We start from the raw sequence: 121896 nt of genomic DNA on the forward strand, positions 1-121896 counted from the left end.
GATTACGTTATTACAAAGGTTAGATTGGTAAATATTTTGGGAGAAAATCTATTTTCATTATTTTTTTTTTCAAAAGCACTTGAGAAATGATGTAAGTATATTAATTTCATACGTGCACTTAGTTATTTTTTAAAATTTATAAAAATATTAAGGTAAGGATATTTTAGTTATTATGCTTTAAAAATAGTAATTATGCTTCCTATATAAAATAAAATATATTTTAATCTTTTTATTTTGAAAAGAAACAATGGTGTTGTTTTTCAAATATTTCAATTCTATTACACCTTCTCCCAACTTTTCCAAAAATACATACATAGAAGATAGAAAGAGTTTTTATCTCATATATTTAAAACATTTAAATTAGGAAGGTTTTTTAGATAGGAAATAAAATCATATTAGGTGATGAATAAGTGAATATAAATTGCTTTTTTTTTCATACGTAGAATAGGCTGTTATTGTCTAGTTTTTCTGTTGGTTAGAAGACAGCTAGGTCGACAGTCAGCAAGAGAAGCCCGTGGACACCAATATTTTTAATCTATATTTAATATATATATATATATATATATATATATTATTTTTTTTGAAAATAATTTCTCCACAATTAAATATTATATATGTTTTTAAATATTAGTTCATTTAAATTTAAACTTGTCCTCATTTCTTTTGATGATATCAAATATAAAAGATAAAATATTATTAAAATTTTGAATTATATTTATATTTTTTAGTTTTTTATAATTAATTAATTTAATTTTATATTTATAACGTTACTAATTTGACCATGGTTCAATTATCAGCTCTGATCAATAAATCGTAAATTGGTAACTTTTTTTATTCAATGACCAGATTATAAAAACATTGATTTGATGTATAAAACAATTTTAATATTTAAAGTAAAAATTAAATAATATGTTTTAAGTTAATAACATAATTAAAAATAACTTAACTTACAGTTAACTTAAGTCATTAAATAATAAGTATTAAGTTTTACTAGTGGTTATCTAAAATTTTAAAAGTGGTTTTAAGAATTTGTCAAATACCTAATTTTTCTCATAAAACACTTTCATATATCACATACGAGACACTTTTAACTTTCTCAAAATCATTCTCCTGACATACTTATATAAAATTTTACAAAGATTTTTTGGTACATATTTTTTGTAATTTGTCATTGTTTACATTGGGTTGACTCATCTAAGTCTTCTGCTTGGTCTTTTAGGTAAACATGGCATAGCTTGGAAAATTATATGAATGAATCCATCATTTATCTCAACATCAATATTTTTTTCTTCAAATTATTTGATAGGAAACCTTGGAAAATATTGCCTTGAAAAATATGGTTGCATTCCCATTTTTTCCACGATAGTAGAGGTCTCATATTTTGGCTATGAACCTTTTGGAAAATCCATTATTAAAAGTAAACAACACATAACTTAATTGAGTCATTAAATTATTTAAAAATAGTTTTTCAAAGGTTCTTCGAAAACTTCACATTTTCATTTTGATTTATAATGTCTAAAAATCTTATATTACACTATAAATTCTTTTAAAAATATGCTATTAGGAGTAAAAGAAACAAGAACCTTATATTAGTATTGTAGAAAACAAAAATTTAAAAGAAAAAGTTTCTATCTTTACCTTTTGAAATTAGAGAAACTATATTTGTTTTAATTATAAGAAATGATGGAAAAATAGTCTGATTGAAAAAAAAAAAAAAAAGAGGTAAAAGAGAAAAATGTTTGTTTTAAAACATAATTTTTAAATATAAACATTAAAATATCAAATGTATTATCATTAATATTTGAAATTATCAAAATTTGTGAGGTAATAATTTCATTTTGTTCTCCATTATGTATTTATGTTTGTATTAAATTTATATATATATATATATATATATTATCATTTTGTGTTTAATGGTACAATATTTTTATTTTTTGTCTATTATGTATTTATGTTTATATTAAATTTGTTTTATTAATTATCTTTTATATATAACCATTTTTTATTTAATGTGTTTAAAAAAAATTAAAATTTAAAAGATGTAATGAGAGAAAGTGTAGCGAGAATTAAATAAATAAATAAGTGTCAAAAACTTAGATAAGGTAACATGGAGGAGAAAAGAGAAAAAAATTGACTTAATTGTGTCAAAAACCTGTAAAGGTTTTTGTGTGAATCTCATTCTTTTTATTCCATTTCTTCTATCATCTCTTATAATTTCCTTTTTCATGTAAGCACAGTAAAAGTTTACCAAAGTTGCGATTAATTGAAAAATATTGCCAGTTCACATTTTGATTCATTCATGATGTTTAAATGTTTTGCATGTATTTGGGTTCTAGCCCTTCCAAAAATCCACTAATTTTTGTGCTTTGGAAAATCCTCACCTAATTCATATTTTTTGTGTTCTCATTCTTCATTAAGTTAGAAGACAATCTTAGTGAGTGTCAATGTTCACATTACTTTTATTGTAATCCACTTGAGTGGAAACAAGGAAATTTCATTCATGGTGGTCTTCCCACTAAATTAAGGTGATTGAGATTTGTTTCGATGGGTCAATATCATGAATTATGTGAACACCAATATTAGAGGTTGTAGTAGTAGACTAAAAAAGTGTTGCCTAACTTAGGGTGTTTTCCGGAAAAGAGCCTCTTAGACACCAATATTCGAAAGCACTTATCTTGATTATGGGGGTAAAAAATGAAGCAGTTTTTGCTTTAGCTTATGTTTGGTTCTTGGAAAACACTAAGGAAAGAAAAAAAATGTAAAAGAAAATGATTTTTTTCATGTTTAATTATCTTATGAAAAATATCAAAGAAAACCAAATATAATTATAACTAGTTAGAAATTTATATATATTTAAATTATTTAATCTTTATATTAATGAGTTAAAATAAGTAAAATGAGTTTAAAATAACAAATAAAAATAATTTATAGACTCTTAATCTATTTTTTATTTTCCTTTACTTTTTATTTCCTTCTACTTTTCCTTTGTATTTTTTTTCCCTTGCATTTTTCCTTAAATTTTTTGAGAACCAAACATAGCCTTAGGAAACAAAAGAAGTAGTCCAAAAGTATTTTGTATATGAATATAAGGTAAATTCCTATCTTATGTACAATTTATATTTTTAAAAATAAAAAATGGAAAATATATGTACAAACAACCTTAATAATTATCATAAATATTTTATTTGAACTTCAATTTTTCTTTTCATTTTTCATTTTATGATTTAAAAGTTTTATTTTTTCTAAAATTTCATTCAACTTTTATAATTTGCTATTGTTCGCTTTTGTTTTTGTCAAGTCTTTGTCTAGTTTTTCAAAGATTCTTGGAAAATTTTATCTCATTCTCATTTTGAGCATGTTGTTTTGTTTTAGTCACGTCTTTATCTAGTTTTATAATGAGTCCACAAATCCATATTGCGTAAATCATACGTAATTTAATTTTTTTTTGACTCATTATGAATATTTTATTTAACTTTTAAATTTTCTTTTAATGATCATTTGCGTTTGTGAAGGGTCATTCTTTTCATTTTGTTTGACTTCTCAAATCTCATTTTCATGTGAAACTTTGTAGGGTTTTCCAAAGGCCCTTGGAAAATATTGCCTTATTCATTATGAAATCTTCCAAAAATCCATGACGGGCAATAAATAAGGTATAAGCTTAATTGAGTGATTACATTATTTAGAACTTATATAGGATTGATTTTAGGTAAAGCATTCTTAATTTGTAGTAGTCTTTGTAATTAGTGTTTTTATTAGAAAAACTTTTTAAGAAAAATCAATTAGTGCTTAGATATAATAACAAAAATATATATATATATATTTTTATAGTATTTTTAGTAATGTGTTATATATAACAAAAAAAAAAAAAAACATAAAATCTCCTAACATGTGATCATCCATGAATCACTTTAGATGATTAACTAAAATTTTAAAATAACTTTATGATTATCATTCTTTAATTTCGGTTGACTCTTCTAAGTCTACTTATTGGTCTTTTATGTAAATATGCTATAGTTTGGAAAATTCTATCCATCATTAATCAACATCAATCGTTGTTTTCTTTAAATGATTTGATGGGAAAGCCTACCTCACATGGAATATGGAGTGCCTTTGTTTAATGGATTTCAATTGCATGCTCCTGGAAATTATGCCCTAATCCATATTTTTTTTGCGTTGATATGGTGAGCTGTTGAAGATGTATTTCATTTTCTTGAAAAGAAATAATTAGTGCATACACATTTTGAAATATTAAATTAAAGAGGAAAATGACACCATACTCCCATAAAATTCAATATATTTGTTTATTTGTTAAATAAGTAAATAATTAATTAATCAAAGACTTTAAAGGAAATATTTGTGTGAACTAAAAATATATATATTTAAATTATAAAGGATTTAGATAGGAAAGAAAAAGAGGTTTTAAATGTATAAACTTGCATGCAACAAAGGGAATTTGCTGTCATTGTCTACTGCCTTCTTTGTTACGTTAGAAGAGAGGCAGCTGGGTGATGAGCATTTGTGTTCACATTTACTTTTATTGCATGCAGTCCACACTTAATTGTACACAAGAAATTAATTCATGGACCACGAGGACATTAATATTAATATTAAAGACTTGAGTTGAGCAGTGGACTGACTTGACTTGGGGTGTGCTTCCGGGAAGAGTCTTTCTTAGTCTTAGGCACCAACTAATATTTATATTTATATTTGCATTATAAAAGTGTGAGGTAAGGTTTAATTAATTGCAGTGAATTAAAGATGGTGTCCTCCATTAGAATTTCTAGAGCAGTGGTGCTAGTTACCATTACCAGTACCATGATGATAATGTCATTCTCCTCCCTTGCCAATGCAATATCATCACCATCATCATCAACTGATGAGGGAGAGGCTCTGCGCAGCACCGGTTGGTGGAATTCTACTTCTGCTCATTGCACCTGGGATGGTGTACGTTGCAATAAGGCTGGAAGCGTCACTCTCATAGAGCTTTCCTATCTAGGAAAAAAATTGGGTGAGCTTAGCAAATTGAAGTTCTCTTCATTTCCCAGCCTGGTTGAGCTCTTCCTTTCTGACTGGAGACTCAATGGTAGAATCCCTCACCAAATAGGTACTCTTACTCAACTCACCTCCCTACATCTCTCTTCAAACAATCTTACAGGTGAGCTACCTCTTTCCTTGGCTAACCTCACTCAGTTGGAGTCCCTCGTCCTTTATTCTAATCGACTACATGGTTTGATTCTTCCTGAAATTGGGAAAATAAAGAATCTGACTTTTTTGGATTTGGGCAATAACAATCTTACTGGTATCATCCCTTCATCTTTTGGTAATCTTACCAATTTGACTTTTCTTTATCTTGATGGTAATCAAGTAAGTGGTTTTATCCCTCCTCAAATTGGGAAAATGAAGAATATGAGGTTGCTCTATCTTTCTTCTAACGGACTACATGGTCCAATTCCTCCTCAAATTGGGAAATTGAAGAATCTGAGGTTGCTCTATCTTTCTTCTAACGGACTACATGGTCCAATTCCTCCTCAAATTGGGAAATTGAAGAATTTGGAGGTGCTTTATCTTTCTTATAACAGACTACATGGTCCAATTCCTCTTGAAATTGGGAAATTGAAGAATTTGAATATTTTGAATCTGAGTTATAACATCCTTATTGGTGTCATCCCTTCATCTTTTGGTAATCTTACCAATTTGACTTCTCTTACTCTTAGGGGGTGTTTGGTATGTCGGAATAGGGAATGAATTTGATGATTCCATTTCTAGCATTTGGATGAACTTAGGAATACAAAATTGAAATGATTATTTGTTTCCATTCCAATGTTTGATAATAATAGGAATGGAAATGAAAAAGAAATAAATTTACAATAATATCCTTACATATAATTTAAAATATTTTTTTATTTTTACTTTGATTTTAAAAAAATAAAATTTGAGAGGTTTTTTGTTATTAAATAATAAGACTAAAATATATATATATATACTCAATAAATAAAAAATCGTATAACCTTAATGCACAAATATTCAATTATTATTTTTATTAAAAATTTGAATAATTTGTCATGCGTAGTTATAAAATTATATTTTTCAAAAAAAAATTATTTATTATAATATTTAAATTCTCAAAGCTAGCAAATGTTTTTCCTATTTTCAAAAGAGGAAATAAAAGAATTCTAATTTATTCTAATTTTCAACAAGTATCATATCCAATAAAATCCATAACCTTAAAAAATTTTAAATATTCGTTTTTTTTTATCAAAATTTTAAATAATTTGTCATGCAAAAAAAGCTATAGAATTATATTTTACTAAGAAAAAAAAAGAGAAAAAATATAAGAACATATAAATTGTCAAAGCTACCAAATACTTATTTCTTATTTGCAAAAAAGGAAATAAAAAAACACAAACTTCATTCTAGTTCTCAATATAAGTACCATATCTACTAATAAATATTAAAAAGATTAAATATTCTATGTTTGACCTCACAATCATGGGTTTTTTAATCATTAAATTTATTGGTTGTTTAAATAATGTCCATAATTTGCCTTAATCAGATGTCCACAACAGAATGCCTGGGAAGATCAATAGTGACAATGGTACAGAGCTCATCTTGACTTTTTCTTGAAGTTGCAGATTTTAATTTAACCCCACCTAAATATTTTATTACACTGTTGCTTGAATCTTTTTATGTGCCATTAGTCGGTCATTCTGGTTATCTAATTTATTGGATCTGGAAAGGTATGAAAATCATGTTTTATTGGCATTGGTGTTGTGATGTGATGTGGCTTAGGTCGGGAGATTTGCATCATGCAAACCTCCTTGGGCTGTCTACATCAAACTTAAAGTTGGGCCGATATACATCAATAGCAGCTGGAATAAAAAAATTAATCAATGTTGGTTTCTCGGTGCTTAGTGGTTTGTTTACTGTTAAATAGCAATGATATGAAGAGATCTTCACTGTGGCCCATGCTAAAGTTCCAAAATGAGCCGGAAACGCAGCAGATTTTCTGCGAGACGGCAGAATCCATAGCTTTAACTAGGAAAGGAAGACGTCGATAATAATAAACAAAGGGGGAAAAAAACCAAAAGTTTTGTTTTTGTTTGTTTTTTTATTTTTATTTTTTTCCTAACCATTAAAAATTTTCAATATTGTAAACACGTGAAATAGAAAAATCTTTTTCCAACCATTTCAATTTTTCTCTCCAGTTTCCATTAATACAAGATAAAGAAACATCAAAGATTCCAAACATAAATTAATAATATAAAAAATTAATCGATTTATAGAGAAGAAGAAACACATAAAAAAGTAAAAGAAGAAAGAGAAAATAAGGTAAACCTGATCGAAGATGTAGAAGGGAGTTTTCAGAACCTAGTTGCAGCAAACAATGACGAATCCTAGATCCAACAATCAAAATGAACATCCAAAACCCTATAAATTACAAATTGATTTTTTTTTTTTTTAAATATCGTGGAAGGTTTAATTGATTCAATTTGGAAGAATCACTTGTTGCAGAGAATTGGATGATGAGTGGGTCTCTAGCTTTACAAAGAAGATAAGAAGTGGATGATGAATGGATCTCTACCTTTACAAAGAAGATAAACATCGGGTTTGAAGAACAAGATAAGAGGGTAAAATAGTAATTTAGGTTATTTTATATTATCAAATAGGTTTAATGAATCAGAATACCATCTACTTTTAATGAATGCAAATCCGACTCATAAGTTGGATTTGATTTCTGCCGGAATAATTTTTTATTTCATTTCCGCCTTCTTAACATTTATCCAAACATAGGAATAAGGGAGAAAAGGAATGAGATGTCTATTCCCACTCCCTATTCCCGTGTACCAAACACCCCCTTAGAGGTAATCAAATAAGTGGTTTTATTCCTCCTGAAATTGGATATCTTTTGAATTTATCATATCTAGATCTCAGTGAGAATCAAATCAGTGGTTTCATCCCTGCAGAAATAGTAAATTTGAAGAAATTGGGTCATCTAGACATGAGCAATAACTTAATAAGTGGAAAGATACCTCCACAGTTGGGAAATTTGAAAGAAGTAAAATACTTCAATCTCTCCCACAATAACCTCTCTGGCACCATTCCTTATTCTATTTCTAATAACTACAGATGGACATTAATTGATTTATCAAACAATCAGTTGAAGGGTCAGTCTAGAGCTCCAGTAAAGGCATTTGGCCACAACAAAGGTCTATATGATGAAATCAAAGGTCGGCCACGATGCAAGAAAAGGCACAAAATCACACTCATCATTGTTGTTTCTTTATCTACAACCTTGTTGCTTTCAGTTGCAGTCCTTGGTTTTCTCTTCCATAAACGAAGGATAAAAAAAAATCAATTACTCGAGACAACAAAGGTGAAAAATGGAGATTTATTTTCCATATGGGACTATGATGGTGTGATTGCTTATCAAGACATCATCCAAGCAACTGAAGATTTTGACATCAAATACTGCATAGGCACTGGAGGCTATGGGAGTGTTTATAGAGCACAATTGCCATCTGGAAAGGTGGTTGCCTTGAAAAAACTTCATGGATGGGAAAGAGAGAATCCAAGTTACCTGAAAAGCTTTGAAAATGAAGTCCAAATGTTATCAAGAATACAACACCGTAACATTGTAAAACTTCATGGCTTCTGTCTACACAAGAGATGCATGTTTCTAGACTTCTAGTTTACAAATATATGGAGAAAGGAAGCTTGTATTGTATGCTGAGGGATGAAGTTGAGGTTGTGGAATTGGATTGGATTAAGAGGGTGAATGTGGTCAAAGGCATTGTCAATGCTTTATCCTACATGCATCATGACTACAACTTGCCCATCATTCATCGAGACATATCAAGTAACAATATTTTGTTGGATTCTAAGCTTGAAGCTTTCGTATCGGATTTTGGCACTGCAAGACTGTTAGATCCCGACTCATCCAATCAAACCCTTCTTGTAGGCACTTACGGTTATATTGCACCAGGTAAACTAGACTATATTCTTCACTAGTTTTTAATTGCTTATGAATATTTTCAATTGTCACACCCTCAAAAAAATTCAAATGTTTTTTAGAGAATTCAAAATATTTTATAAGTTTTCTCTATATACAAAACATAAATACTCATTTTTTTTCCCTATTTTGTAGAGCTTGCTTATACTATGGTTGTGACCGAAAAATGCGACGTTTATAGCTTTGGGATGGTTGCATTGGAAACAATGATGGGAATGCATCCAGGAGAACTTGTCACCTCATTATCATCTTCATCAACTCAAAACACAACATTAAAGGATGTATTAGATTCACGTCTTTCATCTCCTAAAAGTACAAGAGTTGCTAATAATGTAGCTCTTATTGTGTCATTGGCGCTCAAATGTCTCCATTCTAATCCACATTTTCGTCCATCCATGCAAGAAGTGTCTTTGAAACTTGTTTCTACAAAGTCATTCCCACAACCCATTAGTGCAATATCACTTTTGCAACTAAAAGACGAAGTTATTTAAATGGCATGTGAGTTGATATGTAATTGGAGTGAAGATGTTTATTTTCCATTTTTCTTTTTCATGCATGTTAGTAATGAGAATTTTATAGTATATGTATCCCTTCTTTCCTATTAATTACTCAAATGTAGCTTTTCTATTTGTTTTTCAAAGTGACAATAGTGTAATGTGATGAGAAAATTATATCTGATTGATACATAATGATATGTAAACTTTGAATGATTCATAATGGTTAATCTTTATAATGATCCTTCTTTGGAGAAGAATCCTTCTTTTTCTTTTATCAATTTTAACATATATACCATTTTCTCAATTTTAATATTCTAATCAATCAAATTAGTGATATTTGTTGTGAATGTGATTGGTAGCTATTATCAAAGGCATATGATAAAATTGGGGAAAAAACAAATTGAATAATTTCAATAGGATTGTCTCTACATGATGAAGTTATTCTATTTATTTTTAAAATACTATTTTACCCATTTTTCCTATACATCCTCTAAAATTTTGTATAAAATAAAATAATTTGATTTTGTATAAGAACACTTAAAAATGTTGATGGGAACGTGAAATATTAGGATGACACTTAAACACCAAATGACATACTTGTGATGCAATATTAAGAAATTATCATAATATTTTACGATTTGTCTCTACTATATATGTAGTCACCTATAAATGTCAATTTTAAAAATATTTAATGATCAAAGAAAATTAAGTGAGATATAATTAAAAAAATCTAAAAATTTTATTTGCCCATTCTAACATAATAGATATTCATACTACTAATTTTATTGAGATGAGATACCTAGTTGATATAGTGTCCTTGCTTTTACGTAAAATTAGACATTAGATTTACTTAAATTATTTTCATAATAGTGGCATATTTATAAAATATATGAAACTAATTAAATTGAATAATTGAGATAACTATGAATATAAGTAGGACATTAATGCTCCGCGTTTTATTGAAATATTATAGAAGAAGCATTATTTCGGTTTCATATCTAAAGTTTATTTTTTTTTTTTTCCAACTCCAATTGGTGTATATAGATCCGATTTTGTAGTGAAGGCCGGCAGCCAATAGGATTTCCTTCACAGAAAAGAATGGACACATGAACTACACAGAAACCAGACCAAGAAATGAGTGTGGTGTTCTCTCCTGCCTTGGCTGGAATTCCCACATCACAACTGCCCTTCTTCACTCCAAAACCAGGTTCTTTTCTCTTTTCCTGTTTCTCAATTCCCACAATTCTCATTCATACTTATTGTAATTTCCCCCTTGTTCAGTTTTAATATGTCCGTATCCTAATTGATCTTCAATGCTCTTAGTCAAGTCCAAGAGTTGCAGATTGATTTCTTGGGACGTCAATTCCATTACTAATTGCAGTAATAATAGTAGCTAGAGAGCTCAATTGCCGTTCAATTCTCAGGTCACAAGGTCAAATATTATTATTCTTGTATAAGAGAAAATAATTTTAAATCTTTTTGTTTAAAAAAAAAAAAAATTAGTTCGGCTTTTTCAAATATATTCATCCCACAACTTCTTATCCTAAGTTTCCCAAAAATATATGATAGAATATTTATCTTATATATTAAAAATATTTAATTACAAAGGTCTTTTAGTCTTTTTTATATGGAAATAATATGAATTGCTTTCTTGAAACATAAACTTGCAGCAAGGGAAGTGGTTGTCATGGTCTACATTTTTTCAGAGCTGGGTGTTCTGCATTGAAAAGAATCAGGTAGATGCCAATACAAGAGACTTGAGCCGTGTACTGAAAAAGAGTTGCTTGACTTGGTGTGTTTGTAAGAAAAATGGATTATTATTATTATTATTATTATTGCAATGTGAAAAATAGATGTACCATTACATTAAAATGTAAATGTAGATTCTAAAATTTGTCTTTAATTTATTTTTAGATTTTGAACCTAATTTTATCCTTAAATTTCAATCCAATTACTTGATTTTTATTTTCGATTTACTTGTAACATTTAAATATTAATTTATATTATTTTATTTTATTTCTATTTCATATTTTATTTTATCTTTTATTTTCTTTTTTTCTTTTTTCTTTTTCCCTTCACTTCCCTCTTCTCACTTATCCTCACGTACCCACACTTTTACGGGCCTTACCTCTCACGTCAGGAGACACGTCTCCTCTCATCTCTTTTCCTTTTTTTCTCTCTCCATTTTTTCTTCCTTTTTCTTCCCCTCATTTTTTTTTTCTTTCTTTCCCCTCATTTTTTCCCTCTCTTTCTCTTCTTCCTCTCGCCCATCACTCTACCCACACCTCCGGCACGGCACCATCTCCCCTACTCCCCCATCTTTCTCCATTTTTTTTTCTCTCTCAACCCAAACCCACTACACTACACCACCTATTGCGCCAGTCACCGTGGACCAGTGGGCGACGCCACCTCCGACAGCCAACGACCACCTCCCAATCCCCTCATCTCATCTATCGTCTCATCGCTTTTTCATTTTTATTTTATTTTATTTTGTTTTATTTTCACAACATACAGCATCCAACAACCTTCCTTCATCTCCAAAAAATGTGTAAGTTTATTTATGTATTTTTTTTTTTTTTTTGCTTTGATTTCAATAATAATTGTTAGTAAGATTTGGGATTGTTAATTAACATTAAACTTGGATCCATTTGTTATTGGTGAAATTTGTTGGATGATATTTAATATGATAATATTGTGGTATATTTTTGTTACATTTAGGATTTATATATTAAATTGGGCTTAATTTATTAAATTAGGTTTGGATGATGAGATATTAAATTTTTATACTTAATTGAATTTATTTTATTTTATTACATTTTGAGCTTCATGATTATGTTTGTATTTAATTTAGAATTTTGAACTAAGGCTTATAACATGTAAGATATTTTTGATGGGCTTTATTTATCAATTTAGGCCCAATTTTATTGACGAAATTTATTGAACTAATTTGATATTGCTTTTGGGCTTATTAAAAAACTTTGTACATTTTTAAAAATTTATTTTGGGCTGATTTTTGTTTTGTTGTGCCCATTCCTCAATTTATTTGTTTAATAAAAATTGTTAAGAAAATTGATTTTTTTAAAAATAAAATTGTCCACAAGGTTAATTTTTAATAAAATTGTTAGAAAATGATTTTTAAATAAATCCTCTTTCCTTAATTAGAATGAGATTAAAAGTAATTTTTCTTAATTGGGGTTTTAAATAATTTTTTTTAATGAGAATAGGATCAGGGTCATTTTCGTAAATAAAGTTTGTAAAGAAATTAATTATTTTGTAACTAAAATCAAATTGAAATACTTTTCTAAATAAAGTTGTAAAAATCCATTCTTTTTTTAGTAAAAGCAGGTAAAAATCATTTTTATTGTCAAATTAATTTTTTTTTAAATTCTTTTAATAACAGTAAGTGTAAATAACTTTCTCAAAACAAGAATTGAATCAAATCACTTCTTGAAAATAAATTAAAACCTTTTTGATAAATAAATAAATTAAAATCATTAATTTGAAATTATTTTTAATGGACTCCTTCAGAATTTCTAGAAAAACCAATTTTTGAAATATCAATTTTTAAATTAGTTTAATAAATTAATTTGCTTAATTCTCATGTCATTTGTTTTGTACATTCTTATGATATGACTTTATCATTATGTTTATGTATATTTATTTGTGTGACCTTAATCTTGATATTCATAATTAATTAATTAATTATCACAATTTCCTCACACTGTAGGTATATGAGTTTAGAGGTATGTTATGACTTATCATTATATCTTCTCGATAGGTAACTTGACCTTGAAGGTAAACTTAGTTTTTGCAGATATGTCTTTTCCAAATAAAAAATCATATAAAGTTTTCTTTCTTATTTTATCTTTTTTTTAAAAATAAATTAAAATAAGTGGTAAATCCAATTTTTTTTTATAAATAAAAAATAAAAAATTTGACAAATAAAAAATAAGTCTTACTGTTGGAGTGGGGACACATGTGGAAAACACGGGTCCATAGTAAATTTGAAAAGACAATCTCCAAAGTTGGCTTTACCATTATTATTATTATTTTTTTAATTTATTAAAGATCAATTAAAAAAATATAATAAATTTATAGGGCGCTAATGGATGAAATAGTCAAGTGTATTTACAACAAATCTCAAGAGGTCCAAAATATGTTTTTTTTTTAAATAACTGAAAAAAAAACAAATGAAAATAAAATAAAATATAAAATATAAACCCTTCATCACTGATACAAAGGACAAAAATTTAGAAGAAAAATGTTTCATCATTACCTTCTCTAATTAAAAAAAAAAAAAAAAAAAAAAAAACCTACATTTGTTTTAGCCATAATAATCAAAGAAAAAAAGGTAAAAGAGGAAAATGGAAGGTAAAAAATGAAAGTTTCCGATCAAAATATATATATATATATATATATTTTCTAAATTCTCAATCTAAACTTGTGTTAAAAATATTTGTCAAAGTAGTATGTCCATACAACATCAAGTTTCACTTTATTATTATTATTATTTGTTTTAAAACTATAATTATTAAATGTGATTTTAGTTTTAAAACTATAGTAATGAGGGTAAAACCAATATTGGTAACTATAGTTTTAAATTTAAACCTAAAACCATAGTTGATAACCGTAATTTTTATATTAAACAAAAAAAGTTAAGTGAATGATTACGTTATTACAAAGGTTAGATTGGTAAATATTTGGGAGAAAATCTATTTTCATTATTTTTTTTTTCAAAAGCACTTGAGAAATGATGTAAATATATTAATTTCATACGTGCACTTAGTTATTTTTTAAAATTTATAAAAATATTAAGGTAAGGATATTTTGTAAGTTGAATACACGTTCACACGTTCTCACTTCATGATGTGGTCCAACACTTTGACCACGTCCTCCACCATCTCACTTCCGCTGCGGTTAAGGAGCCAGCAACTGCTCAACATGGTGGCAAGAACAACGTGGTATGATGGAAGCCACGAATATAAAGATTTTAAAAGGAAAAAATGGTCCCGAACTCGTCTGCTATTATCTTCAGAAACACCATCTAAACAAAGATAGATTAGAGTTTGGAAATCAAGTTTTTTGAAACCGACTACAATGACTGGAGGTAAGTAGACTATTCTTAGTCTTTTTCAGTTTTGATTCATATTGCAAATCCATTGGAATCATATATATATATAGCATGTAAACAACTTACATTTGGTATCAGAGCACGTTAAATCTTACCTCTGTTTTGTATTAATTCTGAATGAAAATTCTTGTTATTTTGATCTCTCTAAATTATTTAAACAATGGCTGCTTGAGGCGATCCAAAGGGTTGGCGTAATTCTTTCAGAAAACGCCATTACAGGCAGCCATTCAGGCGCCGTTTTCGGGTGCTTCAGCGGTGCTGTTAAGGCGCCATTGGAGACACCATTGGGAGTGCATTTTGGGGCTGCAACCAGCGCCATTTTCAGGTGCCATACCAGCCCCGTTCAGGCACCACTTGCAGCACCATTGAAAGTCCATTTTTTGGTGCTACAACCAGTCCATTTTCAGGCGCCATACCAGCCCCGTTCAGGCACCACTTGCAGCACCATTGAAAGTCCATTTTTTGGTGCTGCAACCAGTCCATTTTCAGGCGCCATACCAACCCCGTTCAGGCACCACATGCAGCACCATTGAAAGTCCATTTTTTGGGGCTGCAACCAGTCCATTTCAGGCGTTATACCAGTGCCGTTTCAGGCGTCTTTTCGCGCCAGCAAGAGGCGCCCTTTGGGAGTGCCGTTCAGGCGCTATTCGCATCGGTTGGAATTCACCAGTGAGGACTTACTTGCTGGTGATGTTGGTAGCCGGAAGGCACTCATGAGGCTCTTTATGCCTCTGATGCAGGTGGCTCCATGGCTTGCTGGTGATGAAGCAATCCACAAGGGTGGCGGTAAATTAGAACCTAGAGAGAGAATGGGTTCTATTAAGTGTTAGGCCATGTATTAAATGGAAATTTGGGCCTTGGTATAAGAGGCTATTGGGCTCATTAAGCTCAATGCATGCCAATAGCCCATTTTACAAAATTATGGGCTTTAAGTTTTGGTTCATTGAATGATGGTTAAAATTGGGCCAGTTTAGGCCCTTTTTGGCCCGATTTGAATTTTTATTTTAATTTTATTGGGCATAGAATTGATTGTGTTTTATTTGGATTTAGGCATTCATTCATAATCTGAAACCTTTAAATTATTATTATTATTTTTAAATTATCATGTAAATTTTATACATGCAAAATAAATAATTATATATTGTTTTATATGTTTGTAGCCTAAATTAAAGTTGTAGCTCTTAATGCATGCAATTATTGCCTGAATTGGAGTTAGATATATTAAAATTATATCATATAGTTTTAATGTCTAGTGAAACCATATGATTTTTTAAATAATTAAGGAATAGCCATAGCATCCTTAATTATATAAAAATTATATATTAAGTAAATAAGGATCACATTATGGACATTAATTGTAATTAATTATATAAATATGGTGATTTTGCCCCATAGGGTTTTCATTATGTTTATATAATTAATTAGGATAAAATATTAAAATTAATTTTTCCTAATTTACCCACAGGAGTTAGGAAGAATTAATTTAATAGGTTTATCATAAAGATTATAGACATAAAATATCAAACTATATTCATAATAAATTTCATAATTCAATAAAATAGTTTGATAAAGTCTATCATAAAGATAATTAATTTGATTGAATTAAAGATTTAGCCCACAGGCAATTTTTAATAAAATTAGATTAAATTTTAAGCATGTTCTACATTGGTAAAGCATGACTTTATATTAAAGCCTCAAAATTTTTTAATAAGCTTGTAATCCTTTTGTGCAGTTTTACCTAGCATATCTGATATTCGTTGTGAGGCTCCCGAACTTAGAGGAGATAACTTTAAGATATGGAAGGAGATAATTCTTCTTCAATTAGGGTGCATGGACATAGACTATGCCATAAGGAAAGATGAACCACATAAGATCACTGATACCAGCACACCTGAAGAAATACTATTGTACGAACACTGGGAGAAATCTAATCGGTTCAGCGTGATGTACATAAAGACAAAAATTAGTGCTGGTATACGTGGTTTGATCGAGCAACATGAGAATGTCCGCGAATTGCTCAAGGCTATTGACGAGCAATTCGTCACTTCAGATAAAGCCTTGGCAAGCACCCTAATTATGAAGTTCACATCCTTGAAGCTCACCGCTATAAGAGGTGTGCGTGAACATATCATGGAGATGAGGGACATTGTGGCTCAATTGAAGAAACTCGAGGTAGAAATGTCTGAATCCTTCTTGGTGCACTTTATCCTTAACACTCTTCCACTTCAGTATGGACCTTTCAAAATCTCTTACAACACACATAAGGATAAGTGGTCTATCAATGAATTGATGATCATGTGTGTTCAAGAGGAAGGAAGGTTAATGATGGAACAAGGAGAAAGTGCCATGCTGGTGACGCAAAGGAAAGGAAAGAAAGGAAAATCTCAAGCTAGTCAAAAAGGGAAGCAACAAATTTCTCCTAAATCTGACATTAAGAAAGACGAAAAGTGTTTTTTCTGTAAAAAGAAAGGACACGTGAAGAAGAAATGTCTGAAATTTCAGAATTGGCTTGAGAAGAAAGGTAACCCTACCTTATTTGTTTGTTATGAATCTAATATGGTTAATGTAAACACCAACACATGGTGGATTGATTCTGGATCTACAATCCACATTTCAAATTCCTTGCAGGGTATGCAAAACCTAAGGAAGCCAGTGACAAGTGAGCAATTCATCTTATCCGGAAACAAGATGGGCTCGCATGTGGAAGCAATAGGGACATGTTATTTAACTTTAAATAGTGGTTTTGTTTTAGAATTGCAAAAGACCTTTATGTACCAAGTTTCTCACGAAACTTGATTTCAGTTTCTAGACTTGTACCGTTTGGATATTCCTTTCATTTTTCAGAAACATCTTTTAGTTTGATTTATAAATCTGATTGTGTTGGGAATGGTATCTTGTCTGATGGTCTTTATTGTATATTCTTACAAAATGATACCGCTCATAATTCATTACATGTCCAAACTGGCATTAAGAGATGTGTTGTAAAAGAGGATTCCTCTACATTGTGGCACCGGAGATTAGGTCATATCTCCATAGATAGAATCAAAAGATTGGTGAATGATGGGGTACTTAGTACTCTAGATTTTACTGACTTTGAGACTTGTGTGGACTGCATTAAGGGAAAGCAGACCAACAAGTCAAAGAGAGGTGCTACTAGGAGTTCTATCATACTAGAGATCATACATATTAATATATGTAGTCTTGACATGGACTCTCATGGTCAGAAATACTTCATCTCTTTCATAGATGATTTCTCACGATACATGTAACTCTACATACTTCATAATAAAAATGAAGCTTTAGATGCCTTTAAAGTCTTCAAGGCAGAAGTAGAGAAACAATATGGTAAACAAATTAAGATCGTGAGATTAGATAGAGGTGGAGAATATTATGATAGATACTTGGAAGATGGACAATCACCTGGGCCATTTGCGAAGTTTCTTCAAGAGCATGGGATTGTTGCCCAATACACCATGCCTGGTTCTCCAGACCAAAATGGTGTAGCAGAAAGAAGAAACCGAACTTTATTGGACATGGTGAGGAGTATGCTTAGCAGCTCAAAACTTCCTAAATTCTTGTGGACTGAAGCACTTAAGACAACTGTGTATATATTAAACCGAGTTCCAACCAAGGCTGTCCTAAAAACGCCATTTGAGTTATTGAAAGGTTGGAAACCGAGTTTGCGACATATGCGCGTTTGGGGATGCTCGTCTGAAGTGAGAATTTATAATCCACAAGAGAAGAAACTGGACCCAAGGACTATTAGTGGGTATTTCATTGGATATGCTGAAAAATCCAAGGGGTATAGGATTTACTGTCCATCTCACAGCACTAGGATTGTGGAATCAAGAAATGCTAAATTTCTTGAATATGACTTGGTCAGTGGGAGCGATCAATTTAGAAACATAGTTTCTGATATTGATCATACAGAGTCTCAACCTTCCACTTCAAGCGATAGATTGTTTATTGTTCATAACACCCCTCAAGTACAAACAGGTGTTGAATGAACAATCGATGAAGTTCAACCAGTCATTGAAGTTCCACAAGTTGTTGACAACATTCCAGTAGACCAAGTTGATCAGGAATTGCCTAACACTTCTGAACAACAAGTTGAACCTCATACTTCCTCGGAAGATATTGGTGCAACCTTAAGAAGGTCTGCTCGAACTAAGAGGTCAGCAATTCCTAGTGATTATGTAGTGTATCTACAAGAATCTGACTATAATATAGGAACCGAAAATGATCCCGAATCATTTTCACAAGCCATGAGTTGTAAAGAATCAGAATTGTGGTACAATGCCATGAAGGATGAGATGAGTTCCATGAAGTGCAACGATGTTTGGGACCTTGTTGAGTTGCCTAATGGTGCAAAAACCATTGGTTGTAAATGGGTTTTTAAGACAAAGAAAGACTCATTAGGCAACATTGAGAGATACAAGGCCAGACTTGTTGCAAAGGGTTTCACTCATAAAGAAAGAATCGATTACACGGAAACCTTTTCTCCTGTATATAAGAAAGATTCTTTACGCATTATATTGGCATTAGTAGCCCACTTTGATTTGGAATTGCAACAAATGGATGTGAAAACAACATTTATTAATGGAGAGCTAGAGAAGGAGGTTTACATGAAACAACCTGAAGGATTCCCCTCTAGTGATGGTGAGCAATTGGTTTGTAAGTTTAAGAAATCCATATACGGTTTAAAACAAGCATCCCGCCAATGGTATTTAAAATTCCATAACATAATTTCTTCATTTGGTTTTGAAGAAAATGTTATGGATCAATGCATATACCTTAAGGTCAGTGGGAGTAAAGTTTGTTTTCTTGTTTTATACGTGGATGACATCTTACTTGCAACCAATGATAAGGGTTTACTTCATGAGGTGAAACAATTCCTCTCTAAAAATTTTGACATGAAGGATATGGGTGAGGCATCTTATGTCATTGGCATTAAGATCCATAGAGATAGATTTAAAGGTATCTTAGGTTTGTCTCAAGAAACCTATATCAATAAAGTTTTAGAGAGATTTCGGATGAAGAATTGTTCACCTAGTGTTTTCCCTATAGTGAAGGGTGATAGGTTCAATCTGAACCAATGCCTGAAAAACGATCTTGAGAGGGAACAAATGAAGAAAATTCCATATGCTTCTGTAGTCGGAAGTTTGATGTATGCTCAGGTCTGCACAAGGCCTAACATTGCATTTGCTGTTGGAATGTTAGGACGATATCAGAGTAACCCAGGTATAGACCACTGGAAAGCTGCAAAGAAAGTGATGAGATATCTTCAAGGAACCAAAGATTACAATCTTATGTACAGACGAACAAGCAATTTAGAGGTAGTTGGCTACTCAGATTCAGACTTTGCTGGCTGTGTTGATTCATGTAAATCAACATCTGGATACATTTTTATATTGGGCGGTGGAGCTATATCTTGGAGGAGAGTTAAGTAGACCATGACTGCTACTTCTACTATGGAAGCTGAGTTCATATCTTGTTTTGAGGCTACTTCACATGGTGTATGGCTTAAGAGTTTCATTTCCGAGCTTAGAGTTATGGATTCAATATCTAGGCCATTGAGTATATATTGCGACAATTCAGCTGCAGTCTTTATGACGAAGAACAATAAAAGTGGAAGTCGAAGCAAACACATCGACATTAAGTATCTAGCCATAAGAGAACGTGTTAAAGAAAAGAAAGTGGTTATTGAGCACATTAGCACTGAATTGATGATCGTTGATCCTTTGACTAAGGGCATGCCACCATTGAAATTCAAGGATCATGTAGTGAACATGGGACTTAGTTCCCTTATGTAGTTTCTATTGTACAAACTCTTATTATGATGTTTTCTCATATTGATGCGCATTTTTTATTTAATTTTGAGAAAATTCAACTTCATTGGACCAAGAATGAACATAGGGTTTATTCATTAAGTAATATTGCCACATAAAGTATAATGTTAAGAAATGAGTACACTGTAATACATGGAAGGTAACACTCGTTAAATAGAGGACTTATCGCCATGATTCATGTATTTGTTACTTAATGGGACAATTGATGGACTGAATTAGGACATTAGGTTAAAGGTGTGGACCAAGTGGGAGAATGTAAGCTAAATACACGTTCACACGTTCTCACTTCATGATGTGGTCCAACACTTTGACCACGTCCTCCACCATCTCACTTTCGTTGCGGTTAAGGAGCCAGCAACTGCTCAACGTGGTGGCAAGAACAACGTGGTATGATGGAAGCCACGAATATAAAGATTTTAAAAGGAAAAAATGGTCCTGAACTCGTCTGCTATTATCTTCAGAAACACCATCTAAACAAAGAGAGATTAGAGTTTGGAAATCAAGTTTTTTGAAACCGACTACAATGACTGGAGGTAAGTAGACTATTCTTAGTCTTTTTCAGTTTTGATTCATATTGCAAATCCATTGGAATCATATATATATATATATATAGCATGTAAACAACTTACATATTTTAGTTATTATGCTTTAAAAATAGTAATTATGCTTCCTATATAAAATAAAATATATTTTAATCTTTTTATTTTGAAAATAAACAATGGTGTTGTTTTTCAAATATTTCAATTCTATTACACCTTGTCCCAACTTTTCCAAAAATACAACATAGAAGATAGAAAGAGTTTTATCTCATATATTTAAAACATTTAAATTAGGAAGGTTTTTTAGATAGGAAATAAAATCAGATTAGGTGATGAATAAGTGAATATAAATTGCTTTTTTTTTCATATGTAAACTTGGAGCAAGGGAATAGGCTGTTATTGTCTAGTTTTTCTGTCGGGTTAGAAGACAGCTAGGTGGATGGTCAGCAAGAGAAGCCCGTGGACACCAATATTTTTAATCTATATTTAATATATATATATATATATATATATATATATATATATATATATATATATATATATATATATATATATATTGAAAATAATTTTTGTATTCAGTACTTTATTTTGAATTATTTTTCATATTTATATAAATATTTTTAAAAGCACTTATATTGATTCTAAAACCAAAAATAAAAATAAAAAATATATCCAAATGTAATCATAGTAATTATCATAATGTTTTATTTGAACTTTAAATAATTTTAAAAAATTCTTAAAATTTTATTTAACTTTTATAATTTGTTATCGTCTATATTTTGTTTTTGTCAAGTCTTCATCTACATTTATGTAACATTCTGTGGTCTATCAAAGATTCTCAAATTTTTTTATTTCATTCTCATTTTAATTGTTTTGGTTTGTTTTCATCAAGTCTTTATCTAGTCTTATGCAAGGATGAAAATATTGATAATTATGGATATATCGGTACTTCGATTTTACGGATATATTGAAAATATATCGGGCGGATATTTTGGAAAAAAATATCGATAAGGTTAAAATTGATCAAAATTTATAAACATACAAGAAAACTTCATAAAAATGTAATTAGAAGTATAATAGATATTTTAAAGTTGTTTTATTAAAGAATTTGATATATGTATAATATGATTTATCATATTTGATAATAATAACGTATGCATCGATAAAAATATGAATTTTATAAATGTACATTTATTATTAAATTAAATTAAATATTATTTCATAATAATATTATGATATTTGATTATAATATGTCTAACTTAAAAATATATATTAATATTAAAATTATGATCCATTTAATTCAATTGTATTAAATGATATAAAATAAATTATGATATATGTATAATTTTTTAATATTTAATTAATTTATTAATGATATTAAAAACACTATGAAGAAAATTATTGTGATAATTTTTATAATATCAAAACTTAAAAAAATATAAAATAAAAACTCTTATAAATGAAATTAAAAGCGTAATAGACATTTTAGTGTTTTTTTTTTAATAAATTGATATACATATATATATATATATATATATATATATATATATATATATATATATATATATATATATAATATTGTACATGTTAATAAAAAATATAAATTTGATAAGTGTACATTGATTATTAAATTATATAAAATATTATTTGATGATAATATTGTGATATGTGATTATAATATGTTTAATTTTAAAATCTATTTAATATTAAAATTCTGATATATTATAAATAAATTATGATAAATGTATAAATTTTTAATATATTAATAATATTAAAAACACTATGAATAAAATTATGATATATTTTTACTAATCAATTAAATGAAAATTTTTCATTCAATTATAAAATAGTTATAATTAATTTGTTATTTAAAGTGTTTTTTTTAATATTTTATTTATATCATAACTTTTGATATATATTTCTTTAGTGCATATTATATATTAAAGGGCACGTTTGCCCTAGTGGAGCTGGGGATGTATGTTGAACGCAGCAAAAAAAAGCTCAATTTTGAGCTTTGATCGCATTGACTAGTCGTTGACCACCGATATATCCATGCTATATATCGTTTCGCCACCCACCGATACACCGATATTTCGACGATATTTTCTTCCTTGGTCTTATGTAATATTTTGTAGTCTTCCAAAGAATCTTGAAAATTTTTATCCCATTCTCATTTTAATTGTGTTGTTATGTTTTCATCAAGTCTTTATCTAGTTTAATAATAAATCAACATATTCATACTATGTAAATAATACGTAATTTAATTTGTTGACTCATTTTGAAGTCAACTAATATGACTTTATAACTTAATTTAAGTCATTTGTTAATTAATTGATTAATAGATCAAAGTCTTTAAAAAAAAAATTAAAGAAAAAAACTATGAAAAATATAGGGAAAATTGGATAAGAAGTCATTTTTTTCATATTAGAAATGAAATTTTTTTAGTATATGTATCCTTTCTCTATTCATTATTTATTCAAATGCAACTTCTCTATTTATTTTTCCAATTTGATAATAGCATTATGCGATCAAAGAATTGCATGAGATTGATACATAATGCATTGTGATATTTGAATGACATTATTGATCTTAACTATGTCATAATGAAATACTTTTTTCTTCAAATACTAAAATTTGACATCCCTTCTTTTTTCATTTTTACTCTATAATTTCTTATAACTTATCAATTTATAATAATGATGATAATAATAACAATGAAAATAATAGTAATGATAATAACAGAGAAATCCTTCTAATTTCTTTTTAAAAATTAGAAGGATTTTTATGCACATAATCAATCCATTGTCAAAGCAAATTGAATTATTTCACAATGTGGTGAAGATCGATAATGAATTTATTGAGTATTTTTAAAAGTCCTACCTTATCTATTTTCCAAAGTATTTAAAATTTTGTATAAAATAAAATTATTTAATCATGTATAAGAAGAGCACTAAAAAATATTGGTGGGAGAGTGGAAATGGTATCATGGCACCCAAACACCCAATGACATACAAGTGATGCTTATTAAGTCATATTTTTTAAAAAACAATATTCTTAAAATTAAATAATATTGATGAACTACAAGTAATATCGGTTAGTCATATGCTGGGATATAAAGTAAATTCTTATTACCTAACCTGTATAGCTTCCACTGCGGGAGCCAAGTTGGATCTAACAAATAGAGTTTGTCAACATTTTCAATCACCCACCGGAGATCAAGCTTATATCGCATTACTTAAAAGGGACTCTTGATCATGGTCTTTGAACCTCTCGTAATTAAAAAAATTTCACATTGTCTTGCTTATGTGATGCAAATTGAGTAGGATGTCCGATTACTAAGGCTATGTTTGGTTCTCAGAAAATTTGAGGGAAAATGCAAGGGAAAGAAAATACGAAGAAAAAATAGAAGAAAAGAAAAAGTGAAGGAAAATAAAAAATGGATTAAAAGTTGATAAGTTATTTTTATTTTTTACTTCAAACTCATTTTATTTATTTTAACTCATTAATATAAAGATTAAATAATTTTAAAATACATAAGTTTTTAATTAGTTTTAATTATATTTGATTTTCTTTTATATTTTTCATAAGACAACCAAACATGAAAAAATTATTTTCCTTTGCATTTTTTTTCCTTCCTTAGTATTTTCCGGGAACCAAACATAACCTAAAAGAAGCTCCAGAAGCTACTGCATTTTTATGGCGTCAATTGTATTTTATGATCATCTAAGAACCAACCTACTGTTGCTCGATCAAGTGGTAAAGCTGAATATCGGTCCTTGGCCTCCAATACAACACTCACTTGCATTTCTTTCTTAGTTCATGAAATCGGTATTTCTTTTTCAAATCCTTTATAACATCTTTGTGACAACATGAAAAAAAAAAAATTGAGATATTCATGCTAATAAGAGTGTTAAGTTGCGATAGTGATAAAACATCTTTGATTTTATATAAAATTAGACGTCACATTTACTTAATTTTTTTAATAGTAGCATATTTTTTTTAAAATGATACTATTTAAATTGAATAATTTAGGTGAACTATGAATACAAGTACAACGTTAATGCTCCTCATTTTATTGAAATATAATATATCATTAACAGTTTTGAATATTCAGCATGTTAGTCAAAAGCCTAGCATTGCCTATCTAACCTCAATTCAATCACTTTAGGATTGGACTTGGGCTTACTTTCAGAGTTTAACTCTAGCCTATGAGTTGGGCCAAGCTCGTTCAGCATTAAACCCTAAAAAGTAGGGATGGCAACGGGGCGGGTTTTTTCAGGCACCCGCCCCGCCCCGCCCCGCCCCTACCCTAATGGGACGGGGTTGAAATTTAATAAACAGGTTTTTAACGGGTATGAGATTTTTTTTTTAAACCCGGGGCGGGTTCGGGACGGGTTCGGGTATTGCCCCATCCCGCCCCGCCCCACCCCGTTTACATATAAAATCAATTTTAAAATTTAATTTAATTTAAATTTTAAAATTAATTTTATTTTACTATTTTTAATATATAGATAATAATAATAAAAAATTAATAAAATAAGTTATAAAAAATATAATAATTTTATTATTTATAAATATATTTATTTTAATGTAATTAAAAATTTTAAAAGCAAATTTTTAAAAAAATTAAAAAAAAAAAAAAAAAAAAAAAAAAAAAAAAGGAGGCTAAACGAGGCGGGTTTGGGAATTTCCCATACCCGCCCCGCCCCGTTTAATTTTTTAAACGGGACGGGGATGGGAATTATTTTTAATAAACGGGGCGGGGTTGGGATGGGGGCAACGGAATTTCTCATACCCGCCCCGTTGCCATTCCTACTAAAAAGGGGTTGATTTTGTTGACACCCTCTTAGATTTAGTATAAATATATTAAGTTATTATTGATTTTAAACTTCATTAATTAGACAACACTCTTATAAATATATTTTAAATATAAAATTTATCTTTTAGAGAATAAATTAATTTATTTTTAAAAGACACACCTACATAATTTTCTTTTATAAAAGATTTCTCTAAAAAATATATTTTATAAATATAATAAATTTATAAAGTGCTAATTAATGAAATTTAAAACTAATAACAGTTAAATATATTTACAACAAATCTCAAGAGATCTCAATGAAATTAACCCTAAAAATAAATATGATCTAAATATGCTTTAAAAAAATAAATGAAAAAAATAAACGAAAATAAAATAAAATATAAAATATAAACCCATCATCATTGATATAGAAGACAAAAATTTAGAAGAAAAATGATTCATCATTAACTTCTAAAATAAAATAAAATTTTTTAAATAAAAAAAAAGCCCTACATTTGTTTCAGTCATGATAATCGAATGAAAAATGATGTAAATACATTAATTTCATGTGTGCACTTAGTTATTTTAGTTATTATGTTTTAAAAATATGAATTATGCTGCTTATATAAAATAAAATACATTTTAATCTTTTTGTTTTGAAAAAAACAAACGGTCTTGTTTTTCAAATTTTCAATTCTATTACACGGTCTGCCAATTTTTCCAAAAATACGTACATAGAAGATAAGATAGAAAAAGTTTTTATGTCATATATTAAAAATACTTAAATTAGGAAGGTCTTTTAGATAGGACAGAAAATCAGATTAATGTGATGAATAATTGAATATAAATTGTTTTCTTCAGACGTAAACTTGCAGCAAGGGAATAGACTGTCATTGTCTACATTTTTTGTTAGGTTAGAAGAGAGCCAGGTGAGTGGTCAGCAAGAGAATCACGTAGACACCAATATTGCAGATTTTAGCCGTGGACTGAAAAAGACTGGCTTGACTTGGTGTGTGTTTCTGGGGGGGCGGGGAGTCTTCAAACGTAAACTTGCAGCAAGGGAATAGACTGTCATTGTCTACATTTTTTGTTAGGTTAGAAGAGAGCCAGGTGGTGGTCAGCAAGAGAATCACGTAGACACCAATATTGGAGATTTTAGCCGTGGACTGAAAAACACTGGCTTGACTTGGTGTGTGTTTCTGGCGGGGGCGGGGGAGTCTTCAGACGTAAACTTGCAGCAAGGGAATAGACTGTCATTGTCTACATTTTTTGTTAGGTTAGAAGAGAGCCAGGTGGGTGGTCAGCAAGAGAATCATGTAGACACCAATATTGGAGATTTTAGTCGTGGACTGAAAAACACTGGCTTGACTTGGTGTGTGTTGGGAGGGGGGGGGGGGGAAGTTTAAAAATAAAGCACTTTTATTTTTTGGAAACAAGAGAAGTAGTACCAAAGTATTTTGTATAAAAATACAAGGTAAATTCCTATCTTATGTATAGTTCCTAATTTTAAGAAGAAAAAATAAAAATTATATCTAAACATAACCTTTGTAATGATCATAAATGTTTTATTTAAATTTTAAATTAAATTTCTTTTATAAAATTTCATAATTTGTTATGGTCTACATTTTGTTTTTATCAAAGTCTCTATCTAGTTTTATTACTTGTCATTCTTTAAATTCGATTGAGTCTTCCAAGTCTTCTCATTGGCCTTCTGCGTAAACGTGGTGTAGGCTTGGAAGATTCAATGAATAAATCCATCATTGATACATCAATGGTTTTTTCTTCAACTTATTTGACGGGAAGCCTACCTAACGTATGGAATCTGGGGTGGGTGCAGTTGCTTAATGGATCTGAATTGCAAGCTCCTAGAAACTATGCCCTAGTGTTCATACACATTTTGAACACCAAACCAAAGAGAAATATTATATGCAAGAGGAAAATGGACATTTACTTTTAGTGCAGTCCACCAGAAATTAAGTCATAAATTACGTGGACATTAATATTAATATTATGTTTACAGCAGTGGTGGTAGTTACCATCGCCATTCAAGTGGTTGGTATAAATGTTTCAATGCTTCATGTTAGACATGCTTATAAAGGTGAATTCTTTTGAAAAGGATGAACTCAATATTTGACCGAGTAATGGATATTCTTTCTACGAACAAGTTCAATGGGGGTGAATTCTTCGTAATATGCAACCTGATATTAGTTAGATAGTAAGTGGAAAATGACCAAGGGTCAAAGAAGTGGAATATTCTTATTGGCGAAAAGAAATAACAAGTGACAATTTAATATTGAATTTTAAATGAAAATAAAATAAAATATAAACCCATCATCGTTGATATAGAAGGCAAAAATTTAGAAGAAAAACGATTCATCGTTACCTTCTTAAGAAAAAAAGAAAAAAGCCCACATTTGTTTTAGTTGTAATAATCAAAAAGAAAAAAAAGACATCAAAAATAATGAAAGGTAAAAAATGATGTAAATACATTAATTTCATGTGTGTACTTAGTTATTTTAGTTATTATGTTTTAAGAATATTAATGATGCTCCCTCTATAAAATAAAATACATTTTAATCTTTTTGTTTTGAAAAAAACAAATGGTGTTGTTTTTCAAATATTTCAATTCTATTACACATTCTGCCAATTTTTCCAAAAATACATGCATTGAAGATAAGATAGAAAGAGTTTTATGTCATATATTAAAAATATTTAAATTCAGAAGGTCTTTTAGATAGGACAAAAAATCAAATTAATGTGATGAATAATTGGATATAAATTGTTTTCTTTAGACCTAGACTTGCAACAAGGGGATTGACAGTCATTGTCTACCGTTTTCATTAGGTTGGGAGAGAGCCAGGTGGGTAGTCAGGTCAGCAAAAGAATCATGAGGACACCAATAATCGAGGCTTTAGTCGTGGACCCCAAAAAAGTAGTTTGACTTGGTGGATGTTTGGTAAAACAATTTAATAGTTGAAAGTGATTTAATAATTTAATTTAAGTTATTAAGTAAATTAAATATATTTGATAAAATAATTTAATAATATGACTTAAAGTAAAAGATAATTAACTTATTTTTAATTTTGTATCTTTATTTTTCTTTTTTATTCTTATTTACCCTAATTACCTTCCACGATTTCTTTTACTATTTCATGATCTTCATTGTTAATCGATCTCTTTTACCCGAATTATAATATATGAGAATAAATATATTAATTTGATGATTTAGAATAAATTTTAAGTTAATTTTATTAAATAATCTTAATACTTGAAGTAAAAATTAAGTAATAAGTTTTAAGTTAACAATTTAAGTATAATTTAATTTATAATCAACTTAAATCATTAAGTAATAAGTTTAAATTTTACTAAACACCCCCTTAGTGTGTGTTTCCGAAGAGAAAATAGTCTCTTATATTGATTCTACGAGCCAAGAACAATTGAAAACAAGAAAAGTAGTACCAAAGTATTTTGTATAAGAATACAAGGTAAATTCTTGTCTTATGCACAATTTCTAATTTTAAAAATAAAAAATAGAAAGTATATATAAATATAACATTTATATTTAAAAGCACTTATATTGATTCTAGGAGTCAAAAAACAAAACAGATTTTGGTTTTGGAAACAAGAGTAGTACCAAAGTATTTTATACAAGAATACAAAGTCAATTCCTATCTTATGTACAATTTATATTTTTTAAATGAAAAATAGAAAATATATCTACATGCAACCTTAATAATTATTATAAATGTTTTATTTGAACTTCAAATTTTCTTTTACTTCATAATTTAAAATTTTTCCCTAAAATTTTATTTAATTTTTATAATTTATTATTGTTTGTGTTTTGTTTTTTTAAAGTCTTTATCTAGTTTTATATAATATTATGTAGTTTTTCAAAGACTCTTGGAAAATTTTATCTTATTCTCATTTTGATTGTATTGTTTCATTTTTCTCAAGTCTTTATCTAGTTTTATAACGAGTTGACAAATTCATACCATGTAAATCATACATAATTTAATTTGTTGACTCATTATGAATGTTTTATTTAACCTTTAAATTTTCCTTTAATCATTTGCTTGTGAAGGGTCATTTTTTTCATTTTGTTAGACCTATTTGGTTTCATAATAAGTCAACAATGTGTAAATCATAAGTAATTTAATTTGTTAACTCATTATGAATATTTTATTTGACCTTTAAATTTTATTTTAATCATTTGTATTTGTAAGGATGATTCTTTTAATTTTGTTTGACTTATCAAGCCTCTCATTTTCACGTGAAATCTTGTAAAGTTTTCCAAAGCCCCTTGAAAAATTTTGCTTCATTCTTCATTACTTCCACAAAGTTTTCCAAAGCTCTGTGGAAAATATTGCTTCATTCATCATTGTGAAAACTTCCAAAAAGTTTTTCAAAGCTCCTTGGAAAATATTGCCACATTCATCGTAATGAAATCTTCCAAATATCCATTATTGGGAATAAATAACGTATAAACTTGATTGAGTAATCACATTATTTAGAACCTATTTATGATCTATTTTAGTTAAAAGATTCTTAATTTATAGTATTTTTTGTTATTAGTGTTTCTACTAGAAAAACTTTTTAAGAAAAATCCATTAGTATTTATATGTAATAAAAAATATTTTCATAATGTTTTTAGTAATGTATTATATATTTAGATGTAATAAAAATTATTTTTATAATTTTTTTAATAATGAATTATATATAACCTAAAAAATATAAAATCTCCTACCATATGATTATCCATGTGTCATTCTAGATGATTAGCTAAATTTTTAAAAGCAAAAAACACTTTCATGTATTATATACGAAACACTTTTGGGCTTGTTTGAATCATTTTCAAACATATTATAAAGATTTTTTTTATACATCGTTGGTACTCATCATTCTTTACATACGGTTGACTCATTGAAGTCTTCTTCTTGGTCTTTATGAAAACATGATGTAGCTTGGAAAAATCTATGAATAAATCCAACATTGATCAACGTCAATTTTTCTTATGGGAAGCCTACCTAACGTGGAATATGGGGTGTGTCGTTTAATTGAATTCAATTGCATGCTCTTGGAAATTATTCCCTAGACTATATTTTTTGTGTTCATATGGTGACATGTTGAAAATGTATTTCATTTTTATAGAAAGAAATAATCCATGCATACAAATTTTGAACACTTAATCAAGGAGAAATATTAAATTGAAGAGAAAAATGGCACCATACTCTCATAAGATTCAATATATTAGTTTTTTTTATATAAGTAAATAATTAATTAATCAAAGACTTCAAAGAAAATATTTCTGTGAATTATATATATATATATATATATATATATATATATATATATATATATATATATATATATATAATTTATAAAGGATTTAGATAGGAAAGAAAAAGAGGTTTAAAATGAATAAACTTGCCTTCTTTGTATATGTTAGAAAAGAGCCAGCTGGGTGACGAGCATTTGTGTTCACATTTACTTTTATTGCAGTCCACTTAAAGTCTACACAAGAAATTAAATCATGAATGACGTGGACAATAATATTAATATTATTAGAGACTTTAGGAGTCGACTGATAAAGAGTTGCTTGACTTGGTGTGTTTCCAAGAAGGGAAGAGGCTCTTTCTTAGACACCAACCAATATTTATATTTATATTTGCATTATAAAAGTGTGTAGTAAGGTTTAATTGCACAGAATTAAAGATGGCGTCCTCCATTATAATTTCTCCAGCAGTGGTTGTAGTTACCATTACCAGTATCATGATGATAATGTTATTCTCTCTTGCCAATGCATTATCATCACCATCTTCATCAACTGATGAGGCAGAGGCTCTGCGCAGCACCGGTTGGTGGAATTCTACCTCTGCTCATTGCAACTGGGATGGTGTATATTGCAATAATGCCGGAAGAGTTACTCAAATCGCCTTTTTCGATTCAGGAAAAAAATTGGGTGAGCTTAGCAAATTGGAGTTTTCTTCATTTCCCAGCCTGGTTGAGCTCTTCCTTTCTGACTGTGGACTCAATGGCAGCATCCCACACCAAATAGGTACTCTTACTCAACTCATCATCCTATATCTCCCTTTAAACAATCTTACAGGTGAGCTACCTCTTTCCTTGGCTAACCTCACTCAGTTGGAGTACCTCTCCCTTCATTCTAATCGACTACATGGTTCGATTCCTCCTGAAATTGGGAAAATGAAGAATCTGATTTATTTTATTCTCCATGATAACAACCTTACTGGTGTCATCCCTTCATCTTTTGGTAATCTTACCAATCTGACTTATCTTTATCTTGGCAGTAATCAAATAAGTGGTTTTATCCCTCCTCAAATTGGGAAAATGAAGAACCTGGAGTTCCTCTCTCTTTCTTATAACGGACTACATGGTTCAATTCCTCCTGAAATTGGGAAATTGCAGAATCTGAATTATTTGTTTCTAGACTATAACAACCTTACTAGTGTCATCCCTTCATCTTTTGGTAATCTTACCAATCTGACTTATCTTTATCTTGATAGTAATCAAATAAGTGGTTTTATCCCTCCTCAAATTGGGAAAATTAAGAACCTGGAGTTGCTTGAACTTTCTTATAACGGACTACATGGTCCAATTCCTCTTGAAATTGGGAAATTGAAGAATCTGAAAATTTTGAATTTGGGTTATAACAACCTTATTGGTGTCATCCCTTCATCTTTTGGTAATCTTACCAATCTAACTTATCTTACTCTTGGAGGTAATCAAATCAGTGGTTTTATCCCTCCTGAAATTGGGAAAATGAAGAATCTGATTTTTTTTAATCTGGGTTATAACAGCCTTACTGGTGTCATCCCTTCATCTTTTGGTAATCTTACCCATCTAACTTCTCTTATTCTTAGAGGAAATCAAATCAATGGTTCCATCCCTCCTGAAATTGGGTATCTTTTGGATTTATTATATCTAGATCTCAATACGAATCAAATAAGTGGTTTCATCCCTGAAGAAATACTGAATTTGAAGAAATTGGGTCATCTAGACATCAGTAATAACTTAATAAGTGGAAAGATACCTTCAGAGTTGGGAAATTTGAAAGAAGCAATATACTTCAATCTCTCCCGCAATAACATCTCTGGCACCATTCCTCTTTCTATTTCTAACAACATGTGGACGTTATTTGATTTATCACACAATCAGTTGGAGGGTCAATCTACAGCTCCACTAGAGGCATTTGACCACAACAAAGGTTTATGTGATGGAATCAAAGGTTTGTCGCATTGCAAGAAAAGACACCAAATCATTCTCATCATTGCTATTTCTTTATCTGCAACCTTGTTGCTTTCAGTTGCAGTCCTTGGGTTTCTCTTCCGCAAACAAAAGATAAGAAAAAATCAATTACCCAAGACAACAAAGGTAAAAAACGGAGATCTATTTTCCATATGGGATTATGATGGTGTGATTGCTTATCAAGACATCATCCAAGCAACCGAGGATTTTGACATCAAATACTGCATAGGCACGGGAGGCTATGGGAGCGTTTACAGAGCACAACTGCCTTCCGGGAAGGTGGTTGCCTTGAAAAAACTTCATGGATGGGAAAGAGATGATCCAACTTACTTGAAAAGCTTTGAAAATGAAGTTCAAATGCTATCAAGAATACAACACCGTAACATTGTGAAACTTCATGGCTTCTGTCTACATAACAAATGCATGTTTCTAGTTTACAAATATATGGAAAAAGGAAGCTTGTATTGTATGCTAAGGGATGAAGTTGAGGTTGTGCAATTGGATTGGATAAAGAGGGTGAATGTTGTTAAAGGCATTGCTAATGCGTTATCTTACATGCATCATGACTCTACCTTGCCTATCATTCATCGAGACATATCAAGTAACAACATTCTTCTAGATTCCAAGCTTGAAGCATTCGTAGCAGATTTTGGCACTGCAAGATTGTTAGATCCTGATTCATCCAATCAAACCCTTCTTGCAGGCACATACGGATATATTGCACCAGGTAAACTAGACTATAACCTTCATTAATGTTTCATTGCTTACCCTACAAACAATTTACAAAACATTAATCTTTTCAATTGTCACACCCTCATAAAATTTCAAAAGTTTTCTAGAGATTGCAAAATATTTATGTTGTAAGCTTTCTTTGTGTTTGGTTTTTGATAAGTGTGTATTAAGATTTTTTCTTATAACAAAAATATTCATTTTTTTACATATATATTGTAGAGCTTGCCTATACTATGGTTGTGACTGAAAAATGCGACGTTTATAGCTTTGGGATGGTAGCATTGGAAACAATAATGGGAAAGCATCCAGGAGATCTTGTCACCTCATTATCAGCTTCATCAACTCAAAACATAACATTAAAGGATGTATTAGACTCCCGTCTTTCATCTCCTAAAGGTCCACAAGTTGCTAATGACGTAGCTCTTGTAGTATCATTGGCGCTCAAATGTCTCCATTGTAATCCACGATTTCGTCCATCTATGCAACAAGTGTCTTGGAGACTTAGCGCTAGCAAGTCATTTCCACAACCCGTTGGTGCAATATCACTTTTGCAATTGAAAAATGAAGAAATTTAAATGCCATGTGAGTTTATATGTAATTGGAAGGAAGGATTTTTTTTTTTTTTTTTTTTTTGTCATTTTCCTTTGTCATATTAGTAATAAGAAATTTGTAGTATATGTATCCTTTATTTCCCATTAATTACTCAAATACAATTTTTCTATTTATTTTTTCAAAGTGATAATAGCATTATGTGATCAAAAGAATTGCATCAAATTGATATATAATGCTTTGTAAACTTTGAATGAGATTATTAATCCTAACATTACCTTATTTTTCCTTTAAATTAATACCAAAATGTGACATCGTATTTTATTTTTTTCATTCATAATTTCTCCTATCTAAAAGGAGCTTAACAATTTATAAACAATTATAGTAATAATAATCATCATTTTATTGGACAAAAATCCCTCTAACTTTTCTTTTCCTTTTAACAATTCTAACATTTCACATTCTAATGAATCTAATTTGTAATCTTTGTTGCCAAACACAATTGTACAATAAAAGTGGGAAAAAAGTGAATTGAATAATAGCAATATGATTATATCTACGTGATGTAGTGATTTTAGGAAGCGTCTCTAAACTTTCTAACACTTGAAAATTTATATCTTTCAAAATACTAGAAATACTAAAAATACTTTTTAAAATTACTCTCAAATGCATTCTTACTCTATTTTAAAATACTATCTTATCTATTTTTCTTGTAGCATATAAAATTATTTGATTATGTATAAGAAGAGCACTTAAAATATTGGTGGGAGTGAAGAAATACTAGGATGATACCAAACACCAATTTACATACATATATGTGATGCAACATTAAGAAATTACAATAATGTTTTACATTTTCTTTTCTATCATATATTCAGCTATCAATGTTAATTTTGAAAATATCTAATGATTGAAAAAAAATAAAGTATTATTAAAACTCTAAAATTTTTATTTTTCTATTGTAGAAAATTAGAAAAGTACTGATATTTATGCTGATAATTTTGTTAAGATGAGATATGTGTTATCAATAAAATGTCCTTGACTTTATATCAAATTAGATATTATATTTATTTAAATTATTTTCATAAAAAATTTTGTCAAGATGAGATACATGTATCCATAAGATGTCCTTGACTTTATGTAAAATTAGACTTATATTTATTTAAATTATTTTCATAATAGTAGCATATTCGTAAAATGTGATACTATTCAAATTAAATAATTTTGATTAACTATGAATACATGTATGAAATTAGTATTGTTTGTTTTATTGAAATATTATCGTGCATGTCATTAAGGGTTCACTTAAGGATGTAAAAATTTGTCTTGACCACACAAAGTCTAACTAAGTTTGTCCAAATATTTTGGCCCAAAGCTTGGCTCGGCCCTTATTTAAAGTGTGTTTGATAGCATATTTACTCAAAGTATTTTGAATGGAAGTGTTTTTTTCTAAAAGTATTTTTATGAGAATCTATAGTGTTTTTTTAAGAAACACTATAAGTGATTTTTTCAGATTTTTAAAAGTGTTTTGCAAAAATTGTCAAATACCTTCTTTTTTTTTTTCAAAAGTACTTTTTAAATCAAAAACACTTCTTAAAATTACTATCAAATGGACACTTAGAATGTGTTTGTGAATGATTTTAGAAAGGCGTTTTTAACATTTATAATACTTGAATAATAAAAAATTGTAAGTATTAAAAATATTAAAAGCACTTCTTAAAATCACTACCAAACGGGTTGTTAATTTGGGTCAATCCCTCGGCGGGCTTGGGCTGAATTTTTAAGTTCAAACCTAGCATATGACTTGACCCAAGCCTGACTTCAGCATCAAAACCTCAAAAAATTGATAATCAGATTAAATTAAATGACTATCATACGGAAGTTTTAATATTCATAATCAGATTTCAATATAAGACATGGCAGTTGATACTTAACGAAGCATTATTTCAGTTTCATATCCATGGTGTTTTTTTTTTTTTTTTTTTCACAATTCCAATAACATTTTTCCTAGCATTTGTTTATGCCCTTAATCGCTTTTTCTTTTTCTTTTTCTTTTTAATTGAAAATTTTCACATTTTCTGCACACCCTATTCACATCACCACTCGGCGTTAGAGTTAATTTGAGTAACCAGAGGATGGACACATGAAATCTACAGAAACCAAGAGATGAGTGTGGCGTACTATCCTTCCCTGGCTGGAATCCCCACATCACAACTGTCCTTATTCACCCCAAAACCAGGTTCTTTTCTCTTTTCCTGCTTCCCAATTCCCCATAATTCTCATTCATACTTGTTTTTTTTTTTTCCCTTGTTCAGATTTATTATTTACGTATCCTAATTAATCTTTAATGCTCTTAGTCAAGTCCAAGAGTTGCAGATTGATTTCATGGGAAGCCCATTCCATTACTAATAGCAGTAATAATAGTGGCAAGAGAGCTCAATTGCAGTTCAGTTCTCGGGTCACAATGTGTTCTTCTCATTCTTCTTCGGTTACATCGGCGGGGTACCGCCAACACAAGGTGGTGTGGATATGGACGGAGAGCAAGCAAGTCATGACTGCAGCCGTCGAGAGGGGATGGAACACTTTCATTTTCCTGCCTGACCATCGAGAACTCGCCACTGAATGGTCCTGTAAGTGGGTTAAGCCTCGTTATCCTCGTTCGTGGATTGCATGTTCATTGTTTGGTTTTATGCCTATGTGTTCTTTGGAAGAGTTAATGGCTAAAAAAGGTTAGGCCCAAGTAGTTGGGTTGAGGCTTTGCTTCCGGTTGAGTGGAATTGTTGTTTGCCCTGAAGTGAAGCACATAAGATTTTGTGCCACCAATTTGAAATTTAGGAATTTGCTTTGCATTGTAAGAGTAACCCATTACCTTTTCAATAGAATAAAACATGCCGATGTTTAAATACAGCCAATGCCCATTTGTAGATTTAGGTGACTTGGTGTATATATGTGTTTAGGTGTGATTGCTTCCAGACTATAGTGTACAAGTTTCTAATTCTGATGTTTTGGTCGAGAATTGAACAGCAATTGCATTGATACATCCGCTCTTCATTAAAGAGGGAAAACTTTTTGACAGTGAAGGAAGAGGAGTTGCGACAGTTTATGATGTTACTTCTCCGCAACAACTACAGCTGCTCCAGCCTGAAGATAAGCAGGCAGACAACGTTATCATCAATTTACTGGATTGGCAGGTATGCCGATTGTTGTCCACTCATTAGAAATCAAATCTCAAGGAAATTCATCAATAACCTCTGCTCTAGTACCTCTAAGCTTGCTTCAGAACAAGCCTAAGAATAATATTAGAGGATGATTTATTTCCTTTATTTATGTGGACTGGTGGGACATTTTCTAGGTTTCATTTTTTTTCTTCTGATCTGCCCTAAGGTGGTGGAGTGCTAATATTTATGTACATTTTCAACTCTCATCTGTATTTCATAAATGTTTTGATGGATAACTTGATTAGCTTAAGGGAGCCTTAAACCTCATCGATTTTTGGGTCTGTTTCATGAATGTTTTATAACCATTTTGGGTTTCATGTTATGACTTTACAACCCCAATTTTTGTGCTAGCATCTACCTAATGCAACACTTCTCCTTTCTTTGGAATGGGATAACCATATGAAAGATACAAACTGGATACAATATGGGCAAGGTCATGTAGACCAGTTACTTAATCTGTGTTCTGCTTTTTTCCTTTCCCACCTCATCAACTGCTCTTGCCTATCATTTTCTTTCTGCGTGGAAACATTACCTGTTTCTGAAACAAAAAAGTTGGCTTGTCTTTGAAAGTATAACTTTTTTTAGCTTGTACCTTTGTTATTTTTTAAGATCCTGATTCTTAGTTGGTCCCTGGTTGTTCATTTCTTAGGTGATACCTGCAGAGAATATTGTTGCAGCATTCCAAGGCAGTCATATAACAGTCTTTGCCATCTCAAAATCTCCTTCTGAAGCACAAATTTTTCTTGAGGTATCTTTCAAGTATTCTAAAATGAGGACCACAGAAATATTACAAGGGTGGAGCTTCTGTTAATTAATACAATTCAACCAGTCCAAATGAATCCTGATATTTGTTATATTTCCATATTTTGTTGTTTGTAGGCCTTGGAGCAAGGTCTGGGGGGAGTTGTTTTAAAAGTTGAGGATGCAACAGCTGTTCTTGAGCTAAAAGTGATTTCCTTCTTCTATGACAGGGCTTCTTGACTACTGAAGCATTGCTCCTTACTTTGTTTGATATTATCAGGATTATTTTGACAGAAGGAATGAGGATAACAACATCTTGAGCTTGACCAAAGCCACTATAACTCAAATTCATATTTCCGGAATGGGTGATCGAGTGTGTGTAGATCTCTGTAGCCTCATGAGGCCTGGTGAAGGACTTCTGGTTTGCTTCTAGCTTCTCATCTACATGATTATATCTCCATGGCTCTTTTATTTACTATTAAGCTCCTGTTCTTTCTCCATGAGGTTATCATTCTCTTCAAGTATTTTTTCATAGGTTGGATCCTTTGCTAGAGGGCTATTCCTTGTTCACTCGGAATGTTTAGAGTCAAATTACATTGCTAGCAGGCCTTTTCGGGTCAATGCGGTGAGTTTTGAACTTGGGGTTGCCAGAGCTGATATTTTTACAAATAGGATTACTGTAAGAACCTGGTAAATAAGGCACTTTTAGCTAGGTATTTTCTAGAAAGTGCTCTCTTATGAAAGTTTGATTTTTTTTCTTTTCATTTACAAGACTAGAGAAATGATAACTCAATTAAGAGAGTAATTAAATTCTATCATGCCTTAAGAAAGAGAGTGTTGGACTTTTATAGAGCCATTTCCGAAAACCATTGTTGTGTTAATGCAGTTCTACTAAATAAGTACCTCTTGTAATGTACAGGGTCCGGTACACGCCTATGTTGCTATTCCAGGAGGAAAAACTTGCTACCTTTCAGAGCTAGTGACAGGTAAAGAGGTCATTGTGGTTGATCAAAACGGAAAGCAACGAACAGCAATTGTTGGGCGTGTAAAGATAGAGACTAGACCACTAATCCTTGTGGAGGCCAAGGTTTGTGTATGTTACAAAATAATCTTGTAAATGATTATGTGCTTGCTGATTTATTTAGGAAAGCAGTTCATGCACAGTATATACTGAAATACTTCAGCTGCTTGATTGACATTGTTGACTGAACTACCTCCACTAAGCAGATGTAACTCCAAATGGAACAAATTTGATCAGTAAATCCCAACTAGTAAATAGAACTGCAAAAACTGATCTTGAAGGGGTCAAGCAAACAATATATATTTCTTAGGAAGGACATGATGTAGTGGATACCAAAAAAAAATGGAAACAAAGAAAAATTCCCTGGGATGTGGAATTTTCTACCAGATAACATCAACAGAAATAGAAGATGCAATTTTTTATTTATTTTTTATTTTTTAAAAAAAAAATGAAGATGAGTTTAGAAGTAGGCAATATGAAATATTGATATAGAAACTGCCATGCTGATGACCCCAAAACTTTGGGGGAAAGGGAAGACTTGCCAAGCTGTATGTTGATTATTGCAGGATTTTTTTAAAAATGTGTGAGCTGACGCCTCCCTCACACAGTATTTAACTTTTAAGGATGAATATCTCTTTTCTTCCACTTGATTCATTGTTCAGTTTATTTCTCAAAATGAATGACCCATTGGACCAGTTACACAATCATCTTTAAGGCATAGTTTTGTTCTCATTTTCCCTTCATAACTGCATTTTGGGATGTCAAATTTTCCAAATTTTCTTTCCTTCTTCGGTCTTCTCAGCATCCAAATGGAGCTTTAATGTGTATGCTCATGTTTACCTGTTCGTTTTTATATTGTTCAATATCTCCTAGGAGTTTTAATCACAATGAAAACTGGTACTTTAATCTGCTATTAATGGACTAAATTTTGATATGATTTATAGGGAGATTCAGATAATGGTACTCTTTATAGTGTCCTTCTACAGAATGCAGAAACAGTTGCATTAATCTGTCCCAGCCAAGGTAATTCCAACTATCATAAACCATTGACCCAAAGTTTTGGGGTTTTTTTTCTGTTAGAAATCCTAATTTTGAAGGAGTCAAAACTTCTCAATCCATTCTTTGCAGGAAGTGGATATCAAAAGAAAGCAATTCCTGTGACCTCACTCAAAGTTGGAGATGAAGTTCTGCTGAGGTTACAGGGTGGGGCTCGGCACACTGGAATCGAGATTCAAGAGTTTATTGTTGAAAAATGAACAATCTGAGACAAACAGTTTTTATCCTGTGAAATTAATCTCTCATAAATGAAAATGATGCTCTTTCTTTCTCATAATGTGATGCAAGTTCAGTATTAGGGCCTTAAATCAATCAATTCAACTTCAGGGGTTGATGACTCTTTGCAGATCTGACCAGAACTCTTCAGATGGATTCAGGTCAGGTGTCCCTTTCTAATACATGGCTGAACTTAATCTAATATCTTGTTTCACCACTCAATCTAGAAATCCAACCAAGATTGCTATGTTTAGATAGTATTCAGGTGCACCTAATGTGACTTGCAGCTGTGCTTTGAGTTGCTCTACTTGGACCTTTGCTTGACTGCATCGGAACTTAGCTGCGGTTGAAATGGGAAAAAGAACCATGGGAGACTGGGGAATCATGAGACAAATGTTAGAAACATGTGAAAAATAATAAAAATTAGTTTGCCGATTTAAAAATAATAATAAAGAATTGGAGACAAATAAGTAGTCCTAAGAAATCTGTAAAACTATCAAGTAGAAGCATGAAGTTAGCATTGCTATTTTTATTTCTCTGGCAACAAGGTTGAGGCAGTGGAATTTATTCAGTCAAGATGGTGAATGTTGCTGAAGAAATTGGGAACTGGAAGTTTGTCTTTAATATATAAAATCAAGTAATAGCTCATGCTTTATGTTAAACTTACCATGATTGCATACATGTATTATTGACCAACAACATCCTAATTGGGAACTGGAAGTCTGTTTTTAATATATAAATCTCTTGAAAAATCTTATTATATCTTGATTATTGTTCAAGGATTAGCCTTCAGAACGTTGGCAAGATGCTAAGGGAGCTTCAGAGTTTCAAGGAAGAGTGTATCAGGTGTATATAGAATTTCTGGGGTTTTGCTCTTATGCTTTGTATTTTTTTAATTTTTACTAATGGTATTTCTTGCTAAGAGGAAAAGTTGTCTAGGGATTTTGGACTGTCTCTCTCACCATCTGAAGGTACTGAAGACAAAAGTCTAGAGGCAGCTCCTACTGCGTTGTGGAAAATATATCTGCCATAAAAGTCAAAATAAAGACTTCAAAGAAGGCATCCAAAGACTGGGTTGACTTTCAGTGCCTGTATCAGCAGTTCAAATAACCAATATTTCAAGTCTCAAGACCATAATATCATCAAACATGGCTCATTCCATTTCTGAGGTAGGATTAATTTGGGCAGTGGTTACCATGGCCTTCTACCATGCTGCAACAATTGAAGCATCTACCCAGTTTGAGGCTCTGATTAGCACTGGTTGGTGGTCCAGCGACACTTCAGATCATTGCAAGTGGCATGGCATAATTTGCAATGGTTCGGGAAACGTCACTGAAATAAACCTTCATAATTGCAGCAGAGGGTTGGGTGAGCTTAGCAAACTGGAGTTTCCTTCATTTCAGAGCCTAGTGCGGCTTGAACTTAGCAGTTGTGGACTCAATGGTAGCATCCCACCCCAAATAGGTAAGCTTACAGAACTCACCCACCTTGATCTGTCTGGGAATTTTCTCACGGGTGAGCTACCAGTTTCCCTGGCTAACCTTACCCAATTGGTGGAGCTTCACCTTTCCCAGAATCATATATATGGCTCAATCCCTTCCAAAATTGGGAGCATGAAGAATCTAATTGATCTGAATTTGGGAGATAACCATCTTGTTGGTGCCATCCCTCCTTCTTTGAGCCAGCTGACGAAGCTGACCTTTCTTTATCTGAATGGGAATCAAATTAACGGTTCCATCCCTTTAGAAATAGGAAATTTAGAGAATCTGATTTATCTGCTGCTGAATGACAACAATCTCACTGGTTTATCTCATGGGATCGGAGGACTTATCAATCTTATATATTTAAGCCTCTCGAGAAACAAGATCAGTCAACCGATCCCTGAGGAACTTGGTAACTGTTCCAGTCTGCAGCACTTGGATTTGAGCAACAATTATTTCACCGGAGACATTCCTATTCAGATTGGTGATCTTGCACTACATCGTATTGATCTTAGCAATAATTTACTCGTGGGAAGGATACCATCTGGGTTCCAAAATTTGAGGAGCTTAGATTACATGAATCTCTCCCACAATAAACTCTCTGGCACCATTCCTTCCCTTACAACTGGACATTGATCGATTTATCATACAATGATCTGGAGGGCCATATACCATTTGAATTGCAGAATGCATCTCAGCCTGGTGCATTTGATCACAACAAGGGTTTATGTGGAGAAATCAGAGGCTGGCCACACTGCAAAAAGGGGCACAGAATCAAAATGATTATTGTTATTTCTTTGTCCACCATCCTGTTTCTATCATTTGCAGTCTTTGGGTGTCTGTTTCTCTCAGCCCAGAAGAAGAGAAGAGATAAAAAAATTCTACCAACAGAAGCAGCAGCTCCAAGGCATGGGGATCTATTCTCAATATGGGGCTTCGATGGAAGGCTTGTTTATGAAGATATAATCAAGGCAACAAAGGATTTTGATATTAAATATTGCATAGGTGCTGGAGGTTCTAGCAGAGTCTACAAGGCACAACTGCCTGATGGAAATGTGGTTGCCTTGAAGAAACTTCACCATCTGGAGATTGAGGAGCCAGCTTATATAAAAAGCTTCAAAACTGAGGTACAAATATTATCAGCGATAAGGCATCGCGATATTGTGAAACTTCATGGCTTCTGTCAGCATAAAAAAGCTATGTTTCTAATTTATGACTACAAAGAAAGAGGGAACTTGTGCAACATGCTGAGAAATGAAGTTGGAGCTGTGGAATTAGATTGGATTAAGAGAGTGAACGTTGTCAAAAGCATCGCTCACGCCTTATCCTATATGCATCATGATTGTAACACACCAATAATTCATCGCGACATCTCCAGCAACAATATCCTTTTAGATTCAGAGTTAAAGGCTTTTGTATCTGATTTTGGTACCGCTAAACTTATATATCCAAATTCATCGAATCAAACCCTTCTTGCAGGCACATACGGCTATATTGCACCAGGTGAGTGGCTATGCCTTTTACAATGCTAAGGCCTAATGTGAAAAAATAGAGAAAGAATTACATAAACCTTGTTCTTTGCAAAATATTTATGTTTCATTTTATATTTGTTTGGTAGAGCTTGCCTACACGTTGGTCGTGACAGAAAAATGTGATGTTTATAGTTTTGGGGTGGTGGCACTTGAGACAATGATGGGAAAGCATCCAAAAGAGCTTATCACCTTACCACCCTCATCAGCACAAAGTATAATGCTTGGGGATATATTAGACGCACGCCTCTCACCTCCTGCAGATCTGCGAGTTCTTAAAGATGTAATTCCTGTAGTAAGGATGGCGCTCAAATGCATAGATTCCAATCTTCAATCCCGCCCAACAATGCAGCATGTGTCCGGAGCGCTTCTTGCTCATTCACCATTCCCCAAGGTGCCCTTTCATGAGATTTCCCTCTGGCATCTAATGAATCAAGATGTATAATTCTGCTTCTAAATTTGGATCTGAAATTGAACCTTTGTTATTGAGTTCCATTCATCAACAGCTCAATCCTTTGTTTATGGACAGATTAATAATGTAACTGAAGTTATGACAACATTTGAACTTGTCATTGTCCTTTCTCCACCTGCTTCCTACAATTAGCTGTAAGGGAATTTGAGAAAACAAGATAAAATAGCTGAGGGAGGACCGTAAGAAAACATCATGGATCAATTTTTCATGTTCAAAACAGAGTACAATCAACAAAAGCAAAAGCCCATGATTCTCTCCAGGCTACTCCTTCAATCTCCTCCACCTACTTCTCTCACTCACATCTCAAAAAGGAAAAACCAACACATCAGCATTAACTTCAAGATACAGTCTCAGCATTTTTTGTTCAATTTTTCAAGATGCCCCCAATCCCTTTAACAGATAGCATGTAAGATAAGGAAGTGACATGGGGAAGAAACAGATGGACATGAACTTGGTGCTATGTTTGCCTGAAATTAGGGTTTTGGTGACCGGTGAGGATTGTTGTGGTTATATGGAGAGGCATGTGGACCGTTTGGCATGGAGAGACTTCTGTTTGGTTGTCCATTCCTTGATAGGAACCCTGCCTGTGCTCTAATGCCACTTCTAGAGTTAGGGGTGGAGCCCGTGCGCTCTGCTTGCATGGTCTGGAAAAAGGATGAAGAACTGGCCATGTCCTTGAGATTTGGCAGAGGCTTTAGGGCTTCAACAACTTCACTCATTAGAGGTCTGGCTTTTGGGTCCCGACTAAGGCAGTGTGCAGCCAATTGGGCCGCTTTCTGTGCACCTTTGATTGAGAAGCGACCTTCGAGACGGGGATCTAGCAACCTATAGAACCTTCTCCTCTCTCCAAGATGAGGTCGTGCCCATTCCACAAGGTTATGCTCCCCATTTGGACGGTTTTTGTCCATGGATCTTCGCCCAGTCAACATTTCAAGGAGAACCACCCCAAAGCTATAAACATCACTCTTTGACGTAAGATGCCCTGAAAAAAGATGGAAAATATTAGATTTAGAAGGATGCACCATAATTAAGGCCGAATTTAGGACTGCCACATGATTGCATGTCAGGGAATAGAAGGAAAATGGAAAATGAGTTGGAAGACTTTTCTCCAACAATATATGACAAGGAAATCTGCAACATATGTACAAAGTTTAATGAGTAGAGCTGAATGAAAGAAATTATATGGGAAGAAGAGATTTACTGAAACTTGAGCATGAGACTAACTCATGGAAGTATTTTATTTGCATTAGAAAACTAAGATGTACAAAACCATTTGGAAAGACAATTCCCAAGAAGAATTTTATAATAGGTGATCATGACCCAAACTAAAATTAGCACTGACCCCTATTTATTAGATGTAAAATGCTAAAAGCACCACTTTTCAAGTACGTAAAAATAAGAAATCACACAAGTGGTTCTGTTCCTCCTTATAGATACAGCTTACCATATGTCCTATTGTCCATAAACTAAACTCGGAAATAATATCATTCAACAGAAAAACAAGTAATTTAAACCAGCCCCTACGGATTAGCAATCCTTATTTATAACAGTTCTATCTTTATTCAGATACTCCTAATTGCCTTTTCAGTTGTGGCATGAGTTTAGCAATGGAATTCTGACCCCAGCCCCTACTTGAAAAAGACCAGTATCATCCACATCCTAACAGAAACAGGTAGGGCCTGTTAGTTTACAAGCCTGTCATATTGTCATACCCCAGTAGAACCCTAGTTATGGCATTAGTAGTGATAAAAGATAACATGGAAACTGCAAAATCAATAGAGATGGCACAATGGTGGCTATATCAGTGGCAGCAGAAGTGGCTGCAGCCACGGGCTGCAGTATGGGTGACAACTTCATGAGGCAACAATTAGAAAAGAGTGATGTGAGTTTGACAACTTCAGAATTAACACATAGCATAAACATCCCTGGTTTTTGTGAGCTTAAACACTTGGGTCTTTTGGAGGAGTAATTTGTATTACAAAGCATTTCTCCATTATTAAAAAAAAAAAGGGGGAAAATTATAACTTCTCAAATAAATATATGGAAACTGCCACCATTTCTCATGTAGAAAGGAACAAACTTTAAACAATACAAATTCTTTGGAATGTTTCAATTGGTTTAGGAATAGTCCAATTTCAGTGATATAGTACTTATGAAGCTTAACAATGTATTGTAGTTCTATCACAACTGTATGCCAGGACACACATTCCATGAAGGTTCATGAACATTGTAGGTAACCCTGAATTTATTTCACACACATCCACATCCAAGTATGCCATTCCACGAAGCATTCAACAAAAACATACATACCCACTAGAAATTAACAAATATATATAAAGCCAGTTAATGTCCATAGTATAATTCATATTTGAATTTAATCAAAATCCATCTAATAAAGCCCTTACACATAGAGAAATGCTATAAATTGCATCTTAGCAGACACTTAAAACAATATGTTAGGAAGACCAGAGTAAAATGAATGAAATACGAAAGGACCCTTCAATTAATGTGTTTGCTCAAAGGAGTTAGTTAGGCAGAAATGCCTCCATTGAAACAATTATAAGAAAAAGAAATGTGCTTTATGGTAACAAGGATAAAAGCTCAGGCAGCCAATAATTTTCACAAAAATAGAAGCAATAAAATTTGTCCATTAAAAAATCCAAAATTCAGTAATCCCCAAACCCTGAAGAAATGGATTGAGTTTCTCTTTGCATTAGATTGAACTTAGTTACTTAGCTAGCAGACACAACTTTCCATTGCCTTGATGGCATCCGAAGTTATCAGAAAGGCCCACAATTAGGTGGCAAGCAAAGGAATGGTACAGAAAAGAGAGAGGACCCTAAGAAGGATGAAGAAAATTATACTAGTGCCTCTCTAAGTTCCATTGATTTGACACAAGAGATTCACTTGGATTCCATTATCCTAACACGAAGAAGTGATAGTACAAATGAGGAGATTTAACCAAGTGAATGACCCACAAGAAGCAATAGGTACCACACACAGACATACAAATGTAAAACGTGATTCAGGCTTGAGGAATGGCAAAACTAGGAGGAGCAGAATTAGATGGGTCACAAGAGCATAGCCACAGAAATGTCAAAAATAATAAAAATAGTAATGAGAGTTTAAGTGTAGTCACCTGTCATCACATACTCAGGGGCTGCATAGCCATAGGTGCCCATTACACGAGTAGATACATGTGTCTTATCTCCTTCTGGACCGTCTTTGGCAAGTCCAAAGTCAGAAAGCTTAGCATTGTAGTCCTGGAAGAACAAGTTTCACAAATTGAAATAAGACAAGGATAAGTTAGGACTACTATTTGCAAAGCATTTTAAGTCACCTACCACATCTAACAGGATATTAGATGTTTTAAAATCTCGATATATTACTGGCCTTTCAGCTTCCTCATGAAGAAAGGCAAGACCCTTTGCAGCACCAAGTGCAATTTTCATTCTGATGGACCAAGGAAGAGGCAGGGCCCCTGCAGGCACATAACACCATTAAATACCAGATAACATTAAATACCACCAACCATAATGAAATTTTCTAATCACAATTCTCAAATTGATGCTATCAGTCAAAATAAACTTGCATTAACTAGATCATAACAACAAAGAGATGTTTAGTTGCATAATTTTTAACAAGTTTACCATTAAAAAGAAATGTAAAAAACAAAAAAAAAACAAAAAATGTTCTTGTAATATTTTTTTTTAGATAAGTGTGCGCATATATATTACGAGGCAAAAAGCCACAAAGCATACAGGAAGTATACAAAGTAGCCTAAGCAAAAACAACACTCACCACCCCTTAGGGAACGGCAAGTCATTACAAAAAACCTAAAAGCAAAGAGGACTCCTCTCCCATATACACCCTAACCCAACTCCACAAGTTACAAACAAAAGAATTCTTTATTTTCTGAATAGCAAGAGAGCCCCCCCTGAAAGCTAATCTATTTCTCTCCTTCCAAACCGTCCAAAAAATACACAACGGAATGGAAGTCCAAATCATTTTCATCTTTCTCCCCACAAAAGGGCCCCTCCAACTGACTAACATCTCTTTGACTTTCTCTGGGAACACCCAATTAGCCCCAAACAAGGCCAAGACAATCTCCCAGAGAACCCTTAAAACTGTACAGTGTAAAAGAATATGATTTACATTTTCCTCTTCACAACCACACAAAAAACACGATTTGGAAGATGTCAGCCCTGTCTTTGAAGCCTGTCCAAAGTTAGGACCTTCTCCCAAGAAGCCTCCCATGCAAAAAAAGCAACTTTGGTTGGGACCTTGTCCACCCAAATGCTCTTTTTCGGGAAGGTAATGACATTAGGGTCTGTCAACAGCTTGTAAGCATCTCTAATCCGAAAGCGGCCGTGTCCCCCTCCTTTCCATATCATTGAGTCCTCTTCATGAGAAGTCCTCAAATCCCTCAACATATGCAACAACTCTTCTAGGGCGTCCAGCTCCCAATCATTAGAGTTTCTAGAGAGTCTTATGTTCCAACCTCCTTGACCAAGGCTAGAATCCCACATCTCATTTACCGAGGCATTCCTTTGGGCCGCCAAAGCAAACAACCGGGGAAAAGCTTGGGACAACACCTCATTTCCGCACCAATGGTCAGTCCAGAAACTAACCTTAGTCCCCTTTCCCACTTTGAACTCTATATTATCCCAACACCAAGACGACTCCTTCAAGATATCCCTCCAAGCCCCACCCCAAACGTTCCGCGAGCCTCCTTTGTTCTCCAACCAAAACCCACATGGCCATACTTCACCCCAATCACCTTCCTCCAAAGGATTTCTTCCTCAAAGGCAAACCGCCAAATCCATTTGCCCAACAAGGCCTTATTCAATATGTGCTACAGCGCTAGCATAAAATGTGATCCACCCAATTGTGTTGTTTGGTTGAAGACAAGAAATTAGCAACAGGGGAACTTTCCTTTCACATCTCAATTGCACTGGGGCTTTACTGGAAAATCGAATGGAATTTTAAAACATGAAACTCATCCAAAAACATGATCTACAAGCATTGCAACATCGGACAGTATTCTTATACTTCATTTAACAGATAACATAATCCAAATGGCTCTAAGCAACCCATGACCATGTAAACAATTAAGAAGATGATACGAAGATAAAAACCTCAATTTAGTAATTCAAAGGTGTATCTCATCCACAGTTTCACAAATATTATATTTACATTTGCTTAACATTCTATAACATTCAACTAGCAATATTAGAATGTTGAGGAAGAGATGGTGGAATTAGCAACCAAATCAAGAGCCTGAAAGAATTTAATCCTCAAAGCATCTTGAATTAAAATTAGATAGCATGAATCACACCTTTATTTTTATAAAGAGGCTTGATTGAGCTGTCTTAAAGCATTGGCCATCAGAAATGCACCTTCATGATCCAATGAGCACCAAACCATCAATTATCAGCTCAAAGTAAAAAATTAACAGCAAAACCAGTGGATTACTGCAAAAACTGCATTAGCTCGATCAGACACTATCTGATCGAATTGTTGGAACTTGATCCATAAAGATCCAACTTCAGGTTTTGACAGGGTTTTCCAGGTGCTGCAACTTCAGCCTTCTTTCTTTCTATGGTTTGTGCTTGCACACACTTCCTGTGTACTTGGGTTCAGTCCCTGTGACGGTTTTAATGGCGTTTGCTTACTCATTTAGGGATAGCATAGGTTGCTAGCCAGAAGATTTTATAGCAATACAATTATCCAGATGACAATGCATTGACCATCTACATAGAAGGTGGGGTCGAAGGAGGACATACTGCTTCTAATAATGAAATAACATAATTTGAGTTGCTCACAACTCAATGAAAACATCCCAAATAATGTATGCTAATAAACACACGCATCAAAAAAGTACTAATGGTCAAATCCTAAAATTTGAACATATACATATGTGTGTGTGTGTGTGTGTGTGTGTGTATCAATTGTAAATGCTCATCTGTTCAAAATTTAGGATTCGACCATATGATTAATTTTTATAATCACTTCAGGAAGCCAAGAAGTCAGTCCACATTCAGTTCTTTTCCAACCATTGGAAATTCTCCTTCAGATTGTGAATGATCATCTGTTCAAAATTTAGGATTCAACCATATGATTAATTTTTATAATGCATGATCCTGTTTCACATGATACTATAAAGTGATGAATAATATTGACTTGAGCACATCATGTCTTTATACATGTAACAAGTTTCCACTCCTTAAATACTTGGAAAATTCTAAATCCCAACTGGTATTGTTTTAAACTCATCCCATTCTCCTTCAGATTGTGAATGATCATCTGTTCAAAATTTAGGATTCAACCATATGATTAATTTTTATAATGCATGATCCTGTTTCACATGATACTATAAAGTGATGAATAATATTGACTTGAGCACATCATGTCTTTATACATGTAACAAGTTTCCACTCCTAAAATACTTGGAAAATTCTAAATCCCAACTGGTATTGTTTTAAACTCATCCCCAGATATCAAAAGAAGCAAAAGCAAGCCATAGACAGAACATACCAAGAAAAAGTAATAAGGACATCACCACTCTCCAGGCCCATTTCCAGGTAGCTAATTGCAAATATTGGAATAACAAAATCATCGCCATCACCAAAAGAACCCAAGCCTAAACCCAAAATTTTTTTATAGCTATCACATGGATCATGATACTTCAGATAGAAACTACAAGCATTAAAAATAAAAGGATAGTGCTCATGCAGAAAAGAAAAAATATGGCCTTATCAGGACTAATGAGACCAAGAACAGAAGGACTATCATTGCCTTTTGGAGAGTAAACCGCATTAAGTTAAGATTATTTTCAGTACATTAAAGAATAAAACCTCTGAATGCCTCTTCCACAAAATAATCTAGGGAAATCAAATTATTATGGCAATAATATATACCATATTGATATTTTAATACACGAGATCTTAGATTAAACAATTAATACCATGCATGACAGCCAAATTCATGGGGAAAAAATAAGTTCAGTTATGTACTTCTGAAAAGGTGATTCTCCAAGCTTCCACGAGGCATAAACTCATAAACAAGCAGCCTTTGATCATCCTCAATGCAATAACCAATTAATTTAACCAAATTAGGATGGAGGAGATCACCAAGAAAATTAACTTCAGCCTGCCATATAATTGAAACATGAAAATATCCATAAATCATAGGAGAAGTGAAAGTAAAAAAAAAAAAAAAAAAAAGACAAAATAAGTAGCCCTCCAGGTAAAAAAACAAAATTAAAGTTGATGAGGAGGTGTCATACAAGCCATTCTTTATGACCCTGAAGTCCATCATGATTGAGGGTTTTCACTGCAACAGTAAGCCCTGTACCAGGTTTGACAGGTGTTGTTCCAGTCCCATTAATCCATCCCTTGAAAACACAACCAAACCCACCCTCACCAAGAAGACTCTCTGGTCTAAAATTCCTTGTTGCTGATTTAAGCTCATTGAAGGTGAACTTTCGGAGCTGAGAAGCAACTTTCAGTTCCTCGCCTGTGTTGGGCGTTGATGGAGTACTTTCCCCATTGCTAGTGGTTGAAGAGGATACAACTGGTGCAACTGGTTGATCTCTGCTTGTATCATTCGTAGATTTACTTTCCGCTGATTTGAACACAGAAATCACATAATATTATTGCCTCTAATTCAAAAATAACAAGTTAGTCTCCATAGAGAAGCATTTGTAGTTCCTGAATTTGGCAAGACATAACAGATATTCCATCATGCAGCAGAAAATGCTTCTAAATATTGCTTAAAATAAATTTCACCAGTTGATTCATGTCCATATCTCCAATCAGCGCATCCATTTATAACAAAAATGACCAAATACTGGACCATTTACAGAAATCTTACAGTAACCCAAAATGAGATTACAACATATTCTAATGTGAGCTCATTGCTTTTAAAATATTTATCGCACAACTTTGTCTTGCATTTTTGTTATAGAACCATAAAAAAGTCATCGCTTCCATCTTTATTTGATTACGCCCAATGACATAAAAATAATCAGGGAAACACAATATATCCTTATACAGTGGATAATATTAGTCCTCTTTCAGCATATTATTGAAGATAACTACCTAGACTGGTCCAATACACAAATACACAACATAACTAAAAGCGTTTCATAAACCTAATTCCCAAATAAGCATCTACACATTTTATCTTTCTATCTAAACCTGATGAAGCTGCTGCCAACACCCCTTATCTAAGTTAAATATGAATAGATCATGATAAGAAAGCATGATTAACATTCAAATATCTCTTCTCTAACTTAGGAGTGTGTCTAGAAAAATGCGTCATGATAGCATAAACTAATAACCTATGGAAACCACCCAATACTTATTTCTAAATCCAACTACTACAACAGTCAACATCAACATAACAGGCTGTGCAAAATGGCTAAAAACCTGTTTCTCCATCGTACAATTTCAAATTCTTCCCCCTCGAGAAAGAGGGGTAAAAAAAAGAAAGTATAAAAAAGCACATGATCAAATCATAATAGTTCGTTGACGTTCTTAACAACCTAAATGACTTCATGACTAATAAACGACAAAACCAATTATCAAGCAACCCTGTCTGTGAATGTGGATAATAGATGCTCAATGAAACCAATAATCCAACAAACATGCACAAATGGCAAATGAACACATCCTAACTAGATAAACGACAAAACCAATTATCAAGTAACCGGTCTTTGAATGTGGACAAGTAAACACTCAATTAAACCCATAATCCAGAAACCATGCACAAATGGAAAATGAACAATTCGATAAGCCTCTAAAGAACCGAACAAAACCCAACTTAATGATCCACTACTCATCAAAGGAGAAAATATGGAAAATTCACACATGTTATTCTAACCAAATAATCTAATGAAGTTCAATATGTACACTCAACATTCAAGTAGCACCAATCATGCATATGGAAAATAAGCATGATACGGTCATGCCAAACGATATAATAAGCATTCAAAAACAAACAAAACCGGACAACTTAAGAATGATAATGTAACAAAACTACAAACAATTTTGAGAAAGGAATTAGAGAAATACCATATTGTGTGCTAGAGCTACTTACAGAGCTCTCTACTTTGGACCTTGCAGACATGCAACTCCCCATAAATCTAAACTTAATCCAACACCCTGTCGCCTCTTCTTCATCATCTTTCTTCTTCCTTCCCTTTGAATTGCCCACCTCCCAATTCCCCACCTGAATAGCATCCGGGCCTAATCCCATTTTCTCTGAACACCAACAAAATCAAATTCCCATTTTCTCATAAATATTTCAATCCATCAAAATCCTCCCTCCTTTACTACCTTACTCCAAACCCTCTAAATGTCCAATACATAAAACAACACCAAAAATCAAAATTCACCGAAAATACCTCTTCACGAAAATGAAAACACCACGCCCACCCCAAAAATAATTATTAAATAACCTAAAATTCCACCCAAAAAAGGGAAACCCTTTTCAGAACCGAAAATTAGAGAATCAAATAGAGCCAAATCACTCAGACCCAGATGAGAAAACCGGGTCCGGAAGCCTCAAATCAGAAAAATGTGCATGACCCAGATCGCAAAATGGACATGCAAGACCACAACCCCAACATCCAGACCAATCAGAAGCGAATATTTCATCAATCGTCCAATTCGGAGCCCAAAAAACCCTAGGAATCGAATCCAATAAGGTGACAACCTCAAAGTTAAAATGCACTCCCAATTATCACTTTTTTGTCCGCCCACCACACCCACCCACCGCCAGGGAACTCCATTAACTTCACAAAACCGGCATTAGGGTTTTTAGAGAGTAAAAATGGCGACAAAAGTAGCTTTCGCGGCCACTGAAGAACAGAGAGAGGGGGGGAGAGAGAAACGTGCGTTTTGCGTGAAAAGCAGTGACAGAAGAGAGTGAGTACTGAAGACAGAGGTGGGCAACAAAACAACGTCGGTGACGGAATTAGCGTGAATGCAAAAACTTCATTGGCTGGCCTAGTATTTCTGTAAGAGAAAAGATAGGATCTTATTGGAGGGTGAGATAGACGCGTGCTCGACGGCGTGAACTGCGGGTCCATTTTATCAACTCAATGTCACACCTCACGATACAACAGTAACCGGCAAATCCGGGTTCGGTTTTCATACCCGGTCTGATTCTTTAAAAATTAAAACCCTAGATTTAATTGCAATTAAAAAAATTTGTTTTGTGTGGATCACGTTTATCTTTCACAATAATTTTTTTATTAAAATTATTTTATTTTATTTAAGTTTTTAATAATAAAAGCATTATTAGTTACAATAGGTTTAAGATGGTTGAATTTTCATTAAACATTAAACATGTATATAAGAATTATATTAATCACTTATTAAAATGAAGAATGAAATTTATATATTCTTTATTCATCGGATCGTTTTCAGCTTAAAACCTAATTATAACGATCCGCACCTAACCAATTGGGCCCTCATGGCTTTAAAAGCCCTGTATCGGCAAATTCGGATTCAATTTTCATATCCCGTCTAATTCTTTAAAAATTTAAACCCTAGATTTAATTGCAATTAAAAAAAATGTTTTGTGTGGATTACTATTTTATTTAAGTTTTTAATAATAAAAGCATTATAAGTTACAATAGGTTTAAGGCTTAAAACCTAGTTATAACGACTCGCACGTAACCAATTGGGCCCTCACGACTTTAAAAGCTATTTACACTGGGGTCAAACAAACCCCCACACCTCAGTATGAAATTGGTTATGATATTGTCCATTTTGAACTCAAAGGGACCCTCATAATTTTAAAACGCGTCTATAGGGTTACGAGGAATCCATACTTATATCAAAAACTTTTCTCTATATCCAATGTGAAATGTCACATAAGATGTGATGTATACATGGTGGTATCTTTGAGAGAAAATAAATCTAAACAAAAAATTGGGGATTAATAGCAAAGTTAATTTTGATAAAGAGTATTCTGACTTGTAAGTTAAAACCGCGTGGACGTGGATGAATGCATGTATCAAAAAGATGGGGAGGATAAATAAATAAAACAGAGAAACAAAACGCAGCGCTTTAGCATTAAAGAAGCAAAAACGGCGTCGTTTGTAAGGAAACCAAGATTTTGAATTTTGGAGCCACTCGAAACTTCCGAAACGGTGCATTTTTTCTCTCATTGTTCCAACTTCCTACTGCTAGAGTCATTCGATTGAAACAAAACCCTAGTTTTGACTCTCCTGTGTTACACTTGAAATATTTTATTACCTTTCTGGTTTGGATTTACTTTACTATTCTCTCCTGTGTCATGACATGTAACTCGTGACGTGGCATGCGCTTGTGCCATGTCACCGAACGTACCATTCTGGTGACAGTATGGAACTCTGATCCTGCTTTGCAGGGGAGTTTTTTAGCTATGATTTAGTAAATAGCATATTGATTCTCAGTGCCAGTGTGGATGGTTTAAAGAGAGAACAATCCTGCCATGATTCATTAAATAAAATTTTTATGGTCAGTAGTCCATGATGAGTGGGATGAATGCATCTTCTGTCCAAAATCTATGGTTGATGGCGATGTGACAGTGTAAGTAAGTCATGAATTTTTGAGTCACATAGTATCGTTATGGGACCAAGTCTGGTTTTCAGGGCCCTTTGTTTGAAGGATATTTTCTGTTCTTCCAAGAACTGTTTGATCTTGAAGAATCTGCCATGGTGGAGGACCTGAATCTCCTAATCCCACATACACTTTTGTAGTTATAAAGACCAAGTTCCTGTTTGTTGGGAAAAAAATTGTTCTGCCTCTGAGACCACTCCTGGATTTCAGTTGTGGTCACTACTGAGTTTATCAATAAGTAATGGTGGGGTTCCTATTTTCCTCTTTGTTTGCGCTGTTTGTTGAGAGAAAATTCTGATCTTTTCTATGATATTTACAGATAGTCACATGAATGTGTACACACACATAGAGTTGGTTGGCACTGTCCTGCATTATGTTGCATCATTTTGATCCTCGAAGATACAAATTTATGATAGCTAATGAGGACAATCTGTAATTTTATTTTATTTTTTTGCATTCTCCCCTTCTCCAATTGTAGTTTTCAGAAGACTAGCTGATGAATAGTGTCATGATGCTCTGCAGAACCACTGATGAACTGTATTGGTAAGCCTAAGTAACTGGATGTGAATCATGGAGTATTGACTCAGCTACCACCTGTTGGTCTCTGAAAAAATCAGTTTGGAAATTGGGTGTATTGTATTTTGATATGGAATTCAACCAATGGACCTCAATTTCCAACACCCTTTCCTCGAAAATTAATATAAAAAAAAGGCTGAAGGAAAGAAAAGAAAAAAATTGTTATTTCTGATGGTTGTTGTGGTCCTGGACCTCAGCTGTTATATTCTTGTCATAGGTACCACCTAAAAAGTGGGATCAAGGATCAGAGCCAACTGGAAAGTGGGAATGTGTATCCCACATTGAATCTTTTAAAAATCCGATCTTTTGCCTCCTGTAATTTGGATAAAGTTTCAGAATATTGAACTGTCTCAACTTTAATATTCTTCTCCTCTTAAATTCTCCCACTGGATTGATAATGGCTAGAGGATATTCTCATACCATAGATTAACTGAAATCAGGAAGAAGTTTAGACTGCTAAAACCATCACACAATGCATAACATCTACTAATCATGTAAGCTCCATCACATAAGCAATGGATTGGGAGAAAGCCGAAATTATATATCTTCTCTGTCCTTTCTCTTGAGAGTGCTTCCCCTACAGATGCGATGGGGAAAGACGAAATTGCATGGCAACCTGATTCTAGGGGAGTGTTTACTAGTAGAAGTGCTTGGGATGCCATTAAAGATCATGGGCAGGTCAGTTTCCTTCAATACTTTGGCATTCTTTGGTCTTAAGGGTAGTACTCTTAGGGAAAAAAAGGTTGTAAAACCCTATATATCTTGCCTCAGAGGGGAATTCTGTAGAGGCCTAAGTGCAGTTTTTCTCAAGCTATAACATTGGACAGGTATAAGATACAGTGTAAGAATCTCCAGGAGTGTAAGAGGTGAAAGATTGGACAGTTAGCATTATGAATTCAGAAGAATTAAGAATGAGATATAAATGTAGCTTGTAATATAGCAATTTTGGGCTGGGAAGAGCAGAAGGGTTTAAAGAACTTTTTTTTTTTTTTTTTACCAGTGGGCTATACAATTCATGGCATTATTGAGAATGTTTCTCTGGTTTATAATGGAGAAGGTGGTTAATGATTTTGAGGCAAACAGCAGTTAGTTTTGATTTTGAATATATTCCTGGCATGATTCATTCTTGAAGTTACTATCAAGTACTTGGTTGATTACTCCTCCTGGAAGTGTATGACAGATTAATTGATTGTTCCTGACTTGTGGCGTGCATCGGGAAGAGAAAACTGACAGTGAAAGCCAGCTGCTATGAATGTTGTTTGGGCCAACAGGACTGAGTCAGTTCGTGGACATAAAGCTAGTGATATTTTCACTGGGTAGGAGGCTGCAGGAGATAGAGGATTAGAGGGGGCCTTAGTTGCTGCGGGTTCCATGAATGCTAAGAATGTTCTTCAGGCACCTGCTGCTCCTTGGCAGGCTAACTATTGATTGCATTGAGTGTGGGACATTGGCTTCTTCCCCCTCAAATGTGGCCAGAAGTTTACTCTTAAGACTGTCTGCTAGTCTCCCTCTGCTATTTAATTTTCTTTTCTACGACACAGTAGAAAATTGCCAAGACTATTTTCTTGGCTATCAAACAAGCAGGTAAAGTAGACCTCCTAAATTAAGATTTTCAGCAGTTGACTAATCTCATAATCATGTGTCTGAGCTAATCATCTGCATATAATTTATAGACACCACATTCATGATACCCCCACTATCTGTTTCTCTTGATATTGTTGTCACCCTAATCAAAAACATGCCAGGGAATTAGGCTATTCAGATCTCTTGTCATTGAATATTCTAATAATCCCTTAATAGACTAAACTATTCATCATCTGTGATTGAATATTCTAATAGCTCCTTGCCTAATCAACAGCTTTATCAAGCGTGTTACTCCACAGGGTCTACGTTCTTTATTTATATTATTCTGGTTTTTTGCTTTGGTAATTGCCTACATTAACTAGATTGAATTTGGCTTCTGACTTATGTCACAACACCATTTGTTTTGATCCATCGATGTGATACTTCTCTTCGAAATTTTTTAGCCTTTCTCTGTAAATCTTGTTGGGGTATTGACATAATCTACCTTTCTTCGTCAATGTGAAACCGAGTCAGCTGATTCTGCTATCCAAACCTGGAGAAGATGGGATGTGTGTAGATTAGCCAAGAGCTAATGTCCAAGGAATGTACTTAGATAAATGCTGTACTGCTGTCTACATGTGAAACAACCATCCTTATCCGGGCATACTTTTTCACATAAAAAACTGTTCACAGTTTGGGAGAATGGTAAATCCCCTATCCCTAATGCACTGACAAAGAACTTTTTACGTACTCTTATGCAGAGTACTTCTCATAGATATTGTTTATTTTCTTGGTTAGGAGTTTGCTTAGATAGAGGCAGTGATGCCCATCTGTAAAACAGGCATCCCTTCCCTGACTTACATTGATATTCACCGTTGGAGAGAGAGAGGGGGAAAGAGAGAGAGAGATGAATGGTTGTGGGGGGTTGGGACAGAGAGAGGGAGAGATGGGTCAGTGGCTTTGTTGAATGATAGGAAAGGGGTGGCAGTAGATCACATGGATGATCCACCAGGACTGCAGGAGGAGGTACCCTATATCACACTTTCCCTTTCCAGCAAGAGACTTGCAAACGTCGCCTTCAAGAATCCAAACAGTGACCATTTTCTAAGCTCTCTTGTTTTCTTCCCCTCCTATCTCTTTGGCTTCTTTCCTCTAGGAATGTGTGCTCTGATTCTCCCTTCCCCTTTTCTCCACCTTGGTTCCTTCGTTTCTACATCCAACTAGATTTTGCTCCCCATCACTCATTGATGAAATCAGCTGACCTCCTCATCATCAGAGGAACTTTCTCTGAAGCATTTCCGTTCAATTTTTTTATGCTACAAACTTATGATTCCAAAGCACTAAAACAATTAACATATTGAAAAATGCAAAGGAGAGAATCCTTTTTATTTCATGGCCCATACTACATGCCAGAGCTGGAAAACCCACCCACTGACACATGCAATGTAACTTAGATTTTTTTTTTCTTTTTCCCTTTCAACAATCCAACCTAGCAAAAGTATCACAGCAGCATGGAAAAGAAAGTCTAGAATTCAAAGCCCTCTGATTCCCCACACTAATATCCATCCAACTGAATTTTAAGTAGATATACCCGACTCTATACACCACTCTACAGCGAAAAACATGAATTAGAGCTGATGATGCAGAAGCCTAATAACCCTCCTATTCCCACTAAGCCATCACAAAAAGTTGCAGTCCCTGTGTCATTGTTTGAGAACTAGGCCTGGTTTTGATGGAAATGGTCCTGCTCCGGCCAAGCCCATAATCCAGACTGGTCGCTGATGCCACTGAATATGTTGCAGAAGCTTTCGTCTTGAACAATTTGGTCGATCTTTTGGCAGTGGATGTCTGATCTTGGGGAGCCTTGGAGGAGTTGGGTTATGCTTGCTGGCCTGAGGGATGAAGGGAAGAATTGCTTGCTGCTTAATTGGGAAGAGACGGGGCTGTTTATGAGAGTTGTTCTTGAGATGTCTAGGTTGATGCCGGAGCTGTGCTCACTTCCATTGCTCCAAGAAATCTGATCAGTTTCTTTGTTAAGGTTTATGGGTCCAACTCCCTTGGGTTCTCTACTTTTTAGAGCCAATAACTGCAACATTTGAACCAAAGAGTAAAGATGAATCAAGTAGTTATAAAACTGAATGTTTGGTAAAATCAGCATTGTCTCTCACAGAATTAAGTTTGGGAAAATTCTCCTACAAGGGATAAAAGAATGCCACTGAACTTCGAAGTCCGAATCCCAGATTTTCTCCCCTCCCAAACACCAAACATTTGGTACATAATAAAACATAGGTGAATTCAATGATGCAGAATGGGAATTCTTACCTCTGCATGAAGCTTCTTGTTCTGAGCCTGAAGAGCATCATTGTCAGCCTTGACTGCTTCGAACTGTCTCTTCAATAGGTCATAGTCTTTCTCTAGTTGCTTGGTTTTCCACCTGGCCCTCCTGTTTTGGAACCATATAGCAATCTGTCTGGGTTGCAGACCCAAGGTCCTAGCCAGCTGCATTTTCCTCTCAGGCTCAAGCTTGTTGCCCAACTCAAAGTTCTTCTCAAGGGTCTTCACCTGTTCCAAGTTGAGCCTCCTCTTCTTCTCCCCAGCCTGCGATCCATCATCCGAAAAGTCATCATCTCCATGCACTTCTTCACACCCATCAACCCCAGAGAAAGACATGGATCTCTTCATTAGGACTGGGATAACACCTGCAACATCACAACCATGCAGAATCCATCAACTACTATATATGTATGTGACAATGAAATGGGGTATAGCTTGAGGGAGAGAAATAGATAAGAGAGATGACCATGGAAGTCCTGAGGTGTACATGAGGGGAGGCCAGTGTGAGAGGTGTAAGGAGGGTGGTCCTCTAGATGAGTCTGAAAAAGGAAATCTGTAGGAAGGAAGGCCATTTCAATGCAAATCATGAACTTTGGCTCTTTATACAAATATAATAGACTGTGATGATAGTCTGACTCACATGGAGGCAGGTTTTAGAAAGAGGACATTTGTGCAGAGGCCGAAAGATAGCGATTTTAGGTTGAGAGAAGGGACGAGGGGCCTAACCTTACAATATTATATACCCAGACTTGGATCATACATACTAAACATTACATTACTTAGCTTAATAATTCGAATAGCTTACTTTTAATGCTCATCAACATCCTATAGGGTGATCCCTCTTTCAATTTTATTGAGCTTTGACTCCAAAAATGGACTGATAGAGGGTAAGTATATATGATTAGTCTGCATGTAACATGGTTCAAATTTATTACAAAAGAAACAGTATCAAGATTGATATAGATAGGAACAACATAGTGCAAAGGACTAAGTTCAAGTTAGGAAAGGGTTTCAGAGAGAGGACCAGGACCACAGGTCAAGTCCCATGCACAATGAGGAAACCTGGAGTAAAAACAATGGACAGGACAAATTCAAGCCATGGTCTCTAGTGATCATAAACCAAATATCAATCTAGCCCCCCATATCTCTTTGATTGAATGTTACCTTTTTTTTTTTCCTTTTTTTTTCGGCCAGCCTGAATTTAGGGTATATATTACTGGTTTCTAGGCTCAAAATTGGCTGTGTTCAAGGCCTGAATGGGTTGAGAATTGCAGAAATGAAGGTTCCCCATGAATCCAAATGGGGACATATCTCTAAATTGGAAAATGTAAAAGGAAGGTTCCCACACTTGGGGTTGGAGCAGGAGAGGGTAGTGGGTCCTTTACTGCACTACTTTAGGCTGGCCTAAAACAAGCTCCTCACATGGCTTTATTAGTTGGAGGTTTAGGGGGTACCCATTTGGAATAGGGTGGATCCATGTTATTCCTGGTTCCTCTACTTCAAAATTTAATTGAAGAAAGTGCTTTAAATCTTCTCCACATGCCCTCGTGTTCCCATGTGCCCTGTTTCACATCACTCTCTCTCTCTGATTGGGATTCTTCAACCACAGTTTTTTTTTTTTTTTAATATCAAGTAGTTATTCTAGATGCTTATCAGCTCTCACTGATCTGGACCCACCACCCAAAAGCTCCTACACCCTTGTTTTCTAACATTAAATTTTAAATAATCTATGTTACGTATACCCTTTGGCTGCTTGATGAAAATATTTCAGAATTCACCTTCACATGATATGATGGGTGCTTAATAATGGGTGCAAAAAATGATCCCTTGGACTCATTGCCATGGCTTTTTTATAGGCCTCTTTGTTTTCTTCTTGTTCATTTTTCCTCATCTTATGTTTGGTGGTTGCGAAAATGAAAGTGAAAGAAAGGTAAAATTCTTAGTCTTATGGTTTGTGATGTCATGGTTTCCATGAAATAGAATATTTAAAAAATTAGGAATAGAAAATTTATTTCATTTCATTTTTCATTTACTATCACGTTTAATTTACTTATCAAAAATAAGAATAAGAATAAGAATAAAACATTCATTCTCGTAATAATCGAGATTTGTTCTTACCAAGATTTTGATTTCTCTAGTACACATAATATTATGATTTAAATCGTTTGTTTGTTTGAAAAAATGTAAGCAAAGTGGAGGGTTTTGGTCCATGATGTGAAATGAGATAAAAGTTCAAAACTTTTCAACAGTAAAATCTCTCCCCTTTTGTTTGATAATCTATTTTTGTCTCCAACCAAAGCAGACAATGGGCTTCTTTGGATGGGCATGTGTCTGCTTCCGTGGGAGTTTTACTACTGCCTTTCTTGGAAATTTCTCTTCATAGGTTAATGTGATACTTACAATTTATTTACATTTCTTTAAGTTCATGCATTATAGTACACTTTCATCCTTTAACATATATATATATATATATGGGACCATTTCCCATTTCTTAAAATAAAATAATCTCTCTCTCTCTCTCTCTCTCTCTCTCTCTCTCTCTCTCCCTCTCCCTCTCTCTCTCTCTCTCCCTCTCCCTCCCTCTCTCTCTCTCTCTCTCTTATCTATCCTTTTGTAGAATGAGTCATTCTATAGTATGATATGATGGACATATCAAATCACCATTTTTTTTGTGTGGGTGGTAAAGTGAAAATGAATCAATTCTATAATTTAATGATTGAAATTGGAATTTCAAATATTTCAGGTGGATATGGGAGTTGAAAGTCCATATGGTCTGTTTGGTATTTCAGAAAATATCATTCAAAATAACCCTTATGAAACTACAGCTTCTTACAAAACACTTGTTTTGGAAACAGCATGTTTGTCAAGTGATGTCATCTTAGCAAAATATGGAGTTTGTATTTAATAGAAAACCGTATTTTTATAGAGTAATTTCATCTTAATAAAACAAGAAATTTATATTTTAATGGAAAGTCAGCATCTTCATTTTATGACATTATATGATATTAAAGCAGCTTAATCTAAGTTGAAAAAAAAGATATATGGACTTATTTGGGGCTAATATGGTCCAAAAAGAAATGCTATAAATATATAAATAGAGAGAGAGAGAGAGAGAGAGAGAGAGAGAGATTAAAAATTGGGCCCAAATTGGTAAGAATTTTCCATGGAAAATCCAAGGCCCAGGACCAGGCCCAAATAATTTGGGCTGGAAAGTGCTATCTATGGGTTTGAGGCCTAAATTCCATGGGCTAGTATTCTGGCAGGCCTTTTAGTGTCTATTATATATACAATAAAATAAAAAAATAGCAAAAACATATTAATAATAATTTGATTTATATATTTATTTAAATATTTATTTTGGGACTGATAAAGTAAATTAAAAAGAGGAAAGGGAATCTTTTCTCTCTTTTTCACACACAAATTTGATTTGAATTGAAGTAGGGAAAGGAATTAATTTTTAAAAAATTTATTTTTTTTGGTATAATGGCTGTTATTTTCATTTGAATTTTGAAGGTAGGTATACTCAAAACCAACCAATTTCATTCTTTTGATGGAAGGAATATATGATTTGATTTTATTTTTTTTAAGAACACAAATATATTTGGAAAAAAAATTAGATTAGGAGGAGAGATCATTGTGTCTTTGTGATATATGTAATCTCCTATGGTTTCGATTGATTAATCAACTACTATGGAAATTATTTTAAAAACTTTATTATATGGTTCTATGAAAGAAGAGAGAATTTTCTCCTCTACTCTCCCCCTTTGATACCTTGTTATCATATGTGACTAATCTCCTAAAAATAAAAATCTAACATCAACAAGATCATATTGAAAAGTTTCTTTTCAGTATCATACAAAAAAATGTTATTAATTATAAATGGTGAAATGATCGAAAAAATTCATTACTTTGTACCTTATAAATGATATTGTAATGGAAAATTGTTTAAAATGCTCTCTAGGGAGAGGGACACTCTCGAGGATGACGATAGAGTACGAGTGGCAAGAGTTATACCGTACTAAGAGCACAACATGAAACCTTAAATGGAAGGAATCCGCAAGATTAGCATGCACAAACCAATAATGCAACACATGAGCTAACAATGCAATGCATAAAGCTCATAGACTAAGAGGTTGAACACATAAGGGCATTGTTGCATCAAACATATAGACTAAGAAGGTGCTTAGTACACACAGGTTGCTTACATGCATGCCATTGTGTTGCTAGCTTAACAAGAGTATGACATGTTAAAATAACTATGGACTCACACATATTAATCATAGTTTATGATTAAGCTATCTGGACATGTTTTAATTAATATTCATTGAGTATGGATCATCTTATGTGTAGAACCTAATGCCACATATGTCTTTGATGATGGGCCTAAGACATGTGAGGCCCAACATTCCAAAGGGTATGGTTCATAAAGCATAGAGGAAATTCATATGTAAGAAATTCATCAGAATTGGCGTCCGTTAATATAATTTTGAATAGACAAAACGTTCTCTCCCCCACTTTCCATCACCAGAGAGAGACTATAGAAAGGTGGTTTCCCCTCCATCGCCTTAGAAGATCCATACTTCTTCAACAAGCATAATGGACTCGGGTTTGTTCCCATTCTGTAAATGTAAGACAAGTTTTCTATATTTGATTTGTATTAAATTTATATTTTGGGTGACAATGGAGAATACAACATGACATATATATGACACAAGTCAAACAAATATCTACAAGCAAGACGTAGGTGACATGTAAGGTGCAACAAGTCGTATGAAGCTGAAATGGAAGAAAAGTAGTTGTTGAGCATAATACATGTGGTACGAGGAAAGACAAGCAATACAACTACTATGACAAAAGGCATGAATAAAGATAGGCAATACATGTCGATGGATAGACCATAATAACTAAAGTCTTAAGAGGATCTACTACCCAAAACTTCAATTTTGCATTCAAGTTTTATTGACTATGAATTAAAGCAGCAAACCCACTCAAGAAAGAAAATGAAAATGAGTTTTAAGGTAGTCATGTGATGGAATCAAAAGGTAACCCCACAAAAGGAAACTCTTCTACTCTTGTGTTAGTAACTTAGTATGAGTAGGCGGAACTACCTAAACCCTTATGGTTATATTAATTCCAGACCATTTGGAGTCCTGGACCAATATTAATTTGGGCTGATTGGCCTGAGAATGATTTAGAAAGATGAAACTATTAAATTGGATTGAAATTGGGCCAATTATTTCTTAAAAATTTTCCATTCCAAACCCAAGGCCCAGGCAGGGTAAAGCAGTTCTACAACAACCCCATCTGCAAAACTATAAAGGAGAGAGGGCTGTCCATGAACAGTAGAAATGGGCCAATAATTTCATGTGCCAATGTTGTGGCAGGCCTTTTAGTGTCTAATTTTTAGAAGAAATATTTGGTTACAATGGATGAAATAATCCTTAAATCGGAAATTTAACCATTGTCATATTTTTTTTGGAAAAGTAATCCATTTTTTAACATAAATACCCTTTCCTATTTTAAATATTTATACGTGGGTTTTAAAAGAAATGGTTATTTTTACAAGAAAATAATGGAAATATTTTTGTCCAAATGATGCCAAAAATAGATGAAAGGTTAAATTTCAAAATTTGGGTTTTGAGAGACCCTTTTAATCAAATAACCCTTCGTAGTGTTAAGTTTGACCTATAAAATTTATTTTATTTATTTAAGAAATTGAGAGAAAAAAAATCATAATAATAAGAGATGAGTGCAGGTATGACATCACAACTGAGCATAAAGGAGACAGACATTCCATCCAAGAAGCCACTAACTTACTCCATGACACCCATTAACCCCCCATCCATGCCCTAAAAATGTGGTCGAACCAAATTTGATTGATTTTATAATAGGGTGCTCAACCCTAATGTTTGGTGGTTAATTTTATAATATGATTCTATATTTGTATGAATATTTTTATAGGGTAAAAGTGCTTTTTCCTAGAAATAAGCTTAAATGGAGTGACATGCACGTTTGCATGGAAAGTTTTGTGGTATAGGCTTGGTTCATTGGAGCAACTTTTTATGTATGTGCCTTTTCACTTGCAAAAACTTATTTTATTACCTTCTGACAGATATTGGAAGAATAGAAATAAGAATGAAAAATAATTTGAATTGTTTTTTAGAATGAAAATAAAAATCAAAAGTTCGGTATTATTTTTAGTTGTAAGTTTAATGGCCGTCTTGATCTTGAACGCATTTACATTATTTAAAAAAAAACTCATAAATATATAATATTAAAAATTATTTTCCCTTTCAGTTGTTATTATAATCAAATTAGATTAATAAAAAATAAAAAATAAACTAATTTTTTACTTCTTAAAAGCTAATCTAAATTGGATAAAAATAAAAACAAGTACTCTTATTTGGGAAATACTTTGATAATTTTGAATTTTGCAAAACATGACTTACTTCATTTTAAACATATTAGAATCAAGATTTACACTATGTTTGGTTCTCGAAAATTTTGTATGAAAATGTGAGTGAGGAAAAGAAAATAAAGAGAAAAAATAGAATAAAATAAAAAATAAATTCAAAGTTAATAAATTAATTTTATATGTTTTTTAAAATTTATTTCATTTGTTTTCTTTCACTATATAAAGACTATATAATTTTAAAATGCATAAATTTATAATTAATTTTAATTATTTTTGTATTTTTCATAATAAAATAAAATAAAATATAAAAATACTATTTTTTTTTCTTTCTTTAATACTTTTCAAAAACCAAAATAGTTCTAAAGATTTAGTAACTTAATTTCAATGAAATAAATTTTTTTTCGCTATTATTTCTATTATTTTACTTATTTTATAAAAAAGAAAAAAATAATAAATATTATAGTTTATTATCTTATATTTATAGTTTTTAATTAGAAATGTCACAATGGAATTGAAAATAGAGCCCAGTAGCTCAAAAGCATGAGTAGAGTAGATGTAACTTTAAATAAATAAAAATATAAAAATAATAATAATAATAATAATAAAAACCCACCTTTATGATAAATATAAAAAAAGCAACCAGATGCATGAAGGTGAGGCCATAATGATTAATGACTGAGAGGAGTGGGGAATGTGAGAAAAAAAGAGAAGCCACGTGCCATCACGTGGATGGCTACATTTTTACATGCGGCTGTAATTATTAGCTTAATAAATCCCCATGCAATCATCCAAACACCTGTTTTCCACTTGCCCCCCTCTTGGATTTTCTTGTAAATTGAATTCCCTCAGAATTCTCAGAAAAGCTTTTGGTTTCCCAACTACTCTCTGTTTGGGAATTTTCTAGGAAACCCTCTGCCTCTCAGGCTCTGGGAGTTGTTGTAAGTTGTAACAGAAACAGAGAGGAAAATCAAATTAAAAAATTGGTGCTGTCACCAACTTTCTGGATTGGAAAATCAATTTTGCTGTTTGGTAATTAGGGTGGAAATTAGGAAGAGATTTTTTTTTTCAAAAGCTACAATAATTGGGAGCTTTGCCTAATTTTAATTACTTCTTAAATGATTTTTTCTTTAGTATTTTATTTCTTTATTTTTATGGTATTTAAATATGAAAATTACTCTTTTAAGTATTTTTTTTCTTTTATAGTATTTTTAAAAAATGATTTTTTATTACTTTTTCCATATTACCCAAAATGTATAAAAAAATCATTTTTTAAGTTTTTTATTATTTTATTTTAATGCTTTCTTGAACTAAACGGAATATGAAGGAATGTACTAAAAAAAAAGGAGATATTTGAAGTAGTATATATAAATAATTTGTTAACTTTTTTTTCTTCTAATTTTCTTCTTTCCCTTGCCATTTCCTTCAATAATATGAAAAAAAAATCTAATAAAATTGCTATGGAAAAGAATGGGGAATGCTAAAAGATTTTTTCTGTTAAATAAACATATATTTTTTAAATAGTGTAGTGTTTGTTTGATATATTTTTATTTTAAAAATAGGAAATAAAAAATATATCCGAATGAATACTAGATGTTAGTTTGGATATATTTCCATTTTATGTTTTTAAAATAAAAAATAATAATAGCAACTTTAATTTTTTATATTTTTTAAAATTACTTATAAAAATGTTAGCAATTGAAATAATAATTTTTTTAAAAAAATAATAATTTATAAAAATTATTATCTTAAATTTATATATAAAAAAATCTTGAATTGTAATTTTTTAAAAATAGAAAATAACTAACATTTTACACAACTTTTTTAATGGACAACCAAGTAATAATTTTTTCCCTTACCCTTCCTTTTTTAAATGGATTGATTCACCAAAAGATAACATTGACTTGAGGGAGGGAAAGGTGTGGTATCTCTTCTCTACCACACTTCTCCTTTTCAATGGCTGTCTCTCCTCTTTGGATTTTTCCCTTGTAACCCAATCATGAATTTCCAAAAAAGAAAAAAGAAAAAAGAAAGTTCACATTGGGATTGCCTTCTTTGCCACTCCTTTAACCAACAATGATTTCAACTTTTGTTTTTATTTTTCTCATTTGTAGTGGTGAATATGTAAATTCCAATTTAATATTATATTTATATTCTCAAACGACATTCTTCCCACTTACACTTCCAAACCGACAAATCTGGATTGGGAAAATATATTTTTAATGATAGCGGGATGAAAAATGAACCCTGATGTCATTTATAACGACTCAGATGTTGTCCACTCAAAAAAAATATTAAGTATTTGAAACTCGTTTTTAAAATTTTGTAATTTGACCGAGCATCCGTTATCGAAAGCCTCCCAAATTGGGACTTTTCTCAATAGTACAGTAGTTTAAAAAAGTTATGCTTAAATTATTATAGTAGAAGAAGTTATTACAAATATATGGTAGTTTTTGCCACATAGGAGAGAGGAGAGAGGGTGAGAGAGGAGAGAGGAGAGAGGGTGAGAGAGAGGAGAGAGGAGAGAGGGGATAGGAGATAGGGTGATAGGATATTATAAAAGGGAACTCGTCTCTTGAAGAGACGAGTTCCATGAAAAAAAAAATATATATTTTTTTAAAAAAATTCCCATTTACTCAAGGGAACTCGTCTCTTCAAGAGACGAGTTTCATGAAAAAAGACAAGGGAAAGACGAGTTCCCAGGGAAAATTTTTTTTTTTTTAAATATATTTTTTATTTAAAAAAAATCCCAAATTAAATAAAAAAAAAATTTTCCTAAAGGGAACTCGTCTCTTTGGGAATTTTTTTTTTTAAATATATTTTTTATTTAAAAAAAATCCCAAATTAAAAAAAAAAAAATTCTTAAAGGGAACTCGTCTCTTGAAGAGACGAGTTCCCATGTAAAAAAAAATATATTTTTTTTAAAAATATATATATTAAAAAAAAAAAAATTCCTAAAGGGAACTCGTCTCTTCAAGAGAGGAAAAAAATTATTATTTTTTTTTAAATATATTTTTTGTTTAAAAAAAAATTTCCTAAAGAGAACTCGTCTCTTCAGGAAAAACAATATTTTTTTTTAAAAAAAAAATCCCAAATTAAAAAAAAAAAAAAAAAAAACAAATTTTTTTTAAAATATAATTTTTTTTACATGGGAACTCGTCTCTTGAAGAGACGAGTTCCCTTTAGGAATTGTTTTTTTTTTTTTTTTTTTTTTTTTTTTTTTTTTAATTATTATTATTATATATATATATATATATTTTAAAAAAAAAATTTACATGGGAACTCGTCTCTTGAAGAGACGAGTTCCCTTTGGAATTGGTTTTTTTTTTTTTTTTTTTTTTTTTTTTTTTTTTTTTTTATTTGGGATTTTTTTAAATAAAAAATATATTTTTTTAAAAAAAAAAATTTCCTATGGCAAAAAAAAATTAATTTAAAAAATTGGACTTTAAGACGAGTTCCCATAGGAAATTTTTTTTTTTTTAAAATATATTTTTTATTTAAAAAAATCCCAAATTAAAAAAAAAAAAAAAAAAAAAAAAAAAAAAAAAAAAAAAACCAATTCCAAAGGGAACTCGTCTCTTGAAGAGACGAGTTCCCATGTAAATTTTTTTTTTTTAAAATATATATAATAATAATAATAATAATAATAATAAAAAACAAAAAAAAAAATTCCTAAAGGGAACTCGTCTCTTCAAGAGACGAGTTCCCATGTAAAAAAATTATATTTTAAAAAAAAAAATTGTTTTTTTTTTTTTTAATTTGGGATTTTTTTTTTTTTAAAAAAATATTGTTTTTCCTATGGGAACTCGTGTCTTGAAGAGACGAGTTCCCTTTAGGAAAATTTTTTTTAAACAAAAAATATATTTAAAAAAAAATAATAATTTTTTTCCCATGAAACTCGTCTCTTCAAGAGACGAGTTCCCTTTAGGAAATTTTTTTTTTTTAATATATATTTTTTTTTACATGGGAACTCGTCTCTTGAAGAGACGAGTTCCCTTTAAGAATTTTTTTTTTTTTTAATTTGGGATTTTTTTAAATAAAAAATATATTTAAAAAAAAAAAATTCCCCAAAAGACGAATTACCTTTAGGAATTTTTTATTTATTTAATTTGGGATTTTTTTTAAATAAAAAATATATTTAAAAAAAAAAAAAATTTTCCCTGGGAACTCGTCTTTCCCTTGTCTTTTTTCATGGAACTCGTCTCTTCAAGAGACGAGTTCCCTTGAGTAAATGAGAATTTTTTTAAAAAAATATATATATTTTTTTTCATGGAACTCGTCTCTTCAAGAGACGAGTTCCCTTTTGTAATATCCTATCACCCTATCTCCTATCTCCTCTCTCCTCTCTCTCACCCTCTCTCCTCTCTCCTCTCTCCTCTCTCACCCTCTCTCCTCTCTCCTCTCTCCTATGTGGCAAAAACTACCATATATTTGTAATAACTTCTTCTACTACAATAATTTAAGCATAACTTTTTTAAACTACTGTACTATTGAGAAAAGTCCCCCAAATTGAATCAGTAGCAACATATGTCACAAGTCTGAAATTTTTTTTGATTATTTTACAATATTTAATGGTGAGTTGGTTGAAATTGTGATTAAACTAACTGCTAATTTATTGATTAAAATTTTAAGAAACCCAAATCCAATAAATAAAACAATAAAGCAACTAGGAATCGTTCAAAATTAACAGTAACTTTCAAAATAAGGCCAAACATGCCGTTTCATGGAGTTATTCATCCCAGTTTACAGGACTGACGGAGTAAATCCAAATCCAAATCCACACAGACTCGCCGTTTCTGGGAAATTATACTCACGCGCCTTGTGATCCCGAGTCAATCCAGTCCGAAAAGTAACGCGCAGAGGAGGGACCCAGGGCTCCCAATTAATCAACAAAGTCCGGCCACGCGTGAGGGAGAGCGAGTGGGGGAAGTGGCCGCAGCGCCACCACGGCCCTTTTTTATTTGGGTTCGTGGGGAGTCAGTCATTCAAGCAATAATTTGCGCGTTCGCCGATCCTCTCCCGCCTGGAATTTTTCCTCCTGTCTCTCTCTTTCGCTATATGCATTGCTCCAATTTCAGTCTATAATTTCAATTTCGATTTTACTCAAAGAAGGAGTAGAGAGACTGTGATGGGATGAGGTAGATGGTAGAGAGTTCCGCCCTCGTATTTGACGACGACGACTCTTTTGCTTTTATACTCCTTTTTCTGGAAATTATCTGTTGTCTTCTTGTATTCATTTCAGGCCTTTTATTGGTAAAGAGGCTGATTTTTTTGGTGTGTGATCGGAGGAGAAAGTGGGTTTCTGTTTGAGACGGTTTTCGAGGTAATTTACTGTGTGTGATACGTGTGGGTTTCTGTATTTGGATCTATCTGGCCTTTTTTTGCATTATTTGGAGGAAATATGAAGGAAAAGTTGAGATGATTTGATCCGTCAGCGTTTTGACGATTCCTTAGAAGAAGCTTCCATTGTTTCAAATTGTTTTTCTTTGATTTCACTAATGCTTCCAAAATTCTCGTGACCTTCTAGAGTTTCTGGTTTTGGGTTTTGGGTTTTGGATCTTGTGTTTTTCTTCCATAATCTATGGCTATCTTTCCGGTTTATTGAATTGGGAGTGTTTGTGTCCCAATTTTGATTCTTTCGATTGTGAGTCTGTTTGTATTTTCTTGAATTATTATTGTTTACTGTGGTGGTGGTGATGGGGTGTGCGAGCTCGAAGCAACCGCGGTGCCGGCATTGCCAGAACTCGTTTGCGCCGGTGCCGCGAAGCTACTCTATGCACGTCCACCACCCGCCGCAGAGCAAAGGCGACAGCTACCATGTGGTGGCTCTCACCTCCACCACATTGGGCACTCTCAAGCTTGATACTTCTCATCAAAACCGCAACTCCCATGTCAATGGTACTATCGTTGAAGAAGAAGAGGATAAGGAGAACAAGGTGAATGGGAATGAGAATGTGAAGGCTGGGGACAAGAAAAACAAGGGATTCTCCATGGGACTCATTGAAGCCAAGACTTGGTCCAGTATGATCAATGAGAAAATTCCCAAAATTGCTCCGAAAACGCCTATCAGAACCCCTCCGGGCGAGCCCGAGACCATCAATGCCTGGGAGTTGATGGAGGGGCTTGAGGACGCAAGCCCTCTCCGATCACCCAATCATCTTCGGAGCTTTTCTTTTGATATTGATCGGAGGTCGATCCCAGCTCCATTTGAGCTCCCCAAGTCGAGATTTCAGGAAAACGGGGAGGCATCGCCCAGGCCCATGTGGCTGAATTTGGTAGACAGTGAGATGAATCCCAATTCGAATTCAAAGACTGCTGTTCCTGAGTTTGATCCTGAAGTCATTTCCGTGTTCAGGAAATCACTCCAGGAGCTTCCCTCTGACGACCCTTTCCATATAAAGGATGATGAGAAAGTGCAGGCAAGAGAAGTAATGGATGCGAAGAAGGTGAACGATGATGAGAAAGTGCAGGCAAGAGAAGTAATGGATGTGAAGAAGGTGAACGACGATTATGATTTTGATGTTCTGGATCATAAGAGCCAGTCATTTGCCAAGGACACGGTGGTTGTGTACTTCACAAGCCTAAGGGGAGTGAGGAAGACATACGAGGACTGCTGCCATGTTAGAGTGATTCTAAAAAGCTTGGGCATTCGGCTGGATGAGAGGGATGTGTCCATGCATTCAGGGTTCAAGGAGGAGCTCAAGGACCTCCTGGGAGACGCCTTTAACAGCGGCAGCCTGCCAAGAGTCTTCCTGGGAAGAAGGTACATTGGCGGGGCTGAAGACGTACGAAGAATGCATGAGGAAGGCCAGCTAGAAAAGACTCTGGAAGACTCTGAAAAAACAGAAGCTGGAGGCAATAGTGGCAGCAGAACTTGTGAGGCATGCGGGGATATTCGGTTTGTGCCTTGTGAGACATGTTCAGGGAGCTGTAAAATCTACTACGAAGGCGATGAAGAAGATGACGATGAAGAGGGTGAATTCGGGTTCCAACGCTGCCCAGACTGCAATGAAAATGGCCTCATTCGCTGCCCCATATGTTGCTATTAGTTTGGGTATCAACCAAGATTTTTCCCAATTTTTTGTGCTTTTTCTTCTTTCTGGATTTCTTGTGAGTTGTTTGCTGTACAGTGAGGAGTTTTTATTAGATGAATGGGGGATATTCATAAGAAAAGCAGCTAGAGAAGACAGCAACTCAAAATCTGTTGTGAGTAGGTTTGTTTCTCACAATCCCCGCTCATCTCTTTGCAAAGCCTGTATACTTCCATAATGTTATGGTTCCACAAATACAAAAGGTTTGTATACATTTTTGAGAACATACTGATGATTTACATTATGAATTTTCAACTTCTTCCTTCTTTTTATTATTTTTTTCTTTAATTTTCCTTGAAACCAAACATTTATCACCTTCTTGGGTACATGGGTTATCTTGTATGATCCATCAACCCCAACTGCAACCATCAAAATCCGAGTCTTGATTTAATTTAATACCATTAAATTAAGAGGTCACAGATGACAAAATATTGAAATTCATTGAGGCAAATGAGCTCTAAAATGTGACAATTCAAGAAGTCATCAAGCCATAAAGAGGGGAAACGCAAACCAAATCAGACCATGGAAATCCACCTTGTTGATTAAAATATTTGGTTGGTGTCTATTTTATAGGAGGGTAGTTTGGGAGATTTATTCTAGTGCCAATATGAGAATTTAATACTTTCCCGAGAAACTTCTTTTGTATTCAAACACCAAATATCCAAGTCAAGACGGTGGAGAATAATCAAATAAGAATGGGATTGTCAAACTTGTTTCCTTCAACTCCAAGAAGTCAGCATGGGATGAAGGAGTTGGTGCCCTCCAAGTTTCCACCAGAAGACCATGTCCTCTGAAAGCTACAGGACACCCAAGAAAAAAAAACCTATTGAATACTTCCAACCCTCAACAGGAGGATGAATAGCAGTTTTTGGGATTTCAGCAATCTTCTCAGAGACTCGAGTTCATGAGAAGAAACCATGAACCCTCCATATGGGGAGTTCTTATTTCCAGCCTCTCCTTGGACTGGAATCTATGAGATTGACAGTTGATACAACCCAGAAAATGGAAACCTATGTGGTGCCACTACCGATGGGACACCAGAAAAATACAAGCATTGGGAGCCAAGGATGTACACATCTCTCTTTACCTGCCCATCTCACAATTCAAATCCTGTTCCTGCATTCACATTCATATGGGCCTCAGACCAGCAAATCAGTATAAGCTACATGACATTTCTCCATCTAATCAATCCTATTCACTTTGGGTTGGTGCACAAAACAACATTTAAGAAATGAACAACTCCCTTCCCATCAAATACAGGTGCCATTAATGCTTGACAAAAAACCAAATCCATCTTCCACCTCTTGGTATGAGACTTATCTAAATCAACAACACCCCATTATAATCATATGTTTTGATTGACAACGAAAATCTATGAAAGAGACGCCAAGAAGTTGTGAGCCCACATTGTACCCTAAAAGTCGTAAATTCAAGTTAATCATCTCCAATTCTTATTAAGGATGAAAAAAAAAAACAAAAAAGAGAGATATGGATGCATACTAGGCCGGTGAAGCAACCCTAAAGGTCAGCACAGTCTTGGTAGTTGAGCTCAAAAGGAACAGTAAATATGTCATTGACCAACAAGAAACAGAGCATTAGAAAATCAGATCACAGGTGATGGGAAGCAAGTAAGCATTAAGGTGCCGGCTAACTAAAAAGTGTACCTCATTTAAAAGACAAGGACACTAGCTGGATATTAAAATGTTAACAGAAAATGAAAAATTATTTCCAATGTTCTCCCTAAGGGCAGTCAACCATCTTGATTGTTTATCTAGTAAACCTACCCTACGACCAATCAACTACCTATAAAGGTCAAATTTAATCCGCCAGCAGTTATATTCATGTTTGCACATACCAATGTGGTCAACATTGGATCAAAAACTAAGCCCAGGAGCAATAGACCCAGAGATCAAGAGTCCTTGACCATCCCCACAAACAAAATTGCCCCAAATCCAAAAATTTAAATGAATCAAGGACCTCACAATAACTAACCTTATCATGAGATCGGGTCCTTTCCCACATGGGGGGTCTAAATAACTAATTGTGGCAAAAAACCAACCACTAAGAGTTTTGCAATAAGCTTCTAAGGTTGGATAAGATACAGTGGCATTGATCTAAAGATGCTAAGTTGTAAGGAAGTGCACTGAGTACAGTGCAACTTCTGAGTTACTACCAAACAACTCCCCCAAACTAAGTTGCTATACAGTGAGAGTTTATTTATTTGTCGGTAAGAACAAAGAGGAACAAACTAAAAAGTAGTGTCAATCCAAAATTTTACATTTTGTTCCCCTTATTGCCCAAATCAGCTGCTGCGTTTGCTGCACGAGTGAGAATGCCTGAAACCCAAAGAGCTCCCTTGGCAAAGTAGCTGCTGTTAACAAAGGCATTTGCAGCTGCAACAGTTGTTTTCCCAGTAACCACTGCAGCTGATTTGGTGAACTCCAAAAGCTGGTACCTATCTTCCACAGCCCGAGCAGCTTCTACACCTCCATAAATCTTATTTGCAGCTGATTTACTAAACTCTGAAACATGGTACTTTTCATCCACAGATCGAACAGCTTCCACGCCAGCATATATCTTATCAGTTAGTCCAATTCTCTTGCTAAGCTCAGCAATCTTGGCTGCTGCAGCAGCAGAGACTCCATGGGCCTCATCAAAAGCTTTGGCCTTGATTAGTGCATCTTTGCCCAAAACATACCCCTTGGCGATCATGGTTGTGACCACTTCCTGTGCCACAGTTACTGCTTCTCTGGGGGTGGTGGCCTGTTAGGATTATAGAAGGTTTGATTGAAAGAAGATAAGAGATTCAATCACAATCAGAACAATGAACTAGATGATATTTCTGACTTCTATAAATGAAGGTGTGCTCTCTAGAATTAGGTCCATGGAAATTAGACATGATTGCCAAGAACCAGTGTACTAAAGATCGTAAACTATAGAAATTCATGTGAAGCAACCAAACAATGTCTTCACTCTTGTATGATTTAGTCACCAAGCAACCTGGCTTGTAGTTTGAACTCCTCGTTACTTGACTAAGCACAAACATACAAAAATATAGAGTTGAATCAAATGGGAGAATGATAGAAAATAAAGATTAGAAAAAATCAAACTTTGTTAATAAGGTAAATTTTCTATAAAATCGTGGAGTTTCTGAATTACTTGCATAGGTTTTCAAGTTAAGGCCAAGTCACAATGACCTCAAATTATAGGTCCAGCTATCCCACCTGACCAGCAACATTACTGATCTGAGAAACTCAGCTGTCCTCTCTGAGTTGTCTGCAAAGGTTAAAAACAGAGCACCATACGATTGCAGAAGATTTCTCAAATCATTCCTGGCTTGTTTATCATATACATGGAACCCAAATCCTAACCCACATAGTGCAGTAAATGTCTAATTATAAGCAAAATCCAGCAATAGTAAAGAATTCTCAAATTATTTCTTAAAAATGTTAAGATATTTGTTCTTACTTTGCCCTGACTTTCTTATGAAATATGCATCATCACTCTCACAATTACATATATGTTTTGTATTTGCAGTAAAATATCTGATGACAAATGATTGTCAAATCCTGAATTTGTCTCCAATATGATGTGCACAGCCAGAAAGTAAAAGTTTTGCCTTTCCTAGGAAAATGGTTTACGCAAAATTGAGCAGCCAAAGCTATATGAGATTGTACTGGGGTATATAATTTTTGGTAGAAAAGCAATGCATACCATAGAGTTAATTTCATAGTTCCAGGAAGAATTACTCCAAGGATCAGATTCATCTGCGTATATTCCCCAGCCTGATATGCACACTCGTTGATCTACAATTGTGGCTCCCTGAAATATTAGAAATAGGACATGATAAGCAAATAAACTGCATGGCTACACATAACACAGACATGCCGAGCTTCGAAATACTAAAGAATGAACATTCATCAAAGCATTTGCTCCAGGGCAAACAAATGACAACAAAGTCAATATATTTAGGCAAAAAAATCAACCTTCAAAATAGGGTTATTACAAAAATAAGCCATCGCTCATCAGTCGTTACCAAAAGATGAATGCAAAAAAAATGGGTCAGTCCTTTTGGTGAAATTCTGATGTTGATCTTATATTGTGTAACAAGAAAAACAAAATATATTTAACCTTAACCAAATAAAAAATAAAAAAATGGACTAGTTTTATTGTCATGTAGATGCCTATAATCCAATTACCGTGTGAAGTAAGATTAAACCTATAAAGGCTTGCTAAAAGCTTCAAATCAACCTATTGGGAGAAACCTAGAGGCGATGATTTAAATCCATACTATCTCCAAACACGATAGCATAATCCCTGTTGAGAGAGAGAGAAAGAAGAAAAACCTTAATTCTCATTCATGTAATGTCTACTTACAATTGAGAGATATATATATACAAGGCTAGGAGTCCTAACTACCATACATGTGACCTATATTAACAAGGAAAGATAATATACTATAAATACATTATATTCAACACTCCCCCTCAAGCTGGAGCATATACGTCATATGCACCAAGCTTGTTACAAATATATTTAATCCTAGGACCTCTGAGAGATTTAGTGAAGATGTCTGCTAGTTGATCATTTGAATTGACAAAACTTGTAGCAATACATCCTGATGCGATCTTCTCTCTAATAAAATGACAGTCAACTTCAATATGCTTGGTCCTTTCATGAAAGACTGGATTGGATGCAATATGTAATGCGGCCTGGTTATCACAGATGAGTTTCATCTGTTCATCCTTTCCAAATCTCAACTCCTGAAGAAGATGTCTCAACCATATGAGTTCACATGTTGCCAAAGCCATAGCTCGATACTCGGCTTCAGCGCTAGATCTGGCCACTACATCTTGTTTCTTACTCTTCCAAGATATTAGATTACCTCCAATAAAAACACAGTACCCTGAAGTGGAACGTCTATCTGTGGGTGAGCCAGCCCAATCTGCATCTGTGTAACCAACAACTTGAATATGACCTCTATTCTGGTACAATACACCTTGGCCTGGTGTACTTTTGATATATCGAAGAATACGGATTACGGCATCCCAATGGCTATCACATGGTGACTGTAGGAATTGACTAACAACACTCACAGGAAAAGAAATGTCTGGACGAGTAATGGTGAGATAGTTCAATTTACCTACGAGCCGTCGATATCTCCCGGGGTCTCCTAAAGGCTCCCCCTGTCCTGGTACAAGTTTGACATTCGGATCCATAGGTGTGTCTACCGGTTTACAGTCTAACATACCGGTTTCTTCCAGGATGTCTAAAGCATACTTCCTTTGGGAAAGGACCACACCAGAACTGGATTGAGCTATCTCAATTCCCAAGAAATACTTGAGTTTCCCCAAGTCTTTGGTCTGAAAGTGGGTAAAAAGATGTTGCTTTAGTTTCTGAATACCATCCTGATCACTGCCTGTAATGACGATGTCGTCCACATAAACAACCAGATAAATACACTGCCCCAAGGAGTTATGATGATAAAAAACTGAATGGTCTGCTGTACTGCGAAGCATGCCAAACTCTTGAACAACAGAACTAAAACGGCTAAACCATGCTCGAGGAGATTGTTTCAAGCCATATAGAGAACGGCGTAACCTGCACACTAAACCAGACTCCCCCTGAGCAACAAAACCAGGAGGTTGCTCCATATAAACTTCCTCGGCAAGATCACCATGAAGGAAGGCATTTTTAATATCCAACTGATAAAGAGGCCAAGAACACATAGCAGCCATGGAGAGAAGCAAGCGGACAGAAGCAATCTTGGCAACAGGTGAGAATGTGTCACCATAATCAGAACCATAAACTTGAGTATAGCCTTTAGCAACTAAGCGGGCCTTAAGGCGATCAACCTGACCATCAGGACCAACCTTAACTGCATAGACCCAACGACAACCAACTGTAGATTTACCAGAGGGTAAAACAACAAGATCCCAAGTGCCATTAGAGTGCAGAGCAGCCATTTCATCCACCATTGCCTGTCGCCAGCCTGGATGGGAAAGAGCTTCATGGGTGCTCTTTGGAAGAGAAACAGAGGATATAGCAGAAACAAAAGCAGAATAGGGTGAAGATAATCGATGATAACTCAAAAAATTGTAAATAGGATGAGGATTACGAGTAGAGCGAGTACCTTTCCGAACAGCAATGGGTAAGTCATTAGGAGAAGGCAGAGCCGGGGCAGGTGAAGCCGAAGGGATAGGAAGTGAGTCAGCAGGTGCCTCAGGAAAAGGGAGAGGAGCAACGACACGAGGGCGACGATGATAAACCTGAAGTGGTTGAGGGGGCATAGCATCAGGTGGGAAGACAATGGGAATGGGCAAGACTTCAGAAACAGGAAGAGACTCAGAAGAGGTGGAAAAGAATGGTGAGTCCTCAAAGAAGGTGACATCAGCGGAGATAAAGTATCGATGAGTCTCAAGGGAATAACAACGATAACCCTTCTGAAGTCTGGAATATCCCAAGAAGAGGCACTTCATGGCTTTGGCGGAAAGCTTGTCCTGTCCAGGAGTGAGAATATGAACAAAGCAAGTACAACCAAAGACACGAGGAGGAAGGAAATAAAGTGGTTGGTCAGGGAAAAGAAGGGAGTGAGGAATCTGATCGTGTAAGACAGAGGAGGGCATACGATTAATCAAATAACAAGCGGTAAGAACAGCGTCCCCCCAAAAACGAAAAGGAACGTGACTATGGAGGAGGAGAGTACGAGCTGTCTCAACAAGATGTCGATTCTTGCGTTCAGCTACCCCATTTTGTTGAGGAGTATGAGCACAAGAAGACTGATGAAGAATCCCATGATGAGACATAAACGAAGTAAATTGGGCTGAAAAATATTCCCTGGCATTGTCACTGCGTAACACACGAATAGAAATATTGAACTGGGTTTGGATTTCAGTATAAAATTTCTGGAAAATAGAGAATAACTCAGCTCGATTTTTCATTAAAAATAACCAAGTACATCGAGAATAGTCATCAATGAAAGTGACAAAATACTGAAATCCTAAAGTAGACGCAGTCCGACAAGGACCCCAAACATCAGTGTGGACAAGCTCAAAAGGAGACTTTGCCCGATTATTCAAACGCTTTGGGAACGAGACACGAGTATGTTTCCCAAGCTGACATGACTCACACGGAAGCGACGACAAAGTGGAAAAACGAGGAACCATCTTCTGGAACTTGGAGAGACTAGGGTGGCCTAGACGATTGTGAATGAGGAGAGGAGCATCAGTGGAAATGCAAACTGCAGGAGATGAATCTGAGGTGAGGTGATAGAGGCCTTGAGACTCACGTCCTATGCCAATCGTCTTCCCCGTACTCCGGTCCTGCAAGGTCACAAATTTATCAGAAAAGGTAATAGAACAATTAAGAGTACGAGTGATTTTGCTGATGGAAATAAGATTAAAAGGACATTCAGGAGTATAAAGGACAGAAGTGAGAGGTAGAGAAGGCAGAGGAAGGGCCAAACCAATACCTTTAGCCACAGTTTGAGAACCATTAGCTAAGATAACAGTAGGTAAATCAGTGGTAGTAGTAATAGAGGAGAAAAGATCCTTATTACCAGATAGGTGATCAGATGCTCCAGAATCTAGAATCCAGGGTCCAAGAGAAGATGTGTGGGTAAGGCAGGCAGAGGCATTACCAGGCTGGGCAACAGAGGCAATAGAAGCCTGAGATGTCTGAGATGCGGAGGAGCTCGGAGGCTGAGGCAGCGGAGAATCAGAGGACTGGGCCATATGGGCAGTGCGAGGAGGTCTTCCATGTAACTGATAGCAACGATCGCGAGTGTGGCCAAGTTTATTGCAATAGGTGCAATGAGGACGTTGGCCTCTCCCTCGGGTACCACTGCGTCCTCCTCGAGAGGTAGTTTGAGAAACTAACACAGAAGAATCTGAAGCGCTATCAGATGGCAAAGTCTGAGTGGACGAGATACGGAGGAGGCGAGCAAACACATCATCCAAGGACGGAACTGATGAACTACCAAGAATCTGATCACGAATAGGCTCAAGATCCGGACGGAGGCCAATAAGAGTAAAGACCATGAAGAACTTGTCAAGCTGTGTTTGTTGAGCCCCAACATCAGGAGTAAGAGGCATCACAGTCAAGAACTGCTCTTTAAGAGAGGCAATCTGACCAATATAAGTAGATAGATCCAAGTCCTGTTGGCTGAGATGGACAATAGCAGAAGCCACCTTATAAAGACGCTGGATATCATTCGTGTATAATCCTTTGGCCTGAGTCCAAAATTTAAAACAAGTTTTATAGGCCTGAAGATGAAGAAGAATCCGGGGATCAACCGATTGCCATAATACACTACATAACTGTGCATCTATCTTCTTCCACTGTACGCGGTCAACCTCAGGGATATCTGCCTCCTGGGTAACCAAGTGATCCTCATATCCTTGACCCATAAACCAAAGTTCAACAGAGGCAGACCAGGAAAGATAATTTTCACTGCCAACCAATTTCTCTGAGGTAATCATAGGAGATCCAGAGATAACAGAGGTAAAGATCTGATTTTTGGTGGTCATATTCACGTATTTGGATCGAAGAGAGCCCTAATACGACTTCAGATTGCGGCGTGGCACCACCGAAAAAGGGAGATGGCCTCAGATCGCGACGTGGTACCACCAGAAAGGTAGAAGAACACTTCCCAAGGCACGTGCAGGGATTGGGGTGGAGAGAAAGTAGCCGGAACTTCGTCGGAAAGGCTGTTTGGAGGGCTGACGGAGACAAAAATCCCCAAAAGAGGTACGTGCAGGGCTCGGATGGGAGAACCAGGTAGGTAGGGATGCTAGTCGACGGCAGACGAGGCTGGAGGAGGAGGCGCGTCGCCGGAAAAGGCCTCACGCGCCCTCACGCGCCGGCGCGTGAGATGCAGTCGCCGGCCGGAAAATGGCGCGTGGCCGGCGCGTGGATCCTCTTTTGGTGCCAGTGCCTTCACAAAAGTTGGAGATCTCCTCCAGGCGCTCCTTCTGGTATGGTCGGTGTCGGAAAAATAGGTCGCCGGAAAAGTTCGCCGGAAAGTTCGCCGGAAAATTTCGCCGGCGGTGAGTGGTTTCTAACGACGTTCCGACTGACCGGAAAGTATTGGGAGATGGGGAAGGTGACCGGAATGAAACACGGTCACCGGAAGGTTGCCCGGAGTTGATGACACGGGAAACGGGAAACAGGAAAGAATTAGGTTTTCTTCCCTAGCTCTGATACCATGTTGAGAGAGAGAGAAAGAAGAAAAACCTTAATTCTCATTCATGTAATGTCTACTTACAATTGAGAGATATATATATACAAGGCTAGGAGTCCTAACTACCATACATGTGACCTATATTAACAAGGAAAGATAATATACTATAAATACATTATATTCAACAATCCCGATGCCAAATTTTTATAACTTTGAAAGTGGAAAAGCTCAGCAGAAGTCTTTTTGGACTGATTCCAGAGAAAACTTGAATAAAGGCCATTCTTTAACTAGAAAGAGAATTTTCCCATTAGAAATGCACTTTTCATACACTAGATTTTCATGTCAGCTGACACCGTGTGGATTACACACAACCATGTCTCTGGTTATGCAAAAATCAAGTTGCAGAAATCAAATGACTGTAAAATGAATCATCATCCTTTCTTAGAAACATACAAAAGCAAATAGAACACCATCGAGAATTGAGGGAGGCAAGAGACTGGAAATATCGAGGCAGATGATCAGAGAACATGCTAATTCTGTCTTCCATTATAATGAAAGTATTCGTATTTATTATCAGGATAGCAGGCAGAAACTTACACTGAGCAAGACAGCAGTTTCGAGAGCATAGAAATCTCTAAATGTCACATAGGCAGTACGAGCACATTCGCCTGACCTGTTTTCAGTGGAAACAGCATCTATCTCGATTAGAATCATGTGGATTGTTATCAGATAACAAACATATAAAATTAGCATCAGAGATCATATTGCTTATGACTTATGACTTATGAGTACTGCAGGGCCACTGTAGTCAACTGCAAATAGAAGCACATATCAAGCAATGAAAATTCATCTTTTGAATAGTACACAGAACAAACTCACAAACACCAAGTTTGAAACAAAATGGAGTAAAATGCTTGAGCCTTAGGAACATCACTTGTCGGTTTTTTAATAAAATTTTGCACTGGACATTGAAATCCAGCTAGAATTTTCCAAGAAAAAGGAAAAGGAAAGAAATTTAAAAAAAATTTGAAATATGAGATATTCAAAGTGATGGATTTTATCTAGTGCATGAGTAAATGACATTCAAACAATGTCTTGTGTGTGTGTGTGTGTGTTTTAATTACTTGGTTTTATTTAATCACAATGATTTCCAACAAGACAATCTAATCGGCCATCTAATACTAACGAATGAAGCTTGTGCAAGAGGACTCCAATGAAACCATAAAAACGATCAAAAGTTCTCCCCAACCCCAACTCTGAATGCCAGTCTGCATCTAATTGAAACGAAAACAGTCCAAAAGTTCTATAAAATTTATAATGACACAAACAGAGTCATTTAAGAGAAGCTATATAAATTCAGACGTAAATGATTACTGAAAATACCTGATAATTTCAAGGTGCTCAATCATCCCACAGTGAATGAAAAAATCATAAACATCCTTCTCTGTTGCTTTAGGAGACAGGCAAGTAACTTCTGCAGTATAAGCTCCTGGATACATGGTTTTGAAATCTTAATAAGCACAACTTGCCCTCGAGCGAACCTGTTTGAAACATAGTGCATATATAATGTAAGAGCCCATGCTGGAATCACATAAAAATATCTTGCTTCATATCAAAATCCATGCCCAAACAAGACCATTTTTCAAGGAAGGGGTAAAGATAAGGAACATGTCAGAAAGAGATAATGAGCACAGCATTGGTCTATGTAATGATCAGGAGGTGAGGTCCATCACCCCTAATGGTCCCCCAGTGCCTCAGAGGTCAATCTTTCATGGGTATACTCCATTAAACCTAAAATGACTGCAACACACCATGCTCCATCCCTGTCAACAGGGTGATTTTTCTTTATATGCCCTGGTAAAAATTGAACCATCCTACACTATTTCCATGTGCCATGAAGTGCCAATCTTTTTTTTTTTTCTTAGGTATATAGCAAGGATGACCGCAATCCGCAAGCCAAACAGGAAAAAGGAAAGACAGAAAATTTTAAGTGCCTGTTGGGCAATATTTTCAAAAACAGTTTTTAATTGTTTTCAGGAACAAGATTTTATTTGGGACTCAAATATGAAAAACAGTTTTCTCGGCTTACTTTCCATGAGTTATAATATATTTATATCTAATACAAAAGTTTTAAAAGTCTTCATCACCTTTTCAATTGATTGTTTCTTAGAAGACTCCAGAAAAAAAATCTAAATGAAAACACTTAAATTATTCCAAAAGACAACCTGTTTTCAAAACAAATTCTTAAAAAAAAAAAAAAAACCTTTTTCTCTGTAAAAGTTAGTCAAATGTGTTTTTGTTAGAAAACAGGTTTCACTGTATTCAGTAACAGTTACCAAACAGGCACCGATAAGATTCAGGGTCTGCCTCAAAATCACCGGATACAACTTACCCAACACCACTAATAAGAAAAAGGAATTAAAGATAGATCATTTGCAAAAGCACACCAGACAGTTTCCTAGAGATTAAGGTGGCTAATGGGCTCCAAGAAATTGAAGGAAAATAAAAGAAAAAGCAGTTTTCATAGATCTTAATGAGGCAAACAAGAAAAATAACAGAAAAGAAACCCAAAAACTTCAGAAACATAAAATAAAAAAATAAAAGAAGGGTGGGGGTGGGGGTGGGGGTGTGTGTGGGGGCGGGGGGCGGGGGGCGGGGGGGCGCGGGGATACGATACAAACAATCACCAATACGCAGAGGAAATCAAAGTTGAATATAAGTATGAGTTTTACGTACTGAGGCTCTGATCAAGACCCAAGAGAGGGGTCTCTTGAAGTGAGAGATTGATCCTCTGCAAGGCCAAATTTCATCCACTGGTGATGGATTTAGCTTGATAACTCAGCTGCTGGTTTTGTGAAACTTGGGGGTGGTGCTGTGGGCCGGTGGTCGTGTGCAGTTACATGAAGGACAAGTGTATAGTCGGAATCCACAGAAGCTGACACACAACTCCTCCAATCGGTTTATTTGAAGTTGGTAGTAAGTGTCAAGACAAAGTTATGTTTTTTATTTTTTGAAAGATTAAATTATGAAAAATAACCCATTTCAATTCAATATATTATCTAAAAACTTTATATAAAAAAAATGTTCTAGAGAAATGCTCATTTTTTGTCATAGAATTCAGATATCGTCAAGGTAAAAATGAGTTGAATAATAATAATAATTTATTAATTTTAAATTTTAATTTTAATTTTTCCTCTTCATTTTTCTTAAATTTTCTAATAACCAGACATAAGATAAGGCCCTATTTAATTGCTATTTTTGAAAACTGTTATAGAAAATAGTTTCTGAGAACAATTTTTAGGAAACGATTTTTTGTGTTTTTAAAAAGAAAAAAAAGTGTTTGAAAACTAAATTCTAGAAAACAGTTTTTGTTCTAGAAAACAATTTTTGTTTTTCAAAAAAAAAAAAACATGTTTGATTGGATTAATAAAAAAAAATTTAGAATAAGTAAAACAAAAAACATGTATGAAAGTTATTTTTTAATTAATAAAGTATTTTTTTTCCATTAACTTGATATTATAAATATATAAATAAATTTCATATGTACAATTTAATTAAATTAAAAAAAAATCCATTTTGGAATTTGTACACCAATTATAATTTTTTTAAACAAATGATGATTTTGTCATAATGTGTAAATATATTAATTTCAATAATTTAAAAAAGAAGAAAGGGTTTATAGGTAAGGGTGTGATGGTTGAGTGGAGCTCACCTTTGTAGAAATACAAAAAATAGTTAAGAAAACACAAAAAGAAGAAAGAGAAAACATGAAAAACAATTTATTTTTTTAACAGTGAAAAAATAATAAAAACATCTTTTTATTATTATAAAAAAAATGGTTTTTAAGAACATAGAAAACACAAAAAAACAAAAACACACCCCCTTCCTCAAACAAAATTTTTGTGTTTTTTGTTTTCAAAAACAGAAAACAGATCGAAACAAACAGGCCCTAAATGTTTGAAGGTTTTATTTTTATTTTTTTTTCTGTTTTGTGACTGGTTATGAAAAGCCCATAATAATTGTTGTTTGGGCTACACAATATTTCCAGATCGCAAATTAGATAGGTTCAGTCCAACCAAATCTGAACTCAATTCAAGGGCTTGAACAATTTAAATTTGATTGGGCTTTCATTAAATTTTGGGTTGGGCTTGGTGCAAGGGCATGGACAGCCAATCCAAAACCTGATTATTTACTTATTTTATTTTGATTTTGTATTTATTTTGGAGTTTTTGATTAATTTATTAATTATAGTAAGAGTTGTAATTGTTAAGATTGAGTGAAAGAATGTTATAGGTTTTTAAAAAATTATTTTAAATATTTTTTAAAATGTTATTATTATTTTTGTTTTTCAAATTAAAAAAATTAATTTTATTTATTTAACTTTAAAATATTTGCAAATTAAATCAGTTGAAGATTAGAGACTGATTGGTTGAGATGATATATCGCGGTTGTGGTGGAGGATAAGAGACTTGGATTTCGGAATAATTGAAGTAAGAGATGAGAAATGAGAGAGAGGGATTTATTTATTCTAACTTAAAGTTTGTTTTTACTTTATTTTAAAGATGGCTGTGAGATTTTCAGAAGATGACCCCAGCAGCCTCTGCCTTCCAGAAAGTGTTTCCAAAAAGCAAAACAACACTTTTTTGAAACCAAAATGTGTTTTTGTTTTTGTTTTCATTAATTTATATTTTTTTAGTCTCATCAGCTGCATCCTGTCTATACTTGTCTCCATAATTAGAAAACTCAACACATGACCTTGATTTCTGGAATATTTTATTTGAAATTCAACGGATAAAGATCTAAGCATTTGTTCTGCGCTGTGTTTTCGTAGGAATAAAATTTTATTTAAAAATTTAAAATATAAAATATAATCTCAACGAAATTATATGCTTATATATACTACAATATATATATATATATTCTATTTTCAAATTGTTACTACAACATTTTATAGAAAAAAAGAGAAGTGAAAACATATTAAATTTGTTTTTTAAAAGTAATGCATCGAACAGTTTTTTGTTTTTCAAAAACACCTTTTAAAATAAAATATTTTAATTATTTTTATTTATTTTTTTAGAACTATAATTATAAGAGAATGATTAAAAATAAATTATGAATGATAAGTTATTTTTAAAATATATTTAAAAACATTGATTAAAAATATTTTAGACTCTTTTTTATTGTGTGATTTAAAAATAAATTTCTATTTTTAAAAACAAAAGACTGTTTTTTAAAAGTTTATAACACTGCTTATTCATTGTTTTCTTGAAATAATTTTAAAAAATAAAGTGAAATAAGAATAATACTTAGAGAACAAATAAGAATTGTTTACACGAATTTTTAAAAGAAAAAGGAAAACATTAAAAATAAGTTTTAGAAAACATTAAAAATAAGTTTTAAAAAACATGATCAAACGATACTTAAGAGTCTATTTAGTGACTATTTTTTAGAATAATTTTAAATTTTTTTAAATAAAAAAATAAGAAAATATGTTTGACAATTAAAAACTATTTTTGTTTGTTATTCTTTAAAAATATAAAATATAATGTTTTTAGATAATCTCTTTTAATTATTTTTATTTATTTTTAAAAAGAATTATACAAATATATAGAATGATTAAAAATAAAATATTAGATATAAAAATTATTTTTAAAACATATTTTAAAATATTAAAAACATATTAAAATATTCTAACTTTTAAAACAAATTTTTATTTTACAAATTTAATAAAACATCAATAAACAATATAGTTTTCAAAAACTGTTCGGAGAGCTGTTTTCAAACTATTCTAGAATAGGTAATAGTTACTAATCAGGCCTAATTCTTCCCATTGGTATATTTAATCCAAACACAGATTTCTTTTCATGTTCTGAAAGTGATTAAGTCAAGATTTAGGTTTGATCTAATGGGTGTTTTTTTTTTCCTCTCTGACAGAATGAAGTAATCAAGTGATAGCCAATTTTGAAAGGGACCCATGAAAATGGCAGGAGGTATTGACCTCTTTTTTGTGTCTTGCCTCCTTTCTCATGATTCATGTATTTTATTTATTTTTTTGGTTGTAAATGCAGAAGTATTTTTCTGAATCTCTATACATAATGATTTCTCTGAATCGCGTTATTGCTACTTGATAATGGCCTGGAGGTTCAATACTAGAAATTATACGAAAAGAAACCAAAATTTGGAGTGCTGAAACCAGGAAAGTAGTTGGGTTTGGTTGGGGTTGGGGTTGGGGTGGATTTTGCAGGATTCCAAGTTTTTTCTCTTCTTCCCATGTTTTATCTTCATTTGGTCGTTTCCTAATCTTGTGTTTCTTTCTAAGAATAAGTTATTTCCCCGTTTCATCCCTAAATTGAATATGTTCTTTTGCTTAGAATGTTGGCACCATCACATAATGAGGGTTTTTTTTAGGGTTGAATTGTTGCTAGTTTATGATTCATGGAGGTGCAGTGCTTCAATGTTGCTGAGAAAGTATAAGGAAATGAATGAGAATTTGGAATATTTAGAATTGGAAATCAGTTGGGAGTTGAGCTACATTCCAAGTTTTTGTATCTTTCCTCTTTTCTGTTGCATTTGGTTGTTTCCTAAATGTCGTGTTTCTTGCTGAGAACAAGATTGGAAATGTGGGTATGGCCTTGGGTTTACCCAATTTCATCTCTGGTTTGAGTATGTTTTTTCTTACAATGTTTGCACCATTGCATAATTACAGCTTTTTAGGGTCAAAAATATTGTTTTTGATGATTGCATGGATGTGTAATGCTTCATTGTTGCTGGCAAATTATGGTGAAAAGAATCTTTTCCTTTTTTTGGGTTGTAATTTTTTTTTTTTTTTTTTTTGTTTCTTGTCAAAAATAAGGTTGGAAATGCTGGTATGCACTGGACTTTACCCAATTTTGTCCCTGGTTTGTGTATGTTTTTTCTTACAGTGTTTACAGCATTACATAATTACATTTTTTTATGGTTGAAATATTGACATATTGTTATTTGATGATTCCATGGGGTGTAATGCATCATTGCTGCTGATTATAGTGAAACGAATTGTTTCCCTTTTTTCTTTTTTGGGTTGCATTGGTTGTCTCCTCAATCTCATGTTTCTTGTTAAGAATAAGGTTGGAAATGCGGGTATGCAGTTGGCTTTACCCGATTGCATCCCTGTTTGAATATGTTTTTTCTTACGCTACTGACATCATTACATAATTATGTTTCTTTAGCATTGACATATTGGTAGTTGATGATTGCATGGAGGTGTAATGCTTTGTTGTTGCTGAGAAATTATAGTGATAGGAATCTTTTCCTTTTCTTTTTCCCTTTTTGGGTTGGATTTGGTTGTTTCCTAAATCTGGTGTTCTTGTTAAGAACAAGTTTGAAAATGTTGGTATCCACATTGCTTTACTTAATTTCATCCATGGGTTGAATGTGTTTTTTCTTACAATGTCGACAACATTATAACTTTTCTGAGCACTGGGTCATTCCGTGAGCTTCACCTTCCCAATGGCATCTCAACCATTTTAGTTTCTTTCTTTCAGCATTCCCACAAATGTTTTACTTCCCATGCTTAGATTTGTTTTTCACTCTTTTCCCTTTTTCTTTTGGAAAAGTGAAATTAGTGCAATGAAGGAACTTCACTATGGTTGTTCAAATCCCAGATCTGTTGTTTTTCTCTTTTACGATAAGAAATAAGCTTTATAAAAGAAAGGAAGAGAGGTGTTTCAAAGAAAACTGACGCACAAAAACAAAAGATGCCGACGGCAACAGAAAAAAACAAGTCAAAAAAATGGAACATAGACCAAACAACGCAAACAGGTAGAAATTTCCTTTAAAGGTCTCTAAAGTACGCGACCCTTTCTTTGCTAAAAAGAGATTCATCGTTATGTTGTCACTCTCTTAACCATGATATGTAGCTTCAAAATCATGAAAATGGGAACACATCCAAATAAGCTTGTATAGTTTAGTCATTGTATTTTCATTTCTTTCAGACTTTACTTGTTGGGTTCACCAAATTTTCTCAACATTCATCCAAGAGACACTGTCCTCCTCAATGACCACCTCAAATTTTGATATCTAGTTGTCGTATTTGATTAAGACACAAGATTTCGCTAGAAGGACTAGTCCCTTTCTCTTGTTGCTGTCTAAAAATCTCTGCAGATGTGTAGGATATGTCTAAAAAGTACCAATGCAATCAGCTGCCATTATATGGGGTATTAAATTATTCAACTCTCTACTTCTGTAGCCACTGGAAATCTACAGTTGATTGAGTCGAGCATTTATTATGAATTTGATGGAAATCTACACCTAAATCAGAATAAACTGATATAATCATGTATGTAAAGAATCATGCATGACCGTATCTGGTCAGAATGAAATTTGCAAACAGAAGTGCTGGAAAGTTGAGTAGGCAGATGAATATCAGTGGAGAGATCTTGCTTTTGTGAGTTTCAGGAAGTCAGGAGTCTTAGGATCACCATTGAAGTATATTTATGCAGAAATGAATTAGCTTATGCCCTTGGTAATACACCATTTTCCAAGTTAATACAGATTGATTAGGATTAACTTGTACTAATTTGGGTTGTATTATGATTACTTTTATTAAATTCCTGCTGAAACTGTGGGACTATCCCTTTAATTGATCTTGTAAGACAAAAACAAAATGAAAAGAGGATATTTTCAATGTTATTTTTGGATATTACCCTTACATTCAGGATTAACATGTCGTTCTTTCATTTGCTTCTATTATTTGAAAAGGGGATTAACCTCAAACATATGTCTTTGCTGGTATCACCTTACAATCTTCAGACTGACCCTCCTAACGGCAATGAAGTCGTAGTGTAACTGATCAAAGCTGGAGAATTGATTTATATAAAAGCCTTAGCAAGTGCAAACCCTTTTATTATATGTCTCAATCATAGTACCCAGAATACCTTAGAACTTAATTCTGAACCTTGTTTGGTTAAGTGACCAAACCCTAGGAAGAAGTACGATAAGAAAAATACAAGGGTTCATTACATAATTAAACTCCTGATTATTGCAGCCTCAGGACTATCAGCATCGACTGTAGCCAGTAACCTGGACAGTCGTTCGCTTAGGTCATCCACCTCTCTGTGTAAGCTTCTAATGTAGTTGCAGGTCTCCTGTAGGACCTTGGAAGCTGACACCTATAGAAACAAAAATCAAGTCTCAATAAGAAAAAATATCACAATTTCTGAACACTTGGTTAGGCATTATTGAGGAGAGTTTGTTGTGAATCAGTGTACAGGTTCCTGACTCTGACCATCTATAGTAAGCATATAAGTCAATAAGGTGAGGTTAAGGGTATGAGCCAACTCAGGCCACACATAAGTTTGAACCGAAAGGTGCAATCACAACTGTAGGTGGATGAGTGCCTGTGAATATATATGGCTTCTTGATGTCTGCGTCAAATCACAAACTGCCTGAGTGAGGGGTCCTATTAAACTACCGTATTACAGTTAACATGTAGTACATGCTGGCATGGTATATTCTCTATCTTCCTGAGGTAGCCCTGAGAAGATTTGAATTCTTAAGAAATATAAAAGAGATGGAGAGGAGAGCTACCTTGTCTGAACGCCTATTGCGAATCTCAGGAAGAAGTTGCTGCAACTTGGACACAAGTTCAATGATCTGATCATCTGAGATCCTCGAAGACCCTGACTGCCTCGACCTTCTGCTAGACATCCCTAGAATATGGTGTCTATGTCTGTCAAAAAAAATGGGTTTGAGGGATTTAATATAGAAGCAGAGTTAACCCAAAAAGAGACAAGTGGGAAGAGTTTTTGCTTAGAGCAAAGCTTAGGCTCTCTCGAGGAAGAAGGCAAGTGTTGTTAGGTATAATCTATAGAGGAAGCGCTGAGAGAGATATATAAAGAGGAAGGACCACAAGGAAATAAGCAGAGAGGGAGAGAGAGTACAATAACATCGACAGTGATGTTGGATGTGAAGAAGACAATTGCATTGGAGAAAGCAGTGGCCTAGGCTTGGTTTTTTTATGAGAGAGAGAGAGAGAGGGGGGGAGAGAGAGAGGTGCTACAAGTTTCTTCTGTGTGTTCCCAAGTTGGGGTTTGATCTCAAGTGGGCTTAAAGAAATATGTTTGTTTTTGAGCTAACAAAGTGGGCCTTCATGTGTAGGTTTTCATACACAACACCATGTGATCATATGACTCCATTCCTCTCTAGTTAGCATCCGTGAATTCATTTTCCAACAACAAATGGTTTCTTGCCATATCACCTTACCCTTGGATTGGTTCTTGAACAAGCTGCAGGGAAATGAATCAGAGACCGTCTCGCTCAGTTATCACCTGAAATAGCAGATTATTCTCAATTAGTCCATCAAAAATAACCTAGTAAAAACTTCTCTCACTGTCTCTCCCCCTCTCCTTCTCTCCCTCTTCCCCTCTCCTCCTTTCCCCCTCTCCTCTCTCTTTCTCTCTCTCTCTCTCTCTCATATAATTCCCTTCCTTCCTTGTTTGGGACACAACTACGTGAGTGTTTCATCCTTCATTGTCAAAGCTTGTGTCACATGCCTTTCCCCTCCATGCACGACACGACACGTGGCATGTCTGAGTCTGGTACATATATTATAAGAAAGAGGCCTGTTAAAAATAGCAAAGATATGAAATTTCCATGCTTTGTTTAGCATAATCACGTGTAGCAAAAGAATTAACAAGGCCCTGCTAAATCTCAATGTGTGCATATCCACACGCATTAAGTTCGGTTTTCGCTAACCACTAGCAACTTAATGATTAACTATAATCTCTCTGTTATATACAAAGGTTAGGTTGCTTCTCTGATTCCTCTTTCATCTGCACAACTGTTTTTAAGTCTTCCATTAGACACGGATTTGGACTTCAGGTCATAGTCACAAGTTGGTACCTGTACTGTGTTACAAGTCCAAAAACAAAAGTTGGTAGTTGGGACCATTTAGAAAGTTTTTTAAGTTTTCATCCAATGGGGACATAAATAGTTTCATTTGAATGTGATTGGATGCATTTGGTGAAAATGAGAACTAGTTCTTTGGAGGACCAATCTGCCCTCTTTGAGACTACTTCAATAGCCAAAGGTTTAGGACCCTGTCTGTTGAAAACAGAGTTCCATTTTTCAACGGGGTGGTCCTATTCATTGTTGGAAATCTATTCAAAATAAATGAAAATATATTTCCAAAGGTATGACTCTATACACATGCGTATTTAAGTAGTGAAGTGATGTAACCCAAATTGAATAGGCCTAATATCCTAAGGATGCAACCCCAAATTACAGGGTACCTTGAAATCTATAAATAGTGCTTAGGGACTGCCATTTTATTCATTCATTCAGCCATTTTATTCTTCCTCATCTTTCAACATTCTATTTGTCCCTGCATCAAAATTCCTATACACGTTTGCTTCTGTTAGCATACACCGTAAGTAAACAAATATAGCTTCATTATTTCCCAGAGGTGTATTTGCCATACTCTTGTGTATTAGGAATTTGGGAGTGAATCCCAAAATCCTATCCATAATTAGAAACTTTACAGACTAAGAACTTGTTTGAGAAATCTAGAAACCCTTCCTAATGCTTGGAAACGCTTCCTTGTAAAAATTAGGTGTTTGCCAAACTTTTAAAAACTCGCCAGATAATTCTTCAAACAAGCACTCCAAATTGAAAGTACTTTAATCAAAATCACTCCCAAATTGGTTCTAAATATAGCTCTCCCGATTACTCTTTGGGATTAGCTCCGATTGATAGCTTGTACAAGCAAATATCAAATCCTAGGGTGGTGCACATGGTTGTAGCACACCCCTCAGGATTCAGGTCCCCAACCCTCTATATGAACCAAGAAAAAAAATGAAAAAAAAGGAAAAACAATGGCACACTTGAAGAGGTGTCGAGTACCCGACAAATAATTAATGATGTCTTAGCATATGGTCCTACCGTCCTAACTAGTAAGTCTAATCTGGTGTTACCACACTTCACTTTAATCTGGGGATTTAAATCTACAGAAATGGCATGTGTGGGTGCCTGAAATTGCGTTACTAGATGCCAAACTAAGCCTTATCTTTGCTTGTATTTAGTGTTATAGGTCTCAAATTTCAATACTAAATGCCAAATTTACCTCCAATACCTTATCTTTACTTTTTATGTTATTTAAAACTTAACAGCGACTCTACATTTCAAAGCTATGTTGTCGTTTATGTTGTTATGTAACCTGCACATGATTGTAGTACAAAGGATCACAACTTTAAGATATACTGGGCCAGGGGCCCAACTGAAACCGAGGAAGTTAGGCCATTTGTACAAAGCTCTGTTTTTCTTTATCTTGGTTGGTTGAGCTTTTGGCCAAGGTTCGAAACTCCAGATCTTAACCAATGTGCGGCCCTCATGTGCATTTGATTCGTAAGGGCATGAGATGAGATTTAAAAAGTTGATATTCCCTATTCTATCGGTGCATTTTTAAATGTTAGGCCTTGTTTGTTTCTCGGAAATAATTGAGAGGAAGAGCACCTTTTTACATCCGTCCAACACAGGCCCAAATTTGTGATCAGTAGTTGCGAGCTTGATATGTCATTTGGTGACCCTCGGCCTGGTTGTGTAGTTAGCCCTAAGGCATTACTTCTGGGCTGCTTATAGATTAGTGGTCTTCGTCAGGCCAAGTATCGGAGTTTTGGAGCTCTTGGGCCTGTCCATTGGGTTAACTCTTTTGGGCCTTCGTAACATATGTTGTAACGGTATACTTTGTCTATACAGTCACTGTAAAGGAGTTGCCTTATGGAACCCTGCAACCAGGGAAATCAAGTCTCTTCCAAGGACAACCTTGAGGCACTCGGAATTTTGGGAATGTGCGTTTACATTTACCGCATTTGGTCATGATCCTAAAACCGATGACTACAAGGTCTTCAGACTTTTAACCTGTTCAAATATGCCGGGCCGCCCTATCCAGAAAATGGAATTATACACTTTAAGCAGCGATTCTTGGAGACAAATGGACTTAGATGTGCCTGCTCACATTGAAGGAACTAATATCATAAACACATGTATGAAGGGAATAAACCACTGGTTGGGATCTGATCATGAGAATGGTGACGTTGTGATCCTTCTTTTTGACACGAGTGATGAAGTTTTTGGGGTGATACCTTTACCGGATTCTTTTGGCAACCAGCGAGGGGATATTGCAGTGTACAATGAAATGATTGCTTTGATTTTTTATCCAAACACGTACACCGACACAGACACAGCCACAGAGAAACGCTTCGATATGTGGGTGATGAGTGAGTATGGGGTTAAGGAGTCATGGACTAGACTGTTTACAATTGGAGCTGTTTCAGGTGTTGAGAGGCCTTCGGGATTTTGGAGCAATGGCGGAGTTTTCATGGGAAGTAGCAGTGGGGAGTTGCTTTTGTATAACCACTTCACTCAACAATTTAAGAATCTTGGAGTTTTCTCGGTTGCTAGACGTCCTAGCATTGAAAGATATATGCAGGTTATCATTTACAAGGAGAGCCTAGTTTCCCTTAACGGAAGGCATGAAGAGGAAGATGGTATCATTCGTGTCCCATAGCCATGGATGTTCTCTCTGTTTGTTGGTAATGGATGGATGGACATGAGATGGATTCTGGTAAGTTACTAATTTTATTTATTCAAATGAAGATGGTTGAGGAATGAAGCCTGTGGGCTGTGACTGTGAGCGAGAATTCTAGTACCTGTCTTTCCCAATTCTGATGATTGATTCAAGGCTGAAAAGTCAGCTCCATCTCATAGCAAGAGCTCCATGTTGTGAAAAGAATAAGTATTTGAGATGGACATGGATGTGAGATATCTCCTGAAACAAACTGATTAACCTCCCCTTCCACTTCTATCTCACCGCATCCTGGCTTTTTTTCTTTTCTTTTTTTATCCCTTTATCACCAATCATCCTTGGGATCCTACGGGCATCTTCACATTTCTATGCAGCCAAATAGACGTTGGATAACTGAACATGAGCTCCATCTTCTTCTGTTCCATCACCATTTCCTGTCATTAGAAGCTCTCTAGCAGCAAGCTCTGCGACATCAATGTTGTTATGAGTTTGACAACCACTCAGTAAGGCACCCCAGACTGGAGCTAGTGGCTTCATGGGCATTCTTCTTATGAGCTTGGGTGCTTCCTCTAACCGACCTGCCCTGCAGAACAAGTCGACCATGCAACTATCGTGCTCATGTTTGGGTAAGATACCACCATATCAAGCTTCCATTTTGTTTAGTAGAAACTGGCCTTCTTCCTGGAGTCCTGCATGGGCACAAGCCATTGTGACTTCAAGAAGAACAACCCCATCTGGTCTAAGCCCATCTTCCACCTGCATTCTCTCCAAGCATTGCATGGCTTTTCTCACATGCCCATGTAGTGCAAACCCCCCAATCATAGCTGACCATGAGAACACATTCCTCTTAGGCATTCCCCTCGAAGACCTCTACACCAACATTTGACATGCATATCAACTAGCGCAGTCCCAATAAACACATCAGCCTCCAGACATTTCCTTTTGCTAACATACTCATGGATCCACTTTCCTTGCTCCAAGAGCCCCCAAATGAGCACAACCCTTAAGCGTAGTGTTCAAACAGAATTTATCAGGCTCAACTCCCGGAAGCATTCAAAGCCTCAGCAGCCAAACCACGCCCAACATACCCATAAATAAAAACATTCCACTCTACTGAATTTCATCAAACAACTGCACTCTGCGTAGAAACGAACCAGCACAGTCTGGACATGCCCATCCGATGAAGAAACACCATTTTTCAAGACCAGGTTGGTAGTGGAACCACAATAGACTTTCCTTTAACAAATCTACATTTTTTCTTCAAAGAAAAGAATCTGAGATTGTAAATTCCTTGTTCTGCATAGGGTAATAACATCGTTCCAACAACCAATGACCTATAAAAAAGTTGAACATAGATTACACATGGAGAATGACAGATAAATACAGGAATGCGAAGTTGTAATTTATAATTGGGACATATCTTAAGACTCTTCATCATGCATAATCCATTTTTCAAGCTCATGATTGTAAGCTAAGAACTGATCATTTTTCCCAGAAAAACAAACCTACAAGTTAGATGAGGGCATGAGGGCACTAACACTGTAAATGGTCCTTAACGCATGCATAACTGATTCTTGGCCAAAATAAACATTTTGATATACTTGCATTAGTCTGTTAATTCAGTTGTAGAGAAGATCAACTAGAAAAAAAAAATTTGGGTGCAAAAAATTCTACCAAAGAGTAAGATATGTATTCATCCGAGCCACCAGTAAATGACTAGTTCTCAGACTTGGTGCAGTTAAAGGGGATCTCATAGGCTTAATGATGTTAGAGCCAAATAGAAGTAAAACTTGGAGGAAGATGGTTTTTTTTTTCAAGTTCAACATTCTTTTGATGGTAATACAATTGGTAGACAGAGTCAACAGTGTTGTTGATATATCATCCGTGCTCTCATGACTAGTCTTCCATTCGAAACCTGCAATATCCAAACCAAAAATCATCAAAGATTGCCCAATGCTTATCATATATCAGAACTGAATAACTTTTTACAGCCTACCACATGTTGGTTATGAACACATGAGGAGGAAATTGATGAGTAGAATTGAGTTTTCCACAGCCTTCACAAGCAAATAGATTGTTCTGCTCTACATGCTTCCAAAGCTTCTCAAATGAGCTATCCATGCACATAATCTGAGCCCCCAGGAATCAAATCAGGTAAAAACATACATGTTCTGAATGTGGAGACCTTAACAACTTATGTATTGAAGTTTCAAGGAAGAATTTTCTAAGTAAACTCTCATCTACACCGCGAAGCAATGAAGTAAACCGATAATACCTGGACTCAAAACTGCAATTATAACATTTTATTGTTCTTAAAAGGTTCATTCCAATGATGGTATGTGATAGGCACTCATTTGATGTACAATCCCAATTGTCTCTGCTATATTTTTCTCCTAGTGCAGCAAATGACAGATGATGATTTTCAAAAATATCAAGCAAGATTGAAGCAGCATCTCCTGACCTAGCTAATGGATGTGCCTGACACATTAGCGTCACTATTAAAACTGCCTATTCTAATGTCAAACCTTCTTCCTTTGGCAAAGAATAAATACGAATGTAACCCCGAGCCCACAAACTTACCTCCTTGAAGAAACAATTATGGGTACAAACTTGTTCATCCAATTCCGCATTTTGATTATCTGACAGTGGGGAAACTTGTTCTTCCGTTTCTGCACTTCGACTTTGTCCAGTAAATTGCTTTTGTCTACTTTCTCTCTCAAATTGCCTTTGATACTCCATATATTCGAGCTTTCTGGACTGTGCTTGAAGCTCAAGTTCATGACGCCTAGATTCTGTTGTTTCAATTCATCAACACTCACAGAAACGCCAGTAGTGGATTTTGGAGAATCACTGATAAGAAGCTGCTCGGTACCACCAGTGGCCTGGTATACCATAAAAAATTTAGCTAGCATCATAATGATATATCATAAGATTATCACTGCACTGAAAAAACAGAACCACACCTTTGAATCCTTTGCATCTCTAATAGACTTGTTTTTTTCTCTCTTTAATTTTTTTTTTTGTATTATCATCAGCTGAATTAATTTTCTTTTGGGTATCAAGGGCAGCCTTCATAAATAAATAAATAAGTAAATGTATCAAACCTTTTATATTACAACTTAGGAGTTTGCTTCAAACCATAAAAATATTTCTTCAACAAACAAATATGATATTCCTTTTCTGAAATAATAAATCCCTTAGGTTGATGCGTACAAATCTGTTCTTCAAATTCACCATGTAGAAAAACTATCTTGACATCAAATTGCTCTATACTTCACTACTAAAGAAAACTCTTCATTGAAATCCATACCCTCCTTTTGCGTATAGCCCTTGACTACCAAGCATGCTTTGAACCTAGCATCCTCCACTCCCGGAATTCCTTCCCTTCTTTGAAAGACCCATTTGAAATCAATAATATTTTGATTTTTAGGCTTCTCAACTAGTTGCAACTAGTGGCCAAGTATGGTTATTTTGAAGAGATTCAATCTCCTCATTCATAACAACAATCCATTGTGTAGATTTTTTTTACTAGTGATGACTTCAATAAGTGTGAGGTTTCTCCTTTTAATGCTCTTTATCAAACTAAGTACATAAGAAATCAAATTTGCATAAGCATCTCTATGGTGGTTTAATCAACCCCTTTGTTCTATCTTTGGACAAACAATATTGTTGCTCTTATGATGCAGTTTCTTTATCATCAAGATGTTGTACTTCTTCCTCCTTTGGCTTTATTGAGATCATGTTTTCTATGGTTTTTGAAGTGTTAGGCCCAAACTCCACATTTTCTCATACACAAGGGTTGTTTCTTGTATAAAGTTACTTTTTCCTAGGACTTAACATTGCAGACTTATTAAAAGTTACATTTCTACTAATAAAAAATTTGTAGAAATTTCAATATAAGCGCCATAACCTGTACCTTTCACTCCATCTACATATCTTAAGAATATGCACTTTCTTATCTTTGGTTCCAACTTAATTCACATGAGCATAAGCAGGACAACAAAAAATTCTTAAATTAACATAATTAGAAGGGGAATTGGATCATGTCTCGTCAGAGGTCTTACAATTAATAGGAATTGAAGGAGATCTATTTGTAAAATAAAAAGTCAAATTTATTGATTTGGCCTAAAATTCCTTTGATAATCCTATATTCAAAAACATACATCGTGCTCTCTCTAAAAGAGTTCTATTCATTTGTTTTGAAACACTATTTTTTTGTGGAGTATGTCTAACTGTATATTGTCTCACAATACCTTCATTCTTACAAAACTCATTGAACTCCTTCCCACAGAATTTCATGTCATTCTCAGTTCTTAAGCATTTGATCTATTTTCCAGTTTGCTTCTCAATCATAGTTTTTCATTGTTTAAACTTCCCAAAGACATCACTCTTATGTTTCAAGATATATATCTGGACCTTTCTAGGGTAATCTTCAATAAAAGTCAACATATATCTTCTACCACTATGTGATACAACTTGAGATGGGCCCCAAATATCCGAATGGATGTAATCCAAAGTACTTTTAGTTTTATGAACACCTACATTGAATTTCACCCTGCATTGTTTCTCAAACACACAATGCTCACAAAAATCCAATTCTCCCATTTTTTGTCCATCAAACAAATCTTGTTTGCTTAAAATTGTCAATCCTTTCTCACTCATATGCCCAAGCTGCATATGCCACAATATGATAGTATTTGAAATTGATTCTAAGGTTGGAACTATAGTTGCACCTATAATTTATAAAGGCTATCAATTTTCTTTCCTTTCATCATAACAAGAGTACCCTTTGAAATCCTCGAAACTCCACCTCTAACCTTATATGTGCATTCATTAAAGTCAAGTGTCCCTAAAGAAATCAATTTTTTCTTCAACTTTGGAACATGGCTTACATTAGTTAATGTCTTTGTAGTGTTATCATGCATCTTAATTCGAATTATGTCTATTCCAACAACCTTATAGGCTATATCATTTTCCACAGGATCTTTTCCACCACCTATAAGTTGGTAGGTACTAAACCAATCCCTATTGGGAAATATATGATAGGAGCATCCAGAATCAAGAATCCACTCATCATCTGAGTTATTAATAGTAATTGAAAGAACATCTGCAATATCTAAATTTTCTTCTACAATTGTTCTATCACCAAAATTAGAAATTTTCTCTTTTTCTTTTCCTTTATGGTTTGAACAATTTTTCACATAGTGTCATTCTTTGTTGCAAATGAAACATTTGTTATTTCCTATGGACTTTGATTTATATCTAGATCAACCTTTCCTGCCATTATTTTTCTTTCCTATTCTCTTTCTAGCTGCCAAACTTTGACCTGAGCCATCTTCTTTACTCTTAAACACCCTCTTCTTCAACTCTTTTAAGTTTAAGGTTGATCTAACATGCTTGATGGAGAGAGTATCTCTAGCATACATCATGGTATCCATGAAGTGCTCATAAGAATTCTATAGGGAACACAGTTAAAAGAGTATTTAATGTTACCAACTTAAACTAAGCAACCTAATGTACTAAAAATATGGATCAATTGCAATTGGATTTTAATTAAGTCATTATGAATTTCATATGTGGTCACTTTATTTAAATTTTTAATCATTTTCTTTCTATTGCAGTCATATTTTTTATATTATGAACATTATTTAGTACTTTGATTGCTATTAAGTGTATGATACAAAAAGTGTTATTAGCCTATTAGGTGATAGAGCCTAAATCCTCTTTATAAGATGAACATGATAACAAAAATATTTTTTATCAAGAAACACATGAATCAAGTGTAAATATCATCATCAAGAATGGAGATCATCGTAATGATAATTAAATTGTTATAGTTGAATATTCTAATGAGCTCATAGCCATGAGCTATGATAACTTTTTAGTATAAACACTATTGTCAGACCCTTATAAGACATTCTAATGAGTTTTTAATGTTTTATTATAACAACTCAACAATGTGAACGTTTTCATCAAGAAAAGAGATCATGGAACTAACTGAAAATTGAGGTGTTATTATTAAATATTCTCAAGAACTCTTCGTCTCTTATCATAGTAACTTTACAATGTGAATATTATCATCAAGAAAAGATATTATGATATTGATAATTGAAATACCACTAATTGTCATTTTCATAAGCTCTTAACCTTTTAAGATAATAATTTTATAGTGTGAAAACTATTTTCAAGAGTGAATCGTGAAACTAATAATTGAAATCTCAATATTAGATGTTCTCACAAGCTCTTAGTTCCTTATCATACAGTAACTTTCAATGTCAATACGCTCGTAACACTTTTTTTTACCATAGTAATTTTTAATGTGAATGACAAAACTAAGTACCATTATTTAATATTCTCATGCGCTCTTAACTTTCTAGTGTGAACACTTCCATCAACAAGAACGATTCCCAAAAATTTTAGAGCCCCCGAAAAAAATAGGTTCATGATGAAGTGGGTCACCACAATAGAACAACCCTTGTTTGTAGTGATTGAGTTTTGGGCGCAGCTGCAAAAAAAATGGTGGAAACCAATCAACCAATGCCTTCGGAACAGACCCATCAAAGCCCCTTTTAGCAAACAAACAAATACGGCCTGAAAAAATGGGCTGTAGCTTTCAGACTCTGACCATTTTCTCATGACCAACAGTCAACATTGACAGAGCCCACGCCATCACAATAGCAACTTTTGAGGGACCCCCAAGAATCTAACAGAAAGATAGAGCTCTGCCCTATGCTAAACGCCAATATGGGCTCTGCTAATTGTCCTTTTCCATGAATGTGTGAACACACTTGAGGCCCAATTTTATGATATAATAATGGGTAATTTGCTTGGAATTTTATATGGGTTTAGAGAAGAAGCCAAAGCCCAAATAATTGGGTTGTGCCAATTGCCACGAGCCCATACGGGTCACCTGCACTCAGTACGTAACACCCACAAATTTGCAGCCTGCAGGCAGGCACCTAATGGGTCTGAGTACTGATGTGATGCTTCTCTGCCAAGTGTCCATTAAATCATGCGCGACCCACTCCTCAGTGGGATCATTTTTCTTTTAAGTTTCCAAGGACTTCCCCACTATTCCGCCTTTTTTCTTACCTTTTCCATGATAAATGAACTGTAAAAGAGGTAAAGGAGGCTTGGACTATTATTTGGAACAGAGTAAAGTACAAATAATATATCACCCTTTTAGTGAATGTAATAACCAATCTCATAGAAGCTGTCCTTGCTTGCTTAAAGTTTGAACATGAGCCGTATACTTTGGAAGCTCACTTGACCTGCTGGGGAGAATTGGCAAAAAGCAACATGTGATCTGCACCTACAAGACTTTAGGGTAGGGTCCTAATGTGTCCCAAGTGGGACATTTATCAACACATCTCAAGCTTTACATTTAAGAAAAATAAATCCCTTCTGTTGGGTGTTGCTTTTAACAGATAGAGAGATGTCCTTAAGGCCTTATCTATAATGAAAAAGAGCACACATTAGCAACCACATGCAATGGAAAAGGTGAAATGGGGCAAGGGAAAGGTCTCTCTTTAGGGGCTGGAAAGGTGGGATTGTGTGGGGGTTGGTTTTGCCTTTTGGGTATTATCGTACAACAGAACTTAGAAAAGAAGGCAAAGGGTAATGAATCACCCAACTAAGCAGACAGATAACACAAGGGTTTATGCACCATAGATATTGATAATATAATATTTCCTTCTCCATTGGGAATGGAGCAGTGGGTACTCTTGATATTCTTCTTCTTGTTTTCTTCTTCACATCCCCATATATCTACAACTATCATCATGAAATGGAAAATATGAAAGCAAAAGGTTAATGGGACCCAAACATAATCAACACCCAACAGAGGCCATGTTGCTACAATTATCAAAATCTCTTCTCATATGTGATGGTGCTGTAGTTGCAAGAGTCTTGAGTAGGCCCCCTCGGGTCGGCTGATGAGCTCGGAGTGGCTACCTTGCTCTACAATGCGGCCATCTTGGACTACTCCAATGCTGTCCACCCCTCTAATGGTTGATAACCTGTGGGCAACAAGCACTGTGGTGCGCCCCCTCATCAGCCTCTCCAGGGCTTCTTGTAGCACACATTCTGACTCTGCGTCTAGTGCACTTGTGGCTTCATCTAGTAGGAGGATTGTTGGGTCCTTGAGGACGGCCCTGGCTATGGCAATTCTTTGCTTCTGCCCTCCTGAGAGTTGGACTCCTCTCTCCCCAACTGGAGTTTTATATCCATCAGGCAACCCGCTGACAAAGCCGTGGACATTGGCAGCTCGAGCTGCTTCAATTACTTCTGCTTCTGTTGCTCCATCTTTGCCATAGGCAATGTTGTCCAAAATGCTAGCTGCAAAGAGAGCTGGCTCTTGCTGTACCAACCCGATTTTGAGCCTCAAAGACTTCAGGTTCAAACGCCGGACATCTTTGCCATCAATCATAACTTTTCCAGCAGTTGGGTCATAGAATCGCTCGATCAGTGCAATGACAGAACTCTTACCAGACCCACTAGCTCCAACAAGGGCTTGGCTCTGGCCAGCTCGAATTCTTAGGTTAAGGTCTTTAAACACTGTGATATCAGACCGTGAAGGGTATGAAAAATCAACGTGGCGTAGTTCAATTTCCCCACGGATTGATTCAACTGGTTCAGCATCTGAATCATCAGGGTCAATCTTGGTTGAACGATCAAGAATAGAAAAGACTGATCCAACAGCCTCGCCACCCCTAATGATCTCAGGAGCAAGACTAACTGTTTCTGCAACTGAATTGGCTGTGATGACCAGCACCACAAAAACCTTAATAACCTTAGAAAAGGTGGAGGCCCCTTTGCTGACAAGGTGGGATCCATACCAGAGAATGAGTGCTTCAGAGGCATAAAGAGCAAGCTGAGAGAGGCCAAAGAGGAGCCCAGAAGTTTGACTACGACGAAGGCTTTGCATCTGAGGCACGCGAAGCTCATAGCAAAAGAGGGAGAGTATCTTCTCTTGGGCATTGAAGGCAGCAACAGTTCTGATGTTGCTCACTCCCTCCCCTGCAATCATGCTAGTTTTTGCATGCGCCTTGGCTGTGTCTCCGGCAAATCCTTTAAGAGAAAGTTGCTGTTCAAGGCAGAAAACAAATAACCGATTAACTGTCAGGGTACAACAAAAAATTCAACCTAATTCAGGATTAAGGAAATAGACAAATGTGGATTATTAGAGGACAAACCACCAAAAATAATGGGTTTCCAAACATGACCCACAATCACAAGTCCCAAGCGTCCAACGATTCCTTCAAATCACAATATATATCTCAAGTTTCAAGGGTAAAGCACTCAATGAGGGTCAAAAGTACCCTAAAATAGAGATTAAGAAGTGATTAATTTATTTATTTTTCTTCATCCTAGGTCTGACCTTCTGGGTTTAGCGACCATGACCCCCCACCCCCCAAAACAAAATTTCCTCATGTTAGCATTAAATACACAACCAAAACTCATTATCATTCCAATGCAATGACTTGGTTTAGAACTTAAAAAAACATTTATATATATACAATTTCAAACACATGGTTCAGTCACGGTATGACCATGGAGGCGGAAGGTGAGGGAGTTGGTGGGACCATGAAAGGGTCTCTCTTATGTGGATAAGTACATGAGGCCATGACTATTATATTCATAAAGTTTTGCAGGCAGGTCCTTGAGCAATTACTGTATTCAACTGTGGACACAGCATGCTCAAAATTAAATAACAGAAACTGCTGAATTATATAGTACCACTGTCAGTGCTACAGTTTGAAAAACACCACCGTCCAGCTCTATTGAATTCGGAAATTCCATGGGGAGGGGTGCGTAGGTGCGCACCCCGTGTAAGCTAGAAGTTGTTTTTCATGGCAGTCTGCTCAGACCCTCCACTGCCATGCCATGCCACTGACACACCCTCCATGAAAACTCAGAAGACCGAGAAAAACTATAGCAGAAGATGAAGATAACATCTGCCAGAATAATATTTATATATATGATAAAAAGAAAATGATCACGGGCGAAGAATCTCTCGAGTCTTTAAAGCAATGGGCATCTTATACGCAGAGTAAATGAGGCAATCAAAGCTTTTCTTTTCTTTTTCTCTCTGTGTGTCTAGAGAGAGGAAGAAAAAGGGTGAGACCCTTTTCACTTGGGTCTCTCTCTAGAGTCAGAAAGAGGACTGGTGCACATACTGCGCGTTGCCCAGAGATGTCGGTGGATGGTAAAAAAAACTATGGGGAGGGTAACAAGGCAAACAAAAGAGACATCTTAGCCTGAGCTGCAATGACAATGGCACTCGTCAGTGCTGCATAGAAGTTGATGGATGGGAGGAATCTTGGCTATTTTTTCTATGGCGTTATGTGTAATCCTTGTATATTATATCTGGGGTTTGTGTGATTTTCAAAGAGGTAGACACCAAGAGGGCAGCAGGGTGGTGGCACGTTATTTTTTTATTTTTTTATTTTTTGCTTTTGTCGTCTACTGCCAGAGATACTCGGTAGAGATTCTGAAGATCAGACCCAGTTGCAGGGATCTGACAAGGTGAGTAAATACATTATAGAAGTTAAAAGAGAGTCACTCAGCTAGGATTATGAGAATTTAAAAATAGATTGTAGGTTGAGAGAATGGGAATTTACCTGAGCAAAATTGGCAAGGACGAGGAGGGGGAAGGTGGCTAGGATGAGAAGGGAGACCCTCCATTCCACTATGAAAGCAACAATGAATGAAGTGAGGAGAGACGTCATGTTCTGTAGTATAACAGAAATTCTTTCTGCTATTGCCGACTTCACATCAGCTGCATCTGTAGCCAGACGAGCTGCAAGAAGGCTGGAGTTGTTTTCCTCCTCATCGAACCACCCAACTTCATTCCTAAGGATTGCTGAGGCAAATTATGAATAAAAAAATCATAAGCATCAAGAATGTGAACAAATATAAATAGACGGAAATATCTGGAGAGGACCCAGATTCTTCATACCTGCAAGCATCATCCTCCTCACTCTTGTGGTGAGGTTCTCTCCCATGATACTGAAGAAGTAGTGTTGTATCAAATATGCAATGACAGCATACAGGCCTGCTCCAATGTAAATGAAAACATACTCCTTCGTCTTCCTCTCCATGGATGCAGGATTTCTATAGTAGAACACTTCAATCATATTGCTCATGACGATGGCAAAGGTTGGACCTATAAAACCAGAGAGTACTGATCCTACAGCACCCATTATTGAATAGGGCCATTCTGGAGCATTGAGATTTAGAAGCCGGTAAAAATACCCATCTGGTGCTGGATTTTTCTTGTCCGTTTCAGCATTTGAGACCATCTCTATCCGACCATCAGCACCAGTGCTATACTGATAGCTTAGGTTCCGCAGACTGCCAGACCGGAGACTAAGAGACTTTGTTGACAGTGAATGGCTTAGTCGTGATGATCGCGACCTGCGGGTTGAAGGATTTGCAAAATCCCTGTTTCTTACCATTTCTTGGAACCGAATTAATGATGCATATGCTCCAGCTTTGGCACTTAGTTCTTCATGGGTTCCTGTCTCGACAACTTGCCCTTGCTGTATAACTGCAATTGTATCAACATTTCTTATGGTGGAGAGGCGATGAGCCACAACTACAGTCGTCCTGCCAACCATGAGGCGATCAAGAGCTTCCTGGACAATGCTCTCAGAGCCGGCATCAAGGGCACTGGTTGCCTCATCAAGGAGAAGGATCTTTGGATTTTTCAACATAGCTCTAGCGATTGCAATTCTTTGTTTCTGGCCACCAGAGAGTTGGGTTCCTCGCTCTCCAACCTGGTTTTGAAGATAGAATATACCCTTAAAACCACTTAAACATAAAATTCATATTTGCAACTTAATACCGATGTAGGTTGTAGTATACCAACCTGTGTGTTATACCCATTGGGAAGCAAAGTAATGAAACTGTGAGCATTTGCTGCAGAAGCCGCAGCTTCCACTTCAGCAGCTGTAGCATCAGGCTTTCCATAGAGTATGTTCTCAAGTATGGTGGTTGCAAAGAGCGCAGGTTCTTGGTTCACCAGACCGATCTGATCACGTAACCATCTCAGCTGCAGTGTCTTTATGTCCACATTATCCAGCAAAACTTGCCCTGCTCAGCCAGTAAGAAATATCAGCACAACCATCCATTGATGGCAATAGGTCTCAATCTTTTGACTTGAGAAGGTTTGCTTAATTACCCTGATTAGGATCGTAGAACCTCTCTATCAAAGAGACAACAGTGCTTTTCCCTGACCCACTACCACCAACAACTGCAACTGTCTTTCCTGCAGGAAAGAAAATTGAGAAATCTCGAAAGATGATAACATCTGGCCGGGATGGGTAGCTGAAGGTCACGTCTTTGAATTCGATATTCCCGTTAACCTCAGCCAAGCACTTCCCATCAGAAGGGTCCTGAACTATGGAGGGCTTTTGCCTAATAATCTCCATTAACTTGTACCCCGCAGCTTTGCCTTTGCTAAATGCCCCAAGGTTTGAGAATGACTGGCCCAAACTCCTGTAACAAATCAATTGTGACGTTAACTACAAATAATGCTTATAGACCAGCTGTAGAGAAAAGTAGACATTTCAAATTGGGATCTTACATGCCACCAACGATGGCTGAGAAAATTGCGGTGAATGCCTTCCCTCCATCTGTCTGTCCATTCCTGATAAAAACACCAGCATACCAGAAAACCAGGGCCCAGGACATGCAAGCTATTCCATAAGTACATCCTAGTCCCAGGCCTTTGGCCATCCCAGCCTTGTATCCAAGCTTCAATGTGTTTTGTATTGCATCTGAATAAGAATTGAGTGCCTTGCTCTCACCAACATATGAGTAAACAGTCCGAACTTGTGCAATGGCCTACACAGAAAGGCAGTAATGGATCAAATCCCTTACAAACCATTCAGTTTAGAGGAACATTTCAGTTAAACAGAACAAACATTTAATATGTGAACCCTTAGAACCATGTTGCCAGAAGTTCAAAGTTCATAGATTTTAAGGACCAATCTAAATGTTGTTTGCATCTAAAAGGAAGATATTCTAGAGCAGTTTGGCCTTTCTCAGTCATGGTTGAAATGAAACAAAATGTCAAAAGCTCATCAGGAAACCTAGAGAAAAGATTAAACAAATGGGTCATACACTCACTGCCTGTAACTTAGCCAAGCAACGCAAGTGGAGTTTTCACCAAAAAGGCATAATTCATACAACTATACAGAACTAAGTCAGGACATGAAGGAAGTTTCTCACCTGCTCAGCAATGATGCCAGCATTTGCATACGATTCCCGGCTCTTGGACGTTAGTCCTGTTAGCGTATATGCATATAAGCCCCCAGCAAAGGCAATTCCCGGGATCACTGCCACACTAAGTAATGCCAGCCTCCATGCCGATACAAAACCAACCACCAGTCCCGCCAGAAAAGTGGACAGGTAATGTATGAAATTCCCAACCTGAAATCCAAAAACCACACAAATTCTCAAAATTCCACCATCCCAGACAAAATCACAGCAACTCATCATCACAAACGCCACCATACACAAGCTGGCGCACGCTAACACTGGTTTTGCTACCGTGCACCACCTGAAAAAATCACAGTACTCCATGGGACCCGCATTAATGCTCCACTCAACTACCCGGATGAGCCTTTTTTTCCCAATTTAACACCATGCCTCACCAAGTACTATATTTCAAGTTAACAGTACATGAACCAAAAGAAAAGGCAAATTAGAAGATAAAAAAAAAAAACAGAAAAAATCGAGAGAGCGCAAAAACAAGACCTTCTCGCTAATGGCATCTTGAACAAGCAGTGTATCAGTGGAAACGCTAAAAACAATATCCCCTGTTCTAGCATCTGTATCAAAGAAGCCCACGTCCTGCTTCAACACAGCCTCCAAATACTTCTTCCTCAGGGTGCTCACTTGCCTCTCTCCGGTGTACATCCAACATGCAATTTCTGTAAAAATTAAAGAGGTCTTGAGGGTGAGTTTTCAGTTGTTTTTGACGGTATAAGAATAGTGATCATGGGAAAAAGTAGTATTCCGAGAAACTACATTTATGGGGCTGTGATAGAGATGGGGGTTGTTTTGAGATAATGTCAAAATAAACATGTTGAGAATGACAAGAGATAAGAGGAAAACGACGAGGGTCGGTCCACGGAACCACGTGCGCCGGCACGCACCCACCCAACCGTAATGAACTGGCACACTGCTTACTTGGACTACCCGTATAGAAACTTGGGTTGTAAATTTTCTTTTCTTTTCTCGTTCCTGTGGTTTTCTCGGGAAACAAACGGAAATGGGTGGGCAGTGGAATGAGAAAAGGCGGGTTGATCGCTTTTGGGCTCACCTGCGTAGGATGATATGCAGACCACCACTCCGAGGTAGACGAAATAGAGAGCGTACTGCAATGATCAGAAACAAAAGAGACGAGATCTGAGATCTGAAACCAATACAAAAATGGTGTGTACACGATAGTTAGATCGGAGCATGAATGAACCTTGGCGACTTCTTCAGTCATCTTGCTCAAATCAGTCTGGTTCTTCCCGAATCCATTCACCATCTCTCCAAACAAAAGAAAGAACACCGGCATGGACGAGCCATGAATCACCGCACCGACGCTGCCGGACACCATCAGAATCCAATCATACTTGTCCGCAAACGAGAACAGCTGGTAAAACGGCAGACTCTGCTCCTTCTTCTTCTCCGCCTCCGGCAACGCCTTCGCCTCCGCACCACCCTCCGCCATTCCACCCCAACCCCACTTGCCTCCCCACAAACGAGCCCCCAAAAAACCACACCACAAACCAAATCAAGCACGCCCACCGCCAACCATTCACAGATCCTCCCTCACTCAATGAAGCAGTGAAGCTGAACCAGAAATCAACCACTGAGAATGTGGGCCTGGGTTGATTTATGAGTCCTAAACGCAGTGTTTTGAGGCCAGTGGCCGGAGAAGAAAAGAGAAAAGCAGGGAGACGAGAGGCAAAGCGTAGAGGGAAATGGAGTGGAGTGAGGCTGGTTATATAGGTGGAGACTGGAGAGGACTTCACCTAACTGAGGTTTGCAAATAATACAGTTTGGTCCCTAGTTAACTGGAATCTCAATTGTTACTCTCCTTGCTTTCTTCTCTCTCTTCCTATATATATATATATATTATTTTCTACTTTAAAATAAATATTTGTCACATACCAAATATTTTTCTAAATTATGAATGTAATTTCTTCAAATTTAATTTAGTAACTTTGCATATCCAACAATCATATTTGGACATGTATAAAGTAAAAGTTTCATCATAACATATGAATTATAATCAAAGGCATAAAAAACATGATCAAGTTATAAAAAAGGTATGAGTAAAGTTTCAAAAATGTGATTAAAGATAAGAAAAACGTATCCACTAGTATAATAAATGTGATAAAGATATGAAAATACCAATAAAAAATAAATTTTTTTATTGTGATTAAAATGTAAATATTTATTTTTTAGTATTAAATATTTAGACTACGTTCAATTACTAAAATAGAATACTTATATCTTATTAGTTATCACAAATAAAAATTTTAATGAAATATGATGTTTTTAGATATCACGCTAAAAGGAATATACTAATATTCACTTAAAACAATAAATAATTATAGTTATAATAATAAGAAATGGATGACATATTATATTTTAATAAGTAATATTTGTAAAAATTTTCTTGTAAATTTTTTTTCCATTTTTATCTTTACTTTTTATTTATTTATTTATTTATTGGAACATACTAATTTATAACTAATATATAACATAATTAGTAATGAATCATGCTCGAGTCATATTGAAAATATAAGAAATTATTTTTAAATGGTATTTGGTTGTTTTTTTTTTTAAATTTAAATAAGTTTTAAGATTAGGAAAATTGTATGATATCAAATTGACATCTATTAAAGAAACAATTCAAGTTTTTGAAAGCATACAATAAAATTTAAGTTATTAAAAGAGATACAAATCAATATATCATATAGAAATAAATAAGATCAAATAATAGAGTAATGGGATTAAATTTAAATATAAAGCATACGACAAATAGTCGAGACGTGAAAGAAAGTTTCTTATGTTATGCATATACGAATTTCTATTAACCTAATACAAACTCCTTACATTACATTACATTATATATACATGTATAACATCGGGATTATAAATGTTTAGAATTTTTCACTTATGCTCTTACACTTTTAATGAGTTTGTTGGAACTTTCTTTGATTTTGTTTGTTTGATTGAAATGAGATATGCTACACCATTATGCCCCATTTAAGGATTAAATACTTTAATAACACGATCTGATCAAATATTATAATAAAGCTAGTCCTTAACAACCTTATAAATTTATTTTTAAAGGTAAATTATTGTCCCACCAAATTTTACTGTTTGCTGAAAGGATTCATACTGTTTTGTTCCCTAATATTACATGAATGTCAAATCTTTTTGAATGTCTTTCCCATCTATTATGTTATTTTACCATGTCTCCACATGAAATTTTCTAGTGTCCTTTCTTGGGAATTTCTTGTTTGGAATTTCTCATCCTTGTGTCCTTTGAATACATTGGAACTTAAATTCTAATTTCAATGGAAAATATTAGAGTTCAATACATTCTACCCCTCAATTATATCCATTGTCTCATTTTGTCTCTTGAACAGTGCTCTGTCTAGGAGACTGACTGTCTCTAAGCCCAAAAACCAGTGCATGGGTCTCACTTGAAGACCATATTCTTAAAGGCAGTTCTTTTAGATGATTGATTGACTGGTGGGTTGTGTCCAGTGACCATTTTCATTTGTTGGGTGGAAGAAATATTTTTATTGTAAGCAATAATTTCCACAAATCTATAGTAAATGTCAAATTTTCTTAAGTTAGGCCCATGTCTAACGTCCTAACCTTGTGCACCACTATATGTTCCCCTTTATGACAAAATGTGATAAGGATGCTTCAACATATTCCTTACTTGTGTGGACTAAATTTTTTTAACTTGTAACAAAAATCAAAGTTGTCCTCATCCATGCATCTATTGATCATGTTTAGTCCCTTTGAAATTGATTTTGAAAAAGATTAAGAATGTTTCCTAATTTTGAAAGTCGTATAAAAATGTTCAATACATTTAAAAAAAATCTAATAATTAATTTCGTAAATAATTTTTTAAAAAATATTTTTTGATTATATAATTTTTTTTTTAAGTTTATATCCGAGCATTGAGTGATTTTCTTTAAAATATTTTTAATGAAAAATGTTATTGACAAAACCATTAATGATAGAAACGCTTTCGTAAGAATCACTGGAAAATATCTCTTAGATAACGAGTCTTGATTAATAGAAAAGGGTTAGATTTAATCCAAATGTAAACAACGCTTTAGAACTATATGATTTAATCCACACATTAATTCAACATTCACTATCAATCCATGTTGATGTTGTGGTGGAGGGCTTATAGGGATGTCATCCTTATCATTCCAAGCATATGATTCTGCGGCAAAAGAAATTGGCATTGGGGTAGGTCAGGTGGCAAAATCATGTGAAATTTTCTCTGTTTTTTTCTTTCAACCCAATCACCTCACTCACACACTTTGTAAATTGTGACCATATCCTTGTCACTATGGGGAGTGTGAGCAAACACTTGTCTTGAAAATGAGCTTCCAAAAGTTGTTTTAGTAATTGTCTCCCAGGTCACATTCAGGGTGCAATCATCCACTTTCCTGTTATCAATCACACCACATGCACTAGTTGGCTTGCATGTTGCCCTGGGCCCCCAGCCTCATTCTCAATTGATTTATTGGGCCATTGGGCTTGGACTTGGGCGTGGGCCCCCTTTCTGGGCTTAAATTTAAGTTTAGATTGGACTCAAAACAATATTCACATTTCAGATAAAAACTTATACTTTTGAAGTAATTAGTAATTTTGTAAGGTTAATTTCACTTATCTCAGCTAAATACACCAAGCCCTTATCAATTTAAATTTTCATTAAAAACCTCATTTACCCTTCTTATCAGTTAATTTCATTCACCTCTCTCACTCAAAGTAAGGAAGGTTTTTGGCAAAATTTCAAATGAATGAAGTTAAGTATATTTAGCTCAAACATTAGGAAATGTGAGTGAAATTAACCCTAATTTAATCGATAAAAACTTAGAATTGAATTATAGGCCTAATTTGGTAACTACTCGTGAAAATAATATTTAGTTCTTTATGCCAGAAAATGAATTTCTAACTTAGAAAATATGTTTAACAAATATTTGAGAAAAACCCTTTTTTTTTAAAAAAAAAAATTGTTTTAAAAACAAGTTACTTTTTAGAACATTTGAGGACAAGTCCATAGTTTTTGGTTTGACATGCCATAACCTAGTGTGTAGCTCAAGTTCTAACCCAAAGTGAAGGAATATGGGTGGAATCAAAATTTGTTCTAGAAAATGTGTATATTGTTTGTAATGCATGTGATGGAACAACCAATTCTAGGGTTGGTCTTCATTCTTCAACCCTATGTCACATAATAGTATATTTTTATGACCTTAGTTTGGACACTTCATATTTTGCAAACCTGTGACTGGCATCTTCTTAGGAAGCATTCTACCAAACCATTATCTTAATTACAACCAAACTAACCCCTAATACAAAAAAAAAAAAAAAAATGTACCATAAAACATCTAGTTTTCTTCATCATACCCCTTTGAATCATCAAAATGGTACTTCATTTTTATTTTTATTTTCAAAGATTCGACTTCTCTTCTCTTCCGATAGGTGTCATCAATGCGACAGCGCGCGAGAAGGCATGCTAGGGACACCGACAAATCTTAGTTATTTAATTTTCCCAAGTTAGTTAATCATCTTAAAGTGATTATCCAATAGTTTAAGCTAGATGCTCATTGTCAAAAGCTAAGATCAAAGGACACAAAGAGGAGGAAAATGGTCTGCTAGTCCTTTGACACTCAATTGTACTTGTGGTCTCTTGGCCCCTCAATGGTTCTAAAGTTGGCTTCACAGTGGCATTAATATCTGCAAAATGTGAAGTAGAGAGTATAATAAAATGTGCAGAATGGTCTTAAGCCAAAGTTTATTTTCAAAATAATAATAATATTATTAATAAGGTGAAGTGGCTTTGGTTGTGTTGTAGCCACTTTTGGGGACACCAGATCCATCTTGGTGAATTTAGACCTAGTTTAAGTTTCACTAACACTATGCTGCATGTGCTATGCTTCTAGAATTAGGGTTTAGATACCTCCATTTCTCAATATAATATCAAACTGAATGATCCTCTGCAGCATGAGGGCACATCCAGATCCTCCATGGCTTCACACTACCATTAAATCATAATCTCCCAACATGATCACAAGGCTTCAAATATGGTTCCACACCAATCTGATCAGAAACCAGTGTAACTCGTCAAAACCCGGGAAAAAAGAAAAAAAGAAGGAAACTGAGGCTTAACGCAGGAGGAGCCATGGTCCACACTTGGGGGGGGCCTGGGGTGTAAAAGTTGGGGGACTACATTCTTGGGTTTGGGACCATGGCTGGGGGCCTGGGGGGTGGGGGCCTAAGCCAACTGAAACATATATATAAAGTGAATGAATAGATGAATAATTGTCGATTTGTGCTGATCTTTCCCACCTAATCCATGATCATATTCTTGAAAAAAAAATACATGTTGGTATGCAGATGCCTGATGAGGTGACATTGCCTATTATGACATTCAAATGAATTTGTTTTGTTTTCTTGACTCTTGTTCTGAACAAGTTTTCTATGCCATGGTCAATTTTCAATCCAGGGAATGACCTCATTTCCCTTTCTTTATAATGCAAACAAGAATTATACATGGACAAATCACATGCAGCAACAGCCCCAAATCCCTGAAAAATCTAGAGAATCAGTCCATCTTTCATAACCCAGCTAACAATACTACTGTTATGTCCAAATGCTGTATGTACAAATTAATCATGATGTATACCAAAACCCTTTCTACAGATGACCAAATGATGCCTGGCCCTGCTCCTGAAAAACCAAAATCCTCCAACTTACAGGCCACAATACCACTTTAGGGCCCCTCTGCAACCTGTCATTATCTTAATTATACCAAGCCATATACCTTATTGTTCCATACCTTTAGAGCTTTTCATTTTGTTGTCTAATTATTATTAGCATGACAAGGTATGATGATCAAGCGCAAAATCGGGTAGCTTTTGACATATGGACACCCTAATGCAATTAGTTTCAATGAGTAGTCCTCATGAATTTGACAAGTGACTCCACTGATACTTTCATGCTAGGGTTCTCCTGAATCAACATTTGAGAGAAACAGTACTTTAGGCTCATGGAATTGTGACAAAGTCAACAAACTACTGTGCTCACTCCTAATTTCCTGTGAGAATCAGAGTTCTTAAAAACACTTCTTAAAAGTGTTTTTTAAAAATACTACCAAATAGACCTTAAAATTGTTTGATGATAATTCTATGAAGCGTTTCTATTTTTTCTTAACACTTCAAAGTAATTTTTTTCATAAAAAATTTTAAATATTAAAAATATTAGAAGTGTTTTTTAAAATCAGATTTTCAAGTTCTAGGATTTGTGTGCACAGCTTGACTCTTGTTCGGAGCCATGCTCCAAGGCTCACAGCTTGGAGCTTGGAGTTTGGAGCATGGCCCTTGCTTTGGGCAGGGAAAGTAAAGTATGGATTCCAGAGGGGAGGATGAACACTTGGAATGTCTGTAAAGCATAGATAAAGCTTGGAAATGCAATGCATGTGTCCCATGACTTGTATAGAAGAAAAGCTTTGGAAGAGGAATGATATTTAGATACTTTTTACTTTTAAGCTGCTAATGATTCTTCACATGGATGGGTCTATGGCCGTAAAGTAAGGGCATAGCTGGTGAGCCCTTGGAGGGTCACTGAGTATGTGTCACATTCTCTGTATTTCTCTCTATAATTCTCTCCCTACACCCTTTTTTTATGGCTTTGTCTACTTAGGATCCGGGTTAAAGTAGGGCGTTAGCTCAATTCAAACAGGCTTCCTTTTTTTTCTTTTTTTCTTTTTTTTTGTGCTTTTTGCTTTTGCTTTTGGTCTCAAAATTAATTTCCAAATCAATGATCGTATTTATTCCTGGATTTTGGGTTGTATTCTTAAAACAACACATGACTAATATAAGAAGAAAATTTAAACAAAAAAAGGTGGGTAATAGTAGATGAAAACTTATAAAATTTAAAAAAAATGATAAAAAAAAGTAATAATTTATTGAAAAAATATTATATTTATGACAAAATTTGTGAGGATCAACTATAATAAACGGAACTTGAAAATATATCTAATACTAAAATAATGATATTTGAGTACGCTAAGGCTCTTATCCTTATTAGTGTCCCCTTCCAAGGGAATTGGGCCTGGTTCACTAGTTAAGATGTTTCTTTATACTATGAATCAGACAATGATGAGACCATACCAAATTGCGAAGAACTCTAAACTTTGAGCACACTCTAAATAAAGTGAATCGGCTTGATGTCGATTCTAAGTACTTAAAACTTTCCGATAATCAAGATTTTATCGTGTTAAGCTATCGATTTAAGTCAAAAGTTTATTTTATTAACTAAATAGCAGTCCTCAGTCTAGGAAAGAGCATTTAGACAAAGTCATCTCAAAGGGCCCAGAGCCCAAGCTATACTAGTAAGCAAATCCTCCGTGCTCTGGCATGCAGGCCCATTGGGCTAGCAGGGTGTGCTTCCCTTGCCTTGGCCCAACTCGAATTTAGCAAATTCAACTACTTGGGATGTAAACTTCTTGAGATGGGCAGTTGTTATTTTGAAATTCAATTGGTTCAATGTAAATTTGTACTCGAATAGATTTAACGACTGTGGACCCTCCACATTCAAACTGCTCATGCCTCAAGCAGACAAGAATTTCAAAAACCCAAGAATTTGTACAGAAGGATTGGTGGTCTTAGGATCCAAACAGACCCTTAAGGACAATCCAACTTTAATTTGGGCTGCCCAATTCAAATTTCAAAACGGGAGGTTCCCACCCAAATGAGCATAACGGTCAGAAACGCAGCTGGATGGGTGATATTCAAATTTCAAATTTCAAAAAAAAGGCACCACCTGCACCCTAATTTTTAGCCTTTTCAAACGGCTACTTGACAACTGTCTATACTCTCTATATAGAGAGAGCTTCCTTCATTTCCACGCTCTCACATTCTCTGTTCCATTTGACGTCTTCGTATACGTCTGTGGCAGCCCCCGCTCTCTTTCTCCCAGTTTATCTCTCAGTCTTGCAGTGTAATATTTCTTTTCTTAGGCCGGAAAAATGAGGGAGTGCATTTCAATCCACATTGGGCAGGCTGGAATCCAAGTTGGGAATGCTTGTTGGGAGCTTTACTGCCTTGAACATGGCATTCAGGTGAGGTTTCGCTTCGAAAAAGTTCCAAGATTTTTCAATATTTTTGAGGTACTGAATGAATTGCTTTCTGGGTTTTGCTGTTTTCTTCAGCCTGATGGACAGATGCCCAGTGACAAAACAGTCGGTGGTGGAGACGACGCCTTCAACACATTTTTCAGCGAAACCGGAGCCGGAAAGCATGTCCCTCGGGCTGTTTTCCTTGACTTGGAGCCCACTGTCATCGACGAGGTGAGGACCGGGACTTACCGCCAACTCTTCCACCCGGAGCAACTCATCAGCGGCAAAGAAGACGCTGCCAACAACTTTGCCAGAGGCCATTATACAAGTAAGATTTCTAGCCTCTTTTGGCTTGATTCTTGAATACCTCAGTTGGGGAGTTCTCCACTTGACATTATCATTCTGTTTATTTGGCAGTTGGGAAAGAGATCGTAGATCTGTGTCTTGACCGGATCAGAAAGCTTGCTGACAACTGCACTGGGCTTCAAGGGTTTCTTGTCTTCCATGCTGTTGGTGGTGGGACTGGCTCGGGTCTCGGATCTCTGCTTCTGGAGCGGCTTTCTGTGGACTATGGGAAGAAATCGAAACTGGGTTTCACTGTTTACCCTTCCCCTCAGGTGTCCACCAGCGTTGTGGAGCCTTACAATAGTGTTTTGTCGACTCATTCCCTCTTGGAGCACACTGATGTTGCAGTGCTCCTAGACAATGAGGCCATCTATGACATCTGCCGCAGATCGCTGGACATTGAGAGACCAACTTACACCAATCTCAACAGGCTTGTTTCTCAGGTTGGATGATCGATTCTCTCACCCTTTAGTCATTTCCGCAATAGCATGTTTGTAATAGCATGTTGAGGAGGAAGTTTTGTTGATATATGAACTGATATCTATACAGGTGATTTCCTCTCTGACTGCATCTCTCCGCTTCGATGGAGCCCTCAATGTGGATGTGACTGAGTTCCAGACAAATTTAGTCCCATACCCAAGAATCCATTTCATGCTTTCTTCATATGCCCCAGTCATATCAGCCGAGAAGGCCTACCATGAGCAGCTTTCAGTTGCAGAGATCACCAACAGTGCGTTTGAGCCATCTTCCATGATGGCTAAATGTGACCCTCGCCATGGAAAATACATGGCTTGCTGTTTGATGTACAGGGGTGATGTGGTGCCCAAGGATGTGAATGCAGCTGTGGCCACAATCAAGACAAAGAGGACCATCCAGTTTGTGGACTGGTGCCCTACTGGGTTCAAGTGTGGAATCAACTACCAGCCTCCCACAGTGGTTCCTGGGGGAGACTTGGCCAAGGTTCAGAGGGCAGTCTGCATGATATCAAACTCCACCAGCGTTGCTGAGGTGTTTTCAAGGATTGATCACAAGTTTGATTTGATGTATGCCAAGCGTGCTTTTGTGCACTGGTATGTTGGCGAGGGTATGGAGGAAGGGGAGTTTTCAGAGGCTAGGGAGGACCTGGCTGCTTTAGAAAAGGATTATGAGGAGGTTGGGGCAGAATCTGCAGAAGGCGAAGAGGATGAGGGTGATGAGTACTAGATGGTGTTAGCCTCTTCTGTTCTGAAGTTGAAAGTCAATGGTCTCATTGGTCTGCAATGGAGGGATTCATTAGGGTTTACAATTGTAGCTTAGTGCTTGTTGCTTTCTTGGCTTATTCTGTTCTAGGTCCAAATTAATTCTAGTGAATGAAAACTCGGTTTCAATCTTCCATTAGATTGTCCTCTTTCACTCATTTGTTCTGCTGTTATATCTGCTGCTCTTGAGATTGAACATTAACAATGATATGGGATTCAATTTTGGTTAACCATCCTCAATTCTCAAACCTAAACTCATCAAACCCAGTAGCCTGAATTCAATACCAACAGGATTCAAAACTCTGAGCAATTTTAGGAATTCAAAAGCAAGAGCAGGACTGTTGAAGACCCGATCCCCCACCCCCCCATAGTATTCATGAGCTCAACTTTTTGGGGGCTTTTTCTACAGGTCAACTATGTTATTGGCATGCCTGATCCATGCATTTATGCTGCTCAAACAAAGTCATACTGTAGCGCCTATCATGGATAAATCCAATTTATCGGATTTTATGCCACTAGGAAAGCAAAGTAATCAGATTCATAATGCTCAAACAAAGTCATAAAGCATGTTTCATATCCAATTAATCAGATCTATGCTGCCTGCATAAGTCTTGTTTTGTCTCTGTACATTGTCACTTTTAGTCTATTCTTCATTCAACAGTCTATGCCGACACATATCAGTGGGGCAACTGACTAATTTGCTATCACAAGACCTTCAATTTATGCGGAAAATGAGTTCATGGAATTGGTTTTTTAGGGAAAATCCTAAAGATATCCACTGTTAGTACTATATGCAAAATTCATGCCAGAAAAGTGATAAAGGAATGCCATCATTTTCAAAGGAAGTAGAATGAAATGGCAAGTGACTTCGCCCTGCAATATGGCGAAATCAAACTGTCGGCAACCGAAATTTCAGGGCCCCAATTCAAGAGTTTGTTAAATAATAACAAATTTGGATGGTTACTGTCCATGTGATAAGCTGCTCTAAGCAAGACTTCGAACAACTCAATCCCTTGAACTCCCCTGTTGAGGGGAGGCAGCTAGATGCCTTTGGGGCCCAAAGACCAGAGTGGCCATCCCACCAGGTCATCCAAGCAACAAGTCGCAACTCGCTACCAGCTGCGTGACATGTGTAAATAGCGATGCATATGGCAACCAGAATCAGAGCCCCATGCCTCCAAAATAGGAAAAGGGACTCAACATAGATATTTTAAGCACAGGCAATTTAAAATTGGTTTATGCCATCATGCCCCTGATACTGAATGTGTTTCTCAACCACTATATCACATTACCAAAACAAGGATTCCCTCACCAATAGAAATATAAGGAAAAAAAAATTGCAGAACAATGGATTTAATTTCAAGCCAATGCCAAAACTTTTCAACTCTAATATCAAGATGACTCGGACTTTTTCCCCAGTTTGAACCCTTTATCTTCATGGAACTTTTGTCGGGGTCTTGAGTCAACACAATAGAATGAAAACCACACAAC

General features: G+C 34.8%; 13 protein-coding genes and 1 pseudogene across 17 annotated transcripts; 9 read left to right on the plus strand and 5 right to left on the minus strand.

Annotated features, from left to right (window-relative positions):
* The first annotated feature begins 4677 nt into the window (after positions 1-4677).
* Positions 4678-5770, plus strand: LOC132252553 (probable leucine-rich repeat receptor-like protein kinase At1g35710). Its single transcript, XM_059742832.1, has one exon. It carries the CDS (start codon positions 4759-4761, stop codon positions 5743-5745), a length of 987 nt encoding a protein of 328 aa, XP_059598815.1. The 5' UTR covers positions 4678-4758; the 3' UTR covers positions 5746-5770.
* A 1528-nt stretch (positions 5771-7298) lies between these two features.
* On the plus strand, positions 7299-9624 carry LOC100256076 (probable leucine-rich repeat receptor-like protein kinase At1g35710; annotated as a pseudogene).
* Positions 9625-31452: 21828 nt separating this feature from the next.
* On the plus strand, positions 31453-34557 carry LOC100268107 (probable leucine-rich repeat receptor-like protein kinase At1g35710). Of its 3 annotated transcripts, XM_019224719.1 has the most exons (3): positions 31469-31879; positions 33149-33817; positions 34042-34557. In XM_019224719.1, the coding sequence occupies exons 1-3, from the start codon at positions 31537-31539 to the stop codon at positions 34395-34397; spliced, it is 1368 nt and encodes a 455-aa protein (XP_019080264.1). In that variant the 5' UTR covers positions 31469-31536; the 3' UTR covers positions 34398-34557. The 3 variants fall into 3 exon arrangements, with proteins under 3 accessions (XP_010661041.1, XP_002277606.1, XP_019080264.1); XM_010662739.3 differs by having other exon boundaries at positions 31453-33817; positions 34088-34557; XM_002277570.4 differs by having other exon boundaries at positions 31459-33817.
* Positions 34558-36292: 1735 nt separating this feature from the next.
* Positions 36293-40684, plus strand: LOC100262957 (uncharacterized). Of its 3 annotated transcripts, none has more exons than XM_010662740.3 (10): positions 36293-36610; positions 36729-37001; positions 37396-37562; positions 38239-38337; positions 38469-38537; positions 38611-38751; positions 38866-38955; positions 39250-39417; positions 40296-40374; positions 40480-40684. In XM_010662740.3, exons 1-10 carry the CDS (start codon positions 36538-36540, stop codon positions 40605-40607), a joined length of 1287 nt encoding a protein of 428 aa, XP_010661042.1. In that variant the 5' UTR covers positions 36293-36537; the 3' UTR covers positions 40608-40684. The 3 variants fall into 3 exon arrangements, with proteins under 3 accessions (XP_010661042.1, XP_010661043.1, XP_002282990.2); XM_010662741.3 differs by having other exon boundaries at positions 38469-38504; XM_002282954.5 differs by having other exon boundaries at positions 36350-36610; positions 36734-37001.
* A 1087-nt stretch (positions 40685-41771) lies between these two features.
* LOC104881695 (probable leucine-rich repeat receptor-like protein kinase At1g35710) lies at positions 41772-42740 on the plus strand. The gene has a single exon (XM_010662742.3). It carries the CDS (start codon positions 41772-41774, stop codon positions 42738-42740), a length of 969 nt encoding a protein of 322 aa, XP_010661044.1.
* A 75-nt stretch (positions 42741-42815) lies between these two features.
* LOC104881696 (MDIS1-interacting receptor like kinase 2) lies at positions 42816-44219 on the plus strand. The gene is made up of 2 exons (XM_010662743.3): positions 42816-43607; positions 43723-44219. The coding sequence occupies exons 1-2, from the start codon at positions 42884-42886 to the stop codon at positions 44076-44078; spliced, it is 1080 nt and encodes a 359-aa protein (XP_010661045.1). The 5' UTR covers positions 42816-42883; the 3' UTR covers positions 44079-44219.
* A 66-nt stretch (positions 44220-44285) lies between these two features.
* On the minus strand, positions 44286-54053 carry LOC100853083 (serine/threonine-protein kinase PBL34). Its single transcript, XM_003633793.4, has 6 exons — positions 53183-54053; positions 51394-51731; positions 51122-51257; positions 47450-47586; positions 47245-47368; positions 44286-45087 (listed from the first exon to the last, which is right to left on the minus strand). The coding sequence occupies exons 1-6, from the start codon at positions 53364-53366 to the stop codon at positions 44579-44581; spliced, it is 1428 nt and encodes a 475-aa protein (XP_003633841.1). The 5' UTR covers positions 53367-54053; the 3' UTR covers positions 44286-44578.
* A 5163-nt stretch (positions 54054-59216) lies between these two features.
* Positions 59217-60917, minus strand: LOC100853126 (homeobox-leucine zipper protein ATHB-13). The gene is made up of 3 exons (XM_010662744.3): positions 60660-60917; positions 60182-60558; positions 59217-59945 (listed from the first exon to the last, which is right to left on the minus strand). Exons 1-3 carry the CDS (start codon positions 60778-60780, stop codon positions 59577-59579), a joined length of 867 nt encoding a protein of 288 aa, XP_010661046.1. The 5' UTR covers positions 60781-60917; the 3' UTR covers positions 59217-59576.
* A 10526-nt stretch (positions 60918-71443) lies between these two features.
* LOC100264446 (uncharacterized protein At5g39865) lies at positions 71444-73922 on the plus strand. Its single transcript, XM_010662745.3, has one exon. It carries the CDS (start codon positions 72302-72304, stop codon positions 73652-73654), a length of 1353 nt encoding a protein of 450 aa, XP_010661047.1. The 5' UTR covers positions 71444-72301; the 3' UTR covers positions 73655-73922.
* Positions 73923-75744: 1822 nt separating this feature from the next.
* LOC100257613 (binding partner of ACD11 1) lies at positions 75745-85899 on the minus strand. The gene is made up of 5 exons (XM_002283025.4): positions 85614-85899; positions 84261-84418; positions 83475-83550; positions 77411-77518; positions 75745-76459 (listed from the first exon to the last, which is right to left on the minus strand). Exons 2-5 carry the CDS (start codon positions 84374-84376, stop codon positions 75971-75973), a joined length of 789 nt encoding a protein of 262 aa, XP_002283061.1. The 5' UTR covers positions 84377-84418; positions 85614-85899; the 3' UTR covers positions 75745-75970.
* A 5826-nt stretch (positions 85900-91725) lies between these two features.
* On the minus strand, positions 91726-93227 carry LOC100252480 (transcription factor PRE6). The gene is made up of 2 exons (XM_002283058.4): positions 92445-93227; positions 91726-92026 (listed from the first exon to the last, which is right to left on the minus strand). Exons 1-2 carry the CDS (start codon positions 92562-92564, stop codon positions 91874-91876), a joined length of 273 nt encoding a protein of 90 aa, XP_002283094.1. The 5' UTR covers positions 92565-93227; the 3' UTR covers positions 91726-91873.
* Positions 93228-94866: 1639 nt separating this feature from the next.
* LOC104881711 (F-box/kelch-repeat protein At3g06240-like) lies at positions 94867-96420 on the plus strand. The gene is made up of 3 exons (XM_059742748.1): positions 94867-94875; positions 95458-95552; positions 95610-96420. The coding sequence occupies exons 1-3, from the start codon at positions 94867-94869 to the stop codon at positions 96418-96420; spliced, it is 915 nt and encodes a 304-aa protein (XP_059598731.1).
* Positions 96421-104084: 7664 nt separating this feature from the next.
* On the minus strand, positions 104085-111536 carry LOC100262734 (ABC transporter B family member 19). Its single transcript, XM_002283015.5, has 10 exons — positions 110921-111536; positions 110771-110825; positions 110203-110378; positions 109675-109875; positions 109028-109287; positions 108623-108939; positions 108311-108534; positions 107399-108218; positions 107061-107302; positions 104085-105523 (listed from the first exon to the last, which is right to left on the minus strand). Exons 1-10 carry the CDS (start codon positions 111167-111169, stop codon positions 104315-104317), a joined length of 3753 nt encoding a protein of 1250 aa, XP_002283051.2. The 5' UTR covers positions 111170-111536; the 3' UTR covers positions 104085-104314.
* Positions 111537-118601: 7065 nt separating this feature from the next.
* On the plus strand, positions 118602-120539 carry LOC100247366 (tubulin alpha chain). The gene is made up of 4 exons (XM_002283162.5): positions 118602-118825; positions 118916-119150; positions 119240-119610; positions 119717-120539. Exons 1-4 carry the CDS (start codon positions 118733-118735, stop codon positions 120368-120370), a joined length of 1353 nt encoding a protein of 450 aa, XP_002283198.1. The 5' UTR covers positions 118602-118732; the 3' UTR covers positions 120371-120539.
* Positions 120540-121896: the final 1357 nt, after the last annotated feature.

This window comes from Vitis vinifera, chromosome 14, assembly GCF_030704535.1.
Source record: "Vitis vinifera cultivar Pinot Noir 40024 chromosome 14, ASM3070453v1".
NCBI classification, from domain to species: domain Eukaryota; kingdom Viridiplantae; phylum Streptophyta; class Magnoliopsida; order Vitales; family Vitaceae; genus Vitis; species Vitis vinifera.

Bases quoted from the DNA above. Each gene is read 5' to 3' on its own strand.
- LOC104881696 (XM_010662743.3), top strand. From the start codon at position 42,884: ATGATTATTGTTATTTCTTTGTCCACCATCCTGTTTCTATCATTTGCA. The intron at 43,608-43,722 runs GTGAGTGGCTAT...TTTGTTTGGTAG, and splicing joins ATACGGCTATATTGCACCAG to AGCTTGCCTACACGTTGGTC.
- LOC100853083 (XM_003633793.4), bottom strand. From the start codon at position 53,366: ATGGGATTAGGCCCGGATGCTATTCAGGTGGGGAATTGGGAGGTGGGC. The intron at 47,587-51,121 runs GTACATAACTGA...ATGTGCCTGCAG, and splicing joins GGAGAATCACCTTTTCAGAA to GGGCCCTGCCTCTTCCTTGG. The intron at 47,369-47,449 runs GTAGGTGACTTA...TTGTTCTTCCAG, and splicing joins CTAATATCCTGTTAGATGTG to GACTACAATGCTAAGCTTTC.
- LOC100257613 (XM_002283025.4), bottom strand. From the start codon at position 84,376: ATGTATCCAGGAGCTTATACTGCAGAAGTTACTTGCCTGTCTCCTAAA. The intron at 77,519-83,474 runs GTAAGTTTCTGC...CTAATATTTCAG, and splicing joins AAACTGCTGTCTTGCTCAGT to GGAGCCACAATTGTAGATCA. The intron at 76,460-77,410 runs GTATGCATTGCT...TAATCCTAACAG, and splicing joins ACTATGAAATTAACTCTATG to GCCACCACCCCCAGAGAAGC.
- LOC100247366 (XM_002283162.5), top strand. From the start codon at position 118,733: ATGAGGGAGTGCATTTCAATCCACATTGGGCAGGCTGGAATCCAAGTT. The intron at 119,151-119,239 runs GTAAGATTTCTA...TTTATTTGGCAG, and splicing joins TGCCAGAGGCCATTATACAA to TTGGGAAAGAGATCGTAGAT. The intron at 119,611-119,716 runs GTTGGATGATCG...ATATCTATACAG, and splicing joins TCAACAGGCTTGTTTCTCAG to GTGATTTCCTCTCTGACTGC.
- LOC104881695 (XM_010662742.3), top strand. From the start codon at position 41,772: ATGGCTCATTCCATTTCTGAGGTAGGATTAATTTGGGCAGTGGTTACC.
- LOC100264446 (XM_010662745.3), top strand. From the start codon at position 72,302: ATGGGGTGTGCGAGCTCGAAGCAACCGCGGTGCCGGCATTGCCAGAAC.
- LOC132252553 (XM_059742832.1), top strand. From the start codon at position 4,759: ATGGTGTCCTCCATTAGAATTTCTAGAGCAGTGGTGCTAGTTACCATT.
- LOC100262734 (XM_002283015.5), bottom strand. From the start codon at position 111,169: ATGGCGGAGGGTGGTGCGGAGGCGAAGGCGTTGCCGGAGGCGGAGAAG. The intron at 107,303-107,398 runs GTATGAAGAATC...AATTTGCCTCAG, and splicing joins GAGGAGGATGATGCTTGCAG to CAATCCTTAGGAATGAAGTT. The intron at 105,524-107,060 runs GTAAATTCCCAT...TGCCTTGAACAG, and splicing joins TCCTTGCCAATTTTGCTCAG to CAACTTTCTCTTAAAGGATT.
- LOC100252480 (XM_002283058.4), bottom strand. From the start codon at position 92,564: ATGTCTAGCAGAAGGTCGAGGCAGTCAGGGTCTTCGAGGATCTCAGAT. The intron at 92,027-92,444 runs GTAGCTCTCCTC...TTGTTTCTATAG, and splicing joins GCAATAGGCGTTCAGACAAG to GTGTCAGCTTCCAAGGTCCT.
- LOC100853126 (XM_010662744.3), bottom strand. From the start codon at position 60,780: ATGATTTGCATTGAAATGGCCTTCCTTCCTACAGATTTCCTTTTTCAG. The intron at 60,559-60,659 runs GTCATCTCTCTT...GTGATGTTGCAG, and splicing joins TACACCTCAGGACTTCCATG to GTGTTATCCCAGTCCTAATG. The intron at 59,946-60,181 runs GTAAGAATTCCC...CAAATGTTGCAG, and splicing joins ACAAGAAGCTTCATGCAGAG to TTATTGGCTCTAAAAAGTAG.
- LOC100262957 (XM_010662740.3), top strand. From the start codon at position 36,538: ATGAGTGTGGCGTACTATCCTTCCCTGGCTGGAATCCCCACATCACAA. The intron at 37,563-38,238 runs GTATGCCGATTG...TTCATTTCTTAG, and splicing joins TCAATTTACTGGATTGGCAG to GTGATACCTGCAGAGAATAT. The intron at 39,418-40,295 runs GTTTGTGTATGT...TATGATTTATAG, and splicing joins TAATCCTTGTGGAGGCCAAG to GGAGATTCAGATAATGGTAC.
- LOC100268107 (XM_002277570.4), top strand. From the start codon at position 31,537: ATGGCGTCCTCCATTATAATTTCTCCAGCAGTGGTTGTAGTTACCATT. The intron at 33,818-34,041 runs GTAAACTAGACT...TATATATTGTAG, and splicing joins ATACGGATATATTGCACCAG to AGCTTGCCTATACTATGGTT.
- LOC104881711 (XM_059742748.1), top strand. The intron at 95,553-95,609 runs GTTAACTCTTTT...TTGTCTATACAG, and splicing joins CTCTTGGGCCTGTCCATTGG to TCACTGTAAAGGAGTTGCCT.